Consider the following 142,388-nt stretch of genomic DNA (forward strand, 5'->3'; position numbering starts at 1 on the left):
AGTTGAAAAGAATATGGTTTAAAGAAAATTTATTAAAAACTTAGCAATTGCTCTCATTAGATAGAAAATGAAGCCACATAGTAACTATAGATCGAAACACAGTCAAATTACAGTCGAAGCCCCTTTGTTTCAAACTGTCCCTTTCTCACCCTCCAAAAAAATTATTTTAAATTTTGGAACTCCCTTCTCTCCCCAAAGTGGAGGTCTTAGGGCAGTTGCCCAGTTTGGTTTTTTTGTAAAATCATCAATTACAGTCCTGCAGTTAGGCATTTCAGGCCATTATGTTTCCTCTAGACATGAGAGAGTTCACTCTGAAAACCTGAATGCTAGCCCTGAGAAATTTAGATCAACTTCATCCCTCATGTAGGTTTAAACTCAGCCTTAGACCCCATGCAGCTAAAGAGACTGAGGAGGCACACAGATGCCTTTCTGTGCTATGGTTGGGGAATGAACAGAGGTTTCCAAATTGGAAAGGACGTTTAGCAGAACAACTTCGTCTACACTCGTCATGGCTTCTCAGCTCCCCAAACATCCCCTATCCCACAATTGAATGTGCTGCCACTCTCATCACTGAATTCCAGTGCCAGCCACTGGAACGCATCAGTAGGAGACTGTTCCATTGCATTACTAAGTCTCGTGCAACACTGGTCAGATTTTTAAAGAGGTTATATAGCAGGATTGTATACTACACTGTCTTATGTTATATAAAAATGCCATCATAGTATTGTTGTGTATTCTCTAAACTTTCTTTTGGGGGGGGGGGGTTGGGGCTAAGGGTAAGATGCTACACAAAAATAAAAATTAATTTTGACCAGAGATGTCCAGCATAACTTTTGTGGTGACAGAAATGACCTATATCTGAGCTGTCCAGTACAGTAGCCACATGTGCTTAGTGAGCACTTGAAACATGACTAGTGTGACTGAGGAACTGAATTTTGATTTAATTAATTTAAATCTAAACCACTACCAATGGTTAGTGGCTACGCTATAGGATAGTGCAGAGAGACTATCCTTCAGGAAGGTGGCTGTGCCTCATCTGACATCTAGGATTTGGAATATAGGACATTTAAAGCTGTTTTCAAGCAGATCTTGAATAAGATCCTGAGACTTCCATGTGGCTAGTGTCTCTCCTTGTCTTGGGATGAGGCAATTCTTTTGGAGAAGGAAAAGCAAGCAGCTCAGGACTCCAGAATCCTGTAGAGATGGTTCCTAAGGAAGTGGCTAACTCTAAAACAAGGCAGGTGGAGGCTGGAATTTCAGAGGGGAAATCAGAGATGGCTGAGTCTATCACCTTCTGTCCTCTTCACTGGCCCTCTTCACTGTTTGCACCATCACCTACTTTTCCTCTTTCATGGTTTTGGAAAGTTTGTAGAGGCAAACACTTGCCTGGGAGACCCTATGCTCTTGAGGACTGGCTTGGGTTTGGATGTGAGAATAGATTCACTCCTTAGAACCACATATAAATTAACTTCAACAGACCCAGCTGGCAAAGGTAGCTACTCAAGCATCTCTGGTGATGGCACAGCCCAAGAGCTACTTGGCAGAATCGAGTGGGAGAACTCCAATCTGACATGCAGGGAGATTTACGAACTGAGGACCGTATCAAAAGAGGGAGTGGGAAAGATGAAATGATGGTATCTCTCAGGTTTGGACAAAGTGAAATATTTAAAAAGCCAGGACTCAGAGGCCCACAGAGTTCAGGCATACATTGACCTTCCTAATCCTTCCAACCTGAGGACAGCACCAACGTCAGGAGCAAGTGGCATAGATACTCAGCATGCACTGAAGAGTCATCTGTCTTGGAGCAAGAAGGCAAACAGTGCTGCTGCCCAGTGCAGGGTGCACTACCACCAGGCTGGCCGTGGAAGAGTCACCAGGGTGGTTTGATAAGCACACGGAATCCCAGCCCCCACCCTGGGAGAGTCCACTTCTAGGGATCTGAGGTAGGTCATGGCAAAACGCATTTTTAACAGGTGATTCTGATGCACAAGTAGACCTGGGGAATGCTGCAAAGACTGGGAAAAACAAGTTTTCTTGTTGGGGGAGGTGACCAGAAAGAGCTTAATAGCACTACTTATACTGGAACTGAGGTCCTCTGCCTGAGGGATCCGATTAGAACTCCTCGCCCAGACCCTGGAGTGACACATACGGTATCATGGCAACCAAGGCCTCGCACAAGAAAGAGCGAGCTTAGTTACTGCTTGTCTACTTTCTACAAATTCCTAAGAAGGCAATGTATCGATCAGTTTAGACTTAATTCATCATCTGACACCAAACATTGTCTTAGCAACTTGTCTATGTGTGGGCGATAGATAATCCTGAAAGCATAAAAGAAATCTATACGGACAATTATGCTGTTAGGTTAGGACCCCATAAGCATGAACGTTTACTACTCAGTAATTAGAAAGCAAAAAAGAGAACACTCCAAACAGAATCTTATTTTGAAATTTTAGTGTTAACGGATGGCAGCTTCACAGGTCAAAATCTTCTATGTGATAGGAAAACGCTGAGGGGAAATGATGTCCAAATCGGGCCCAGCCCCCACAAGAACTTAAGAGCTTGTTCTGTTGGGCAGAGATTTTGTTTCATATTTGTGATAACTGATAGCTGTGATGGCCAAACTCATGGGTAAGCACCCACCCCTGCTCCCCGTTCCCCTTTTGAATCCACCGGGAGCTCCGAGGGCTCAGAGTTCATATCCCTGTGGAACGTGTTGGTGAGCTCTCTGGTGGAAGACCCATCTCCTGGGTTTTTCCTGTGTCTCTCCCCTTTCCCACTGGGCAAGATGTGGACAGAGAAGTTTATGGATTTACTCCATTGATACCATGTGGTGCCAAACAGGACCCCAGGCCACAGAGTCTCCAAGGTGTACACAGATAGGAAGGCCAAGAAGTGGCTCTCAGTGGTGGAACGTGCCACTCACGTCAGGTTTCTGAATCTCTGTTCTAGGTGTAAGTAGAGACACAAAAATTTCTCGGCTTGAGCACGTGTGGACACTACTCATGCTCACATGTACACCGACAGAGACATAATCAAAGCTCAGAAGCAGCCTTCAGTTAACGTGGCCGAGGCTGGTGCCAGGTGGGAACGGAGCCTCCTCAACCTTCTTGGTAGACTCGCTTGGAGGGGGTCCAGGTAGACAGAAGGTCCAGTGACAGGTTTCTCTGCTCTTGCTCAGATCTGACAAGGCGGTAGCCCAGCAAATTCATGGTATCCCTGCAGACTTTCTGAAGTCGGTAAACTTTGCCATAAGGCAAGGACCAGCGCCAGGCCTGAGAGACGTTGACGGCATTCCTGGCATTTGTACGGAAGGCATTGTTACCCAGGCCCCGGCCTCGAGTGATGTTGTACACCCAGGTCTGGAGCTGGGGCAAGAATTTCAACCCTGCGTATTCATACATTCGGGCAGTCTGGGCCAGGGGGTCCCGGGCCAGGTCCTCGTAGCGCACGAGCAGGTAGCGCTGCTTCAGGGCTTCAGGCAAGGACTGCACAGCCTTGTAGATCTCCAGCTGGCTTTTGCAGATGACCTGCATTACACGGTAGGGTCGGTCCTCCGTCTTGAGTTTCTCCCAATCCTGCCCCAGCACTATGCGGCTATCGATCATGAGGTCCCCTGCGGTGTGTTCTCGGGACCGGAACACTGCCCGGGGGTCCCGGACCAGGTGCACGATGCGCAGATTGAGGGAAGGGTCTCTCAGCAGTGGGTAGAGCGCCTGCAGGTTAAAGAAGCGCACCTCCTTGAGCACCACGTGGCTGTAGGAGCGGCAGGCCTTCTCCACCACCTCAAAGGGCTGTTGATTGCACAGAAGCTTGCAGTGATCATGGGATATGCTTATGCTCTTATCCCACGAGATGTTGCAGGCAGGTGGGGTACACAGGGCCCGGCTGCTTTCCCACAGAAAGAGGCTGGACTGTAGTCGGGGACCAGGTCTCATGTAAGCATCAAAGACACTCATGTCACACAGAAAGACGGCACGTATCAGATCCCGCACCGCCATATGCAACCTCCAGGCCGTGCTTTGTGTGAAGCTCATCCAGACGTGCCAGGCGGGCTCCATCAGGTAGAAGACATCCGGGTGCTGCCCAAAAAGCTGGCCCACAAAGGAAGAGCCAGAGCGCCAGGAAGACAGCAGGAGCACGTGCGTGGGCTTGGCCTCCGGCTCCTCCTTCTTGGACATGGAGTTGAAGTCGTGGCTGTACAAATGGACGAATAGAGCTAAGATGGCCATCTGGGAAACCAGGAACAGCAGTGGCCTCACTTTTTTTGGCAGTATCATTGTGCTGAAGTGGAAAACCTTTAAGGAACAAGCAGAGGGGCTGTTAAGCTGCTGTTTTGGTGTCTGCCTTCCATCCCTTTTCTAGCCAAAGCCACCTTGTCCCTGACCCCCACCAAGGAGCAATGTAGAGTGCTGGAGACTTCTTGCAACCAAATGCACGAATCCTTCTCTGAATCAATTCCTGTCCCTTGCAGGTAGTGTGTCAATAAGTTCTATTTATTTTAGGCTCTTTGTTTCCTCCCTCCTGATCTTCCTTGTCTATTGAGCTACCAAAAGTGCCTGAACTTGGCCATATTTCATCAACACAGGAGAATAGCTCCACCCTGGCACCCTGGTAACATGCGTGTTTTCACCCAGGCCACGTAGACAAACTTAACTTAACTGTAGTCTGACGCTAGTTTTGGTTGAATGCCCTGTGATTCCTTCTGAAACTGAGGGACATAAACTGGTGGGGAGCTGCCTTGAGGCCATTGCTCACCCCCTCCCGTATCTGGAGGGAGATTGCCACAAGGCCATTTCTCATTTCTCTCCATCTCAAATCAGCACAGGACTTTCAATCCCTTGAAGGATAAGGCTGTAGAAGTGCTTGCTTTATAGTCATGCGCCGCATAACAACTTTTCAGTCAACAGTGGGCCACATATACAACAGTGGTCCCATAAGATTAGTACCATAGAGCCCAGCTGTGTGGTAGGTTATACCATTCAGGTTGATGTAAGTACACTCTATGATGTTCGCACAACGACCAAATCGCCTAACAATGCATTTCTCAGAACATATCCCCCTCATTAAGTGATGCATTAACTGTAGTGTGGAGTTGTCTCTTCAGTGGCAGAGCCAAATGCCCGTGGCACCTGTCATCTAGTCCCCTCTGATTTGGTCTCATCCCGTGGCACTAGGGACAGGGGAGCTGACCTCGCATCTGTGTAGGTAATAGACTATCTGAATCTATTTGGGTTGAATCGGTGTCTCCTTAACAGCTGACTCTTAGGAAAGTGTGGCAAGCCAACCTAAGAACTACAGTAGTGATACTTGTGGCCTGTTAGCCACTATGCTGCTGCTTGGGGGAATGCTTGACCACTTGACACAACCTACTCAGGGTTGCTCAGTACAGTCGGGCAGGTCATGCACTGCACAACTGTAGGGAATGTCATCTCATCAAGAATTTAAGATTTTTATTGTTAAAATGTTCTGGTAGGTGACAGTAAAGTATCTTGGTCCAACAGAATAAGTATATTAGGATGATTTTCCAGTTGTTAAATATCTAGAGAAATGAGTTCCACTTTGTAATTCACACTAAGGCTCATACAGACTGGTGGCAACCCTGAACTTATCCCCTTCACAATCAGGGCTCGCTTTGTGTGAATAGACATGGTTCCCGGTGTCATGCTAGAATATTATTCTGAGGGAGATCTTAACCCTTTTAAGGGTTAAGATGACTCTGGTTCATGTAAGGTGACTTTCTGGCATAAATAACTGTTGAGAGACATAATAGCTATTTCACATAGTATAAAATATTAATAGTAGCTTATCACTGTATGCAAAGAAAATTTTCCTTCCAGTTTTAGTAAAGAAGAGAAAATATATTTCTAGACAGTAATTGGAGTAATTTGGATTTACGGTTTGCTACTTTCCTGGTGACAGGTCTTATCACTAATTTTTTAAAAGTTTTTAATAGCTAATAGTTACACAGTTCAAATTGTTTTAAAAAGTCTCATTATCTTGGACGTTAAATGCACCGACTCAGAATTTAAAAGAAGATTCTTCTTGGAGAAAGGATATAAGGAGCATGCTTGCCAGCCGGCAGCCTAGCCTGTCACACTCCAGGTCTTTAGCATATCGAATGACAGGCGAGGGGTAGTCTCATGACAAGCAGTTGAATCTGCGGAGGCGGCCTACAGTTATACATTAGAAAACTTCTAGAGCCATTTGTAAATGGGGGTAATGACATACTTTTTAAAGGGCTCATAGTATTTTTCTGGGGGAAAGAAAACCTAAGAATTTTACCAGCTGCTGAATCAGTAACCTCTTCTCTACTTACTACCAGCTAGTACTTACCTACTAGCTGCTGTTTCGTCATTAGTATACAGTGAAGTCTACTTCCGACACCTGCCCTCCATCCGCCCATTTCCCAGCTTGCCCCCAGGGAGCAACTGGGTTCATTTTCCATGTGTCCTTTCAGTGGCTTTATGCATCCATAAGACAATTCAAATGTATATGGATTCTTAATTTTTATTCCCTCTTTGTAACACAAAGAGTAGCGAGTTATACACACTGTGCTCAACTTTGCTTCTTTAACTTAAAATACATCTTGGAGAGCTTTCCATGGCAGTATGTAAAGCATTTCCTCTTTCATTTTTACCAAAACATAGAATTCTATTGTATAGATGTACCACAATTTATTTAACCAGTTTCCTCACTGTTGGGCTTTTGGGTTGTTTCTAGTCTTTTGCCATTTCAAAAACTTCAATAATGACCTTTATGTTCATACGTCATTACACGTGTATATAAACCAGATTCTCGAAAGTGCACTCACTGAGTCAAAGAGTATGAGTGTGTGTACCTCTGACATCTATTGCCCAGCTAGCCTTCATACTGCTCATAAACAGTTCTCCATGTCCAGAGGTCCAGAGACTGTAGGGAGTGGACGTCAGAGGAGGAACTGGGCAGCCACAGATGTGACCCTTGGAATTTATAGCTTTCTTCTTGAAGAGATAGAGCATGCTTTGCCGGCTCATGGGCTTCCCGTGGAAGTCCCCTGAACCTTCTGGGAAGTGATGACCCAAGCCAAACCTTGCATGGCAGTGGCACAGAAATCCCTCTCTTCCATTTTTGACAACAATGCATTTCCTCCACATGTGCCAGAAGGGTCCAGCACGGGTCACCTCTCCTTGGTGGCCAAAAAGCACTTTGCTCTATGCCAGCAAAATGTCAATGAATGGTAATTTCTGTCTTGGCCCTGAAGGTCTGAACAGAACCAGCTAAGAATGCTCCTAGTTCTTTTAAACTTGAGCCCAAGAGGAAATGATTAGAAACTGGCCATTATTGATAACGGCCCTAGAATGCCTCCCTACCCACCAAGCACCGAGGAGAGACTTTAGCAAGAGATCTTCTCCCAAAGACAACGTGAATACGAGGAAAAGTTTGGAACAAAGATAGGAAACAATGGAGCAAAAGAGAGGAAGTAAAGAAGAGAAGACCTTGACTTATACACAATTACAAGGAAACTGTGATAGAATTTTTTATACAGGGCCTATAATCAGCTCAGGAAAAGGTAACATTTCTGAGGGATTAGCAACGTAGACCTTTCAAAGTTACACCCTCCCTTCCCCTATCCTGGCTTTAGGTCAACTCAGTATCCTCAGTGGCTCCATAGCTCTGAGCCCTCCTTGCCTGCCAGTAGCTCCTGGCCTCATGCCCATTCTCTTCTGGAGCTGGAGCCAGGCCTTCTAACTCCATCCCCAGCTGTCTTTAGGCTGTCATTATCCACAGTTCTCAGAAATTCCCATGGAAACTCTCCGACTTCTTTCTCTGCTTTTTCTTTCCATAAGCAACTTCCCAGCCAGAAGGAAAGTATACTTTTGTAAAGTGAGTCCCATCTCTTGTCACTGGGATCTAGACACATCCTAGATCTAGGCAACCCGTGATGGGGTTGACCGGAACAGCCAGGAAATACTTTAGCGTGTGTCTTGGGCAAAGCTCATCTCTGCAGAGACTGTAGTCAGCGGTAGAGGTGGATATTTTTGAGACCCTGGGAGAAGCAAGATGATGCAGCTCTGTGAAGAAAAGGAAACTGAGGGTTTTTAAGGCAATCCTCTGGTCTAGCCACCATCTCACCCACTGTCCTGCACTAACTGCCTCTGTAGTCCTGGGAGTTGGTCAGCGTTGGTGAGAGGTCTGTGACAGGACTCCACCTCTGAGTCCCTAGTCTGCCTTCCTGAGTGGTCTTTTCTGGCTTTTTAATCATATGCTTGAATCCCACCCTCCCTGTTGCCAGAATCCCTGTGGAATCCTGTCTAGCCTGGCCTTTGATCGTAACTAGCCTCTCTCTCTCCTGTCTCTCAGCTCTCTCCATCATCCACTGCTGCCAAAAACTAAAGCACAAGTCTGTACTCCCCTCCTTAAAATCCTTCAATCACTTTCCAACGCCTACAAGATTAAATCGAAATCCCCAAGTCTTGTACCCAGGGTCCTTCATGATCTGATCTTTGATCTCCTGTCACTCCCCTCCTTTTTGGCACCTTAGCCTCCACACTTTATTTCAGTTCTTCCCAACTTGCCCTGTTATTTGGAAGCCCCGAGACATTTGCAAGAGGGCCACTCTTCCCTTAAGATTCTACATACATGTCGGCTTGCTCCCTGAAAGGTATTTCCCTTCCTCCCGAGATTTAGTGGTTCCCCAAACTTTTCATTAGCATCCATCTCTCATTCCACAGTAAACAGCTGTAGATGAAGGTCTCTCCCACTAGGCTGCTGTAACTGAAGGGTAAAGGACGTGTCTTATCTTGTTTCCAGCTACATAACACTTCAAAGCAATTAAGGTAAAGATACATGCACCCCTATGTTCATCGCAGCATTATTCACAATAGCCAAGACTTGGAAGCAACCTAGGTGCCCAAGAAGGGAGGAATGGATAAAGAAGATGTGGTGTTTATACACAATGGAATACTACTCAGCCATAAGAAATGATGAAATCCAGCCATTTGTGACAACATGGATGGAACTTGAGGGTATTATTCTAAGTGAAATGAGTCAGAGGGAAAAAGCCAAATACCATATGCTCTCACTCATAAGTAGAAGATAAAACAACAACAATCACATAGCAACAGAAATTGGATTAGTGGTTACCAGAGAGGAAGGGGGGAGGGAGGAGGGTGAAATGGGTGATTAGGCTCACATGTGTGGTGATGGATTGTAATTAGTCTTTGGGTGGTGAACACGATGTAATCTACACAGAATTAGAAATCTAGTACGATGTGCACCTGAAAGCTATATAATGTTATAAACCAATATTACCGCAATAAAAAAAGTAATTAAGCCTCTTTAAACACTTGTTAAATAAATAGTTGAATGTGGGAGAGGCATAGTCATTGCCTGAAAGCAGATAACTAATGAGATCCATCAAGAAACTGAAACTTGTCCTTTTCGAAAATGCACATAGATGTCTCTTTAGTATCAGTTACTAAAATTTAGGAATTTCTGTTGAGTATTGAGTACAGAACCAATACTGTCTCAATTGCGTGGAGCAAAATATTAATCAAGCCAGAGGCATAGATTTGATGCCATATGGCACAGTTAACCTCACTCCGAAAAAAAACAGTTTCTACACTGAGCATGTATTAGTTAAAACCAGAAAAAAAAATCCTGAACATTATTTTTAAAAAATATTTATTAATAAGAAATAAAAGCCCCATTGCAGGGCAACAGATTACCTGGACGACTTTCCTTGCTCTAACCAGCTCAGTTGGAAAAAGAAGGAGAAAACCCCCAGCACATCCTGTCATCACCTTCCCGCAAAATAATTTAAAAACATGTGGCCCCAATGATGGGCGAGTGGTATCATCTTAGCGCACAAAGGACAGTCCATCACTGAAGAGTCATGAGAACTTTAGGATCTTGAAAAACACCACCAAAGGGGTGGTAGTGAGGGAGCGCCTGCATCAGGCAGCTGCACCTGCACCATGAGGCACCAGGATGGGCGACCTCATCCAACAGCCTGCTTGCAGAGGTCTGAATAACAGATGACCCCCAAATCAGTAACGTGGAGCCTTTTAGAAACAAAATGAGGAATTCTGAGAAAAAAGCAAACAGACATCAATTTAAGAGCCCTGGATTCCAGCCACTGGCACATTCGTAACTTAGATTGCCCAGTGAGATTAGGCCCCCCCCTAAACCAGAAATTAGAGATGGCAGAAGATATTTGCACAGAGAGAACAGGGCTAGGTTTTGGAAACCAGCATCCACACGTATGGCCAAGGACTCAGGAAATGTGGGGAGATAAGCACACCTGGGCAAAAGGTGTCCATATCATAACAAACTAACTAGACTGAAAGAGCCAGGATGACCAGACCTGGGTCCTCACCATTGCTCTGTCTTGAATGCCAAGGACAGTGCCCGGCACATAGTAGGTGGTCAAGAAACATCTACTGAGTGAATGACCGAATGAACGAACATTTGTAGAGCATGGTTTAGTGTTGGAGGTGCCCTCATTGATCCGGGATGGAAGGCAGGGCAAGACATTTTTATTTTGCACATATAAATGTATTTCAATTCCAATTAGAATCTCCAGACTTGTCTAAGACCATACAAGATAGAGGTCTCTTCTACCTGTCTGGTGTACTGGCCTCGTAACTTAACCTTATTTTACATCTGAGTGGCACTCCACAACTTTGAGAGCCCTTTTAGGCACAGTCACGACAAAAATCCAGTTAGATATATAGGACAGTAATCATCCACACCCCTACTTTTCAGAATCAGTAAACTGAATTTTAATTGTTTGACTCCACGGTGGAAAGAGCCCTGTCTGAATCAGAACCCAGGTGTTTCAGGTCCCAGGGCTGAGAGTATTCAATTATCACATCCCACTTCCCCTGAGCTAGAGAAAATCCGCAGCTGCCGGCACCTCCATTCTGCCGCTCCCCAGCACCTGAGCAGAGGAGCTGCAGGAAGTACAGAGACTTGAGCTCAGAAGCCAGGATCTGAACAAGTTAGATGCATCAGAGGACCGTCTACAAAATGTGCATCAGAACAGCACTACGAGCTTTCTAGGTTCTTTCGCACCCTTTTAGGGATGGCCCTGGGGGAGGGGGGGATGGGGGAGCAGCTGGCAGGCAGCTTGTGCTTTTTCGGGAAGATTCTCCAGGTAATTCTGATTCAGTCCCCTCCTCTATCCCCCTCTGCCACTGCCAACGAAATCCCCAGATTAGCTGCCCCAGTTATCTGATACTTGGCTCCAGTAGCGCTGGGATAATGGCCCTGCTTAACAGGTGTACAGAGAGAGAACTCTCTCCTTACCTTGCGAGTGGCACAGGCTCACCCACTGCTTTAGAGAGGCTCGCTGCTAGCCAGGCTGTGTCGCTCTTCTCCTCCGACTCACCAACTCCCGTCTCAGCTTCCTCCCCCTCCTTGTATTTTGCATAACCGTTGCTACTCGGAGCAAATTCCACTGCCCTCTCCCTCTGCCAGAGAAATGACCCACCTTCCAAGATGGGATTGAGAAAGCAGTCCTCCCTGGAGCCTGGGTATTAGTAGCTTTCACACTGAGATCCTCAGGGGTGGGGAGACTCCGCTGGAGGTGAGCCAGGAGAAGCAGAGGAGGAAGCTTTCTCTCCCACAACTGGGAGACGATCCTGGAATGTGGGCTCCTTGAAAGCAGCTGAAAAGGTTAACTCCCTTAGGGCAAAGTGGGAAAAGAAGAGATGCCTGGAGAACTGAGAGATGAGGTCGATAGGGAAATCTGACAGTTACAACCCAAATGCCCACAAGATCTTAAACCTTACTTTTCTGTCTTAATCTTATCTCTGTTGCAGAAAAGACGAGAAAACGGGAAAGCTATTTCTGGATTGCACCTGCCTGCTCACTCCGCTGGATTTGGGGAGATTACATTTTTTTTGCCCTCTATCATATTCAACATCTTCACCTTTCTTGCAGGAGATAATTACTAGATGTATTACCTAGATGTAATAATAGATACATGAGAGGACGGAGATGTATTGGCTCTTAGTTGGGGTACAGAAAAAAAAAAACTCCTCCTCAAGAAAAAAAAGTTACCATTAGAGATTATTTTTCTTACTAGCTTTGTGTCCTTGGACAAATCACACAACTACTCTGAGCTATATTACATGACTGTTGTGAGTTTAAAACAATAGATGAAAAACCTCTTTACAACATGTGCACGAATAAATGTAAATTATGGTGGAGTGTGAAAACCACTGACTTTGGAGTCAGACATCTGGGCTAGTCATTCCACCTCTCTAAGCCCTCGAATATCAGTGTAAAATGTATATCCACCTTATAGAATTCTTGTGAATGTTAGGATTGGATTAATGCATATAATACCCCTAAGGTGATATTATAAGAATAATGAGTTAAAAAGCGGTAGTTAGTATTGAATCATAATAATTCCTCTTTCTTCTTACTCAGCTGCTGGCTCATTTTCCAGGCCTTGAAAGAAAGAGAGCCGGCAGAGGGTTGCATGAATTCTGGGATCATCTAGGAAGTATCCTTGCTGGTTTCCATCAGCTGAGCCCCTAAGGCTTTATGATTGGCACAAATGGCCAGATGTGGTGCTGCCTTGTACTGATTTCAGCGTGTGGCCCTCCCTTTCTCCCTAGGTTTCCCTGGCAGGGAGAAGAGAAATTTCTCGTCCTCAGAGAGATGTAAATTGAAGAGCCAGAACTGGGCAGTTGGTGGTTTTGCTTTTATTCTTGTTAGAAGAGTAATACTTGTTAATTATTTAAAAATTTGAAAAATACAAAATGTATAAGGAAGACAATATAAATCCCTTTACATTTTGCTGCCCAGAGAAAAGCACAGTTGACGTTTTTCATGTTCATGCAGAAATTTGTATAATTGAGATCACACTGGAAAATATCCTTGTTTGTACTTGTTTTCCCTTTGTCTTTATTTTAAAACATTTTAAATTAAGAAATCAAAATTAGGGCATAAAGGTACAATTTAACAAATAATATAAGGGAACTACCACTTGAAAAAAATTTCTAAAATATATAAAGAACTCGTACAACTCAACAACAAAAAAATGAAAAACCTGATCGAAAAATGGGCAGAGGATATGAACAGACATTTTTCCAAAGAAGATATACAGGTGGCCAGCAGGCACATGAAAAGACGGTCAACATCACTAATTATTAGGGAAATGCAAATCAAAACTACAATGAGATATCACCTCAAGCCCATCAGAATCACTATAACTAACAAGAGAAAAAATACCAAGTGTTGGAGAGGGTGTGGAGAAAAGGGAACCCTCATACACTGCTGGTGGGAATGCAAACTAGTGCAGCCACTATGGAAAACAGTGTGGAGATTTCTCAAAAACTTAAAAATAGAAATACCATATGATCCAGCTTTTCCACTACTGGGTATTTATCCAAAGAACTTGAAATCAACAATTCAAAGAGACTTATGCACCCCTATCTATGTTCATTGCAGCGTTATTCACAATAGGCAAGATGTGGAAGCAACCCAAGTAGCCATCAATGGATGAATGGATAAATAAAGAAGATGTGGTATATATATATAATGGAATACTACTGAGCCACAAAAAAGACAAAATCATGCCATTTGTGACAACATGGATGGAGCTTGAGGGCATTATGCTAAGCAAAATAAGTTGGACAGAGAAAGACAAATACTGTATGATTTCACTCACATGTTGAAGACGAACAAACACACACCTAGATAAGGAGAACAGATTAGTGGTTCCCAGAGGGGAAGGAGGAGGGTGGGAGGTGAAAGGAGTAAAGGGGCACATGTGTATGGTGATGGATAAAAACTAGACTATTGGTTGTGAACACGATGCAGTCTATACAGAAACTGATGCATAATAACATACGCCTGAAATTTACACAATGTTATAAGCCAATATGACCTCAATAAAATAGTTTACAAAAATAAACCAGAACCTCGCCAAAGGTACTTCAGTATCCTTTCCTCCCACAACCTTCCCCACCCTCAGAGGTGAACACTTTCATGGTGAGTAGTTCCTTGCTTTCCTTACAGTTTATCACCTTAAGCAATACAATTAAATTTCCCCCAATTTGACCTTTATATAAGTAGAATCATACCACATGTATTCTTTTGAGCTTTGCTTTTTTCATTTCATGTTGTCCTTGTAAGATTTATCCCGTTCTTGCATATAGTTACTGGTTTTTTGTTTCTATTACTGTGTGATATTCCGTGTGTGAATATATCACAATTTGCCAATGATCTTTTTAATGGACATTTGAGTTGTTTATAGTTTGGAGCTATGACAGAACATTCTTGACACATCTCCTGGCACACATTTACACAGGTGTCCCTAGTGGATGCTGGGACATGGCGGGTGTCCGGCTTTGATTTTTTCACTTCACACTCTATCATAAGCATTTACTCATGTCAACAAATCTTTATGGAAGACATTATTTTGAAAGGATTTATCATACGCCAATATCTCAGTGCTCTTATTGTCAGACACATTGTTCCTAATTTTTCCCTTTTCCATATAACAGTGTGCTGAATATGGTGATCTTAATGGTTAATGAAGCTCCTAGCACAATCCCATGTCCAAGTAGGCGCCCCACCTCCTTCCTTATGTGTATTACCACAGATCTTAGCCTCTCTAGTTTGTGGTTCATAGATCAGTTAGGAAGAACTTTGAAAAGGCTGGGCTAGAAGCAGCCGTTAAGAAATAATAAGAAATTTTTGATTTATTCACAATAATCAAAGACTCAAGGTATGCAAAACAGAGGGTGTCCCCAGTAAGGAATTATGGAGCATGAAGACTATGAAAGAAGATACTTATAGCTACTGCTTGTTCAGAGCTTGCTACAAGCCAGGTACTGCACTTCACGCTTATTTGGGTTATCATATTCAGTCTTTGCCATGGCCTTAGGAGGTAAATTCCATATTTTCCAGATGATAGAATAGAGGCTTGGAGAAACTAAATAATGTATCCACAGTTATATGGCTTATAGTGGCAGAGCCTGGACTCAACCCCAGGTCTGAGATCAGAGCCCAGGCTTACTCATCAGGTAATGCTGCCTCCCTACATTATCAAGGACCAGGAACGTTGGGTCTCTTCTCTTTTGCTGTGCTCCTGAGAATAGTCAACATGCAGGGCAGAACTCTTTCTACAGTTATAGGAATAGAAATTTAACATTCATAAAGAGCAAAGAACTGCCCAAATGCCCTATACCACCATGTAATCTCCAGCCCTTGCAGACCTCAAGGGGGATTCTGCTAACCTCACATGAAAAGAAAAAAGAGACAAATTACATCTTTGTCAATCACTGATGAACACTGTTTTGATCCAGCCCTTTCTAATGTTCTTTTCATGCTTTTTCTAAGCCTTCCCCAATACAATAAGTTTGCTCAAATATGCCATAACTCCTAAATAATTCATATTACCTACCATCTTTTCCTTGATAGGAATTTGTGCTGGGAGAATGTCAAGCAGCCAAAGAAAAGCATCCTTTGGTGACTAGCATCTGGTGGTAGTCAGCATGTTCAGATATTAGGCTTCTAGGGGTCTACAGTATTCCAAAGCACCAGGAAGAAATTTGAATGCTGGCCTCTGAAATCCAAGCCTTCCCATGGAAATTTCACAGAGAAAACACCGTACCTCTAAGGAAACACTGTCCAATAGAATATTTCTGTGATGAAGAAATATTATGGATCTGCACCGTCAAATACAGTAGCCACTACCACATGTGGCCATTGAACACTTGAAGTGTGGCTAATGCTACTATATTGGAAAGTGCAGTTAAGGTTGTACAGAGCCAATCTCTTTCTTTTTGAGTCTCAGGAAATCTGATGAAAGATAAAGATCTTCTCTCTAGAAAAATGCAGACTTGCTCACCATACAAACACAAAACCATATCCAGTTTCAAGGGGTCCCAAGTTAAGAATCCCTACAAAAGGCTGTGTGTACTTCAGGTGCTTCTCAAAACATCATTTGAAGACAGCTGTCTCCGAGGGACCACTATTCAGCGGGACTCCGTGCTCCATCACTTGCCCTTGCATCTTTACTATCTTTACAGTCTGGGGACCCACCTGAATGGTGAAGAGACCCTGAGTCAGCCACTGAGCCGGAGTCTGATTTTCTCAGGGATCAAGAAGGCTCTTTCTGCTGGTTACACTACCCCCTCCTGCTACCTTTACCCAGACCATTGCTCCTTGTGTACTAGGATTGGAGTTTCTTTACCGCTATCCTTCGCTATGTGTCTTTCCTGCTCCCTGCAAGATTAAGAGAACAATGAGGCTTTCCTTGAGTTCCTTTTCACGTGGGGCTCCAGCATTCCTCAGTATACATCACTCACTGTGCATCAGCCGGCAATGTGGATGTCAAGGTCTGAAACTTGAATAACATTACACTCCCTACATTGGTTACCAGCCCTGTCTTGCTTACCAAAACCTGGTGTTAGACTTGACTAGCGTGCTGGCTAAGTGGCTGGGTTTAGAGAATAGATTCTGGAGGACTAGAGCTTTCTGCTTTGGCTAAGCATCTGCAGGCTGTAGACGTCTGACCTCAGTATCCTAGGGCTCCAGCAGCTTCTGAAGAAATGTGCCAGGAAGGGAATCTTGGTTGCTATAAAGCCTGTTATCAAATGGACACTTGCCTTCAGTAGAAGCTGATTCATTGAGCTGAGCCCTGGGGGTGGACACCTGGATAGGGATCCCCTGGCAATAGAATGGCCCTTATCTCTGTGTTAGAAGTATCGTTTTTCAACAGTGGGAGAACAAGTTGGATTAGGGTAGGTCAGGATGAAGGAAAAGAACATGGTTTTAAGTTTCTCATTGGTTCTTGCTTTCTTGAGGCTCCCAAACAGGGCAGAGAGGGTGAGAAAATGGGAAATAAAAAGCCAGGAGTTTCTCATAAAGCCTAATCTTGTGTGTCTTTGATAGTTCAGGAGCTTGACATTATTGGACAAAGGATGCCTTATCTGGGATCGGGCCAGGATGGGATCTGAGAATTTTCCTCCAGGCTTTCAAAAATCTCCAGAGACTGCTGCAGGCGATCCATGATGGCCCAGTCACAGAGTGTCTGGGGGTGAAATCTGGGGAGATAAAAGGGTGTCTTCTGGTGGGCTGGAACCCGAGGTATCACATTGATCACCAAGGTCTGTCTATTCTAAGCCTAAATAAATTTGCTCCCCTTCACTTTATATCCACAGCCACTGTCTTCACTAGGCTCTCAATTTTTTTCTTGAATTTCTGCCAACAACCCCTCAACTCTTCCCTGTACCTCCAGTCCTAGCCCCTGCAGTCTTTGCTCCACCCTGCAGTTAGAGTGAGCTTTCAATGTCTAGATCCGATCCCTATCGCTTCTCTGATGGCAGTACTGCAATGGAGCTCATTATAGTCAGGATGAAAACTGCTTGGTGTGTCTTTAAGCACCTTTTAGGAGCTGGTGTTTCACTACTCTCCGTCATAATCTCCTTCATGCAATAAATTCCAAAAATATTTGTTGGGGGTCTGTTACATACTCGGCTCTGCTCTAGGCCCTGACAACATCAGTGAACAAAACAGACGAAATTCTCTGCCTTTGTGGAGCTTGCATTCGATTGGATGGGAGACAAACATATAAATAAAATGTGTAGTATATCAGATTGTGGTAAGTGCTATGAAGGAAACTAAGGAGAGAAGAAGAGGGAGATTGTGGCTGGGGGTGGACTTTGTTCCAATTTTAAAAAGAGGGGTCAGGGAAAGCAACATTCTAGTCTGGACCTGAAAGACGTGAGGGGGGAAAACCCCCAAGAAAATAGCTGAGGAAAGACCATTCATGCAAAGGGAACAGGCAGCTATAGAGGCACTAAGCCAGGAATTGCAAAGAAAGTAGCGTGAGAGTGAGTCAGAGTGAGTCAGAGGGAGAGTAGTAAAAGAGGAAGTGCAGAGACAACAAAGGGCAGAGTGGGACAAATTGTGTAGGAATGCATTAGTCCTTACTAGTTGGGAAGTCCTTACTAGTTCCGCTAATTGGGAAGCTACTGGTGAGTAAGAGTTTAGGAATGATTCATATTCTAGAAAGATCATTTGAGATACAGTGAGGGGAAGAAACCATAAGAGGGTCAAGGGCAGAAGCTGGAAGATCAGCTAGTTGGCTAGGCAAGAGACCAGGGGCTTGGATCACGGTAGTAGCCATGAAGGCAGTGGATTCTAAAATATCTACGAAAACATGTGTTTTAAAGGTAGGATCAAATAACTCACTGATGGATCAGATGTGGGGATGAGATTAAGAGAGCAGTCAAGGCTGGCTCAAAGATATGGTTGCCATTTTAAAAAACAGGAAGAATTAGGTTTTGGGGTGGAAATCAGGAGTTTGATTTTGGATATGTTAAGTTAAAGTGCCTATTGGATATCCAAGTGGGAATGTTGAGCAGGTAGTTGGATATATAAGTCTAGAGTTCAAAGGAGGGGTCCAGGGTGGAGATATCGATTTAAGAGTCATCAACATAGAGATGGTATATAGACCTAAAAGGCTGAATGAGAACACTCAGAAAGAGTGAGAAGATGGAGAAGAGAACAAAGGAAACCATGAAGGAGTAACCAGCAAGGTAGGAGGAAAACAGGGTGAATATGGTGTCCTGGAAGCCAAAAGAATAAAGTGTTTCAAGGAGAAAGGAGTCATCAATTGTGTTAAAAGCTTCAGAAAGATTAGGAAGGATAGAGACTGTATATTGATCATTGGATAGAGCAACATAGATGTCATTAACAACCTTGAGAAGAGGACATCCTGTGGAGTCATAAACATGAAAATCTGATGGGAGGAAAGGAATTGGAGGTATGGAGGATAACCAACTCTTATTATCTAAAGAGGAGGAGAAATGGGACAGTGGTTGGGAGGGGAAGTGAAGTCAAGAGACAGGTTTTTTTTCCTTTAAAGATGGGAGAAACAACAGCTGTTTTATTTGCTAATGGAAATGATCCAGGAGAGAGAGGAGAAAGGTTGGAGTGATGGAATCAGGTGTACGCAAGTGGAGGAGTTGGCCTGAGTTAGGAGCACGTACACATCATCTTTTTTTCTTTTTCTTTCTGCTTTTTCTCCCCAAAGCCCCCCCATACATAGTTGTATATCTTAGTTGCACGTCCTTCTAGTTGTGGCACGTGGGACGCCACCTCAATGTGGCCTGATGAGCAGCGCCATGTCCGTGCCTAAGATCCGAACCGGTGAAACCCTGGGCCACCATAGCAGAGCGCTCGAACTTAACCACTCGGCCACAGGGCCGGCCCTCACATCATCTTTACTAATGGGAGGGAAGGCAAAGTATATGAGTACAGATACAGTTAGGTGGAGCGATGATATTCTAGGAGTTTGTGGACATTCTGTTCTTATTGTTTTTATTTTCTCAGCAAACTAGTTGACAAGGTTGTCATCTGAGTCTGAGGATGGGGAGGAAGTTATGGAAAGTTTGAAGAGAGAGGAGAAGGGAGAGAACGGCCATCTGTGAGGGTAGGTTAGTGACTATGCTAGGGTAATGTAAATGGGACTGACAGTGACATGGAAGACCTTTCTGAGGTAAGTGGTCATAAACTTAAAATGAGAGCAGCTGGCACAGGTGTGTGAGTTTTCCAGCCATGTTCAGTGGCTGCACTTGTGCAGGCATAGGTGGAGAGTTCAATTTAATTAAGGCTTGTCTTCTGTTAGGAAAGGACATTGAAGTGAGAGAGGGGGAAAGGGAAGCAAGGGTGTAATCGAAGGAGTTATTATAACAATGGGCCATGGAATCTAAGCCAGACAAGAGGTGAAACAAGGACATGAGGGGAACAACTGAGCTAAGAGGACAAGCTTTTTGGAGAAGAGAAGGTCAAGGATTTTAGAAATTGGCATCTTGGAAGGATCATCTATAAAAATATTGAGATCATGTAGTCCAGCCATCCCACTACTGGGTATTTATCCAAAGAGCCTGAAGTCAGCAATCCCAAAAGTCCTGTGCACCCCAATGTTCATTGCAGCACTGTTTACAATAGCCAAGACGTGGAAGCAACCTAAGTGTCCATCAACAGACGAATGGATAAAGAAGATGTGGTACATATATACAATGGAATACTACTCAGCTGCAAAACAGAACAAAATCATTCCATTTGCAATAACATGGATGGACCTTGAGAGAATTATGTTAAGTGAAATAAGCCAGCGAGAGAAATATAATCTGTGTATGACTCCACTCATATGAGGAATTTAAAACTATGGACCAAGAACAGTTTAGGGGATACCAGGGGAAAGGTGGGGTGGAGGGTGGGCACAAAGGGTGAAGTGGTGCACCTACAACATGACTGACAAACATTAATGTACAATTGAAATTTCACAAGATTGTAACCTATCAATAACTCAATAAAAAATAATAATAATAAAAAAAATATTGAGATCATGTAGGAGCGGGGTTGGAGAGTGACAGTGGACATACGCCTGCAATGAGGGTAGCATAGTCTGGCTAACATCAGAATCAAAGCTGGATAGTCTTAGGAAGGAGGGAGGCAGAATGGTCTGGAAGCAGCAATGAGGAACAAGGTGGACACCTATTCCACTGCGGCATGTGGGAGAAAAACAGCCACTGCTTGAGAGGGCTGCAGAGGAAGCAGTGTCCTCAAAGGAGCCCTAGGTTTCCTTTAGCACAAGAAGACGAAGGAAAAATTCAGAGACTTTGAGGAAGGAGGGATTTTGCTGATCCTGACAATGAATTCCTGAGAGTTTCAGGAGATGAGGAGGGTAGGATATGGTGTCAGAAAATGGGATGGACAGGGCCATTTGGGATGAAATGCAAGGGGTAAGGAGCTACCCAGGATCCTGGGCTTCTTGTGTGATTGGCACAAACCAGGATAAAGGGGATCGTGATAACAGATAACAAGGTCTCAAGGCAGATAGTGGTGGCCAAACTGTGAATACTGAGGAAAGGGAGGTGGGAAGGAGAGTCTGAGGTGCCCGCTCTTTACTCTTGGCAATGATGATGTGGAGGCCATGGGAGAGGTGTTGTCTTATCCAGAGCACCTAAAATTCTAGAAATTTAGAAACCTCATCTTGGAGATAAATAGTATCACTGCTTCTGTAAATGATGCAAAGCGTCTGCAGTCAGCTTGACTGAAGGAAGGGGAGTTTTGATTGAAGGAAGAAAGGGAATTAATGGTGGAGCATGAAACATTGAAGGCAGGGTAGTTCTCCAGGAGATTTTACAGGAGTTCCTAGGTGCTCACCCATGTGACAAGAAGTCTGGGCCTAGTCAGTTGGGGCTGTCACAATGGCCCTGTGACGTTGGTAGGTGCCTTCTTTCTGTAGACTTTCAACATAATGCTTTTTGCCTCACTGTCATAAGAAGGCTGATGCACATCTAGGAGTCACACCTAAATTCCAGACAGGAAATGGGGAAAAGGTTAACAGGTGAAGGGTATATGCATCCCATGAGACAAAGATGCAGAAGTACTTACACTCTCTGAAGTTCTTAGCTACTGTGGGTTGTTCTGTTTAAAGCACATTCTTCCTTTATTACCCAGCTATCTTCCATCTTCCCTTTCAAAATTCAACTCCAGTCAGCAGCATCACCTCTGAGAAACCATTCCTTATCTCCCTAGGCCGAGTTAGATGCCTCTGGTGTGTGTGTTCAGAGCCTTGGATAGATCATAGTGATGACCCCAATTCTCCTGTCTCTGTACCCACGCCCTGTGCCATATAACTCTGATTCAGGTCTCAGCTATGCAACTTGCTTTGACCAATGGGATATTTTTAAGCAGAAGCTTAAAAATCGCTTGTGCAGTTGGGCATGCTCTTCCTATGTGTCTAAGCCACCGCCATGAGGACATACCTACTGGAGGATGAGACACACGAAGGAGAGCTGAATCATCATGGTAAGGCCATCCTAGATCAGCCAACAGCAGCTAACCCTAAACACATCAGTGAGCCCAACCAAAACCAGCAGAACTGCCGTGGCAACCACCCCCAGATGCGTGAGAAATTAACAGATATTGTTCTATCCACTGAATTTATGTGGTTGGTTGTTACTCAGCATCATTGTGGCATTGGATCATTGATACACAGTCCCTTGAGCATAGCTCTGTCACAAGCCTTATCCCTGTCTCCTGTATTAATGTTAGGGGGCTCTGTTAGGACAGGGCCACCTTTTATCTGTGTAAGTCTAGCACTTGCCACAATGCCTGGAGCATAGAAGGTGCTCAGTGAAAGCTTGTGGAAGGAATGAATGAATGAACCTTTGTTCAACCTTTATAAAGGAACTTAATGCTCTGCGCACAACAGGTACAAAATTCCCCATAACTAAACAATGTAATCAAATCAACAAACCCACAGAAAACCTGGTTCAACAAGATACGTGAAGCTACAATAAAAAATAAACTCTCATCACAGATTAAAGTGCTTTTCTACCTCAAGTATAATGGTCATTTCTTAAACATTGGGCACTTGATTTTATATTTTATTATACTGTATAGAACAATTTAAAGATAATCTAAATTCTATAAATACACTTTAAAGGGCAGAGTGTAAATAAGTGGCTATGACTCAGTCTAGATATCCTTACCATTATCTTCAGTACACAATATCAAACCATTGTGCTACTGATATTTCCTAAATCATGTCAAGAAACTTGCATTGCTTAAAATTGTATAACATTATTTGTATCAATATAAAAAAAACGAGGAAGAGAGAATTTCCACTAGGGATCTGCAGAGGAAATTATATCTAGTAGCCTAGTCAGGTATGGGCTGGGAAGGTGAGAATGTCATCCTTATGAAAGGTCAATGATCGCATGGTGTGGCATGTTTTGGAGACACTGAGCAATCTCGTTTTGCCAAAGAAGAGGGTTTCCGTAGAGAAACAGTAAAAAAGGCTGAGAGTAGGAGGGCGGGAAGAAGCCCAGTTGTGGTTTGAATATAAGGTTAGGGTCATTTTAACATTATCTTTTCCTCAGCAGGAGACAGTTACAACTTTTGAGCAAGGGAGTAAAGTAATGAAGCATTAGGTCAATCTGAGCTGCTAGACTACAGTCGTATGCTGTGGGATGGTTTTTGCAGAAACACATTGAAAAGTCATATCAAATAATTTAATAACAAAATACTACTATGCAGATGATGTTAGCATTTATTTGAAAATCACGTCTCATTAAAGTCTAAATTTTTACTGGATGCAAATGACCAAGAAATTATTTTGGGATCATAAGGTTTGCTATTCTCTTCGTTACAGTCATTTAGCCTGTTGTCCATTGGGAGTCTATAAATTATTTGGGGTTTTTTTTTTTTTGGCTGTTGGGTTGTCTCATTTTCTTCTAGTTTTCTCCTGCTGGTCTAGTTCTGTGAAAAACTAATTACAGCTGGGGGTAGAGGTCAGAAGAATGAATGAGACTCCATGTATCGCAAACCAGAATCAACATTTGGTTAAACTGTTCTAAGCGCTCTTTCCAAGAGCATATCTCACCTGAGTTGTAGTAGCATTTACCTTTCGGGTGTGAGGGTGTCGTGTCGTTTTGTCCTTGAAAAGTGTTTTATTATTCACTAATTGTATTTGCTTTGTGGTGCCACTATTTCTTTTTATGCAAGTGGAACTTAGAGTCAGGAAGGATAAATATCCAAAATCTCACGTCATGTTGGCGATAGAAGCATGTCTTCACACTGCCTTCCTCTATACCTGTATTTTCTAGAATGTTCTCCTCTCCACTGTACTCCCATTCCACCTTACAAACTCCTATTTAGCTTTCTGAACCCTGCTCAGACATGCCTTGTCTGTGCAACCTTCCCTTATCCCCAAGCTCAGTTCTGTCTCCTCTCCCTCCCTGTCCACCCACAGAATCATCCTCCAGGTTGTACAAACTTCTGTAATTATGTACATTCCTTTACATGTCTGTCTCCCCTATTGGACTGTAGGGGCCTTGAGGGTCTTCCCTTTTGTGTCCCAGCACCAAGCATAGTGTCTGGTACACAGCAGGTGTTCATTTAATGTTGTTGAATCCAAGGGGAAAGAATCTAAACACAAAGAAGGAAATTCTAAACTCGGCTAATCGTCCAAGCAAAAGATAAAGGGGCAAGATGTAAAACTATCCTAACTTAGATTCATTCTTTCTTTGCTTTAAAATGTGTGGGAAAGGAGGTTTCACAGCCCTCCTGCGGCCATCCATCCAGGAAATGTCAGCGCGGCCGCCCCTGGGTATTCCTGGGGCTCTCCGGGCAGGGCGCGCCAAGCACGTAGACCTTGACCCCTCGGGGCGCCCGGCAGAGCGCGGCTGCCTTGGCCTTCTTGCTGCGTGCGTGGATGCTCACTCTACTTCATTGTCCTCCTTTTGTCACATTTCCTCCATCCAGGAACTTTTCTTTTGAGATCCGCCTTGGCCGCCACATCCTCCTCCACCCCCTGCCTCCCAGCGCGGGCCTCCGGGAGAGGGAGAGCGGGCCAGAGGCGCGGGCCGGTGGCGGCGGGAGGGGGCTTCCTCCTCTGGGCCCAGGGATGTTTTCTTTTACACAGTGAATGTTCCTTCCAGTGTTTAAAATCTGTCATCAGACAGGCGTGAAGTGTAATCAACAGGCTGTGAGGACTGAATGAACGTGACCACTATTTATTTAGGAGGTGAGGAGGAAGTCTACCCTGGCAGGCCGGCACTTGCAGCTTTTTTAGCTCCGTGTGGACAGAAAAGCTGGTCCCGCTGGCTTAGGGCTGAATCTGGCAGGTGCGTCTTATGGAAACGGAGTCCTGAAGCTCACCACGCAGCCCAGTCCTCAGGATGCCCAAAGAACCAGGAAGGAGCAGGCGTGGGTCAGGGGTCGGGTAGGGGCCAGTTAGGGGAGGTTGAGGGTAGACCACCGGCAGAGCTGTGCCGTTGCCCCCCTGAATTCTTCAAGTGTGTAGTAAGAGGGGACCCAGGTGGCCCTACTGCTCCAGCTCTAGGGTGTCCTTCCAAGCCCTTTCCCAGGTGACACAGTAATTGCCCGGCCCTGCCCCTCACCCTCCCTGCATTCCATCCAGGGAACGATTAGGTTAAAGTCACCGCAGGCAGCAGGCCCCGGGCTAGAAATGCGTGGAAAGAGCGTTTGGCCTGGGAGAAAAGAGCGAAGCAGAGGTAACCGGTGCCTTGGAACAGAGGAAGGAGCAAAGGGAAAAGAAGCACAGATGATGATTTTTGCTTGTATTTTTCTCTAGCAAATCTCCACAGTAGGATATTTTAAGTTAGTATAGGGACAGTTTTCCTAAACACATAATATAATCACATAAAACACGTATTAATATCATCTATATGGAGCCTTGAAATTAACAAACTTTTCTTTCTTTAAAAAACGCCAATATCTTAGACCTAATGTTGCCGGTGACAGTAACAGTCAAGGTTCCCATAAGAAACGGAGACTCCCTAAGTTGGAATTCAGAAGGAAATTCCTTCCAAACGATCAATTTACAGAAATGTGAGCAGCATCAGGGGATCAACAAGAGACCTGAGGTACCCAGGGTCCCGCAAAAGCAGGAAGCCGTTAGCACCTCGAGGCCTGAAGTGGGAAGGGGACCTCTGTGACAGCCAAAGGTGTGGGAGAGGGGCCTCTTTGTGGAGGAAGCAACCACTGCCGAAACTTGGGTGATGAGAAGGGAAGGAGTAGGGAAAGAAGTGCCTGACTCTCTGGTTTCCTGCAGATTGGCTTGTACCTCGGCTGAACCCAGGTGGAAGCCAGAAGGCAAAGGAGCCCATTGGTGCGGTCCTCAGGGATCAGCCTCCCAGGGCCCAGAATAGGCAGAGAATGGATCTGGAAGGGAGAGGGGACACACAGGGTCGTAACTAAGCAGAGTCAGGGCCAAGATTGGGATGGCGAGTGAGGCTGAATGGGGCGAGTGCAGGGTTGGATCCTGCCTTTATTTAAAATTTAGGTATTGTGTCATCCTGGGTTTTTGGAAATAATTTTGATTTTTAAAAAATATTACATTCAAATATTATTTATCTTGATGACTGAAATTTTAGCGCCCCCACCCCCGTAAATTTTGCACCCGAGGCAAATGCCTTGTTTCACCTCACCCTGATCCTGGTCTTGACCTTGTTCTCTCTGGATAGGAGGACTGTGGTACTTATTTTCTCATTTTTGCTCACCTGTATGTTGTAACTTTTTAAAATGAGCATGTATTCCTTATATAATAAAAACAATTAAATGCAAAAATACCTTCTTTGCGAATAGGAATCCTTTGTTCATGTAACATGGAGCAGACTCAGCAGAAAAATAAAATGTTTGTTGAATGAGTGAATAAAAGAATATGTACATCAGCCCTATTCCAAAATCCTTTCTCTTCTCAAGTTCTAACTCAAATGCCACTTTCTCATGAAACATTTCCTTGTATCCCCAATCACATTAGCCTACAAAGGCCTGCACAGTGTGTGCATGGGCCGCCTCCATCTCTTCATATCCCCCACTTACCTCCTGCCGCCCTCCCTCCCTCCTATTCACTCGCTTGGCTCCACTACACTGGCCCCCTCCGGGCTATTGCTCCTGGCGCGTGGGGGGCAATTGATAAATATTTGTTGCATGAATGAATGAATGCAACTTCTCCCTCTTTTCTATCCTTCTTGAGATGATCTGTTTTGTTCTAGATATGTGTTTATCTTCCCTACTCTTAAGCAACTCAGGCCATCTTACTCACTTTGATATGACCCTCGGTGCCCAGCACAATGCTTGCTATGTAGTTAATAATAAATCTTAACAACAACAGTAGGAAGTGCCATCATTTGGGTAATTGCTATTAGCCAAGCACTGTATTAAGCATTTATAAGTATCACCTCACATATATTTAAACGACGGTGAGAATACAACATTTGCAGGAATCCACATAGTCATAAAAGGGACTTTCCATTATTAGTCCCACTTTTCAACTAGAGAAGCTGAGGCCTAGAGAGGTTAAGTAACTTACCAAAAGTCACATTGCTAATAAGTGGCATTACAACAAAGTGCAATTCTACATTACATCAAATCGGCAGTTCTCAAAGAGTGGTCCAGGAACCACTGGGGTCCCCAAGACCCTTCAGGGGGGCTGTACTGCAAAACCACTCTTGTGTGCATACTATGGTTTTCGCGAGGCCACATGCCATGTGATCTCAAACACCTCAGATGCGGAAGCAGAGATGAGAATCCAGCTGTCTTGTATTCAGCCAGACTAATTTCAAAAATGTAAAATAATGCCAATCTGTTCACTTAGTTTTTTTCTGTTTTCGAAAATATAGTTATTTTTTAGAAAACATGTTATTTACATTAACAAGTAATATGTTTATTATGCTTACTTTAAAATAATCAATATTTAAAAAAACTTATCAGGGTCAAGTTCCAATATGGTAAATATTGATAGATATGGCCCACATAAACAAAAACTCTTTAGGGTTCTCAATATCTTTAAGAGTATTAAGGGCCCTGAGATCAAATTGCTTGAGTATAGATGTATTAGATAAAATTTTAAGTTTCTTCCGAAGTCTGAAATGTAAGAGTTCTCTGTTCCTGAAGCAGTTTAGATCATATAGAACTTTTACAGAGCGGGGGCAGGGGCTCAGGATCATTAATCAGTCTCTGGGTCAGCTGAGAAAGAGGGGCAGGCCTGGGACCTGACCCCATGCCTAGGTTTTGCATGGTTTGACTGGTCCTGGTTACCTGGGTTTATTCTGATCTTAACTGCTCTATGGACCTCCGGAAACTTCTTTTCCTGTCTTGGGCTCCCAGTTATGATTGAGTACTCCGAGACTCATTATTTCATTCGTTTCTCCTTCATCCTCTTTTTTTAATGCTTATGTGATCTGTCAGTTTTTACCTTGACCCTTGAGTAGACCCTGCTGCCAACTTTCTATACTTAGTCTTCCGTAACAAAGGTCTGACAATATCCAAACCCTTCCTGCACTACGGATTAACCCCAATGGTTTATTTCATGTTGCCCATGGTATGTACAGGATTACAGCACATTTCATGTTTTGAATTCTTTCTCATTGATTACCTCTGGGGAAAGGAACGGAGTGGTAGGAGAGAAGGGGTGGAAGGAAAACTTACTCTTTTGCAACAGCTTTTATATTACTAGTCAAAAACCACGAAACTTTCTTCAAATGAAGCAAACAGCCCATCTTTCCTGAATTGTGATTATTTCTAAGGACTTCCTTGTTTGGCTGGCAGTGTTCCACGCAGGGGGATCATCTTGCAGCACGGTCACAGAAGTAGGAAGTGTGTTACAGATCACTGGACAGTCAAGAATGAGTGTGTATTTTAGGATGGAGACTGCCTTTGGGTGCTTCAGGTTTTTGTTTCTTCCTCCTTCAGTTAACTGTGTCACAGTTTTATGGAATAGACAAAGAGCATTAATTGGATTCTTTTACTTTATGAAAATGATGATTTAAAAAAAAATCTGGATGTACTATAGAGTTAGATCGTACTATGTATTGTATATAGTATACATACTGGCTATCCCTCATTCGTTCTGTTTATTTGCTGGCGTTTAATTTAATTAGTCATTTCTTTGTGCTCTGCTTTTGTTGGTTTCTTGGTATTTTCCCAGGCTGATGCATTTGGAGAAAGGAGGTAAGTGTAGGTGCTATTCCCAACCAGCTCACTTGGTTGTTGTGAGCTCTTTGGCAAATCTTGCCCTAAGTGTCCATGATGCCCATCTGTCACACAAGGGCAAGTCTTGCTTTTAGGGACAGTTAGGAGGGAAACACAGGACCCAGACAACAAGTCTTTGGGAAAGTTAAAAGTACTATTTAAACCTAAGTAGTATTATTAACTCATGATTAATTCTCAAAATACCATGGGAAGGAAACAGGAAACCAGATATTGGTTCCACTTTCCAGATTACAACAATTAAGCTAAAGAATGTTCTCCAAGTTCTGAAGCAAATTAGTGGTCAAGTGTGCTATATCTGCCTTTTCCCAGTCCAAGGAAATATCCTTGAAGCCAGAGGTGAGCTGTCAGTGGTCTTCAAACTGGGAACAGCAGCATAGACAGTTCTAAGGGAATCCGTTTCTAGATCTTCAGCTTCATATTCCTTCTCGGAAAGCAGACCAGCTTGCCCCTGCTGGTTCTCCTTTCCTAAACCCCTTTTATAATCTGCCCTTCTCTCGCTTTCACAAAAGGAATGCAGGCTCTTAATCTGCCGGAACTACCTGGGGGAGTCAAAACCTCTAGGTCACCAAACAAAGGGATACTTTGAAATATGGATTTCTAAAAAGCTTCCTTTAATAATTAATCAAAGGGGAAAAAAACCTGCCTACCATTTGTCTTCCATTGTCTTGTACGTTTTCTTATTAGGAAGTATTGGCCTGCATTGGGATATTCTGAATTTGAATGCTGTGGAGAGCGATAAGTGGGGTGGAAATGACTTTGCCTCCTCTGCCTCTGGTTTATTGTTGAAGAAAGCTTTGCTCCTAGCAACAACCCCGTGAAAGCGAAGCAAACATCACATCCTAAAAGTGCCTTTCTCCCTCCATTTTTAAGGTAAACCATTCCATTCGGTACATTCCATTCACTACTCACCCCTCACCCCGGGACATATCTCTTGTGGAAAGAAAAGTTCCTCCAAAGGGGTACAAGTTTGTACAGCTGATTCTTTTCAAGGAAACTTGGATGTGGTCTGGGACTAACAATTTATTCAAGATATCTTACTGGATAAGTTACTGGATAAACTTGCCAACAAAAGTTTTATGTGATTTCTTTCAGATTTTCTGTACATTAATCAGTCTGGTAGTTAAAGGTCATTTAATCAAAGTGTATCCTGAAATGTTTATTCTAGTAGCAGTCAATCCTCATTTTATTTTACAAAATGTTTAATGATGCAAATGCTGGACCAACTAGTGCAATAGACACCTTTCTCTTTCATAGGGAAAGTTCAATCAGGATGTCTAGCAAAATTAATAAAGTTAATTCTGATTTTTATACCTCATTTTATTTAATTATTTTCAAAAGCTGAACACCTGATATTGATATGTGCACATGCACATATCAAAGGAATAACATATCTTCCCTCATATTCTTGCTTTGTAAATAACTTACAATGTTAGCTGCACATTATATTGGAGTGTTATGATTAAGTGATGGCAAATTGAATAATTATCTTGTTTTTATAAATTATTCTAAATGAGAATAAATTTAATTATATGACAGTTACATTATTTGATTCTTTCCTGCTTTTAGTAGTGTATCTTACAAGATGTGTTCGATAATTTATTTCTGAGTAATTTTTATAATATTCTTCAAAAATTCTTAATAACACATTTATTTGAATTTTAAAAGCCAGAAAGAAGTTAGCTCTGAGTTAGTTTATTGGTTTGAAAGTGAGGATCAGAGTTGCCAATTAGGTCGTATGGTGAGTATTTTCCATGAATGGAATGAGATAAATCTCTAAGATTTTTAACAAAAATGTATTTAAAATATGGGATGAGATAAAGTTATTTTTATTGAAAAAAGACTGTATTGGCATTAATTAATTAATTTATTTATTTTGCTAAGAAAGATTTGTCCTGAGCTAGCATCTGTTCCAATCTTCCTCTTTTTGCTTAAGGAAGATTAGCTCTGAGCTAACATCTGTGCCAGTCTTCCTCCATTTTTTATGTGGGATACCGCCACAGCAGGGCTAACAAGTGGTGTAGATCCCCAGCCAGGATCGGAACCCACAAACTTGGGCTGCCAAAGAGGAGCTCTGAACTTAACCACTATGCCACGGGGCCAGCCCCCTGGAATTAATATTTTGATTTTCCCAATATATTCTGAGTATATCAGATTAAACAAGGTGTCTCTTAAGTGAAAGAGAATCAAGTATAATTAATTATAATTATATAATTCTCAACATTACTAAGTATGTAATAAGATAATTCTTGGAAGTTTTTTGAGTATACTAGTGTTCAGAAATTGAGAAAGTAAATGGCTCCAATAACTAGGCAACAAAATTCTTTTGTGGATTTCCAATGATTTATTTTCATCAAATTGAAGGAGAAACTTGTAATGAAGTGATGGATCTAGGCAGTGATCATTAATGGCTGCTAAAACCATTAGATGAAAAGCTGATAGGAAACTTGATAATGAGTAGATGATACTCAGCCCACTGATTAATCCTATCACAAAAAGGAGACATTCAAACTTTATGTACCTGTAGGGAAATAGGAAGGCCCCACACCCATCACCTATGAAAGATTCTTGCCTCAGTATCAAATCTGAATCTGACCAAGTCTTGAGATCTAAATATCAATTTTCAGGAAATACAGAGGCCAAGGAGATGTAATTAGCAAAATCCGAGAATGTGAAAAACTCTATAGAACAAATGACCCAGTTTTTCAACAAATCAATTGCAAGAGAAAAGAAAAACAAGGAGGAAAAAATCTATGGATTAAAAGAGACTTAAGGGAAATATCAGCCAAGCGCAATTTGTGGACCTTGATAGGCTCTTGGGTTGAAAACCAACGCTAAAATCCAAACCAAAAAAACAGCACGTATGAGACGACCCAGGAGAATTTGAACATTGACTGGATGTTGGATGGTTTACACATTTGAGGTGTACTGGTTTGTTTTAAAAAAAATCCTTATTTTTTAGAGATATATAGAGAGGTATTTACAGATGAAGTGTTATGATACCTGGGATTTGCTTCAAAATAATCCAGCAGTAGTGAAGGGGTCGGTGCAGAGGGCAGATGGTGGGGAAGGGTAGAGATGAAACAAGCTTGGCCATGGGTTGACAAAATTGTTGAAGCTGCATGGTGGTCACACGGAGATTCATTTTATTCTTCTTCTACATTTGCGTAGACTTGAACTTTTCAATAATAAAAATTAAAAGATAAATCAAAAACAAATCTAAAAAAATAAACTCATTGAAGAAGCACCTAATCTAGCTGTCAATGGAAAGATCCCTAAAACTAATTTTTTTTCCTTTTTTTTGAGGAAGATTAGCTCTGAGCTAACTGCTGCCAGTGCTCTTCTTTTTGCTGAGGAAGACTGGCCCTGAGCTAACATCCGTGCCCATCTTCCTCTACTTTATGTGTGGGACGCCTACCACAGCATGGCTTGCCAAGCGGTGCCATGTCTGCACCTGGGATCCAAACCAGCAGACCCCGGGCCGCTGAGAAGCGGAGCGTGTGAACTTAACTGCTGTGCCACTGGGCCGACCCCTAAAACTAATTTTTGATGATTAACCACTGTGTGATTTTTGGCATATACCTTGAAAGGATTGAGTGACTGACATTGATACAACAAAACTCTCCGTTCCCAGCTACTTATGTTTGTGAGAACAGTGCCTAAATGTATAGAGACAAAATCAAGAAATGAGAGTTTATGTTGAACGCTTTCATTTTAGCAAGAGGTAATATTTATCCATGAATGTGTGAACAAACAGGAAAAAAAAAAAAAAGCCCTACCTACTCTATTAAGAGATCTGTATTTTCAACAATTTTTTTCTTTTTGTGTTTAATAATTATATTATTTATCAAAATTTGTGATATTTATGATGTTTTGATCAATTATATACTAATACCAGTTATAACAACCCAATCCTGAAGAAATTCTTAATATTTGGATCCTTCGGTAACAGGGCACTAAAAAAAAAACCTTTAAAAATTACACAAGGATAAAGATCTGTAGGGAAATGTAATAGAAATATAATTTCAAGGAGAAAAAGGAGTGATATAAAATACATGACGGTTAAAGAAGAGTTTCTTCACAACAAACGCACAGATAGAGACTGGATTGGTGGTTACCAGAGGGGAAGGGGGGAGGGAGGAGCGCAAAAGGGGTGATGTGGGCACATGTGTGTGCTGATGGGTGGTAATTAGTCTTTGGGTGGTGAACATGATGTAATCTACACAGAAATTGAAATATAATGTTGTATATCTGCAATTTATATAATGTTATAAACCAATGTTACCTCAAAAAACAAAAAGAAGAAAAGGTTGTTCATGTATTTTCAAAAATAGGTGAAGGGGTATCAAATTTTAGAGCATTAAAATTGTATGGATATATTATATATATATTTTACATGTAAAAGAATGGTGTAACAGTTTTATTTAAAAATATTATTTATGATATACGGAAGGAGAGCTGCCCTCTTGGCGGAGCCGGCAGTGCATCAGTGTCATACAGCATACCAGAAACTACATCCTTTGCAACTCTTTGAACTTAATGTTAAAAAATACTGGGGCTGGCGGTGGCCGGGTGGTTAAGTTCCCGAGCTCCGCTTTGGCAGCCTGGGGTTTCCCTAGTTTGAATCCTGGACGCAGACAGGGCACTGCTCAGCAAACCATGCTGAGCGTCCCACATGCCACAGCTAGAAGGACTACAGCTAGAATAAACAATGATGTACTGGGGGTCTTTGGGGAGAAGAAAAAAAAAAGAAGATTGGCAACAGATGTTAGCTCAGGTGCCAATCTTTAAAAAAAAAAAATTAAATATTAGCCAAGAACATGTAAGGGGACTATTCAGTGTTTTTTTCTTTTATGGATTTTTTGTTGAGTAAAATTCACACAACATAAAATGAGCCATTAACCATATTAAAGTGTACAATTCGTGGCATTTACTACATTTACAATGTTGTGCAACCATTGCCTCTATTTCAGAGACATTTTTATTGCCTCACCAGGAAACAGTACCTATTAAGAAATAACTCCCCTGTCCCCCTCCCCCCAGGGCCCTGGCAACCACTAATCTGTTTTCTGTCTCTGTGGATTTTCCTGTTCTGGATGTTTCATATAAATGGGATCATGCAATATGAGACCTTTTGTGTCTGGCTTCTTTCCCTTAGCATAATGTTTTTGAGGTTATCAAGTTGTAGCATGCATCGGTACTTCATTGCCTTTTATGGTTGAATAATATTCTATTGTATGGATACACCACATTCTGCTTTTTCACTCGTCAGCTGACGGACTTCTGGGCTGTTTCTACCTTTTGGCTATTATGAATAGTACTGCTATGAACATAGGTGCACATAGGTAAATATCCTATGTACACCTATGTGCCTAACCCTAACTCTAATTCTTTTGGGTCTAAAGCTAGGAGTGAAATTACTGATAATTCTGTTTAACTTTTTGAGGAACTGACAAACTTTTCCGCAGCCACTGCACCATTTTACATTTCCACCAGCAATATACGAGGGTTCCAGTTCCTCCACATCCTCAACAACTCTTGTTATTTTCCATGTTTTAAAAATGATGGCTAACTTCGTGGGTATGAAGTGGGATCTCCTTGTGGTTTTGATTTGCATTTTCCTAATGACTAATGACATTGAGCATCTTTTCATGTGCTTGTTGGCCGTGACTACCTAGTTTTTACAAAATTATTTAACGGGGTGTGCAAGCAAAAAATTTGTGGTCAGTGGCTCTAGGTGTAAGCCCGTGTGTTTCTGCAGATCTTGCCCAGACTGCCCCACTGTTCTCTGGCAGCATCCTGCTACAGCCCCGAGGCTTTGGGAGAATTTATCTGAGGGACACTTCTCCCTCCTAGAAGTACAGAACTAAATAGGAAAAACTTCCCTCTCAGTGGGGTGGCTTGAGAGTCTGTGCAGACTGAAACTACAACTTATAGAACAAAATCTTCTTTCTTTGTTACCTGCTAAATTAGCCCTCCTGTGTTTTGAAGACATTATTATAAATGTTAAGCTTTCAAGTCTCTATGATGAAATTTGAATACCAAAGATGGCTAGCCCCTTGCCCATAGTGAACTTTTTCCGTGCTTATTTGTTGGTTCGACATGACAGCCAGAAAGGACCTTCTACTGTGCTGAACTGTGATTCTCAACAGACTGAGTGGGGGTGCTCTGGGAAGGACATTTCTGTGTCAGGCTGGAGGAAACTGAGGCAATTAGGAGGCATCTGCACAGGCAAAGTTGGGGCTAGGCAGGGAGTTGTGGAAGTAACAGGAGAGTCTCAGGACCCACGTGTCTGCCCTAGGATGGTGGGGAACTTTACCATTGGCAGTCTCCCTTGGATAGATTGTTAGTTCATTGAGGGCAAGAACAGCATCTTAGTCCTATATCTGTCTATGTTCCCTAACCCAGAACCTGGCACATAGTAGGTACACACAGGATGTTTACTGGATCAGACTGTGCACTGGTGATCTCTGTCCCGTGATGACTGTTGAGCGCCCTTGTCTCCTTAATGGAGGAGGAAGGTGACATCCTGGTTGCTGTTTCTGATCCTTGCTCACTTCTGTCCATCTCAGTCTGACATCCCCAACAGCTCCCCATGACCCTTACTACTGCGTTCCTAGGATTCCCAGTTTTCACATAAAATGCCCCTCTATCCTTGATTGTTATTTCTAGAGTATTCCCTCTGTTTTCTCTTTTCTTCTATTACGTTTGAGCTACCCATAGTCATGGCCATGCTTAGGACCTTAGAATCACATCCAATCCTTTGTAGTAAAGAAGAATTTGAGAGGCTGCTGAATTTTTTGTTGATAGACCCCCTACCCTAGATGTCTGTAAGTTTATCTGGGGTTATTCACTGGCTCTTCCAGGCTCCTGTGCAGAGGGTTTAAGCCTGGCAGATAGTGGGAGAGCCAAGTGGGAGAATAGAGCCGGGAGTGGTGGTGAGGTATTGTGATGTTTCTCTGTTCAGTATGCAGACTTTCATTTACCTCCTTGTTTTAAATCCACTGCTTCAGTCTGACCCTCTGCAATTTTTTTTCCAGAGAATAAACCTCCTATGTTGCCGGGTTTTAGAGTAGAACTTTCTGGGCTGTGTACATGGGGAGGGGATCTGCAGGTCCAATTACTCCTTATACATCTGTCCTACAGCTCATGTCTGCCTGTCAAAGTATCTAACACCTGATTTCTGAGCCTTTCCACTGGGTCAGTCAGCTTGCTTCGTGGTATTATCCTGTGTCCCAGCCACCCTCCCCACCCGACTCCCATGCAAGGCTTCCAGTATTCTCTGGTTACCACTTCTCTATTCCTTTCCATCTTCCCAGACTGTGTTGACATCTCTCATCTGTTTTCACCTCCTTTCTCATTCTCTTGTCCTTGTAGATTCTCATCCTTTTTGTACTCTTGGTGTCATGCTATGGGGTTCAGGAAATGCCTGTGTTCAATCCACTTATATTTAATAAGCAACTGTTCTTTAAGGTCATCAGTTCCACACAATGTGATACCCTGCAGTTGTTAAATGGAATATGCATATGTCTGGACCTTCTAAAGTGGGCAATATATAGAGAGAAATGAAAAAAGCAAGTTGCAGGTTGGTATGTATAATATGACACAATTTTCATTAAAATTTTTAAAATATTCTATATATTCATATTCTATATATATAATACAAAATATATTCTCCTTAGCATTATTTGAGACAATATAAATGAATATCAGAATAAATATATAGAACTAGTTGGATATTTTCATTTGGCAAAAATATTTAAAAGGGTCTGATTTAAGAGTCTAGGCAATCTGGTGAATGTAAAATTTTACTGTGGGGGCCATGGAGCCAGGGAGCACCATTCATGTTGTGTTGTATGTGAACAGTGCCCCCTAGAGTTGTGCAACTGCAGTGGCCCTTCCTGGAGGTCCCCCCAGAGAAGAAGCTATCACCCTCCAGAGCAGCAGCAGGGGTTCGCTTGCCAAGGAATTGCTTCTACCATCTGTGACTCCTATCGGCTTGTTCCCAGGGATGTGATTGTAGTTAACGATCCTCCTGCACTATACCAGGGAGGCCAACTCTTAAGTAAGGTGAATAATGAGCGGCAAAACCTCTATTTGTGGAGATGTCCATTCCAGCATGTTGTGACCTAGAGTTCCTCCCAAAAGCAGTTAACTCTTCCTCGTTCCAATCACCTTCAACCCCCATGTCAACTCACAGTCAAATGAGAAGATATGGAAATTTTCCTGTTCAAACTCAATAGTACAGGGTTGAAAGGAATTTAGCCATATAGTTGGATATTCTCTAGCTTTTATCTACTTAAACTTTGCATCAAATTAGAACCACCTGGGAAGGTTTTAAAACTCTCATGCCCAGGCTGAACCTGTACCTAGAGAGTTGACTCTCTAACAGAGTTTCTCAACCTTGGCCCTATTGACATTTGGGACCAGCTGTCCTTCACTATGGAGGGCTTTCCTGTGTACTATGGGATGTTTAGCAGCATCCCTGGACTATACCCACTAGATGCCAGTGGGTCCCTCCCCCAGTTGTAACAACCAGAAGACATTGCTAAGTGTTTCCTGGTAGAAGGAGCAAATCACCCAATTAAGAATCACTGCACTAGGGGGCAGGACCCAGGCATCATAGTTTTTAAATCTTCCCAGGTGATTCCAGTGTGCAGCCAAGTTTGGGAGCCAGTGCTCTGATGGAGTTTCCTTTGGGAAGTGTACCCTCGTGGAAAGTCCCGGGACTTTTGGAGTGGGTTTGTATAAACTGTGATTTAATATTGCTTCAGTAAAAATGGATATATTCCAAGCCAGAGGAGTAGTTCCACTCATCCTCTCTAGTAAGTGTCTGTTTCTTTCTATCAAGGGGACTTTGGAAAATAAAGAGGCTGTGAACATCTCAAGAGGCCAGTAAAGCCAGCTGAGCCTGTAACTTACAGAGAATCTTTACAGTGAGCTAATGAAAGGGACCGGAGCTAATGAAAGGTCTATGCAATACTTGAGAACCCACAGTGTGGACCTTATTGGTGCCAAGATAATATCTATCATTGAATGGAGGTCCCCTGTGGTCCAAGGTTTTGAACTATGGGATCTATTTACATGTCATCAACTAAGAAGACATCCAAGTTAATAGTAATAATAATAATAATAATAATAATAATAATAATTAATAAGGCCAGCTTAAGGAATAGTCATGCCAATGCTTCTGTATTGTTGAAGTGTTGAAACATGTTTTAAACCTAACTGTACATAGCATTTACACATTTTGAGTATGCTTCTCAGTCCATTCTCAGTCCCATTGTGGCAGGAACTGTAGGTTGGTTCACACAACACCCTTTCCATCCTCTTTCTACTATGAAAGGAGAAAGCTAAAAACTTGCTTTCCAGATTCCTCTGCTGTTGGGAGGAGCCATGTGACATAATTTTGGCCACTAAGAATGCAAGCTGTGAGGACAGAAACTTTTGTATATTTTGTACTCTGCTGATCAAAACTCACCAAACTGTACACACTAAAAATGTTCGGTTTGGGTGGGGGGATAAGAGAGTTATTGTGTAAGGGTACAAACTTGCAACCAGTACTAAATAAGTCCTAGAGATTTAACGCACAGTGTAGTGAATATAGACCATAATATTGTATTATAATCATCAAACTTGCTAAGAGACTAGAGCTTAAGTATTCTAACCACTAAAAAGAAATTACAATTATGTAATGTGATAGAGGAGCTAATTATTGCTACAATGGCAATTATTACAATATAGAAATGTATCAAATTAACATGTTGTACACCTTAAATTTACACAATATTATATGTCAAATATATTTCAATAAAAATTAAAATGTCCAGTTTATTGTACATCAGTTTTATTTCAATAATGTGAAAAATAAAACAGTAATTGCTAAGAAAATTAAAAGGCAAATTACAAATTGGACAAAAACAAAAACAAATTTCTTGGTTCTGCAGGAAGCCGAGGTGAGAATCCTGAGAGGAAGGGAGGCACCAAGACCTGTCTCCCTAAATTTCAGGTAAACTGCAGAACTCCCTTGGGTTTATCTAGCTAACACTAGATGTAACCATTGTGCTGTGCAAATGTAGCTGATGCTAAGGAGTGCTATTTAATATTCGGGACAGGGTCAGCCTCTTCAAGGGTTTGAAGATTATTTTTCCCCCCTCTTGAAGCTAGAATATGATTTCTGTGGCCCTATTGAAACTTCTTGAACCTTGGTTTTCTCTTGTTTATGATTCATTCTACATCTCCTTTGCCCGGTACTGCTTGGGGCCAAGCTCGAGAGAAGACATGAGGGAGGGCGCCTTCAGGGTGAAGGGCGTCCCTGTGTAGGGTTTCTGCCTCAGGGTCTCTGCCTCGGACCTGTGCTTGCTTCTCTCCTGAGGCCTTACAGCTGCAAGCTCCGCTACGCCAACCGCCAACCGGAGCTGGAAAGAGAGCAGCCCAGGGATGGGGAGCATGAGGGAAGTGTCTATACCTGGCGCTGCTCGGGCAGGAGGTGGGGAGCTCAGCTGATCCCCTCCTCCTAAGAAGCCTCCGTCACTTTTAGAATGGGGAAACTTCCTGGCCCTGGGAGACTGAACAGCCTCCTGGGTTCCATCACCTGAAGGCTGAGGCTTCAACGAAGGCTGTTGTAGTGTCCAGTTGTTTTGGAGCCCCCAAATCCACCAGTTTGGTACAAGAAGCCACATGTAACACAAAGAAGTTATTGTTTCCACCGTCTTTACTGATTCCTGTGCTTTGGCAAGAAATATCAGGAAAACAAGTATTGTATATGAACTATAGGAGAATGATTAGTGAGAAGAGATCTCACTTATATTTAATTTGTTGCATTAGTAATTTAGGAATTTCTGTTTAGGATAGTGTACTTCATGGGTACATGGGGCCTTGTTCTCAGTCAAAAGAGCAAGGGCTCCAGGTATTAGAAACAAGATCTTCCATCTGTGAGGACTATTTCAGTAAAGGCACTTGCCCTATTCACAGGCTTATTCACCCTTGGACTTATGGAAAGTAATCTAATCATCTCAGCAGAGCATGTCTCATCCATTTGCTGTATTGATGCTTTAAAGAATGTTTTAACCTATTTACATTTATTGTGATAAATTTTGGTCTGACATCTGTCTTCTTAAGTGCTTTTAGTTTTTAATGATTACTTGTGTCCTATTTTGTCCCTTTTGCAATATGGACTCTGCTTTCTTTGCTCTTTTATCATTCTTTGTTATTTTGGAGTATATTTCTTCAGTTTTTATTCTACTAGTGGTACTATTTAGATTAAAAAATAATTCTTAGAAATATTTAGGGTGTAGAAAAATATAGAGAATGATAAACACCTATATACCTCTCATTAGCTATTTCATATGTGAACATTTTGCATGGTTGTTTCATAGGTTTTTGAGAACTAAAGGATTACAGATAGAATTGAAGTCCCCTGTATAGCTCTCTTGAATTGCATTTCCTTCTCTATGGCTCCAGAGGTAGTTACCATCTGCATTTGGTGTTAGTCATGCCCATAGATGCTTTTAAATTTGTAATACATGGTTATTTCCATAAACATCATAACATTATTTTGCATGTTTTAAGTCTGTATAAATGGTGTACTTGATGTGTTCTTCTGCAGCTTACTTTTTAAATTCAGCATTATGGAACTGAGATTTAACTACATAGCTCAAGTTCATTCATTTTCATTGATGTTTAGTATAGTAGTTCATTGTGTGGGATATACTGTAGTTGATTTAGCTGTTGTCTTAATAATGGACATTTAGGTTGCCTTGAGTTTTCATTTGGACAAACTGATGCAGTGAACATTGTTGGACATGTTTACTTGTGCACATGTGAAATAACTTTTCTATGACATGCTTTCTTTGACATACTTAGAAATAGAATTGCGGGTCAAATGTAGAGTGAGGGAAAGTACATTGCTGATGAAGGAAAGAACATGTAACTGGGGACAAGAACTGGTTTATTATTCTACCTTGGCTGTTTTCCTTTTTTGAGATACTACACATTTTCTTTATAATAGCCTCAGCTTGTCATTGGTTAGTTGAGGTGATTGGACCAATGATATTTAATAGTCTTATGATTTTATGATCCTGTTGCCTTTTCAGGAACACTTCTTAAGTGCAATTTTGTTTTCTATTTCATAATATAGATGATGTAACCAAGACTGCTAATGAATTCATAACAACAAAAGATATATCAAAGGAAGAGATTATGATATCTAGTAAGCTCCAGAGAGACATTTTTCAAAGAACTACCTTTCCAGAAGACTATGAACTGAAGAGGCTATAGGAAATATCCATAGTGGGTAGTATGAAGGGAATAAAATTCTTTTCCAATAGGTGTGGGGAGGATGAGAGAGTCTCCACTGGAGAGGTCATTTTAATCAATGTACAAACATCATCTCAGAGCATTTCCTCCACTAAAGAGAGGTCCCATGAATGTAAGATAAGTGGGAAGGGCTTCAGTTTTAATTCAAAACTGATTCAGCACCGGGGGCTGGCCCCGTGGCCGAGTGGTTAAGTTCGCGCGCTCCACTGCAGGCAGCCCAGTGTTTCGTTGGTTCGAATCCTGGGCGCGGACATGGCACTGCTCATCAAACCACGCTGAGGCAGCGTCCCACATACCACAACTAGAAGGACCCACAACGAAGAATATACAACTATGTACCGGGGGGCTTTGGGGAGAAAAAGGAAAAAATAAAATCTTTAAAAAAAAAAAAAAAACTGATTCAGCACCAAAGAATGCACACTGGGGTGAGACCCTTCAAATGTATAGAGTATGAGAAAACCTTTGGATATAACTCCCAACTTAGCACCAGAAAGTCCACACTAGAGAGTTGAAGTTATATCAATGTAAGGAATGTGGGAAAGCCTTCAATGTGAGTGCAAAACTAATCTGGCATCAAAGAAACCACATTAGGGAGAAATCCTTCAACTATATAGAGTGTGGAAAAGATTTCACATATAGTTCTCACTATCTTAGACGTCATAATCCATACTGGAGAGAAGCCCTATGAACGTAATGTATGTGGGAAAGCTTTCAATGTCAATGCAATCTAGTCATGCATCAAAGAAACCATAATGGGGATGAATCTTATTTTGTGTATGGAATGTGGGGATGGTTCCAGCCATAATTCTGACTATCTTCAACATCAGAGAATCCACACTGAGAAGAAACTTTAAGAGTATAACGAGTATGGGAGAGCCTTCAGGTGTAGCTCCCAATGTAGAAAGCATCAGCTTATTCATACTGGAGATATACCACTTCAATGTAAGGAGTGTGGAAAAGGCTTTAGCATCAATGTAAGACTAATTCAGCATCAAAAACTCCTCAGTGGGGAGAAGCCATGAATATATTAAGCGTGAGAAAGCTCTTAGGTATAACTTCAGACTTTGTCAACATCAGAAAATCCACACTGGAGAGACACCTTATGAATGAAGTGATTGTGGGAAGGCCTTCAGGTGTAGATCCCAAGTGAGTTAACATCAGAATAGCTTCATTAGAGAAGAGCCCTCCACATTGTTAATGAAACATTAATTGGGCATTAAGGAACCTTCCATGGGAAGAAACTTATCAAATGTATGTAGAATGAGAAGGGTTTTAACCGCAGTTCTGAAAGTACTTTCCACTTTGGTATGCATCGGGGTATCTACACTGGAGAAAAACCCTACCAGTGTAAGTACTACAGGAGTCTTCTATATTGTTAATGCAAAATTAAATGGGCATCATGATAGGAAGAAACTCTTCATATGTATGAAGTTTAGAAAGGTTTTAACTATAGTTCTGATGGTATTATGTGTTACAGAGGTGAGATACCCAATGACTGTAAAGCATGTGGGAAAATCTTCAACAGCTACTCCCAATTTAGACAGCCTAGGGTATACCCAGTGGAAACAAGTTCTAATAATATATCTGGAAGGCTTCAGCATTAAAGCAGAATTAATATATCATCAGACAGTCCACTTCAGGATGAAAGTCTAGAGTATAATGAATGTGATAAAGACTTTATTTCTACTTTTAAACCTTTTATTTTTAATGTGAAATAATTGATAAATATAGAAAACTAGTAAAAGTGACCAATTCTCATGTACCTACCATCTAGGTTAAACCAATTTAGCATTTTGCCAACATTTTAAAACTGTTTCTTTTACAGCTAAAACGTCACTTCCCCATCCCTCCTTGTTTCCCCTTCCCTTCCCCTTCCTACCAGTGAAAACGCCTATGCTGGGGTTAGTGTGTTTCGCTGAATCATGCATGCTTTTCTTTTGGAGCTTTTACTATAAATGTGTGTTCCATAAATTATCCATGAATATTATATGTATTTATAATTTATGGGTTTTGTGTGTGTGTGTGAGGAAGATTGGCGCTGAGCTAACATCTGTTGCCAATCTTCCTCTTTTTGGTTGAGGAAGATTGGCCCTGAGCTAACATTTGTGTCAATCTTCCTCTATTTTATGTGGGATGCCACCATAGCATGGCATAATGAGCACTGCATAGGTCCACGCCTAGGATCTGAACCTGCGAACCCAGGGCCACCTAAGCAGAGTGCGTGAACTTAACCACTCTGCCACCAGGCCGGCCCCAATTTATGTATTTTTTAAGTGAACAAAATGTTTACTCTCTATCCTTTTTTCACGTGCTTTTTTTTTACTCAACAATGGTATTTATGAAATTTGTCCATGTTGAAGCTTGTAGCTCTAGTTCATTTTAACTGATGAAAAGAATTTTCTACAGCCTACTTACCTACTCTTACTATTTCAAGGAGTGCCATGGTGAATATCCTTGTATGTGTTGAAGAAACTAACTCAAACAGGTCTATAGAGAGAAAGCCAAAGCAAAGGGGTCTTAATGCTCAATAGTGGGTAACCTCATGCTACTTATATAATAGGAGAGTTAGAGAATGAAGGCAATCACTCATAGATAGTAAGAAATCATGGGGCCAGCCCCATGGCTGAGTGGTTAAGTTCTCGTGCTCTGCTTCGGCAGCCCAGGGTTTCACCGGTTCGAATCCTGGGCGTGGACATGGCACTGCTCATCAGGCCATGTTGAGGTGGCATCCCACATGCCACAACTAGAAGGACATACAACTATGTACTGGGGGACTTTGGAGAGAAGAAGGAAACATTTAAAAAAAAATCTAAAAAGAAAAAGAAATCAATAGAGGTAGAGCTCATAACATATTAAGTGAACAAACTCAACTTCCTACAACATGCATATTCTAACAAAGGTTTCTATTAGCAAATAAAGCATGCTGAAATGATTTCCCACAACAAATACGTAAAACCAGTTTGCAGTAATCATAATCTTGCCATTTAGACTAAGTTCCCTAGGAGGTGAATATGAAACCCTTGTAGTCAACAGTAGTGCTTTCTCTTTATTAATGAACACATTAGACAGAAACTCAAACTCATTATATGACCTAGTGTCCATTTTTCCGGGTCTAGTTTAAGTAAGCCAGATTACAAGGTTTTAGAAACTTACAAAATAATGGGGAAGGTTGAAGAAATAGGTTCTGACTAAACATCAGGGAATGACTCCCAAAGCAACACTGCAGGCCTGCACCATCAAAGGACCTATGATTTCTGCAATAGTCATGAAACTGCCTTCCAGATTACAGCCGGGGGCTTCCGAACCATGCTGCCTCTGTGGTGAGCTGCACCACTTCAATCACATAAGTTAGTCTTTTATGAATACATCTGATCAGTGGAGCCTAAGTTATATCCAGAAGCCCCCAGCCATAGGGAATATGGGAAAGTTGGTGTTTAGTTTTCCATCCTTGCAGTACATAAAGACACATTAGAAGTTTGGAAAAGATGTTGAGTGAGCCACTCCACAATATCTACCACACAGAGTGCGTGATGACTGAACTCAGGCTAGATTGGTTTTCCGTCTGGCTAATGCTCCCCTTTTTAATGCCTTTAGGGACTTGGTATGTAAATATTTTAAAATTTTTCCTTAGAGAAACTTACACATTGATTTCTCAAAAGCATCGATAAGAAACCTTTCAAGGTTTCTCATTAAATATCATTGTGACTTGTGACTTATGGTATTAACAAAGTTTTAACCATAACTGAATCAAAGTTTTGGGGCTATAATTTTTTATTTACACAGAATGACTCCTTGTGCATGTGTGCAAGAGTTTATTAGGTTATAGGAATATATCCTACAGGGTCCTAAGGTATGTGCGTTTTGAGTTTTATGTGATGCTGCCCAGTTGCTCTCCAAAGTGTTTGTATATTCCCACTCTCATGAACAATGAACGAGTCCCCATTTCCCTATGTCTTTGTCACTTGTTCCCATTCTTACTGTTCTCTTCCTTTGGATCTCTTTTAGCTGTATATTGGGTATTTTCATTTTATCCTTCCTGTTTCTTAGCCTCTCTTATATTTTCCTTCTCTTTGTCAAACTGTGCTATAGTCTGTGTCTGTATTGTTTCACTTTCTCATCAACTGCATCTCCTGAGATTCCAAGAACATGAGTAGGTTACCTGCCCTTCCCTGGAAGCCAGAGTGCCACAATGCCTCCATGGAAGCTCTGTCCAGCCAGAAGCCCCCCAGGAGAGACCTTCTGGCTGTATCCAGAGCAATAAGCTAGGCAGAAGAATTCTGCCTAGAGTCTAAGTCTCCTTTGTATTTCTCCTACCTCGCTGAATTTGTACTGAATTACAGAGCTTACAGTCCAACTTCGTCAGGGCTCGTTCCTTATCTGTGCCTGCAGAAGTGGAACTGCAAGCCTCCACAGATCCCCAAGAGAGGTTAAGGTCCTCAGTGACTGAGTCAAGGCAATGAGAACAGAGATAAAAGCCGGGGTCATGGTGCAAGGGTGGCCAAGAACCCTCCTACATCACAGTGAGATCTGGGCTATGTCTCATCTTTCTAGGATTCAGTTTCCTCATTGGAAGAATGGAGTGATCTTGAAGTGAAGAAGGCATATCTCTGAACATTTTGTTCTTTGTCAAGCCAAGGGCACTAAGACAGAATAAAGACAGGCGATTTTGAAGCAGTTTGGATGCTAGTTACATGTAATGGGAAATTAAGAATATTTAAAGATTAATTTCTAGAGCGGTACCATCCACAAGGCAGAATAGTGCATACGTGGTTCATATAAATGAGCTCGTACCTACAGTTTCAGCTGTTATACAAAAGCTTGTAAGAGAGATTAATGGCAGACTTATAAACGGTACCGCCTTGATCCACATCTTCACTATCGTGACTGGGCCTTCTGAATAGCCTCCTAACCGCTCTCTTGCCCAACTTAAATCCATTCCTCACACTGCAGTTACAACGTCACTAATCCACAAGGAACTCTGCCCCGATGGAATGAGCAGAGCCAGCTCGAGTGCAGTCGCCTAAGAGAATCCCGCAGTGCTAGCGCTCGTCCAGGGTGGCCTGTGGCCTTCTCCGCCCCGTGCCAGGGCTGAAAGTCGGTGCCGCCGTAGGCCCCTCGGAGAGCAGGCAGCCTCCTCCCCGCAGGGGTCGGCCAGGGACCAGGAGAAGAAGACGGGGGAAGGGCGCGAGGCTTAGGGGAGAGGACGCGCAGTTCCCCGCGGGGAGCGCCGGGCGGTGACGCACTTCCGGAGCGCCCCGCGCCCCCGCTGGAGGTGAGTGTGGGCCGGGAGGCCCGGCTTCCGCGTCCCAGGTGGGCGGCGCCTTTGATTCCTGGGGCCTCCCTGGGACGCGGCCCGGGGCCCGGGAGAGTGAGGCCGTCTGCCGGGGGCAGAGTCCCGCCCTTCCCAGATTCCTTCACGCCCCCGGGGCGGCCGCTTTGGGACGTGGGGGCCGAGGATGTGGGCCGCCGGTGGAAGGTGTGGCCCCGGGTGACCCAGTTTAGTCTGTTACCCTATCAAGCGCCTGCTAAGTGCAGTGTTGTTGCAAGTTACGGAGATGCAACTGTGAATGACGCAGGGAACTTTCAGCCTAATGGGAAAGTCGATATCAATAAAGTCTGATCATACCTCGGCCCCTGCACATAGTAACCCATTGTTTTAGGGCAGAAGACCAACGTCCTAAACGTTCACGGGCCTCTGAGGCCTGACGTCTTACAGTGTCTTGACCCTTCGTCTTGCCGCGCACTCCCCTTGGCTCTGCTTCAGCCACCTTGGCATTGTGTTTCTAGAACGTGTGCTTCCTTCGGTAAAGATACTCCTTTGGCCTAGTTAATTCCATTTCTTAGGTTTTCCTCGACTAGGTCAAACCCCCCCCCCCCCCCCCCCCCCCCCCCCCCCCCCCTTTTTTGGGTGTTCAGGCTACCTCAAAGTCGTTCCAGTACTGAGCACAGTTGTAACCTCACACTTACTTTAGTGCAAATTACACGAGAACAAGAATTTTTTCCCCTCGGTGTTTGAATCCCTAGTGCCAACCATATTGCCCTGCAGAGTATACCTCAATAAATATTGACTGAAGAGGCAAATATGTTTATAATTACAGTGTGAGCTGCCTGGTATAAGGACAGAGACTCTGACTTTACTTGAATCTTCCAGGATGTGTTTTCTAGTTTGAGATCTGAAGGGTGAAAAAGAGTTAATCAGTTAAAGAAGGGGCAAATTGGGAAAGGCTGTTAGAGGCAGAGGGAATAGCAGGTGCTGGGATCCTGAGTTGGGACCCAGCCAGCCATTTAATACTTGCCCTGTGACATTTATTCTAATTCAAAAATTAGTAAATATATTTCTAGTAAGAAAATTGGAGAAATATCAAAATGTCCACAAAGAAAAAATAAAAGTCATCAATAGACTACCACTCAGAGATAAATACTGAGTTTTAAAAAATTTACGTCCAGTAAGTGGTTTTGTAGGTATTTTTAAGTACACGTGATTTTCATGTAATTGAAGGTTGAAATACAAGTAGTTTTATAATCATTTTTTCACTTACTGCATTTGAGTATTTTCCTGTGTTTTGAAACATTCTACAACATGATTTTTAATGGCTGCCTTATTTTTTTCTCATTTGTACCAAACTGTTGGATGTTTAAGTTTGCATCATTTTCATATTAGAAATAATGGCAATTAATGCTTATGAGCAGAAATCTTTGAGCACGTCTCCAATAAATTCCTTAAGTTGGAATCTTTGAAAATTGGTTTTAAATTTTAAGTTCTTAAACAAATTTAAACAGAACTATATGTAAGTGGTAAGAAAAAGAATTACCTAAGACTGTGTGGTAAAAAAAGAAATCTCTCTCTATTTGGACCCTCGTGTCCATTATCCGGAGGTAACCGCCAGTAACAGTTTTCTACTGTATGAGAGCAAATCATGTACAACGGAAGTTGGCATTTTATACTTAACGGTATAGATAGGAATATACTTAGGCAGGTATTTGTGCTCAGGAGAAGATGTAACAATTTACACTCCTACCAGCAGATATTGGGAGTGTATGATTTTAAAAGTATATTTTCTCCAGTATAAAGAATATTTTTTTAAGTTCCCAATTTGACAGATAGAAAAATGACATTTTATTGTTTTAATTTGCCATCTTATATATACTAGAGAGTAAACAGTTTTTCATGTGTTTATTGGCCATTTATAGGTGAATTCCCTATTAATAATATTTTCTCCTAGGGTGTCCAGCTTTTTCTTACTGATTTTGTAAGGATTTGGGATATTAACTATTTTTGGCATATGTTATAGATTTGGTTTCCTAGTTTGCCTTTGAGTTTTCCATAATCTTTTAAACCAGGAGTTTAAAAGTAATTTGTCATTCTGAGTGTTTTCTCTTTGCTTCTTTGTCCTTTGGCTTGTGGCCTCCCCACTGGGCTGGAACTGCTCTTGCTAGATGTCTCTGCACCCTGGGATGGAGACTTGTTACCTTTGTTTTCTTTTAATTTCTCTCTGGTTTTGTTTTTCACATTTAAAATTTTAGAGCATATGTAATTTATTTCAGTGTATGGTAGGAGATAAAGAATCTAATTATGTATTTTGTCCTTAAATAGTTAACCAGTTGTTCCAGTGTCATTCATTGAATAATCAGTCCCTTTTCCCCCCTGTTTGGAATGCCATCTTTATGATGTACTTGATAGTTTAGTCTCTCCTGGGTTTTAGATTCTGTTTTATTGTTGTAGTGATCTGTTCTTGTACCAGTCTGCTTTATTTGTTATACATTTAGCATCTGGCATTGCCAGTTTTTTCTTTCCTATTTTCCCTTTTTATTTAAATGTTCATGGCTGTTTTGACTAGTTATTCTTCCATATAAGCTTTTGAATCATGTTACCAGATTTCTAAGTAAATTCTTTTCAGAATTTGCTTGAAAGTAATACTGGTTACTTGTTAAGAGTATGGCTTTTGGAATCTGGCCAACTTGGCTTGAAATCCAAGTTTGGCTTAAAATCCAAGTTTGACCATCGACTCATTGTGTGAACTTGGTGAAGTCTCTTAAACTCTTAGCTTCCGTTTTACTCATCTGTTTAGAGAGTAGGGTGAGGGAGTAAAAACCTAAATCTCGTTTAAAGGAATGTTGTGAGGACTAAAGGAGAAGATGTGTATAAAGCATTTAGCGTAGTGCTGAGCGTGCACAAACTCTTAATAAAAGGAAATTACTATTAAATTTGTAGATTAGTTTGGAGGAAAGTCAACATTAACAAAAAATTTAATATTGGTTCCTTACATCCAGGAACATGTTTTGCCTTTTCATTTATGTTTCTCAGTAATACTTTATAATTTTCTTTATATAGACTTGGTATGTTTCTCATTAAATTTATTACCTGTTTTTTTTTTTGTTTTATTTTGCTTTTGTTTATATATATTTTTGCCCTACTGTATTGTTTACCCAGGAGAGAGAGCACTACCTAGTGGTTATTAATACAGATCTTGTGGCCTAAGATAATTACTTAAACTTTCTAAGTCTCATTTCCTTGCTGTGATAAAATGAGGACAATAGTAGTATGTATCTCCTAGTATTATAATGAACGTAAAGCACTGAGCTCTGAAGCTGGCACTGTGCAAGCCTTCAATGAATGTCAGCTGTTTTTATTAGCAGTTAATACAGATTTGCAGGTTTAAAGGAAAGTCATTGACTGAGCCAAGCTCACTCTTGGTTCTCTTTGTTTTTGTTTCTTCCCTCAGCCCCTGCCCTTCACTGAGAGGGAGCCCAGTGATGGCAGCCATGCCCCTGGAAGCTTGGCACCAGGTGAGCTGTGGATCCCTCAGGTCAGCCTTCGAGAGATCTGATTTGAAGGAAATGGGGGATGAGAGGAGTGATTCTGGCAAAAGTCTTAGAGCCAAAGCAGCTGTTCATCCCCCTCAGTGGGACTGGATGCTGGGGAGAGAGAGCTGATGGTGACTGAGCAGCCAGAGACTGGAGGGCCCAGGAGGTGACACCTGGAGAGAGTGTCCTGGGAAGCAGAGGTGCACCCTCTTGCACTCTGAGGATCTCTGCTCAGCTGGAGGGTCCCCAGGTCCAGTAGCTCCCCCCACAGAGGGATCTGTGAGGATGAGGGACTCAGGCTGGTGGTGTAGGTATCTAGTGTCAGTGGGAGTGATCGAGATCAACAAGGTCACAAGATTCTTGGTAAGTGGGGGCAGAGATACAGTAGGAAGAAGACAAGAAAAAAGGGGCCTATACCACTTGTCTTCCAAAAAAGAGAGCAGAAGTTGGGGGCTCAGGGTCAATGAGGGAAAGAATTGGTCCAGGAAGGGTACATACATATCTTTTTTGAGAGTTATTACTTCTGGTTGAGGGGAACAGCATCCTGCAATATGAAACTTGGTACTAGGTGGCAGGAAATTTAATTTCAGATTAGATTTCCCATCAGCCCTCAGTAATATTGTGGCCTTGAGCCAGTCACTTACCCTCTTTGTGCCTCAGCTGACTTCATCTGTCAAATGGCAGCAGTACTGTTCATTCCCAGGTTAGAGAGAAAGATTTTGCCAAGTGCCTTTCAGCTCTGCAGCCTGCTGGGTCATTGAGTGCTGCTTGTTTGGCTCTGTCTTGAGGCTTCTCTATCTTGCATCTCAGCATCCACAATCTTCTCCCAAGTACGAATCTCAGAATGTCCAATGTCTCTCTACTCCCCTCCCTTAATATCACCCTGCTTGGAAGCCTAATCTCAACACATCAGAGACGCAATTTATTGTCGTCCTTGTACACCACTCCCCGACCCCGGCTCCTGCACTTCCTACCAATTGCTGGTATCCCCATGTCACCATCCTGGTCACTGGTTTTAGATTTCTCAATTATTATTGACTCTTTAATCTCCTTGACACCTCAATCCAAGTCCTTTTGTTCCTGTCTCAGTGCCCATTTACCCCTTCCTTTTATGGCTTTCCTAATTTTATCATCCCTCTTCTGGGACATTGTCAACAGAGCCTCCCAGCTATTTCCTTTGTCTCCAGTCTTGGGCCTTCCTGTCATCTGACATTTGTTGCTGATAGAGCTCAGGCTCAGGTTCTTGGATGTAAGTTTGTTGTTGTATGGGGACCATCCATGTGCTTTACCCCACAGAGTTGAGGTCAGGTTGGCATTTTATAAAGATCTTTCTGTGTGTTGGACAGAAAGCAGACTGGAAGATGAGCCTGGAGTTAGGGACTGTTGTAGTGGTCCAAAGGACAGTTGCTGAGGACTTGAGCTATGTGGTGACCTAAAATGATAGTGAGTAGGAGGCAGATCCGAGAAAGGCCCAAGAGAGAAAATTGGCAGGATTTGATTACTGATTCCTTGTCATAACTGAGCAGTGATTAGGGGGATGGGTAAGAATGATTATCAGGTTTCTAGCACAGGAGACCAGGCTGAAAGTGGTGCTACTGACTGAGACAGGGATCAGAATAACAGCCAACATCAGGTTTGAGCACTTACCATTTGTTTCTCCTTGCACTAAGGTTCATATGAATTAGGAGGAGCCAAGGAGTCAGTTTAAGTAGAGAGATGAGTTCAGAATTGGATTGTGGCTCAGTCATGTCAGGAACATAACTGGCATGAAGGTTGCCAGGGCTTCTGGATCATCCATGTGATGGTGCTAGAAACATGTGAGACCTTGGAGTAAAGAGACGGGAGGATCATCACTGCCCAGGGAAGACACCAAGTTGGTGAGAGGGACTGGATCATAGTGCTTTCTGGGAAGGGAGAATTGGGGCTGGCAGGCAGGTTTGGTTTGCAGAAGACAGATTATCTGGGAGGTGGAAAGAGACACAGCCAGAGAGCTGCTAGCAGCCATTAGAATCAGGAAGCACCTTCTCCTAAGAAGACCATCTGGAGTTGAGTAGGTGGTTCAGGCAGTAGAGTTTCCTCTGCTGGAGGGGCTCGAGCAGAGGCAGCACAGCCCCTTTTGTTGGGGCGGAGTGGCGGGTGGCACAACAGAGTTCAAGCATCAGATGAGGGTTTCATGGGATAGAGGCCCATGTGGACAAACTGTGACTCTGTTCTCAGTAAGTGGGATAGGGCGGGTAGATGTGGACACATAGCAGGGCTTACTTTTAGTGCAGGGAGCAGAATGGATGGGCCAGGCCCTTGTCAGTGAAGTGGGGACAGGCAGCAGCTAGTTCCTGAGATGTCACCAGTGAGAAGGGCCGTCAGAAGCCAGTCATCTGTTCATGGAGAGTCTCAAAGACTGGAAGGGCACATGCAAAAATGACGAGGGTTTGCTTCAAGAAGGTGAATTCATGAAAGACCTTCCCTGTTCCAACTTTTCTATAATGTGGCCTTTTCTTTTGTAGTAGAAAATCTTGTGTACAAGTAGAAGCTGCTCTGATAGTGAAAGGAGTGTCAGATTTGATGGTCATACGTGTAGTCATTCACTGGCTTTCAAGTCCATGTCCGTTCACCCTTTCTTCATTTCCCTCTTGTCACAGGACCCTTCCTCAGCCCTCACACTGTCATCTGTGCCCCACACTCTGGCACTGAGCCAGAAGATTGGCTCTGGGGCAGCAGGAACCTCTTATTTTAGGAGGTGGTGACCTTCAAGGATGTGGCTGTGTACTTCACCCGGACAGAATGGGCTGGCCTTTCTCCTGCACAGAGGGTCCTGTACAGGGAAGTGATGCTGACAAATTATGGAAACTTGACTTCCCTAGGTAAGGCCACTTTGCCTTTGGGACTCAGACTCATAGGACAAGGGTAGGGGTGGCATGTAGCATGAATTTCATAACCTTCTGCGTATTTCCAGGGGCAAAAACTCCTAATTCCTCAGTCCCAGAGGATATCAGGCAGGGAGGGAGGGAGAAGCCTGAGATTGGTTCAGGTCTAATGTGGGTTCAGCTGTTCTGGTGAGAACACTTCCCACCATAAGGGGCTCTGTGCAGGGCACAGTGGGAGAGAAGTATCTTGCTGTTTAAGTTACACATTTTTTCAGCTCTCTCAGTGGTCTAAGGCAGACTTTCATCATTCCTTCCCTGTGCTTGTGTGTGTCATAGGATCTCAATAATAAACTCCAAGTGACCTTTTAGGAAGAGGTCACAAATGCTCAGTTTTCTCTTGATTAAAATCTCCTTGGGCTTCCCCATCCTCCAGCCCACTACTGCAGGCCATATTTTACTGAGCTACTTTGGGGTTTCCTCCTCTGACACTGACAGTGCAGACACAGGGCTACAAGGTGCCCTAGGAATGCTAACATGAGACTCCCCTCCAGCGCCATGTTCTTCCTCCTTTTCAGGATCCCCAGTCTGCAGACTTGCCCTGATCTCACTTCTGGAGGGAGGGGATTTGCCTTGGCTCCTGGAGGCACAGAGTGACCCACCTGTGAAGAGGACCACAGATGTCTCAAAAGGTAAGTGAGGCAGGTTTAGAACCAGCAACCACAATCCTTTGTTAGATACATGGTTTACGAGTTTTTGAGCACTTGCCATGTGCCAAAACGGCACTTCTTTGTTTAAGAAGCTCTGGAGGATACTAGCTCTAGAGACAGATGTAGAGCTAAAGAGGAGAGAATGTGTTAAGTGCTGTTGTTGGTTTATAGGCAATGGGCTGTGGGAGCACGACAGAAGGAGGGCTGAGAACAGTTCCCATTTAGAGGATCCAGTAATGCTCCTTCAGTGGCAGGCCATTTGTTCTGAGTTCAACAGATAAGAATGGATTGCAGACAGGAAAAAAAGGAAGATAGTCTGACTGGAGGGAGGGAATAAAAGATCGAGTATAATTTCTGCATAATATAATATCTAACAAAAGACAACTATCTGGAATATGTAAACAGCTCTCAAAACTCAATAAAAACAAACAATCCAATTAGAAAATGTGCAAAACGCATGAACAGACATTTCACCAAAGAGAATACACAGATTCCAAGTAAGCACATGAAAAGATATTCAACATCATTAGCCATCAGGGGAAAGCAGTTTAAAACCACAATGAGATATCACTACACATTAATCATATATATTGCTATGTAATTGTGAAGAGCTTCTTGGTTTGTGTGTAGGAAAATTGCCTGGGAGTATATTTTAAAATGGATATATCTGGGGCCCACCTGCCAGCATTCATTTTTCTGTCTTTTTTAGTCAGCATTCAAGAACATGAAGCTTAGGATTGGAAGCCTAGCAGGACTCTCTTTTCTCTACTCTGTGATGTTAACATAGTAGCTACCAGCTACATGTGCTTATTAAACTCTCAAGCACTTGAAGTGGGGCTGATTCAAATTGGGATGTGCTGTAGGGATAACATACCAGATTTTTGAAGACTTAGTACAAAAAAAAAATGATCTCGTTAATAATTTTTATGTTGATTTCATGTTGAAATGATAATATTTGGTATATTTGGTTAAATAAATTACTAAAATTAATTTCACCATTTTCTTTTTCACTTGCTCTACTACAGAGCTTACCCTTAAGCCACCTTACTTAGCCAACCATGCACAACCATCATTAGTGTGTGTGCGAAGCCTAGAACACAGAGGTTATGGGAAATCTGAAGGGTTCTGTCCTAGGGAACTTACAACCTGGGGACAGGAAATGAGAGAGCAGTGACCCCAACCTCAGTGACCTTGCCCCTAGTGACATCAGCCCATAATTGCTATGTTTTAGAAATAGTGACTCAACATAGTATGTAACTTGTTTGCACTGAGGGGAAACAAGGCATAAAACTCTGCTACGTTCTTCTAAATTGTATCGCAGTTATTAACTTTGAAGGCTTACACAGGATGGGGACAGAGTGTTGTGAGGATTGTGAAGAGTGTCATGGTAGCATTGACAAAGCTTAGCAGTAAACATATAAATGAGTCAGATAACATAGGAGAGTCATGATAGAAAAACAGTTCTTAGGGTGAAGGTGACTCTAGACTTATCCCATGAGGTTTGAGTTTCTTTGGGACACAACTCCCTGGGTATAGCAGGCTGTTGAGAATGCAGCTCTTTAAAGTTGGGACGCGGTTGGGTCTGGAATTACACAGGGTGTCAAAGTCTGGAAACATAGGCAGTCATACATAATGGTGTCAAGGACATCTTCAGTCTATTAAAAAACACATTATATCTGTTTCCAGACTTTATGGTCACCCTGATATGTGGGAGTCCTCTACATCAGTGGTTCTCACCTGGGGTCACTTTTGTCCCCTAGGGGACATTGGCAATGTCTGGTGACATTTTCGGTTGTGCAGACTGGGGAAGTGGGTGCTACTTTATCAGGAATGGTGCTAAATATCCTACATTGCACAGGACAGCCCCCCACAATGAAGGATTATCTGGCCCCAAACGTCAGTAGTGCTGAGATTGAGAAACCTTGCTCTACATAAAGGACGCTATGCAGCCAAAATGTCCCCTGAGTAGAGAAGAGAAGAGGATGGGGAACAGAATCTTAGGGACTACTTAGGGTTAAAGAGAGAGGGAGAAGGAAGTAGAGATAATTAAGACCAGGTGCAGCAGAAGAGAGATGGGTGAAATTGAAGCTAAGGGTGGGAAGATTTTCAAGGAAGATGGTGTGCAGTGGAGAATTTGAGGGGTAAATGGGAAGTGAACATGTTAAGGAAACACTTACAGACCCTTTTTTTGCGAGGTTTAAGAATGAAAGGAAAAAGGGCCAGCCCCGTGGCTGGGTGGTTAAGTTCACGTGCTCCGCTTCAGCCGGCCCAGGGTTTCACCAGTTCGGATCCTGGGCGCGGACATGGCACCACTCATCAAGCCATGCTGAGGTGGCATCCCACATGCCACAACCAGAAGGACCCACAACTAAAAGTATACAGCTTTGTACCTGGGAGCTTTGGGGAGAAAAGGGAAAAATAAAAATCTTAAAAAAAAACAAACCAGCCAAGGGGAGGAAATACTTGGAGAGAGGGAAAACACATTAAAAAAAAAAAAAAATGAAAGGAAAGACTGTAAATTAGTAGCTTTAAGGCAATGTTTTGCAAACATTTTTTTATTATAACTCGCAGTAAGAAATACAGTTTATGTCACAACCCAATATATATGCTTCTATAAATAATTGAAAACAAAGTTTCAATGCTTACCTTTCCTGTTTGCTCCCCTCTGGAATTTTCTATTGATTATCTATTCAAATCTAGTCTGATTTATTTCACTTGTTAAAAAATTTCTGCTCACAATCCACTACATTTATTTCATGACTCACTAGTGGTTCTCAAACAATTAAAAAGAAAAAAAATAGAAAAGATAAATATCCTCAAGTGGACCTGAATATCTAATGTAAGAGAAAGTTAAAGGTGAGAAGGGAGAAGATGTGCCTGATGGAGCTGCGCCCTGGAGGAATGGGCGAGCTGGCATCATGGTGAGGAGAGGGTGAGCCCTAAAGGGAAGGGGGGAGATGGCATACTACCATGTGGGAGTGGAGAGCGAGGAGTTAAGGAGCACCTGTTGGGCAGCCTTGCTTTTCACAGCAAGGAAGAGGTGATCCTGAGTGGACCATTGATGAGGGGGGCATTTGAGGGTTTAGGAAAAGTGACAATTGCTTGGAAGAACTGCCGTGGGGAACCTGATTAATGTGAATAATAGGAATATAGGGCAGCAGGGAAAGAAGGGGTTTCTTGTCATCTATTATTCTAATCCGGATTTTGTGATATTTCTTGCCAAACAGCAAGGAAAAAGATCTATGAGAATTGAATTCCAAGCTCCCCCTTGTTCTGGTCACTATTTCAGATTGTTATTTACTCTGTTTACTCACAATTTCACCTGTCTCCTTGCTCCTGTTTCCCAATACTTTCCTTCTGAACAAGCCCACTCTCCTAATTCACACATGGAGATCCCAATAGATAACACCCCACCACTATCAATATAGAACTTGGGCCAGCCCTGATGGCCTAATGGTTAAAGTTCAATGCACTCTGCTTTGGCAGCATGGGTTCAGTTCCTAGGTGCAGAACCACACCACTTGTCTATCAGTAGCCATGCTGTGCTGGTGGCTCACATAGCAGAACTAGAAGGACTTACAACTAGGCTATACAACCATGTACTGGGGCTTTGGGGAGAAAACAAAAAGAGGAAGACTGGCAACAGATGTTAGCTCAGGGTGAATCTTGCCCAGCATAAAAAAGAATAAATAAAATAAAATAAAATAGAACCTATCAGCCATGATGTTATAACACGGATCCAGTTATTTTTGAGCCAAATAATTTAATTATTGAAGTATATAAGTTGTATGCCATTTATACAGAGTAACAAATAATTATTCAATCATTTATTTGTCATATTTATTTAGTGTCTACCATGTGCCAGGAATTGTTCAAGACACCCAGGATACAGCAGGAAAGAAAACCAAGCCCTTGTTCTCATGGAGCTTATGTTCTAGTGGTTAAAGAGCAAGGGCAGCTAGTTTGTAAAGAAAAGGAAAAATAAACAGATATTGAGCACACAGTTTTACTTTGCAAAAAGCATAAAAATGTTAATATCTGGTTTTAGCATAGAAATGTTTAATTAACAAAAGAGTACAAATTGATAAAGATCAACGCTTGAATATGAAATTGAACTCAAAGTTTTAAAAAACTGAATTGAATTTAAACAAACTTAGTTAAAATGTCATCTAGTCTTTGCAAATATAAATGCCACCGGACAGTCTGTTTCTATTGGCTGTTTCTCACCTTAGGCTACTTTTTCCTCACCATGCAGAGGGGTACTGTGCAGTCTCCTGGGGTTGCAGCAAACTACGCTCTCCCCTTTCTAGGCAGTCGAGCAGACATGTTTGAATCTGACAACAGCACGTCGACTCAACAGTTTCTAACAGTTATAGGGCATACACTCTACTCTTGTTATCCATCAGGGGTTGCCTCTTGCTCTTAGACCCTGTGCCTCTTCCTCCAGTGAGCATTTTCAAGCATTTAAGTACTGTGAAGTCACAAGTTATTAGGGATACATAGGTCTGGGAAAGCTTAGGAAGCAATCATCTGTGTTGGAAAGTATCATGACCTGGGTTCAAAAATCTCATTTTCTGTTCCACTGCTACTATTTTCTGCCTCTGTCATATTTGGCACTTCCAGTTGAATAGCTTTATATTTCTGGCAGGCTACATGGAGGCTGGAATAGTAATCTCTAAAGGCTGTATAATTTCAGTGCTCCATTTTTTCTAGTATAATTCTCAGGTGGCATCTGTCTTCCATTTCTTATATCAGGTGCTGAGATCAACATTGACCATGAATCCACATAACACAGTGAATTTCTGAAGAAAAAGATGTGATATTGTCACGTGGGCTGCCAAAGAGTGATTTTCAGGAAACTGACTTCCCAGAAATGTGAACTGGAGAAGTACCAGGAAATCCCCACAGTGAAAATTGTTAAAAGAAAGGATGAGAGAATCCACTATACAAGGAAACCCTTCAGATGTGAGGAGTGTGGGAGATGCTTCAGCTTTCTTTCTTACTATGTTAGACACCAGCGAATCCACACTGGGGAGAAATCCTTTGAGTGCAATGAGTGTGGAAAAGCCTTTAGTGGCAATTCTTCATTAATTCAGCATCAGAGAATCCACACTGGAGAGAAACCCCATCAGTGTGAGGAATGTTGGAGAGCCTTTAATAATAGTGCAAATCTGATCAGGCATCAGAGCATCCACATGGGGTTAGACCCTATCTCTGCAAGGAGTGTGGAAATGGCTTCCCCAGTAGTTCTGAGTTGGCTGTACATCAGAGAATCCACACTGAGGAGAAACCTTATGAGTGTAATGAGTGTGGAAAAGCTTTCACTGTTAAGTCAACATTAAGTCGGCATCAGAGACTCCATGGTGGAGAGAAGCTGTATGAGTGCATCAAGTGTGGGAAAACCTTTAGGACTTCCTCCCAGCTACATCATCATGAGTATGCCCACCCTAGAGAGAAGCCTGTCCTGCACCTTGGTTCTTTTGGCCTCCCAGCATTTTTTACCCCAATTTCATGGTAATTACTGCCCTACCCTCTTTTGGAAAGCCATCTGCCCCCACTCAACAGTTCATGTGGTTTAGGTGGGACTCTATTCCCCAGTGCTAGGGTGGATCTTGTGGTCTGGTCTGGCCCATCTATGCTATTCCTTCCACTAGCCACAATGATGGGTTCAGGTGACCCAATTCATCCAATCAGAATGGACCCTCACACTGCAAAACCTACCAGGAAGTGCCATTCTTTTCTGCTGGACATAGATGTTAGCCTTGATCCATCATGAAGGCTGAGAAGAAAGCCAACCCTGCAGGTGACAGACTGAGAAATGGAGAGAACTAAATCTACCTCTGGGTTTTTCAGTGACATGAATCAATAAATTCCATTTTGTTGCTTAAGTAGTTTTGAGTTGGATTTTCTTTCTTTACTGATATGGAGCCATTGCAATGTCTTATATGTTTTAAAGCCTTCAGAGTTAACATAAACTTGATTTGGCATCTTTGAGTCCATACTATGAAGAAACCTTTCATATGAGTGATATGTTAGAAAGGTTGTAGCCATGATTCTGATGGTTCACACAGAGGCAAACACTCAAATATTGTGAAGGTGGAAAAGCCATTAACCCTCAGTTAAGCCAGGTCAACATTCAGGTATTCCAAATGGATGGAAGTTACAGAGTTACAGCAATTTAAGCACTGTGGTGAAAATTTCAAGTTATTATAAAACTAAATCTCTATTAATGAATATTCTGTAGGGAAGATGAATGTATTAAATAGAAAGACTTTAAAAGAAGTGTTTATTTCTTACTCAGTTTCTAATAGAAATGGATGCTGAATTTTATATCTTATTTTAGATCTTGCAAGATGATGTTTCTTTTTTGACCAATGTATATAATTAATTAAAATAATATTTTTCCTAGCATTGAATCATATTATGTGCTCACAATCTTAGTTGGATACAGTGTTGTGAATTTCTTTAAATCCTGCTGGATAGTATTAATATGATTAGGATATTTTCATCTATGTTTGTAAGTGATTGTCCTGTAATTTTTTCCATCTCTGTCAAGATTTGGGAACTGAATTATACCAGATGGATAAAAATAGTTAGGAGGCTGTTCTTTGTGCTCTGGAACAGTTTCAGAAGCTTAGCAGTTACATGTTCCTTGGAAATTTGAAAAAAGTCTACCTATAAAGCTGCCTGGGCTAGTTTCTTTTGCTGGGGGTAGTGTAGAGGAGAGTAGAACTTTGACGACTTGATTGATTCCTTCTATGCCATTGATCAATTACATTGTCTATTTCTTCTTGAACCAAGGGTGGTAATTTATAATTTCCTACCAACATTGGGAAGTGTCATGTGGCCAGCCCTGGTGGTCTAGTGGTTAAGATTCAGGGCTCTCACCGCCACAGCCTGAGTTCATTTCCTGGTCAGGGAACCACACCACCTGTCTGTTGATTGTCATCTTGTGACAGCTGTATGTTGCTGTGATGCTGAAAGCTATGCCACCAATATTTCAAATACCAGCAGGGTGACCCATGGTGGACAGGTTTCAGCAGAGCTTCCAGACTAAGACAGACTAGGAAGAAGGACCTGGCCACCCATTTCTGGAAAAATTGACCCTGAAGACCCTATGAATAGCAGTAGAGCATTGTCTGATGTAGCGCCAGAAGGTGAGAGGATGGTGCAAAAAGACTGGGCAGGGTTCTGCTCAGGGTCACCAGGAGGCTGAATCCACTTGACTGACACTAACAACGACTGACATTTACAAATCAGTAGCCAAGCATTATACCCAGATTATTTTTCCTATTTTAAAAAAATATTTTCAATATATGCCCCTTGTCATTCTTAAATTTGTTGGTCTACAACACCTATATGAAGAGTTTTTATTACTCATATATTTGCATGCAAAAACTTGACATTCATCATTATAAGGCCTAGAATAGCATGTCTGCCATGACCTTTGATCTGGCTAGGGGGCTTTCAGAACCAGGGAAATGGCCTTGGTTCTCAGTCTGATGCAGGGTTTTTCAAACTCAGTGCTATCGACATTTGGAACCTGATAATTTTTTGTTGGGGCTCTCCTGTGCAGTGGAGGATGTTTAGTCCACCCACTGACCTCTACCCACTAGATACTATTTGTAACACTCTCCCCTCCCCCAAGTCATGAAAATCAAAATTGTCTCCACTGATCTAAGAGATACTGAGGATATGTTTTTGTAAAAATAAGGAGCAAGTCCTTTTCTTCTTTGGATGCCTGGAAATCTGTGTTTTGTTACTTCCCATGCTGCCTTGTACTGTCATCTACTGTCATGATAATTCTCAGTTCTAGACTTAATCTGCTGTCTGAAATTGGGCCCTGAGAAGACGGCTTCAATCCCTCCTTACTTGACAGCAATCCACCCCGGGGGAGGACACTGGGGGATCGCTTTTAGTAATTGACTTATAATTCTGCAGACACCAAAGTGATTCAGGCAAAGAAATGGTTGAAGTTACTTGAGCTGAGGTTTGTTAGTTCCAGTTGTTGCTTCTCCCACAGAACATAGGCCTTAATTTGCCATAGCTGTTCTGTAATAAATACTAGTAACCAGTAACATTGTGTAGTGCTTACTTATGCTAGGTACTCCACTTGCATTAACTCAATCCTGCCAATAGCCTTTGAAGTAGATAGTGTTATCTCGTTTCGTTTAGGAAGTTGAGGAACAGAGAGGTTAAGTAGGTTGCCCAGCAATACGGCTAGTAAGTGGAAGAGCAAAGATTCAAACCCAGGCAGTCTGGCTTCAGAGCCCATGCTCTAACCATCACGCAGTATTGCCCTTCTTTCTCCACTGCTTTTTTCCAGCTTTATTGTATGGTTGACATACAGTTGAATCAGCTTATTGATTTCTACAAAAGGTCTTGCTGGGTCTTTATTGGATTGCTTTGAATATATAGATCAATTTGGGAAGAAGTGACATCTTCGTATTGTTTTTTAGTCAATGAACACAGTATCTCCATTTTTTTAGGTATTCTTTCATTTCTTTGGTCATTATTTTGTAGTTTTCAGCATGCATATCTTGGACATATTTTGTTAGATTTATACCTAAGTATTTCATGTTTTCTTGTGCTGTTGTAAGTGGCACTATTTTTTAAAACTTATTAAAATTGTATTTTATCATAGGAAATTTTGGTTTCCAACAACTGATTTTTTTTTGTACTCTGACTTTAGTTCTGTGACCTTGCTAAACTCACTTGTTAGTTCTAGGAGATTGTAGATTCTTTGGGATTTTCTATGTGGGCAATTATCCCCTCTGCAAATAGTAGCAGTTTCCCAATCTGTGTGCCTTTTATTTGTTTTTCTGGCCTTCTTGCGCTTGCTAGGACTCCCGCTATGACGTTGAATGGTAGTGGTAAGAGTGGACATACCTGCCTCGTTCCCAGTTTTGGGAGGGAAGACATTGTTGATGACTATTAAGTATGTTTTCAGCTGCAAGGAGATAATCACATCAAATCCTATGTCAGTGTAGCTACTGCAACAAAACATTTAGTTTAACTCCACATTTTTTGGCAGCAAAGGAAAAACTGACCTTGTGCATGAAACTTAAGTTCCACCAGAACTTCAATCCATTTGTGGCTAGGCTTTTCAGAGAGCTGGGAGAGAAGGTGATATTTTCCCAACCATTTTCAAGTCAGGAATAACAGCAAATGTGTCATGATCACATACTACATCATGGGTCCCATGATCTTTCATTACTCACCATCTAACTCAATAGATAACGTAGGAATTAGAGGGAGAAGTAGTCATTCAGGTCATGGAGTAACTGGGAGGAGAGAAGGCCGCTCCCAATGGAATCTAAGGAGTGGCCGAGGCTTTAAAATAATTATGTTTGATGATAAAGATCACCATAGAAAAGAGTATGAGTATACCTTTTCTTAGAGGTAGTACATAGAATAGCGCCAATTAGCTGTTATTTATAATCCTGAAGACTCACAGGTAGGCTGTTTAGACAGCCTGTTTCTCCACTGCTTTTTTCCAGCTTTATTGTATGGTTGACATACAGTTGAATCTGAAGCCAGACTGCCTGTTTGAGTGGAAATTACTTACTAACCATTTCAGCAAAAAGGATTTCAGGATGCCTGGGCTTTTCCCCACTCAAAGTGTCCAAAGGACATTGGATTAGAGTCTTAGTCAGGGAAATCCAGATTGCAAAGTCCTAGGGTGAATTTATTTCTAAATCTAAAGAAAAAGAGGAATATGCACGGATTCATAAAAAACATGACTGCAGGAAACAAGCAATGCTGTTTAACTTCTAATTCTCCCCATGAGTCACCCGCTACAATAATCTAGATAGAATTACTAAATGATTTGAAGAAAAAGAGACTTGCATAAAAATCAATAAAATAATTATGGAGAAACAGGGTGCCTAAATCCAGACCTTGCTAGAGGGCATCTGCGAATGCTCACAGTGGCCAGGGTTGAAGGGCAGTTCACGGTGTGCTTTGCCTAAAGTACAACTCAAATCGCACTGCTTCTCTGCTTGGAGTGGCCATTCACCAGGGATAATTGAAACATTTCTTCTTATTGGAGTAGCCTGTGTTTTTTGTTGAGAGTTTGGCAGATTGAAAGTATGGCATCTCCCCTACCCCCTGGGAAAACATCAAGCTCAGCCCAAGTCTTGCCACTAAATAAACACATAGGTTTCCATCATTCTAAAGACGAATACAATTACCAATGATAAAAACTCCTTTTTTTTTGTTTTATGTCCAGATTTAATGGACATTTATATCACGTAAATGTCTAGAATAGGCAAGTCTGTAGAGTCAGAAAATAGACTGGTGGTTTTCTAGGCTTGGAGGAAGGCCTGAGTCAGGGGTTGTAATAATTTTCTATTGCCGCCGTAACAAACGACCACGAACAGTGGTTTAAAGCAACACAAACTTAATATCTTACAGTTCTCGAAGTCAGAAGTGCAAAATGTGCTAAATTCAAAGTTGTAGCTAAGAACAGAATCTGTTCCCTTGCCTTTTCCAGCTTTTAGAGGCCACCCACTTTTCTTGACTCATGGCTGCCTTCCTCCAGCTTCAAATCCAGCAACACTGGGACAGGTTTCTCTCATGCTGTCATCTCTCTAGTTCTCTCTTTCAATGTCGTTTTCCACTTTTAAGGTTATGATTACATTGGGTCCATCTGGATAATCCAGGATAGTCTTATTTTAAAACCAGCAGATTAGCAACCTTAACTCTATCTGCAACATTAATTCCTCTTTGGTATGTAACCTAACATACTCACAGGTTCCAGAGATTGGGACATAGACATCGTTGACGGGAACATTGTTCTGCCCATGGCAGGGAAAATGGGGAGCGACTGCTGATGGCTATGGGGTTTCTTTTGGGGATGATGAAAATGTTCTAAAATTGATTGTGGTGAGGGTTGCACAATTCTGTGAATATACCAAAAAGTACTGAACTGTGCACATTAAGTGGATGAATTATATGGAATGTGAATTATATTTTAATAAAGCAAGTGTGTGTGTGTAGTCAGTATTTCTTTTTTTTTTAAAGATGGCATTTTCTTTCTTTTTTTTTTCAAGATTGGCACCTGGCCTAACAACTGTCGCCAATCTTTTTTTTTTTTTTTTCTGCTTTATCTCCCCAACCCCACCCTGTACACAGTTGTATATCTTAGTTGCATGTCCTTCTAGTTGTGGGATTGTATTCAGTATTTCTTGAACCAAATTCTGTAATCTTCCTGCCTGAAACCAGCTCCTCTTCCTGAGTTCCTGACCTCAGTTAATGACACCTTCATCTATCAGATCATCCATACTTTATGGCTACCAAGAGTGCTCCCCCTTCACATCTTTTATTCAATCTTTTTTTTTTTTAACGTCCACTGTTTTCACGTCCTAAATAGTTCTTTAGGATATCCCTTCTCAGCCTTGCTCTTTCTTAATGTGACTGGATCTTTACCTCTAGGGGGGACAGCTTTTTGTGCCCAACGACCTCTTTGGCAGTGTAACAACACCTGTGGACCCCTCCGAAACCAATTATATTAAAATACGGTTAAGTAGTTTAAAAAATAAATTTGTGATACATTAAAATACGCGCATCTTTACCAATGTGATGAAATAAAATGACAATATCTAAAGGTGAGCCTAATAACAACAATATTTTCAGTTAGCGACGAGAATAGCCCGTATTTTGAGATATCTGTGACAACTGTAATGTGATATGAAAATATCTGTGATTTCTATTGGTGACAAAGGCACAGGTACTGCTGACGGTAGTGTGGTTTGCTACCAACACGTAATTGAAGAAAATGCTAAATGTCAGCTAGAAATTAGCGAAAATAACGATAAACTTTCCTATACAAGATCTCTGAGGCTCCCACGTTAAAAAGCCCCACCCTGGGGAGTAAAGCCAGAGAACCACTGAGAGGTTCGTTCTGGCCTCCTAGAGAAGAAGCACGTGAGGCTTAGGCGACGCGCCGACGTAGTGACGCATTTCCGGTCTCGCCACACGTTGCACTTTTACAGAGGTGAGTGCTGGGTTTTGTTGCCCAGGAGTCTCTGCCAGGAGCGGTCCGTTCAACCGTAGAGTAGGCTGTTGCTTTTGTCCCTGGTGCCGCGGTGGAGGGAGTCGGAGGCGGCCCATGGTTAGTCCTGGCCCCCCTCCCTCGTGCGCCTTTGCGCGCCCCAGCCCGCGGCGGCCGCTTGGGGAAATGTAGGCCGTGGATGGAAAGGAGACGCCCTGTGTCCTGACACAGCCACCAAGCCCCATTGCTCGTTGGGCCAGCAACTACTTATTGAGCTGCTAAATGCCCGTTGCCGTTCTAGGTTCCCGGAATGCACTTTTGAGGGAGACGGGGCGCAGACCCGGCCCTCAGGGAGCTTTCAGTCTTAATGGGAAAGCCACGTATTAATCAAATCTGATCGTTTCACTCCACCTGCTCGTTACTGGGTAGCTGCGGCCTGTTGCTTTTAGGTCGAGGACCAAATTCTCAATGTGCACAAGGACCTGCGTGGCTGGATCTCTTGCAACTTCTTCCCCCTCGTTTGCAGCACACTCCCGTTGGTTCTGCTACAGTCTTCTTGGCCGTTCACTTCTAGAACATGCTTTTACCTTTGCTGTTACTTTTGTAAAGATTTTTCCTTTTAATTTAGTTAATTCCGTTTTTCCTTTTTTTTTTTTTTTTTTTGCTGAGGAAGATTCCCCTGAGTTAACATCTGCGCCAGTTTTCCTCTGTTTCCTACGAGGGTCGCCACTACAGCATGGCTGGCTAGTGGTGTAAGTCAGCTGGGATCTGAACCCAGAACCCAGGTGCCAAAGCAGAGGCTTGGAACTTAACTACTGTGCCACAGGGCCAGCCCCTTAATTCCTATTCTTAAGTCTTCCCATCTAGGATAGATTCTCCTTGGCGCTAATCACAATTGTGATCTTAAAGTTATTTATGAGAGTATGATTAACGTATGTCTTTCCTTGAGTCTAGACTAAGTTCCGTGATGGAAGAAATCACACCTTTTATTCTCACTCTACTGTATCTCACACTTGGCCTGGAATGAAATAAGTATGTGATGAATGTCTGTTGAATGAAAAAAGCATACATCAGTGTATAATCTTGGACTGGGAGGTGTGGCATACAGGAAAGGGAATACTGTGCTAGTGGAGTGTGTAACATGGGGACCTGACCTGGTCTGTAGAGGATGATCTGAAAGATGAGCTGCCATTACCTAGGTGGAGAGAGGTCAGGCCGCTGGAGAGTATTGCAGGCAGAGAGGATCAGTTATAAGGGTCCTTGGGGTGGAGAATGGTTCAGACAGACAGAACAGCAGGTACTAAGGTCCTGAACTGGTGTGGTAGAGCAAACTGAAAGAAGGCCACAGTGGCTAAACTAAGAGAAGGGAGGAAAGTGGCACAGGAAATTACAGCATGCCATGAGTTTCTTTAGGGAGCACGCTGGCTTTTTCGTAAAATATGACTGCTTAACAAGAATACAAAGTGTCTGTAGAGGATGATAGAATCTTGGCATGTTGAGGTGCCTTTCAGGGTCCATTGCTAATAGTTTTCGTTATCCCTGGGTCCTAGAATGGGGTGATAAACAAAGAAGATGTCTGCCCCAAGGTCTAAAAAAGGGAAGACTTACTTTGAGATTTGTTTTCTGAATTTTCCTGGCTACTCTTATCTATTTTTCCTTATTTACTTTAGAATCACTTTATCAAGTTCTACAAGAAAACCTGTTGCGATTATGATTGGAAGCATTTTCGTGTAGTTATTTAAAGCATGACCTTTGGAGTCTGGCAGATCTTGTTTGGGGTCCAAGTTCATCCATCCACCAGCTGAGTGAACTTGGTAGAGAAAATTATTGTCTTAGCCTTGTTTTCTCATTTGGGGAAAATAAAAGGTTCAGAGGATTTTTGTAGGGACTGAGTGAAAGGATATGTATTTTTCATCCAAAAACATATTTTTTTTACCCTTTTATGTTTTGAAGTAAAATTTTATTTTTAAAAATAAAGGTCTGAGGGGCCGGCCCAGTGGCACAGCAGTTAAGTTCACATGTTCTGCTTTGGCAGCCCCGGGTTCACCAGTTCGGATCCCGGGTGTGGACGTGGCACCGCTCAGCAAGCCATGCTGTGGCAGGCGTCCCACATATAAAGTAGAGGAAGATGGGCACAGATGTTAGCTCAGCGGCAGTCTTCTCAGCAAAAAGAGGAGGATTGGCAGCAGATGTTAGCTCAGGGCTAATCTTCCTCAAAAAAAAAAAAGGTCCGAGTTTCCTCTTGTTAGGTTTTACTTCAAGTTTTTTGGTGTCTTTTGCTTGTTTTGGTTTTTGTGTAGTCATGTTCCCCCTGCACTCGTGCCTTACCCAAGACAGGTGGCATTCCTTGATGTTGGTGAGAACAGGCTCTGGTGCCCTTGGGCAAGTTATTCACCCTTCCAAAATCTGTTTCCTCAGCATCCAAACTTCATGGAATGGTGTGGATTAAAGGAGGAAATATTTATTCATCTCTTACCCAGTGGGCATTTAGTAAATGATTGCTGCTATTGTAATTGGCAGGTCTGTTGGTTTCAAGGAGAGCCTTTGATTGGGCCAGGCTCACTCATGGTTCCCTTTGCTTCTTCCCTCAGCCCCTGCCCTTCACTGAGGGAGCCCAGGTGATGGCAGCCATGCCCCTGGAAGCCCGGCACCGGGTGAGCTCTGGATCCCTCAGGTCAGCCTTCGAGAGATCTGATTTGAAGGATATGGGGGATGAGAGGGCTGGTTCTGGCAAAAGTCTTAGAGCCAAACCAGTAGGAAGATCCCTGCTGATTCTCTCCAGTAGGACTGGATGCTGGGTGAAAAGCTGGTGGTGAGGGGCTGAGCAGCCTGAAGTCCAGCAAGCAATGGCTGGAGAGGGTGTCCTGGGGAGCAGAGGTGCACCCTCTTGCACTCTGAGGATCTCTACTGAGCTGGAGGGTCCCCAGGTTCAGTACCTCCCCCCACAGAGGGATCTGTGAGGGTGAGGAACCCAGGCTGGTGGTGTAGGCATCCAGTGTCAGTGGGAGTGACTGAGATCAGCAAGGTCGAAAGGTTCTTGGGAAGTGAGGGTAGAGGGATGGCAGGAAGAAGACAAGAAAAAGGGGGCTTATACCATTTGTTCTCCTAAAGAAAGAAGTTTGGGCTTCAGAATCAGGGAAATATATCCTCCTTGAGGTGAGTGCTGCTGGCTAAGGTGAGGCAGCAGCCTACGGTACGAAAAATACGCTCTAGGACAGGACGTCTGAAGTTAGAGATCCCATCAGGACTCAGTGGCCTTGAGCCAGTCACTTAACCTTTTTGCATCTTAGCTGACTTCATTTGTAAAGTAAACATTGAGTACTTTACGTTTGTGGAACAGAGAAATTGATTTTTTTTTTTTAAAGATTGGCACCTGGGCTAACAACTGTTGCCAATCTTTTTTTTTTTTTTGCTTTATTTCCCAAACCCCCCTGGTGCATAGTTGTATATCTTAGTTGCAGGTCCTTCTAGTTGTGGGATATGGGATGCCGCCTCAACGTGGCCTGATGAGCGGTGCCATGTCCGCGCCCAGGATCCGAACCCTGGGCCACCGCGGCGGAGCGCGCAAACTTAACCACTCGGCCACGGAGCCGGCCCCAGAAATTGATTTCTTGAGTGGTGTTGCACTTTTGAGACTCATCCATTGCTAGGTGTTGCTTTACCATTTCCTTCTTTCTGGGAGTTATTTATCTAGTAACTTAGCATCCATGAACCAAATCCCACATCCCATCCCAGATTTCTGACATCTGGCAAGTCCCTCTACCTATTTCACCGATACGTTGTCTTCCTTATAGTTCCTACCTCTTATGATCTTCTGTACGTATTGGTAAGTCACTGGTATCACCATATGCAGTCCTGACCACTCAGTCTCTAGATTGCTGAGTAATTGTTGTCTCTGGTCTCCGTTGATACCACTTCCAGAGGGTTACCAAGTCTGATTGCTTCTGCCTACTATCTCTTCCACTTGTCCCGTATTTTATATTGCCCTCATTCAGGGCTTGTCATTCCTTCTCTGGAATTTTGTTTCAGAGCTTCCCAGCTAGTTTCTCTGTACAGTCATGGGTCGCTTAATGACAGGGATGCGTTCTGAGAAAGGCATCGTTAGGCGATTTTGTTGTTGGGCGAACATAGAGTGTACTTACACGAACCTAGATGGTAAAGACTATTACACACCGAGGCTATATGGTACTAACCTTATGGGACCACTGTCATATATGTGGTCTGTCGACCGAAACACTGTTATGTGGTACATGACTTTAGTAAAAAGATGTTTGCAAAACATTGCCTTAAAGCTACTGTGTCCAGTCTTCCCTTTCATTCCTAAACCCGTACAGTCTTGTGCCTCCCCCTGAGCTTGGATTTTACCCTCTAGTCCAGGGTTCTCAAACTGGTGTGCATCAGAATCACCGGGAGGGCTCATTAAAGCACAGATTGCTCTGAGGTGGGGCCTACCAGTTTGTCTTTCCAACAAGTTCTCAGGTGATGCTGCTGCTGCTGTGGGGACCACGCTTTCAGAAGTGCTGTTGTAGTTAGTGGTGACTCAGTAAGTCATTCAGTTGACTGGGTCAGGTTGTCATTTTAAATGGACCATTGTATATGCTAGCAGAGGATGGATCGGTGCAGGGTGCCTGGAACTGGAGCTGTTTAAGTGTCCCCAGCTGTTGAACTAGTGTACTGATTATACCGTAGTAAAGAGTCTGATTCCAGAAATAATTAGGCAATAAAATTGGTAGGCTTTGATCACTGGCTGCATGTGAGAAATGAGCAGCGGCTGGAGAGTTAGTCTAGGATGACTCTCAAGTTTCTAGTAGAGAAGACTGGGCTGAGATTGGCACTATTCACTGAGACAGGGAAATAGGATTGTCACTCACCGTGGGAATTAGTTTGTACAAATTAGGAAGGGAGCCAGCGTGGGGGGAAGGTGAGTTTGGTGTGAGGTGGTGGGTCAGACGTGTTGGGTCACCCAGCAGTGCTGGGACTGTTGGAAGGTGGAGATCTGCAGAATTGGTTGAGCGTTAGAAGGTGGGAGGATAGTCAGTGCCTGTTCAGGTAGCCAAGTTCCACACCAAAGTCTAAGGAGTGAGTAGAGGGTCTACACCAGATGCTGGAAGGCAGAGCTGAGGCCGTCAGGGAGGGGAAAGGGTGGCTATTGCAAAAATATGAGGCTTGGATGGCAGAAGCCATTACAGATGGTCTTCGAGGTATAAAGAAAAGCAGCTAAAACAACTACCCAGCAGCGATTTGATTTCCAGAAGCGTATTCTCCCAGGAACACCCATCAGGAAGCAGAATAGACTGCCCCAGGCAGCACTGAGCTCCCTCTGCTGGACGTTCTTGAGCGCAGGCAGCACAGCCCTTCAAGCAACAAGTGGGCGATGGATGAGATGGGCTCCTCAGGGCAACCTGTGACTCTGCTCTTGTTATGTGGGCTTGAGGTTTAGGGCAGACTGAGCACATGTGGGAAGCCAATGGATTGGCTGGGCAGTGAAGGGGGACAGGTAGGTCCTGAGATGCTACCTATGAGTGTGGGTATCTGCACAGATTGAAGCTAATTGTCCACTTGTAGGTGTAACAGTAAAAGACGAAGTATTTACAAAATAAAAGAGATTTTTCTCTAGGAAGGTTAATTAATGGGAGACTTTCCAAGATTTTTGAGATGTTTTTATCATGTTTCATAACACTAAATTTTATGTCCTAGTGGAAGGTCTTCTGGTAGTGAAAGATGTTCCAGATTTTTGGTTGTAGAAATAGTCATTTAATGATCTAACACCGAGTTGTTTCACCTTTTCTCATTAGCCATCCCTAATAGGACCCCTTCCTCATACTGTCTCCTGTACCCCACACTCAGGTCCTGAGTCAGAGAATTGGCTTTGGGGCAACAGGAAACTCTTGTTTTAGGAGGTGATGACCTTCGAGGACGTGGCTGTGTACTTCACCCAGGCAGAATGGGCTGGCCTTTCTCCCGCACAGAGGGCCTTATACAGAAGTGTGATGTTGGAGAATTATGGGAACTTGACATCCCTGGGTAAGGCCACTTTCCTCCCGGGACGCAGATCTGTGCTTTCCCTTTTCCTTCTTTCTTTTCTCCTTATAGGCTTGGGGTGCAGTGTGGAGAGGGAGGGGTTGTCTCTAGTATCCTCTGCTGCGTGGCTCCAGGGCTGAGGCCAAACGAACCACTTCAGAGTTTGCTGGGTAGGGAGAGGTCTTGGGTCGGTTTGGTCCCAGTGTAGGGTATGGCTGTCCCCTGGTAAGAGTGTGCCTCATCCTCCTAAGGCCCCTGCACAGTAAGGAATAAGTAGTTTGTGTTGCAGAGCCAAGTTGCTCTCCCCATATGGTCTAGGGATGGGTGTGACCCTTTCCCTGTGTTTACACATGTCTTGCAGGATCTTTCTTACCTAATTTTAATGAGCAAAAGGTCACAAATGCTCAGTTTCTTCTTGATCAAAATATCCTTGTCTGTCCCCAGTTCTGAGCCCTCTTCTGTGGGTGTTATTTTTACTGAGGCTCTTGGGGTTTTCCTTCTTCTGACCCAGCAGACCAGGGCTGAAAGGTGCCATTTTCTCCCCCCTTCAGGATACCCAATTCCCACACCTGCCCTGTTCTCACTTCTGGAGGGAGGGGATTTGTCCTGGGGCCTGGAGGCACAGGATGACCCACCTGCAGAGAGGACCACAGACATCTGTAAAGGTAAACGAGGCAGGTTTAGAACTGGCAACTCTAGAACTTTACATAGCAGTGTATTTTAAAATGAACAATGCTGAGAAGGATTTAAATAAAATAGATGATTTCTCCTAATAGGTAAAATATGAAACCTTTCCCACCAGTTTTAACTCTTATCAAGATAACATATTTCCACTTAATAGATCTCATATGCAATTCTTGAATCCATTGCTCCTTTCTGAGTTTCAGCATTGCCTGCTTCAGTGGCCCTCCTTCCTTGGGCGGGATGGATTTATTCAGGAGCAGTTTTTCAGCACTTGCCATGTTCCAAGCTTTGTTGAAGAAGCTCTGGAGGATACAAGTTATGGAGACAGATGTAAGGAGCTAAAAATAAAAATGTGTTAATTGCTATTGTTGGTATATAGGCAGTGGGCTGTGGGAGCACGACAGAAAGAGGGGTGAGAGGAGTTCCTATTTAGAAGCTCAGTGGCAGGCCGTGAGCTCCAAATTTGACAAATTACAGTGGATTTCATGTGGAGAAAGAGAAGGTAGATTTTCTGACCTGAGGAAGGGAATAGAGGGTCCATAAATCATTGTGAAGAACTTTGCAGTTTAATGTGCAGGAGAATCACCTGGGGAGCATATTTAAAAATGGTTATTTCTGGAGCCCACCTGCAAGTATTCTTCTGTCTTTTGTAGTAAGCAGTGCAAGAGCATGAGACTTAGGACTCAAAGCCCAAGCAAGACTTCCTATTCTTTTTTTTGGTGAGGAAAATTGGCCCTGAGCTAACATCTGTTGCCAATCTTCCTCTTTTTGCTTGAGGAAGATTGTCCCTTAGCTAACATCTGGGCCAGTCTTCCTCCACTTTGTATGTGGGACGCTGCCACAGCATGGCTTGATGAGTGGTGTAGGTCTGCGCCTGGGATCTGAACCCATGCAACTTGGCCGCCAAAGTGGAGCACATGCACTTAACCACTATGCCACCGGGCTGGCAAGACTTCCTATTCTTGACTTCTCAAATCTGCGGCTGGCAGAGTCTGCAGTGTACCCTGATCTCCTTAACCTAGCTAGCAGTGTAGATGAATATAGTTGGTACAGCTTACTCACCCAGCCTCATGTGTAAAATCTAGAATGCAGAGTTTGTGGTAGACCTAAGGGCTCTATCCTAAAGAACTTACAGCATGGGAACAGGAAATGAGAGAGCAGACGAAACAGAAGTTGGAGCAAGAGCAGCAACCCCTGCCACAGTGTCCTTGCTACTAGTGACATAGGCCCATAATTGTCTGTTTGCAAAATATTAACTCAACTTAGTATGTGGTTTCATCAGTCTGAAGGAAACTGAAGGCATAAAATTCTGTTAAACTGTTATTATATATCAGGCAATGACTTTTGAGTGAGTGAATTGGGTAGGGGATAGTGGTAATGCGAACATGGAATTGGAATGAGTGTGTGGAGCTTGAATTGACCAGATCTTATCAAAACTCAGCCATAAAAATGGAGAGGTAAGTCAGATAACACTGGGAAGTCATGACATAGGAGGAGCTTTTCGAATTCATATGAATTCCGATCTAACTGCAGAGTCTGAGTTTCCTTTAGAATGTGTAAGTGGATGGCTAGAGCAGGCCACTGAGAAGGCCTGCTCTAGAGTCTGAGCAAATGCCATTTTCCGGGTGACTGTTTGTCTCCTTTTTGCTAATATGAGAAGGAACACTCTGCAGTCTTGGTGTATCTAAGTAAATTGTGTTCTTCTCTTTCCAAACAGGAAGAGAGCTAGGACAGTAGTTTCTGCATGTCTGAGGTTCAGACTTTTTCAAGAGTGATGACAAGACAGCAATTGCCAACGATTTTAGGGTGTTCACTCATCATCTGTGGAGCTGCAGTTAAGAACCTTTGGGGGTGATGTCCTCTAAGTGCCTCTGTGATTTTCTTTTCTGTCTTGCCACAGCCTAGTGTCCTTAATGCCCAGTGTCTCCAGTCTTTGGGACATCTGCTGGGTATGAATTTTTTAAAAGAACAACAATTCATTCATTGCCTTTACATTCTGACGTTCTGTTTTACTTTCAGACTCTGAGTCTTGCCAGCCCCAGTGTCACTACTTGCTCTTAAAGCCTTGCCTTCTTTGGTATTTTGTAGAACTGTAAATACCGTAAGGTCAAAAGATACTAGAACATACCAGGGAGAAGTCATTCAAATATAGAGTCTGGAAAAGCTTAGGAAGCAATGTGATGTGCGATGTGTACACTAATACGTTGTTCCACCTCAACTATTCTCTGTCTGTGATGTTTGGCACTTTCATTTTAATAGCCTTGTCTTGCTAGCAGGCCGACGTGGAGGTTGTAATAGTAATCTCTAAAAGCCCTATAATTTTGGTGCTCTTTTGTTTCTAGTATAATTCTCAGGTGACATTTGTATTTTCTCTCTATTATGTCAGATACTGAGGCCAACATTGACAATGAGTCCACATCAACCCAGGGAATTTCTGAAGAAAGAGACATGATGTTGTCACATGGTCTGCAGAAGAGTGTTGTTCAGAGAACCAACTTCCTAGAAACATGTAAGCTGGAGAAGCACCAGGAAATCCCCACAGTGAAAAATATTAGAGGAAAGGTTCCAAGAATCCACTGTGATAGGAAACCCTTCAGATGTCAGGAGTGTGGGAGATGCTTCAGCTTTCTTTCTTACTATGTTAGACACCAGAGAATCCACACTGGGGAGAAACCCTTTGAGTGCATTGAGTGTGGAAAAGCCTTTAATGGCAATTCTTCATTAATTCGGCATCAGAGAATCCACACTGGAGAGAAACCCTATCAGTGTGAGGAGCGTGGGAGAGCCTTCAATGATAATGCAAATCTCATCAGGCATCAGAGAATCCATAGTGGGGACAGACCCTATCTCTGCACAGAGTGTGGAAATAGTTTCACCAGTAGTTCTGAATTTGTGATACATCAGAGAATCCACACTGGAGAGAAACCTTACGAGTGTAACGAGTGTGGAAAAGCTTTTGTTCGTAATTCACCACTACTTCGACATCAGAAAATCCACACTGGAGAGAAACCCTATGAATGTAATGAGTGTGGCAAAAGCTTCAGAAGGAATTCCCATCTTAGCCAACATCAGCGTATTCACACAGGGGAAAAGCCTTATACTTGTGAAATATGTGGGCAAGCCTTCAATTTTCATACAAAATTAACTCGGCATCAGAGAGTCCACAGCGAGGAGAAACCCTTTGACTGTGTAGGTTGTGGAAAAGCCTTTAGTGCTAAGGAACAATTGAAAAGGCATCTACGAATCCATATTCAGGAGTCTTCCTATGTATGTGGTAAGTGTGGAAAAGTCTTCACTAGGAAAAGAAATCTTCTTCAGCATCAAAGAATCTATACTAGAGAGAAACCCTATGAGTGTGTGAAGTATGAAAAAGCCTTCAGGACTTCTTCCCAGCCAGGTCATGTCCATCCTGGAGAGAAGCCTGTGCTGGACATTTGTCGTTTTGGCCTCCCAGAATTTTTTACCCCCTTTTACTGGTGATAGTACACTAAATTTCCTGTTGGATTCCATCTTCTGCTCAGGAGTGGAATGTGTGACACAGGCCTGGCTCAGCTGCAGATTCCTTCCCGCAAGCCATGGCTGTTGGTTCACATGTCAGTAGGTGAATCAAGATGGTCCATTTAGAGTCCCAGGACCTGGCAAGAGTTAACAGGAAGACATACTCTCTTTTTTTCCCCTTTGTCTTAAAGCTGATAGGAACTCCTGGATTCTTGTGGAGGCTGAGAATAGTCAGCACAGCAAAAGAGATAGCAGAGTTGGAGAATAATCAAACCTTGAAGATTCTGCTGGAACAACCACATTAAACCATATCTGAACCTAGAAATACATCTGGGTTTTAGAATTCCAGTAACCAATAAATTCGAGTTTTGTTTTTGTTTTGGTTTTTTGCTCAAGCAAGTTGAGTTAGGTTTTCTTTCCTTGGAACAGAGTCTTGACTTATGCAGAACCTTATCAGTGTAACAGTTATTTTAAGTCTTCAGGGATAACAGACCTGATGAAGGAGAAATGTTTTGTTTGTATGATGTGTGGGAAGGTTTTTAGCTATAGTCCTGGCAGTCCCCAAACCCCATGACTGAAGAGAATGGGAAACCCATTGTAATACTTCTGCCCAGGCTACATCAGAATGCCAGTGAACAGAACAAAAGTTGGTGTTAGTATGTCTGCATCATTGAATCCATTCTCAAGAGAAGTCTCACGTATGAAACCAAAAGCCATCACTCTTAAAGCTTTCATTTTCTGTTGACTCAGTTTTCGTTTGGAATGGATGCTATTCTAGGCATTAAACTGGTAAATGCCAGGCTGTGGTAGCTTTTATAGCTTGGCATTTGCCTATTTAATGTCTAGAATAGCATGTGTCGTGTCCCCCCCACCCCCCCAGCCCTTTGATCTGGTTAGTGGGTTAAGGAAATGCTCTGGTTCTCATAAGAGAGACTGCTGAGATGTCTCAATAGGAAAACAAAGAGCTGGCCCTTTTCTTTGGATGATGGATGCACCCTCTTTTCTCCCATGTGCCTTTCTGCTGCCAATCAGTGTGGCAGGCTCCCTTCCTAATTCCAGACTAGCTGTTCCATGAAATCCTGCTCCTTGAAACCTAGCACCTTGGTGGCTTCACCACCTCTTCCTTACTTGTCATTAGTTGGATGAGCAGTTCTATCATGTGCTTGGACCAATCAATGAATAATAAGCTGGGGGATAGCTTTTTATTTTTTCATTTTTTGGCGAGTAGGAGTCACCCTGAGCTAAGATTCATTGCCAACCTTCCTTTTTTTTTTTGCTTGAAGAAGACTAGTCCTGAGCTAATATCTGTGTCAGTCCTTCTCTACTTTGCATGTGGGATGCCTCCACAGCATGGCTGATGAGTGGAGTAGGTCCATGCCCAGGATCCAAACCTGCAAACCCAGGCACCAAAGAGGAATGCATGGAATTTTAACCACTCAGCCACTGGGCTGGCGTCAGGGATAGCTTTTTAAGTAAACTTTTTTAATTGAAGTATAATATACACACAGAAAAATGCAAAGTCATAGTTGTACAACTTGAATTTTTACAAAGAACATAGCCTTATAATCAGTACCAAGATCAGGAGATAGAATGTACCAGCATCCTGTAAGTCTCCCTGTGCTCCACTCCACTCATTACTTCTCTCTCATGGTACCCTCTATTCTAAATTCCATCACCACAGGTTTACGTAAATGGAATCATCAGCATAGATTAATTATTGCTGCGTGGTATTCCATTACATGAATATACCACAGTTTACTGCCTACTGTTGATGGGCATTTGAGTTATTTCCAGAGGGATCATTTTGACTGCAGAAAATCTACAAGTCACTCAGGAAAAAAAAAAAACTGGTTAGAGTAACCAAGGTCAGGGACTTAGTTTCACATGTTGCTGCATCAGCTGCCTTTTAATAAATGATCGTCACAGCAGTATTTTTTGACACTCGCCGTATGCTGAGCTCTCCTAATCACTGCACATACGCAATACAACTACTGTATGAAGCAGGTGCTGTACTTAGCTCCATGTTACAGTTGAGGAAGGATTAATTAGGTTGCCCAAGGACATGGGAAGTAGCAGAGTAGGGATTCAATACAGGCAGCCTGGTTTCAGAGCCCATGTTCCAGCCATCACAGTATTGCTCTATAGAAATCAGAGGTAAGGTCTGTGACAAGTATGTCTCAGTAACAGAAGAGTGGGTTGTTTGAAGAGACTGATAATGTTCCTTAGGGGTGGAGGAGAATATCAGGATCAAGTCAAGATAAGGGGACACTGTGCCTGACTTCACAGAAAGGAAGGTAGATGGGGAATAGGTATCACGAGGGAAAACAGGTTGAGATACAACAGTACGACGTGTTTAGTACAGACTGTCTTTATGGCTGTTGCAAGGGAGGTAGTCTGTCCTAGGAGGCAGAGGACCTCGTTCTTAGGTCCCCCCACCCTTAGTGGCTGTGCGGCGTTGGGAGATTGTTAAACATCTATACCTCTCAATACCATCTGAAAATAGGTATTTTCTATCACGTAGATGAACCAGAGAGCTGGCTGGTTTGAGACATGGGGATAGGTGAGTGATGTTTAATCGTTTTCATTTTCCTGGACTTCTCTATCAAGTAGTTGGCATCCATGGTCCCTGACCCAGTGCCGCTGTCAGAAAGCCCCTTCCAACTGAGTAACTGTCTTTGAATCAGTTAATGGTTATAAGTTTCCTATGGTTCTGTGACAAATTACCACAAACTTAGTGGCTGAAAACAACAGAAATTTACTCTCATTTCTGGAGGCTGGAAGTCTGAAATCAGTTTCCCTGGGCTGAGTTCAAGGTGTGGGCAGGGCCACACTCCCTCAGGAGGCTCTAGGGCAGAATCTGCCTTGTCTCTCCCAGCTTCTGGTAGCTGCCAGCATTCCTTAGCTTGTAGCCATGTCACTCCAATTTCTACTGCTGTCTTCACATCACCTCCTCTGTGTCTAATCTCCCTCTGCTTCTTGCATAAGGACATTTGTGATGACATTTAGATCCACTCAGATAATCCAGGATAATCTCATCTCAAAACCCTTAACCACATCTGCAGAAACTTTCCCATCTTAAGGTAGCACTCACAGGTTCCAGGGATTACGACCTGATATCTTTGGGTGGCTATTAGCTTACTAACAATTAATTGGGTTAATCTGTATATAACAGAAAAGGCTAAAAGAGTAGACTCTAATACAAGACAGAAATTCATTTCTCTCATAAAAGAAGTCTTAGGACAGACAGCCCAGGGCTGGCAAGGCAGTTGTACAATGTCAGCAGTGACCCAGTCTCCTTCCAGATTGCCACTTGGCTATCAGTATGGTTATAATCCTCATGGTCCAAGGTGGCTGCTAGCGCTCCATCAGTGTTTGTTCCACTCCACAATATGGAAGCAGGAAAAAAGGCACACTTTCTTTTAAGAGGACTTTCTGTAAGTGCCACAGGACGTTTCCAGTTAAATGCTTTTGTCAAGAACTTAGTCATGTGGCTGTATTACCAGGCTGCTAAGGTCACTGGGAAGTTTCTTAGCTGAGTGGCAGTGTGCTACATCAAATAAACTGGGAATTCTGCTACTGAGGAGGAGGGGGAGAATGGATGTTTTCGTGGGCAGCTAGCAGCCTCAGCTTCAGTCCACGACTACAATCTAATTCTATGTGTCTAAAAGCTTTTTGGAAAGGGAAACGATTTTTGTGGACAGCTATCTGTATGAATTTAGATTTTCCTAACTCTGAGATTAGCACTGTTTATGCTTCTTTTACAGTTTGGGAACAATGAAACCCATCAGATTGATGGGAAAATAGAGCAGACGCCTCTGGTACCCATGTCACATCCCTAGGGACACTTCTTTTCAGCTGTAGCTGTGGTGGATGGTTCTGTGTGAACTCAGAACTCACCTTGCCCTGCTCAAGTGCTCTTTATCTTCACAAGAATAAAAGCTTACAATGGTTTATTTATTCAGGTGCTGATTACTGAAAGCTTGTCTCCCCCACTATACCCTACATTCTACAAAGGCTGTAACCTGGAAGGTCCGTTTTTCCTCATCTATAAAATGGCTATGATACCTTCTGCGACTTCTTCAGGACCATGTGAAGAAACAATTGAATGATAAACATGAGCGATTTACTAGCTAATTAAAGTGAAGTTCAGATGAAACATGTTTTTGTGGTTCAGGTCACCTGCATGCAAGGTAACTCAGGAAAAGGGTTTTAAGGTGGCTGAACAAAGCCATTGGAACATAGGGAGTTTCTGATTCTATTACACTTTATTATGCTTAAATGGTGTTTAGATTGTGGACTTTTATTATGTTTAAATTGTGTTGAGGTAATTTATTATTACCAACAAGAAAATGTAATCTTTATCTTTTTAATTTCTCAAATTATGATTATTAGAAATCTTTAAGGTCTAAGAAAAGTTCGCAGAAGAGCCTCCCCTGGCCATTCGGGTCCACAAGAAATTCTCATCCTGGATTTCTCTGGATTTTGAAGCAGGGCGATAGGCAGAGAGAAGCAGAAGCTGTGGCACTAGGTAATGTGTGGCAGGTTCTGGCCAGCTGAATTCAAAAGAATGAGACAAGTGCCTGGAGATCAAGGTTAAAATTTAGTCAGAGCGGACCATCACCAAGTTGGAGAACACAGGTTTTGTGTTCAGACCCGGAACCCTGGAGAGCTCCGTAAACACGCGGCTGAGAACAGAGCTAGCACCAGGGACAGCGCCACGGTTTCCCTATTTTCTTCTGTGGTCGAGTCCTTGGACAGCACTGCACTATAAACACACATTGCATTGCATTCCACTAATTTCCTGAGACTTTTGACTCCTGTGTGCCTAGTGATTGTAATCTTCTAAAGGCAGCACTCTTTTAGAAGCCTCTTTATGGCAATATGGGAGATGGGATTCTTTCTCTTCTAGGGAAGTTCAGCATCAGTGCTGATAATTGAACTCTCTTGGGAGCTCTGTGGGTTTGGAACCTGGTACCACTGGGTTATTCTGGGGGCCAATATCCTTCAAGTTTGGGGGAAATATCTTATACCTGATTGCACTACATGGAGAATACCACTCAAGGTTCTTCCTAGGGACAAATAAGAAGAAAGCTATTAGTTAAAAAAAAAAAAAAAAAAGTGATGTTTTCCATCATCTCTCATTACTAGGGGTATTAGTTAGGATGTAAGCTTGGGTATTAATTTGAATAACCCAGATCAATGTGGTTTAATCAGGATGAAAGCTTATATCGCATTCATATATCATCTGAAGGTAAGCAGTCTAGAGCTGATATAGCAGCTCCATGACTCCTCCTTCTGGATGCTCTGTCATTCCCAGGGGCCACATCCTTATTCATACGGTCCAAGATGCTCACCCCCGACCCCGACCCTGTCAGCATTCCACCCAGCTAATGGGTGTAGGGCCAAGGAAGGCATGTCTCTTCTCTTTAAGGGGACAGCATTGATTTTTCTTAGAGCCTATTTGCCAGAAGTTGGCTACATTCCCACACTTTGCCCTAAAGGGCGCTGGCAAGTGTGTTATTTTTTCTGGACTGTCTTTGCCTCGCTAGAGATTCTGTTACTAAATAAGAAAGGAAGAACAGAGATTGACAGACAGTGAGTGGTCTGCCTTTCCAGGCCTTCCATAGAGATTTTGTAACTTGGCATGCACCTGTCATAGCACTCTTAGTGGTAGGAGCTTCATGGTTATTTAGGTGGTCCTTTTTTCTTATCTGTAAAATTAGGCAACTGGTTTATAATCCAACATTTGGGGCAAGCATTTCTGTAAAACTCCAAATTCCTTCATATTTCTTTAGGCAAACTCTCATTCCTAGCTAAAGGTCTGCTTTCTGAGCCTAGGAAGAAGTAGAAACAGCACTTATGCCAAGAACAATGTAATCCCCAGCTATCACCCTGCCCAATCATGGGACTATTTTCTTATTTGAATGAGATAAGCCATGTAAAGTGCTCATTTTGGGAAAGAGTGACGATCAAGGTCAGGGCAACGCTGAGAAGGGCTCCTGGCAATGGTCAGTGTCATAATCCCAGGCCTAAGACATATCCTATCTCTAGTGGCACAGAAATAAAGAGAAGTTCAACTCAGGAATTGGGGTTGAAGCCTTTGGACCCAAACATTGAAAAAAAAAGTTTATCGCATGCCTCCTTGTGTCAGACCTGTGCTCTAGCTGAGGATAATGGTGTTGAACAAGACAGATATATAGTCCCTGCTCCCTGGAGCCAGCAGAGAAGATAGATTTTTTTTTTTTTAACTGTCACCATTAAAGAAATACAAATGTGCCAACTACTGAGAAGCACAGGGTGCTGTGATGGCTGGGGGGCCTGCCTTATTGTGGGTGGTCAGGGAAGCCTTGCTTTCTAGGGGAAATGGGATTTGAGCTGAGACTTCAAGTAACAGTCAAGACAGAGGGTGGGAAGGGGAGGGCATTCTAGGTTTACAGAAAAGTACGTTCAGCAAGTGAGAGAGTCTGGGAGAGTGGGGAGAACGGGAGTGTTAAGAGGCTGGAAAGGCGAGTGGGAGCCAATCCTCTTCCAGTGAAGCAGCAGCACTGGAGAGGTCAGAGCTGGAAGAAGAAAGGCCTGCACTATCAGTGTTGGGAGGGAACTTAAGGGTGGTCAGTTCATTGGTTTTTAGTGCTGTCCCTCCTCCCCCAGGGCTCATTTTGGAATTTTATGGAGGTATTTTTGTCACAATGTTTGGTAGTATTGGCTGGGAGCCAGGAGTGCCACAAATCCTGCAATGCACAGGATGGTCCCGCCTATTGAAAAAGTTTTCACAGCTTTTCTCATGTCTTCCTGGACATTCACGTAGGTAAAAACTGTTTCTAAATTACCAGAATCTAGAAACTGTTTTTCAGATAACCACAATGTATTTCTGCACAGTTTTAACATATGCAGATTCTCCAGAAATATAACTACTGTATAATCAAGAGAAGATTGTACTGTGCTTCATTCAGAACTTTACCAAAAAGAGTTCACCATTTTAGATCATACCTTGTGATTTTCGAAACACCAGTATAAGACACAGCATTGTGGCTGTGGCATTTAGGCACATTAGATATGAAAAGGCAAGTATCTGACCACTTCATTAGGTCTCATACAGCAGTCATGACCAAACATTTACATACTGAAATATGTATTTTTAATTATAAATTATTTTCCTTTTATTTCTCCTTTGTTACAGTTAAGGCATAACATTAGTTTTCAAAATGTAGGTTGTCTACATTATCTATGATCTTCTAAGCCATTATCTATGAGTTCCATGACAGGAGAATAAAGTAGTCATTAGGAAATAACTGTCACAAAAAGGGGGACTTGAGTCTGATAGTGTGCGATCCACCACTGGGCCGGCTGGAGACTCCCAAATCTGGTTGCACCTGCAGGTTTACTAAGACACAGATCCCCGGTGCCAACCCCGGGCTGAATCCAGTGCTCGCCTTTGATTCTTACCTTCCCCAGCCCACTCCGAGGAACAACTGGCCTCCGCAACAGACTGCGACAGGCGAGCGAAGAGCGCAAGGCTCGGACACCAATCTGGTCCGCAGGGGGCGGGGCCGGAGGACCACCGAGAGAGAGCGACGCTGCTCCTAGAGAGGCTCGGCCGCGGCCTAGTGACGCACTTCCTGCCGCGCCGGGGAGCCGCCTGCTGCGGAGGTGAGTTTGGGGCTGCAGCCGGCGGGGGCGTTGCCCTGGCCCCGAGGCTCTGCGTGCAGTTTTGATGCGCCTCTAACGTAGGTGGTGATAGGTCTCCCGCGCCTAGGGGAGGGAGTGGGGCGGCGGCCCAGAGTCGTCTTCCGCCCGCCCTCTACTGCTTTAGGCTTGGGGGCTGAATATGTTCAGTCCCGTGGAAGGCGAAACCTAGGTTGCTGGCACAGCCCCGAAGCCCCGAGCAGTTAGCACTTTGTTCGGGGAAGATGCTACTGGCCTTTTGGGAAGTTGTGTCGGAGCAGCCAGAGGCTGGAATATTTGAAGGTGTGAATCGGGCTTAGGTGATATCACGAGTCTTTTGACATGTTGAGATCGTGTAGGGGCTTCTACTTGTATGCATTTCACGTATGGACTGTATACTCCCTGGCTCTTAACAGAGGATCGTGAAGCAGGGCCCCCCTAGCCACCCGAGAGCACAAGCAGCCCGGCTTTCGGAGGGCACTATCTCCTGGAGCGGTATCAGTTCCCAAAGGTAACTCGGCCCTACTTCTCTCCGGCTGTGGGATGACCGAAACTTGGTATTGACTTCTACAGTATAGTTACTGATTTCCTCAATCCTAGAATACACGTAAAATAGTTCCAGAATTGCTCATTCGTACCCTCATGAAAAAGCGAGTTTGTTAAAAATATGCTATAAAATAATAACTAAAACATGAAATATAAAAAAAACCTCTGGAATGTTGGCTCATAGTGTATTCAAGGGAAAATTTATGGCCTTATAGGTTTTAATTGCCAAATAGGAAAGAATGAAAAATTAATAAATCTTGCAACCGCAAGAAGCATTTGGGCACAGGTGTTTTTAGCCTCGTAGTAGTTAGTTAAAATACTGTTTTCCAAAGTTACTTAGTTCTTTTCTTGCCCGCCACTTCACTGTGGTTATGTTATTCAGTTGTAGTGTAGTTTGGCTCATTTGCTGTTGTTTGTATTCCTTTTTGGGTTGTCACCCCCATCGCATCCTGGTTGGTTGATTTTATATGTGTGTGTATCTGTTTATTTATTTGGATATGTGAAGCATTGTTCTGGTTACAAAGTCAGAACAAAAAGGCACAGTCAAGAGAAGTGTCACTCGCCACTCATCCCTTCTACCTCCTGTTTTTCCATCCTGTTTCCATTCCCAGGTTCCTTTCACCCGCTTTTCACTCACACCGGAGGCAACCATTTCTCCTTATTGTCTGGTTTATCCTTCTATTTCTTTTTACACAAATGATGTATTTTCTTATACTTCCTTTTTTTTTCTTACACGAAAGGTAGTACAGTACCTTTTGCACTTTGCTTTTTTCATTTGACGATCTGTTCTGGAAATCACTCAATATCATAGAGATAATTATGTTTTTTTAAATGTCATTCATGTATACAGAGGACGGCATCTAGAATGACAGTTAAGAAGTATAGTAGTAAAATCAGCACCCATGGACACACCATCCCGTTAAGGAGAACATTGCCAGTACTGCTGCATCTATCTTTGTGCTCCTCTCCAACCCAGCTCCCAGCTTCCCACCCCTAGAGGTAACAACTGTCTTGAATTTTGTGTTAATCATGGTCTTGCCTATTTTTGAAAATAATGTTACCATTTATGCATGTGTCTGTAAACAGTGTGTTTAATTTTGTTTGTTTTCAAGCTTTATGAAAATAGCATCATGGTGTCTTTAGTCATGTGGGACTTGCGTAACTCAACATTATGTTCCTAAATTCATCCATGTTGTTGTGTGGGGCTGTGATTCTTCATTTTTTACTGCTGAGTGATGTTCCATTGTAAACAATATGACAACTTATTTATGTATTCTCAGTGGACATGTGGGTTGTTTCCAGTTTTTTGCTAAGATACTGCTGGTAATGAATAATTTTGTACATAATCCTACCTATGAGGGTTTGTTTCTCTAGGGTATAAGGTTTAAAATTTAGGCATGAGTGTTGAATGTTATCAAATGCCTTTGGCATCTGTTGAGATGGAGAGTATGTTTATCTTTCTTTGATTTATTAATGTGGAAAAGTATACTAATCTGTATCCTAATACTGAGCTTTACTTGCATTCATGGGATGATCCCTCTTAGTCATGGTATGTTGCTTTAATGAACTACTGGATTCTATTCCTTAATATTTAGGATTTTTGTATTCATATTCATAATGAGACTGGTCTCTGGTTCTTGTGTCAGTATTGTGCTGGCATCGTAAAAAGGACTGGGAAACGTATTTTGCTGTTCTCTGCTACAGTTTAAATAGTGTTGGAATTGTTCATTTCTTGACGATTTGAAAAGATTTTCCCATGATACGTATGGGCTTAGTGTTTTATGAGAGTTCACTCTTTACTGGCTATCTCAGTTTAATTAGGTAAGTAATCACGGATTACAGAGGAAAATCTATATAATGAAATTGGTAGAGTTGACTTATTAGATTCAAGTAGAATTATATGTTCTTTCATCATAGAATATGTTTTCTTTTTAAGCATCTATAGAGTATTTTTTAAACGGACACTTCAGCCACCAAAAAACCTCAAAAATCTGTAAAGCAGAAGTAAATAGATCAGAATATTTAAATACCATGCAATAAAGCTATAAATTATGAACAGAGAAGAAATTAACAACAACAGACTAGCCTAAACAATCCTTTGGTTAGGGACAAAACGCAGTTGCTGACTAGCAATAAATAGTAATGAAAACAAATATAAAAAACCTCTGGAATGTGGCTAATAGTGTATTCAGAGGAAAATTTGTGGTCTTATGGGTTTTAATTGTCAAATAGGAAAAAGTAAAAACGAGTAAATCATGCAACCTCAAGAAGGTAGGAAAAAAGCCTTTTATAGTCTAACTTTCCCCGAAAGCAGAGCATAGGACGAAGATTTGTGTGTAGGTGACTTATTTGGGAATGCAGTCCCAGGCAGAGTGAAAGACAAGGAAAGTGGAGCAGAGAAGGGGGGAGAGCCAAAACAAAGGATGCATTGTCAGGCTGGCCCTTCTGCAGCTGACTGGTACTCTATCTTGCAGCATCTTTGAGGAGCCTTGGAATCTCATGGACTAAAGGGGAAAACATTTATCCATTGACCTCTGTCCACTGTTTGTCAAAGGTGGCATCACAAGGCATTAATTCTCCTGTACTTCAGGGTCCCACAAGTGTCCCACACAGGACACCAGAGAAGCCCCAGGGCAGGAGCCAGACATATGTGATATAGATCCTTGCAGAGGCGTTGGTAGGATGCACCTGCACAAAGCTGATCAAAGCTTCTGGAACTGGATAAGAGTGAGACGAGAACATTGGCTGGTACATAAGCTGTCTCTTACAGAGCTAAAGAAACAAACTAAGAAAGCAGAACTTAATGAATTTAAAAAAATAGAAAAAAAGAGTGGTGTTCTAAATAAATAAAAAAGCTAGAGCTTTGGAAATAAAAGAAAACATTCAAATAGATAAACCAGTGCTCAGCCTGACTTTATTAGTCTGTTTGGGCTGCCATAACAAATACCTTAGACTCTGTAGCCTAAAGAACAGAAACTTATTTTTCACAGTTGTGGAGGCTGGAAGTCCAAGATCAAGGTGCCGGCCAATTTGGTTCTTGGTGAGGGCCCTCTCCTTGGGTTGCAGTTGGCTGCCTTCTTGCTGTGTCCTCACATGACAGAGACAGAACGCTCTGGAGTCTCTTCCTGTTCTTATAAGCGCACAAGTCCTATTGGATTAGGGCTGCACCCTTAGGACCTATTTAACCTTGTTACCTCCTCACGGGTCCTGTCTCCAAATATAGTCACATTGGCAGTTAGGGCTTCAACATCGGAATTTTGGGGGGACACATTCAATTCACAACACTAACCAAGGGGAAAAGGTCTAGAAAGCACGTATATTCAAAAGAATTGGGAAAAGCAAAGTAGCTCCAAATAGGGAGGAACCAAAAATCATGAACCAGTGTTTTCGACAACTCTGCACCAAAGTTGAAATCCTGGAAGATGTAGATGAAATTTTAGGAAAGCATGCATAATTTCAAACTGACTTTAGGAGAATAAAAATCAGAAAATAACCAGTCCATGTGTTTTTGAATATAGTGAACAAGGGGTGCTGGGTCACGGAACCCTAGGTGCTACAGTGATCCCCTCTCTCAGGGAGCTGATGCCTTGGCTTCTTCGCTGTCAGAAGCCTGGAAAGTATCAGGAGGCAGTCTGGTACCTCACTTCTGTCCCAGCTTCCTCAAGGTAAGTCTGCACTGTGCAGGAGGCTGACCTCCCAAGGGCTCTACAGAGGGATTAGGACTCTTGAGGGCGCTCAGCTGAGTGAGGGAACAGGGCAGGATGCTGCCTCCCTTGGCCTGACTCAGAGGCCTCTGTGCTAGAGTGGCAGCCCCGCCAGCCTGGCTTCTCCTGCAGTGAAATAGAGGATGATACTCATTTAGAGCAAGAGGAGTAAGTCAAAGATCTTACTAATGTTTTATCTCCTGAGCTGAATCATTGATACAGGAGTCTTTGTTTTATTATTCTTTAGGCTCTGCATACCTTTTATGTACACTGTTTTGTGTGTATGATATGTATCAGAATTGTAAAATGCTAGGGTCCCTAGCAGTGGGTGTCAGTGTCATGTCTGGGAGGAGTCCTTGGCACCGAGCCACTGAACAGATCACTCCCTTCTTCCTGTGGCAGCTCCTGCTGGCACTCCCATCTGGACCCAGGCTGCCTGGGTCTCAGATCTTCTGTGAGGGGCTGTGTTGTTCCTGGTGGGGGTGGCTTGCCTCACACTTGGCTCTCTGTTTTCCCTCAGCTCCAGTCCTTCTCTGAGAGGGAGACCAGGTCATGGCAGCCATACTCCTGACAGCCTGGCCCCAGGTGAGCTGTGGGTCCTTCAGCTCTTCCTCTGTGCAGTTTCAAATTGAAAAAAACTGAGAAGGGAAGCTGGTGAGCCTTGCCGTGAAAGCTGGAGAGGGCTTCCACGCTTCTGCCTGCCAGACTGGAACTTGTGGGAAGAGCGGTGATGTGAAGGGCTGGAAGCAGCAGGAGAACGTCCCTGAAGGCCGGAGTGTAGTCTTCTGCACTTGAGTTTTTTTTGCTTCTCTGGTACGGGAGCTCCCCCAGCAAAGGGCTCTGGTGAATAGGAGACGTGGAAGATGCCCATGTAGGATGCTCTGTGTGTGAATGTGAATGAAGGAGGATAGCAGAGGATTAGGATTCCCAGGGGCCAGGGTGTAGGTGAAGAGGACTAGCAGGGCCGAATCAACATAAAGGGTGGCTATGTCTGTAATTCAAGGAAGGGGAAGACAAGGGGAGTGTGGTCAAGGGAGGGAAAAAGACAGGAAGTCCTCTGGGACAGGATGTCTCCTTGTGACCTGCAGAGACTTTCGGGGCTTGGAGTACACTGGCTAAACATTTAGGTCTCTGATAAGCTCTGGACCATCTTCCCAAGAGAAATAAACGTGCAAACCATATTTTCCCTGCAATTTCAGGGACTTCATGGACCCCCTGAAGCTCATCCATGGACCTCCATGGACTCCAGGTTGGGAATAATCAGTCACAGTAACTCCAGTAACATTTTTTGGGGCTTACTATGCTGCAGACACCATGCTAAGCACTTTGCATGGATCACTCAATCCTGACAACCATGCTCCTGACAACAGGTGCTGTGTTGTGCTCATTCCGCCACAAAAGACATGAAGGCAAGGGGGCCGAGGGTGACTTGTCCAAGGTTACACAGCCATTGTGTGATTGTTAACTGCTCAGCCTTGTGGCACCTGTGGAACCAGTGAAGTTAACATGGTCAGATTTGTGACAGCTGTGTAGGGAGTAATTTTCAGGAGTAATTCAAAAGCAAGGTGACCACTTCAGAAAGAATTCCACTGGTCCAAGTGATGTGGGCTTCATCAAGGAAAGTAGTTGTTAAAGAGGGGGGATCCACTTACGGAATGCCTAACAAAGAAATCTTTGGGACGTGCAGTCAAAGTGAGGAGGTGGGGTAAGGGAGAGGCCGGAGTCAAGAACAAATCCCCAGGGCTCTGGCTGAGGTTTCCTGTGCAGGTGGCAGTGCATGTCACCAGCTGAGGTTTGAATTCAGGAGGAGGTGCCAACTTAGCAGGGTAAAGGGTGGTGGCAGTGGGCAGTGAAGGCTTTTAGTTTTGTGCAGAGAAGTTACTGGACCTGTCCAAGGTCACTCAGGGAGTGACTCACAGAAATGCCCAGATGTTGGACTAGAATTGTTCATAGGTGGAGGTCAGTTGAATCAAGCGAGACAGATCCTGGCAGAGAGGAGTTGAGGGCAAATCCGTGCCAGTGCATCCCTGAGGTTGCTACAGAAGGCTGAGGAGAGCAGCGGGAGAGCTACCAGAGGCTGCAGCTGCCCAGGAGGGAGGAGTTGGGCCTGGGAGCAGTGCTTGGTATCAGCCCTGATGGCAGGGCCTGTGCTGACCACACAGTGTGGTGATGCAAAGAGGAGCAGCCAACAGGAAGGCTGACTGCCCTTCTTGTCCAAACCTTCTTGGAGAAACACTGAACTCTTGGGTCAAGTTGAAAAGGATGAGGCTTGAATGAGAGAGGGTGACAGACAATGTTGAGTTTTCAGCGAGACCCATCTGGAAGCAGGATGGGCTGCTCCCGCCCGTCCCTAGCCAGTCTGGGCAACACTGAGCTCGTAGGGGGGTCAGTGATGGGAATCAGGCAGCAGATGGGGGCTATGTGGAAACTATGGCAGTTCTTTGTGGATGGCTTGAGGTTTGCTGGTGGGGACGAGGCGTGAGGAGCAGGGTGGAGAAGCCAAGACATCAAGGCGATGAAGTGGGAATCTGGTGGATCTGTTCTGACCTCCATCCGCCAGTGAAGGAGTGGCCTACTGAAACAATGGAGTTCCTTTAGCAGAACTTGGTTATGGGATTTTTTTTTCTTTATCCCAAGTTATGGTATCTTTTATAAGTGTAGAAAATGACGCAAGGTTGGTCAGATATTTCATGGTTTACTTTCCAGGTGCTTTTTTCTCAAGTCTTTCCCCTTGTTATTAATTTTATGCTCTTCACAAGCTCCCTCCCCAAGCCCTTATACTGCCCTCTGCCCCTCACTTAGGGCCTGAGCCATGGAATTGGCCCTAGGGCAGCAGGAACCTGTTGTTTCAGAAGTTGGTGACCTTCGAGGATGTGGCTGTGTACTTCACCCAGATGGAATGGGACAGCCTGTCCCCTGCACAGAGGGCCCTGTACAGGGATGTGATGCTGGAGAATTATGGAAATATGGCCTCCCTGGGTAAGGCCTCTCTCCCCCCGGGACCGAGACTCTGCCAGTTGGGATTTCCTGCCCCTGCCGGGTTGCAGGTGGGGTCTCTGGGATCTTTTACTGAGTGGGAACCCCAGTGACTGAGATTTCTAATCCTGTAGACTGAGGGGTTGGTGAGAAGGGTGAACCTCAAACACTTTTTGGACCATTATAGGACTTTGCTGGGACTGGTGTGCACTCTTTATTTTTTGGAGGAAGATTAGCCCTGAGCTAACTACTGCCAATCCTCTTTTTGCTGAGGAAGACTGGCCATGAGCTAACATCCATGCCCATCTTCCTCTACTTTATATGTGGGACACCTACCACAGCATGGCTTTTGCCAAGCGGTGCCTTGTCTGCATCCGGGATTGGAACCAGCAAACGAACCCCGGGCTGCCGAGAAGTGGAACGTGTGAACTTAACCGCTGCACCACTGGGCCGGACCCTGGTGTGCACTCTTGATCCGCCCTATAGAAGCTGTGTTTTGGAGACAGTGTGGGAAGAAGTAACTTCCTGTTCCACAGTATTATCTTCAGGTTCTCCCACATCTTACCTGTGTCTCTTGAGGTCTCCTAGGCCCACAGTCTGAGCCCTTCCCAACTCCTCCCATACCTTTTCAATCCCCCCCCACATCATACACACATATACACCTTCTGACCCCCCCCTTCCCGAAGCCCCCCCCCCCCCCCCCCTTTGCCCGTAGTCCTCAGGCATGGAAGCCCCTGGGGCTCCCCATTGCTGAGACAATCTGAGAAGAGGTTTAGGAACTCATCTGTGGAGATTATTCACCTGTCTCTCCTTTTTCCTTTCCCCGAAACAGGATTTCCACTTCTCAAACCTGCTGTGATCTCACAACTGGAAGGAGGAGGTGAGCTGGGGGGCCCATCTCCACTGGCTGCTGGGACAGAAGCAGGCCCCCAGGCCCTCTGGACTGGTAAGGGAGGCCTGTGTTGCCTGTTATGCTGGGAAGCTTAACTCTTTAGGGAGAAAGTCAACTTTAGCAACATGTAAGCATGCCTCGTTTGTTGGTCAGCTGTACAGAGTAAAATTTAAATAAATTTTAATGATTTATAGAGATATGTACAACTGAGACCTTTCTATTTTCGCAGTTTGCTCTTTCTTTGTAATTCCAAGAACAGATATTTTTTCCATGCCTCATTCTAATTCTTTTCAGTCCTAATTTTGGAACCCCACCTTTGTCAGACAAAATGAATGGATTTAGTAATTTTTTGGGTCCTTGCTATTTTCTAAGCATTGTCCACCTAATCTGGAGAATGGGAAATTAACAGTCTTTTTATGCACAGAGGCAGAATAGCCTGGTGGTTAAGGGTACAGTCTTTGGAGTAGACTTTCTTCAGGTCCAGTCCCAGCTGTTTTCCTAGTTGTGACTTTGAGCATGTCAGTTATTTGAATTCTCTAAGATTCACTGTTCTTATCTCTGAAAATGGAATAATAATAAAATGAGGTAATTGTGCTAGTCTTATAGGTTGAGGATTAAACGAGATAATGTATAAAGTGCCTAACTTATAATATGTGCTCAATGAAATATTAGTTTTTATTATTTTTCGTTGGTGGAGACAGCTGTACATAGTAAACTGCAGGAAATACGGCAGAAGGGAGAAAATGCTCTCAATTCGGTGCTTCTCAAGTGACGTGCAAATGAATCACCTGGGTGTCTTGCAAACATATGTCTTGTCATTCAGTAAGTCTGCAGTGGGGCCAGGATTCTGCATTTCTATTAATTCCTAGGTTATGCCAGTGTTTCTGGTTCCCAGACCATACTTGAAGTAGCAAGGTTCTCACTTGCTGCAGCAGAGTAGTTGCCAGATGATTTCCTGTTTCCCATGAGGCCCTGCTTTACTCTCTGCATTTGGGGTCCATAAGATTCTCTTGTATCCTTTGAATGACTCCTTTTTCTTTAAAAGATAGTTTCAGTGGATTTTTGTTCCTTGTGATCCATTCAACCAGATGATCCCTGACCCGGAAGATATGTTTTAGAAATGGGGAGTTTAAAGTGCTTGGCATATAGAGGGGAAGAAAGTGATATTGTAGAGTTCCTTAATCAAAGCGGTCTGGATTTCATTCTGTAGGCAGCAGACAGTCCTGAAGTCTTTGAAGTTCTTGTACAACCTGTCATGATTTTAGCTGAGGATATAGAAACGTTCATCTAGTCAGTGTAATCTGGTGGGTTAACTGGGTGAGGAATCAGATGGGTTTTAGGCAGGCGGAGGGGAAGGTGTCAGCAGGGTTGACTTTAAACAACTTTCTCAGAAGCCCTACCCTGTGACTTCTGTTTATATCTCATCTGCTGGAACTGTGTCAAATGGCCACCTCTACTTCAAGAGAGGGTGCAAAATATAGTTTTTAGCTGTAGTTTTTATTGCTAACTCATAAAAAATGGAGGATGTGCTAGTAAGGAAGAAAGGGAGAATGGATATTGGTTAAGCAACCAGTAGTATCTGCCACACCATAGGGTTTGGTAAATAGAAGGTCACTAGTGTGGAAAAATTGGTAAAGAATATACATGGTTGATCCACTTAAGAAGTACAAATTTTAGTCATTGTGAAAAATATTCACCCTCAGCAGAAGCCCATGAAATATAAATGAAAACAATGAGAGATATTTCACCTCTTATATTGAGAACAATTAAATTATAGTAAGTGATAGTGAGAATACAGGAAAACAGGAAAGACTTCTGGAGGTGAATGTGAATTAGTAGTCTTTCTAGAAAGTATTTTAGCAATACCTATAAAGAGCCTTTTAAAAGTTTGTACTTGAGGGGCTGGCCTGGTGGTGTAGTGGTTAAGTTTGTGCACTCTGCGTCAATGGCCCAGGGTTCACAGGTTCATATCCTGGGTGCAGACCTACATGCTGCTCATCAAGCCATGCTGTGGTGGTGTCCCACATACAAGATAGAGAAAGATTGGCACAGATGTTAGCTCAGTGACAATCTTCCTCAAGCAAAAAGAGGAAGATTGGCAACAAGTGTTACCTCAGGGCCAGTATTCCTCACTGAAAAAAAAACAGTCTGTACTTGATAACCTGGATATTTCCTTCTAAGGCTGTATCCTAATAAAGTAATGGGAGATATAGACAAAGATGCATATGCACAAAACTGCATCATAATATTATATAATAAAATATTGGAAATAACCTGGATTTTCAGTATAGAGAGAATGGTTAAATTAAGTTACCTCTGCAGAATGGAATACTGTTTAGCAATTTAAAAATATATTTTTACAGAATAACTAAAGGCATTGGAAAATTGTTATTAATGTTAAGGAAGAAAAAATTTTCAATTTGGAAAGAATATATGCTTTTAGAAAACTGATTGGAAAGAAAATGATTGGGGAAGGAGATCCTGCAGAAGATTAGCAGTAGTTATTGTTAGGTGGTTGTATTTCAGGTAATTTGAATTTTTTTCTTTGTAACTTTCCGATACTACAAATGAATATTATTTTCATAATTTGGAAAAGACCAATAGTATTTTGAAAATTCTTGCTAGAGAAATCCAAATCATTGGGTCTTTTGAGGGTGATTATAATGAAATACTGGAATAGGGGGCATATTACATGTGTTTGAGGAGAGATGAGAGATGAAAAAATAGAGACAGCATTTTAGGGCCAATTTTGAGAAATTTGGGAACAAATGCAGAGATGAGTAGCTCTGTTGGGACTGTAAGGATTATAGAAAGACTAATGGGATTATAGAAAGAATTTTAGGGAATGACCAGTTTTAGGGTTGGGGGTACAGTAGACGGAAAGGAAGGAGGAAGCATCTGTGTTCTGGAGAGGGAGGGAAGGGGTGGGATCAAAGGGATCATGTGGGCCTGAGCAGAGCCTTTCTGAAGCAGAGAAAACAAGCTGAAGGAGGCATTTTGGAAAACCTAGAGTTTAAGTTCTAAAGAAAGAAACAAAATTCTTCCCCTTTTGATTCCTGGTGCTGCTAACACTTGCCATTCCCATTGTTGCCACGTGTTGTTGGATCCTGTGCCTTTTCCTCCTTAAGCAATTTCCATTTTTATTAACAAGGGACTCAGCAACATAGGGATAATTGAGAAGAAACTGCAGAGTATGGTAAAGTAAAGTAGTCCCCCTTATCTGCAGTTTCACTTCCATGGTTTCCGTTACCTGCAGTTAACTGCAGTCTGAAAGTGTTAAATAGAAAATCTCAGAAATAAACAGTTGATAAGTTTTAAATTGCATGCCATTCTGAGTAGCATGATGAAATCTCTTGCTGTTCCACTCTGTCCTACCCAGGCCATGAAGCACCCCTTTGTCCAGTGTATCCATCCTGTTACACTGCCCACCCCTTAGTCACTCAGTAGCCCTCTCAGTTATCAGATCCACTGTTTGGTGTCAGGTTCGGTATAGGGTTTGGTACTATCCGAGGTTTCAGGCATCCACTGGGGGTCTTGGAACATATCCCCTGTGCATAAGGGGGGACTACTGCATGGTGTGATGGAAGGAATGCTCATCTAGTGGATAAGGCCTAGAATTTTGTTCCACTGTTGTCACCTTTACCCTTCGTGTTATTGGTTATTGGTTTAGAGACTGGCAATTTTAAAAAAATCACTATAGTACTTTAAAATTTATAATATTGACACATAGATGATATTGACAAATAGTACAGGAAGTATATAAAGTAGGGGGAAAAAAGTCTACCAAACTTCTTGTGCCAGTTTGCTCAGTTTCTTATGTATTCTTCCACAAGTTTTCTAGGCATATACAAGTTTATGTGTTTATGTTGGCCCTTTTTATTTTCCTTTATACAAATGGAATGTACTCTACATGCTGTTCATCAACTTGTTTTTTCACTTAACAGTGTACCTTGGACATCTTTTCATGTCGGCATATATGGATTTATTTCATTTTTTTTACCAGCTACATATTATCCCACCTTATGGATAAATCTTAGATTTTTTTAATCTAATCTGGTGATTTTTAAAGAACCCCTTGTTTACTATGGTTCCTTTATTCTTTCTAACACAATTCTTTTCTTTTTTCTAACACGGTTCTTACATGATATTTTGTGTTTTCTGGTTTTTTATAGTAGATATTGATATTCAGACTGACAATAATTTGACAAAGGAAATGGATGAAGAAAAAGTTAATACATCATTTGAACTTCAGAGGGACTTTTCCCAGGAAACAGCCTTTTCAGAAGCCTTTGTTCTAGAGAAACAAGAGGAAGCTCACTCAGTAGGAAGTATGAAGAAAGAAAACAGTATCATTGATGGAACAGTGAAAGACGACACAAGCCCCATGGAGGAGTGTTTCTTTAATCAAAGTCCAAACTTGAATCAGTGTTACACTGTCTCCACTGGAGAGCAATCCCCTGAGTGTACTGGACTGGAGAAAGCCTTCAGCTTTGACACAAAACTTATTCAGCATGAAATAATTAACACTGGGAAAAGACCTTTCAAATGTGAAGAATTAGTGGAAACCTTTAGGTGTAACTCTCAACTTACTCAGCATCAAGATAGTTACACTGGTGAGAAGCCCCATCAGTGTAAGGAGTGTGGCAAAGCCTTTAGCGTTCATGCAAAATTAATTTGGCATCAAAGACTTCATAGCAGGGAGAAACCCTTCAAGTGTGTGGAGTGTGGGAAAAGTTTTAGTTACAGTTCCCATTATATCACACATCAGACAATCCACAGTGGAGAGAAGCCCTATCAGTGTAAGGTGTGTGGGAAGGCCTTCAGCGTTAATGGGAGTCTAAGTCGGCATCAGAGAATCCACACAGGAGAGAAGCCCTATCAGTGCAAGGAGTGTGGAAGTGGCTTCAGCTGCAGTTCTGCATATATCACACACCAGAGAGTCCACACGGGAGAGAAACCTTACCAGTGTAATGACTGTGGGAAAGCTTTCAATGTTAATGCAAAATTAATTCAACATCAGAGAATCCACACTGGAGAGAAACCTTATGAATGTAATGAGTGTGGGAAAGGCTTCAGGTGCAGCTCCCAGCTTAGGCAGCATCAGAGCGTCCACACTGGAGAGAAACCCTATCAGTGTAAGGAGTGTGGAAAAGCCTTTAGTAATAATGCAAAACTCATTCAGCATCAAAGAATTCACACAGGTGAGAAACCCTATGAGTGTACTGAATGTGGAAAAGCCTTTAGCATCAAAGGGAAGTTAATCCAGCACCAGAGAATCCACACAGGTGAGAAACCCTATGAGTGTAAAGAATGTGGGAAAGCCTTCAGGTGTAACTCTCAGCTCCGGCAGCATCTGAGAATCCACACTGGGGAGAAGCCCTACGAGTGTAAGGAGTGTGGGAAGGCCTTCAATGTTAATGCAAAACTAATGCAGCATCAGAGGATGCATACTGGGGAGAAACCCTTTGAATGTAATGAGTGTGGGAAATGCTTTACTTCTAAAAGAAACCTACTTGATCATCACCGAATCCATACTGGAGAAAAGCCTTATCAATGTAAGGAATGTGGGAAAGCCTTCAGTATCAATGCCAAACTAACTAGGCATCAGAGAATACACACTGGGGAGAAACCTTTCAAATGTGTGGAATGTGAGAAAGCATTTAGCTGTAGTTCTGACTATATTGTACATCAGAGAATCCATACTGGAGAGAAACCCTTTCAGTGTAAGGAATGTGGAAAAGCCTTCCACGTTAATGCCCATTTAATTCGGCATCAGAGAAGCCACACTGGGGAGAAACCCTTCAGATGCATGGAGTGTGGCAAAGGCTTCAGCTATAGCTCTGACTGTATTATACATCAGACTGTCCATACTTGGAAGAAACCCTATGTGTGTAATATGTGTGGGAAAGCCTTCAGGTTTAGCTTCCAACTTAGTCAGCATCAGAGTGTCCATAGTGAAGGAAAATCCTAATGAGAAGGATATAGAAAATTCTGATGGTTAATGCTGAAATGGATGAAGTATCATCAAATTTGCCCTGGTGGAAAACCCTGAGAGGGGAAATAAATATGACAGAGTCTTCAAATGGAAACAGATCTTTTCCATTTTATTCAGTTTTAAATCAGGATTGATGACCAATTAAAAAGTGACATCCAAAAATAAATAGTTTGTTTTATACCAACAACCATAGAAAATATAATGAAAGAAAACATCCCATTCCAAACAGCATCAAGAAAAGTAGATTTTCTAGGAATAGACTCAATTATTATGAAGGGCCTATATGGAGAAACTATAAATCTCCACTGACGGCCTCAAAAGAAAATTTAAATAAATGGGGAGACAGAGGGAAACCTTGTTCTTGAATAGGGAAACTCATAAAGATACTCACTCTACCTAAATTAATTTATTTCCCCTTCATTTTTGACAACAAGTATGCATCCCTTTTGTAAAGAGGAAAAACAATAAAGATTTCCTTTAAAAAGGAAAAAGATGAGTACATCTTTTTATTTTCATGGAATGGAGAAAACCTTTTTAAGCACCAGATGAAAGCTAGAAACCAGCCATAAGGGAAAATATTGATGAATTGACTTTTCAAAATTAAATATTTATGTTTTTATTTTAAATAATCCCAAATAAGGTTAAAAGATAAAGCACAAAAAATGGAAATACCTTTGTAAAATTTGTGTTACAAAAGTGTAATATCTAATATGCCAGAGATCTTAAAATTAAGAGAAAGGTAAGTAATCTGATAAAACCCAGCAAGTGATACTAGAAGGCAGCTTTTCAAAAGATATTAAAATGACTGATAAAGCAAGAGATATCCAGTCTTGGTAGTACTCTAAGGAGTGGAAATTAAAACATGCACACAATCACCCACAGGAAGCCCCTACACCTCTCCCACAGATACAAACAAGACACATACACCCTCCAAAAACACAGACACGCAGTGTACCCCAAAGACCCCCACATACACAGAGAGATACACCCTCACAGGCCACCTCTCACCCCCTAGACATACCTGCTCCTGTGCTCTCTGTGGCTCAAGTGACCAGTGTTGGCCAAGAGTGCTGTCTTGAATACCTGCAAGGAACCATTCCTGCCAGAAAGCTTATGCCTTGGTATAGGACCTCAGTGGAGTGTCCCAGGGACGTCATTGTGTAAGTCTCCCCTCCCCCAGGAGCCTGGGGGCTGAGCATGGGTGGGGGCAGACCCTAGGGCCCTCAGAACACAGAGGAAAGAGCAGGGCCCTTCTTCCTGCTCCCATCTGGCCCTGCTCCTTTGGGCAGTTCCAGACCACACACAGACCCAGAAGTGCCCCAGGTTATGGGGTCCAAGTCTTTCATTATAGAAAAATTGAGGGCCAGAGATGGATGGCACTGCTCCCTGGTCACAAGCAAACCAGTGGCTGATGTCCCTTAGGCCAGAGGAGGGGCCAGAAGGCCATGGCTCACCCCAATTCTCCTGTTTCATGAACAGCCTCTAGATGGTCTCTGGATGTGGCAGTCAGGAGGTGGGGACAGGAAGTCCTGCAGTTCCTGGCTCCCAGTAGGGTTAGGCAGTTTCTCTCCAGGGTCCAGCAGATTCTCTGCTGTGCCAGGACTGAGGCAGGGACCCTAAGAGGGTTGAGAATTTCTGATGACAGAACCTGATGTCCTAGATGTGTGTCCAATCTCCCACGTGACCTTGGCCTCTCTGGGTCTCAGGCTCCTGGTCTGTTCAGGGTGGGGGCTGGGCTCAGGGCTCAGGGCCCTTCCCACCCAGGCAGTCCCTGAGGGTTTTTTCCCCTCTCTGTAGGTCTGTTACTGTCCTGTTCAGATCCCAAAGACACGAGGGTGAAGAAGGCAGTTAGACACATGCGAAGCTTCATGAAGTCACATGGCCCGTTGCCCAGGAGTCCTGATAGCCTGTAGCCCTGGTGTTCACTACTCCAGCCCAGAGCTGTCTGGGTCCAGTGGAGGCCTTATGAGGACAGAGAGGAGCCACAGCACTGGTGACCCCTGTCTGCTCACAACAGCACTTCTTTTATGAACTGCAACCTTAAGCCTGGGAGGGGCAGGATTAAATGAAGTCTCTCCCTCAGTCCGGGTCAGCATGTCGTGTCCCTGCAGTGCAGGGTGGCCTCCCATCCTGGCCTGTCATACCGGAAGGGCCCTCAGAGAACATCTGGTCCTGCCCTGTCCAGGTCAGGAGGAGAAATCGAGGCTCAGAGGAAAACATGACTGCTGCGGGGCACCCAGCAGGTCAGGGGAGAGCCTGGTGAGAGAGGCCCAAGCAGGACAGGGCTGGGAGGGCCCATGGGCTGGTGGAGGTGGCAAGAGGCTCAGCCCAGCTCCCCCTGGGCTGGTGGCCCTCTCCTGCTTGCCGTGGGCTGGGGGTTCTGAGAAGAGGCTTGTGGACTCCCCTCTGTCCTCTCTGCCTCTGAAGTCCCCACTCTTCCTCAGACCACAATCCCACTCTGTCTGCCCTCTCTGCTGACAGGAACTGAGGACGCTCATCCCCTTACACAGTCCACTCATTTCAGCCGAATGTCTGCCGCTCCCTTCCACGGGCCAGGCTTCGCCAAGCCCTGGGGAACCGGAGATGAGCAACCTCGGCCTGCCCCTCCGGGAGCTCCTGCTCCCCTTCCCCCAGCTCACAGGCCCCATAGCACCGCAGACCACGTGGTTCTCAGCAAATCCAGCACCTCCCAGGGCTCCAGCCCCAGGTCTCAGCCCGCTCTGGCGGCCCTGGGTCCTCCGCCTGCTGGCCGGCTGCCAGGCCCAGCCTCCCCCTGCTCTAGCTCTCCCTCCCACTGCTCCCCAGCCCGGGCCCCCGCCGGCCGGCCCCCCCCCCGCCCGGGGGGGGCCCGGTGACCCGGAGGGGGGCCCCCCCCCCCCGCCACTGAAATCCCACCCACGCTCAGCCCAAGCCCGGCCTCCAGGAAGCCCTCCCCGGCTGCGCGGCGCCTGTCTCGGCTGGCCTCCTCCAACGCGCCACTGTACGGTAAGGGTAAGGAGTAGTTCTGCCGCCGCGGCCGCGTGTCTGCCACTCGTCTTTGGCCTGGGAGCCCAGAGCCCACGTGCTCCCGGGGTGGGGCCCCGAGGCTCTGGATCCCCCCGCGCGCCGTGGGGACCTGGTGGCGGCCTTCTGTGGCCGCCTCCCTCCCCGGGCGGCCTGGGGCGCGCGCTCGCGCGCTGGGACTCCCTTTTGGCCTCTGTGTGACGAGGGGCAGGGACGTCGGGCCTGCGCGTCCAGGGCCCTGAGACCTGCAACTTGGGCGGGGAGAAGCCATTAGGAGTCACTGGCCGCCAGCCTCGGCCTCCTGCTGCCCCTGGTGGCCAGTTCGCTCATTGCAGGGCAGGGGACGCCCGGCCCGCTCTCCCGCAGGGCGGGAAGGAAAGCACCACTGCAGGGAGCCTGCTGGGGTCCCCTCGGCCGCGGGAGGGCTCCTCTGCTCTGCTCCTGAGGAGTGTCCCTTGAGCAGCGCCCTGGGGCAGTCGGGTCTGAGCTCTTGGTGGGAAAATCTCCCGTGGCTCCGCCGGGGTGGACGTGATCTTAGAGGGGGGCCTGCAGGGACCCCTGCCCGCCAGAGCTGGGCTGGGGCCGAACACCGCGCCCTGCAGGCCAGAGTCGGAGAGACGCTCCTGCTCCCTCAGCTGGAGGTCAGTCCAGCGCATTGCAAACATTTCCTAAAAGAAGCGTAAGCTTTTTTCTTTCCCTAATGAAATCTGTCAGAGACCCATGTTGTAAACTCACCTAGGCAGAGCTGCTGTGGAGGACGGCGAAGAGGGGGCAGTTGCCAGCGGGCCCCTGAAAGTGAAGGGCAGGGGGCTCTGCTTAAAGGTCCCTTGGGAGGTAAGAAGTGGACCCAGGACAGAAATCGGCATGCAGGATTCAGAATCGAAGCGTTCCCTCGCAGGCCCGCGGGAGTGAGGTGGGTAGGAAGAACAAAACAAGATGGGGGACATGGACCCGCCACCGTGCTCTCCTGGGCAGGGTGTGTGGTAAGGAATGGTGAGGTGGGGGCTCCCCATGACTGGGCGGGAGGAAGAGAGAGGAAGCGCAGGGACCAGGTGAACAGGGAGGAGGGCCCTGGCCATGCCATGCGGTGTCCCTTCTACGCAGAGGGGCCCCCTCCCCCTTCACACAAACGCCACCTCCCTCTCGCTGGCTTCCCTCGTCTCCTTGTTCAGCACTGGGGCCCCTGCTCTGTGTCCTCCACCAGCTCTCTGCTCTCACCTCCATCTAATCTTTACCACTCTCTGCCCCCTCTACTTGGAGCTGCTGGTTTACCGGCTTGCCCTGTGGACCGCAAGCTCATTGGGGGTCAGCTGGTTGGGCCAGGCAGGACCTTGCTCATGAATTACTTCCACGGACGATGTCAGTCAATCAGTAAGGGAAGAAGTGTTTTGTGCTTGTGTTTGTATGGTTTATATATTTTCATCAACAACGGGCGTCCAGGTGGGTTCCCTGGGGGCTCAGGTTGAGAAAGAGAAGTTCCCGGGGTGGGGGAGCAGTACAATGGGCAGAACCATCAAGTGCGTTGGGCTGTGGGCTCAAATGTCTTACAGGGGAAGTTAGAATTGGGTTGCTCTCCAATTGCCCACCAGAGGGCGCTCCAGCCCCCAAATAAAGATCTGGAGCCTCATGTTTGAGGTCCGGCTCTGATCATGGAAACTCTGGCCTCAGTGTTCACTCGCCAGGTGCTGGGGTTTCTCTCTCCCCTCAGTTGACTGTAGCTGGCTAGGGTCTCCGGGCAGGGGCATCTGCAGCTGGCTGGCTCTTCCCCGAGGGGAACAAGGTAAGGAAACCACCAGCTACACTGCCTGGGGTTTGCTGGATGAAGAGGAAGAAGGAGAAATGCTATTGGGACTTGCAAGGCCTCTAGCTCACGACACAGTCTTTTAATTTTTTTATTATAGTAAAATACACGTACCATAAAATTTACCATTTTAACTATTTTAAAGTGTATAATTCAGTGGCATTAGGTACCTTCACAATGTTGTGCACCCATCACCACTATCTAGTTTCAGAACTTTTTCATCATCCCAGAAGGAACCCATACCCATTATGCAGTCACTTCCCATGACCCGCCCGCAGCCCCAGCCCCTGGAAACCATTAGTCTGCTTTCTGTCTCTATGGATTTGCCTATTCTGGATATTTCATGTAAATGGAATCATATACAGAATGTGGCCTTTGTGTCTGGCTTCTGTCACTTAGTGTAATGTTTTCAAGGTTCATCCACATTATGGCACGTGTCAATACTTCATTCCTCTTTATTGGTGACTAATATTCCATTTTATGGATATACCACATTTTGTTTATCCATCCATTGATGGACACTTGGGTTGTTCTCACCTTTTGGCTGTTGTGACCACTGCTATGAACATTGGTGTACAAATATCTGTTTGAGCCCTTGTTTTCGATTCTTTTGGGTGTATACCTATGAGTGGAATTGCTGCGTTGTATGGTCATTCTGTGTTTAACTTTTTGAGGAACTGCCTAACCATTTTCCACAGTGGCTGCGCCATTTTACGTTCTTAGCGATGTATGAGCATCCCAACTTCTCCACATCGTCACCAACATTTATTACTTTCTGTAGTTTTTCTTGTTGGTGTTGTATCCATCCTGGTGGGTAAGAAGCGGTATATCGTTGTGGTTTTGGTTTATACGTCCCTAATGACTACTGACGTGGAGCATCTTTTCTTTTAACTGGTCTCCTAGACGCCGGCCTTGCCCCTCCCCCAGTCCATCCACTGAAGAGCAGACTGAGTCCTATCAAAACACAAGTCTGATCACGTCTCCCCCAGGTCAGAACCCCTCAGTGTTCCCCACCACTCTCCCTGGAATAGACGCGCATCCCTGCCCCCACCCTCCGTCCCCACCACACACACCCCCGCTCTGCTCCAGCTCTGGAAAATTCTCCCAGTTACTGAAATATACTTCTCCAAACCTTTGCACCCACTGTTCTCTCTGCCTAGAGCATTCTCCTATGTTCTCCACCCCACTTCCCCCACTAACGCCTCCCATCCTTCTTGTCTCAGACCTCATTTGCCCCCCACGACCTTTCACTTCTGCATTGTGTGCCCCTTCTCTGTGCTCCCCTGTCACACCTCCCCTCCCCCATCATGTTGCTTTCCACTCTGATTTGTAATTGCCAGTTCAACTGTGGTTTCACCCTTAAGATTGAAACCCACAAGGGTCAGGGCCAGGTCTGTAGGTTCAGCCTTGTATCCTCAGAGCCCAGCACAGGGGTGGCTTGATGAAACTGTGCTGACTGGCCACTTGGAGGGAAAGGTGATGGGTGAGTAGGTGGATGCACAAATGTGTTTCATTGCTGTCCCAAGACCCGTTTGCCTCTCTTGCCCAGAAGCTCCTCCACTCTGGTTCAAACATCGTTGGTCCCACCAGTTGGCCACATGCACCTGAATCTCAACCATGGCGTCACCTGGGTTCAAGCTGGGTGCCTCCAACCACAGACATGGCCAAGGGACAGTAAGGCCATATTGTCTCTTCCCATCTAGGTTATAAATTCCTTTCTACGCTGTGGTCGTTTCTCCTTTCCATCTTAAATGAAACTCCTTCTTCTGTGCCCTTGACCTCAGCCATTCTCAGGACCACAGGGGTCTTCCTCTGTCACTCTTGTTTCTCTCTCCCCAGTCTCTTTAATATCTCTCCCACCTGCTTCCCTCTACCCTCTGCTGATAACGGTGGCCCTGTGTCCCTTCTCTACAAAACCCTCTACTCCAGTGGTTTCCAACCTTAGCTCAGTTGGAATCACAGCGGGAGCTCTAAAAAAGTCCTGATGCCCAGGTGGCATCCTGCTAATTACATAGGAATCTCAGGGCCGGTGAGACAGGTACCTGAGCATCAGTACTTCTAGAGCGCTCAGGTTACTCTAAGTTGCCTCTGAGTTTGAGAACCACTGCTCTGCTTGGCTCTGCACCCCTATATTTTCTTTGACTCAAATGTCTCAGTTGAGTACTCTACACCCCCACTTCCGTTCTTCTCAGCGTCTGACAGTTCAATTCTTGGCAATCTAATGGCTAGTCCAAGAGTGCACAGAAACCACCCGCTCTAGGCTGCTGAAGCCAAATGGCCCTGTTCCTGTCCTCCCACTCCCATCTCCCTGCAGCCTGGTGGAGGGCCATGTCGGGCTGTACAGACCTGGCCTCAAACCCTAACTCCAGCACTTCCTTGCTGTGTTACTTTAAGCAAGTTACTTAAACTCTCTGAGCCTCAGTTTCCTTAATTGTAAACTTCCCTCCTGGGGCAATTATGAGAATAGGCTGTGATAATGCAGCAAATGCTTGTCTAGTGTCCAACAATGCACCGTATTATGATCCAGACCCCATGTCCCTTCTGGAAACCCTCTCCATGGGCTGCCTCACTGACCACAGGGGTCCTCCCACTGGCCTCTCACCTCCCTTTTTCTTTCCTCTTCCTCAGGCCCCTAAGAATTGCTAACCCTTAATGAGCACTTGCTTGAAACCTGGTATCCTCAGAGCCCTATTAACCTCCAGGTCTGACCACAGCTTTAGGCAGGATGTAATCTTGTTGTCTCCATTTAACAGATGAGAAAACTGGGGACAGGCTGGCATCCTGTGAAAGCTCATACTGCTTGGAAGTAGCAGGCCTGGGTTTCAAATCAGGGCAGTTTGACAGGGCTGGGCTCCTCCCCACTGTGCACACTGCCTCGTGCCGAGAGAGGCCCAGGCTCTGTCCTGGACCCTCTGCGTTCCCTGAAACCCTTTTTGGGTGTTGCCAAGCTCCAAAATTTCATAGACTTAGATAGGAAAGGTAAAACAGTGAAGCTTCTAGAAGAAAACAAAGGAGCACATCTTCATGATGTTGGGGGTAACAAACATTTCCTAAATAAGACTCAAAAAGAATTAACCTTAAAAGAAAAGATAAACTGGATTGAGTTAAAATTAAGAACTTCTATTCATCTGAAGACACCATTTAGAGAGTTAAAAGGCAAGCCACAGATCGGTAGAAGACATATGCAATACACATGTGTGACAAAGGATTCCTATCTAGAATCTGGAAAGAACTCCTCTGATTCAGTATGGCTCTCACAGACGTATTTTTAAAAATCATATAGGCCTGGAGTTGGATCCTAGTTCTTCCGCCTGTTTAGTGAGATCTTGGACAAGTCTCTGCAAGGTTCTGACCCCCTGAATTAATTCACATATTTCCAAACTGGGGATAAAATCCATGCCTGTATGCTTCACTGTTATGTTTCCTGTGAGAATCAAAAAAGAGACAATTTACCAAAACTGGATCGTGTTTCAGATAGGGAGTTGTGTGTATATCATCACCTCCTCCCCCCTCTCAAACTGGAACTCCCCAAGGACTTGGGCCAGGCCTCAGCCTGATCTCTGGTCCCTGAAACCATGTTCAGAGTACATGGGAGCATATATTTGATACATGAATGGGCAGGGAAGAGCATTCCTGGATGGGGGGACAGCATGAGTGAAGCATGAGGGTGGAAATGTACAGTCCGCTACATTGGGAGTCGGGTTAGGGTACAATCAGGTACAATTATCTAGAAGGCCATAGGCAGCCATAAACATTTGGAGGAGAGAGGTGTATAAATGAGGGGGAAGAGTGATAGAGAGACAAAGAACTTTAGAGATTGGAGATCAGGGTGGTAAAAGATTTCTCTCTAAGCGGGCAGTCATTTCAGGACTTTCACTTCAAAATAAGTTGGCCAATGAATGAGAAAGAAACCAGAGACGAAGAGAGAGTGCATTCAATGGGAGGGGTGGGCCAGGGGCAGGAGGTGAATGGGTGGAGCAGAGAGGGAGCTGGTCCATCTTTACCACCCCTCCCCTCCTGCCAGAAAGGGGCCACCAGACAGAGAGGGCAGGCAGTGCTTCTCAGACGGGGACCCCAGACCAGTAGCAGCAGCATCTCCATCACTCTGGAACTTGTTAGGATGATACAAGGTCTCGGGCCCCACCCCAGACCCACAGAATCAGAACCTCTGGGGGTGGGCCCAGCACTCTGTTTTCATAAGCCCTCCAGGGGATTCTGACCAGTGCGCAAGTTTGAGAACCACTGGATGAGAGCCGCAGGAAAGCCAGGCTTCCCTGGTCTTCACTTTCAGAGACACTGGCTAAAGATGAAAGATCACAGAGCTGGGCTTGTTCAAGCCAGAACAGGGGGAAGAAAAGGCAAAGAGACCCCTCCTCCCTGCCATAATCACCCATATTGGTGTCAGCCCAAAGCCAGGCTTCAGGAGCAAAGAGAATTCACCCAGAGATGAGAATCTGAAACGGCCCTGGGTGCAGCTCAACCCAACTCTCCATCTTTGTGCAAACACTGGCTCTTGTGGGGCGGCGGGAACCCAATCCAAAGACTTATCCCCCTAAAAATTTCTCACTCCGTCTTGCCTCCTGCCATGAATTTACTTGGGAGATCCCCGTCTGTCTCACCCTTCATCCAAGGACGCAAGGGAGAATCGGAAACGGCAGCCCAGCAGTGGCTCTGCGGTAGGTTGTGGTTGTGGCCACGCCCGGTAGTTGATGGGCCATTCAGGGCTTGAACACCTGACACAGGTTCCGACCCAGGGCTTGATTATCAGTTAGGCTCAAGTTTAAAAATAGCAGCACTTCCGGGCAGGGGGCAGTGCCTGGTGTGGAAGGGAGGGTCCGGGGCTGGGGGAGCGGGGTTCCCAGCACCAGCTGGGGCTCAGCTCTGCTGACTTCCCTTCTCCTTCTGCCTTCAGAGGTGAGTTTCATGCCAGGGGGGATTGGTGAGTGCTTATCTAGCCGGCAGGGTGAACCCCCAGTACCAGCACTTTGTGTTGAAGGTCAGGAAAGAGCTGCCTTCTGAGGGGAGGGGTCTCTGTGTTCCCAGCTCTAGGGATAGACCTGAGGGGCAGTCGGTGATATTGACCCTTCCTTCTGTTCTTTCTGGGAAGCGTTGCCTTATTATTAGGGTAAAATCCTGGTTAAATGGCCTCACTTTATGCTTTACCCAACCCCCAGCGGGAGCCGGGGCGGCTTGCCAGTCCCCTTCATACTGGGTTGGGAATGTGTTTGCCCTGGGCCTTCACGGTCACCAGGGCCCAGCCAGCCCTGGGGTCCCAGTTAAAGGAGCCCGATGCGGGTCAGGACGAATTTGTTAAATTATTTAAACAAGTAACTAAGAATCACGAGGACCCCAAATGGTAAGTGGGATGAGAAGATGAGAAAGAAAGGACTTGGCTGAGAAAAAGCCTCAAGGTCCAACAACTTTTAATTTAGGTTCAAATAGCCACAAATATGCAAAAACTATCCCAAGTTCTGCAGTGACAAATCTCCCTTTCCTTCTTCCTTCCTGTTTGCCAATTTCCATTCCTAATTTCTTATGTGCATATAAACATATGCAAAGATGGGTTCTGATTTCCATCCTTTTACACAAAAGCTGCATATTATGCATAGTTTTCTGAACCTTGAATCCTCGCCTCCCGCTATTAACACACTTTGGAATTTTCCATATCCATGCATAAGTGTCCTGTTATTTTTAACAGTCGTGTAGTATTCCACTTGATGCATCCACTGTAACTGATTTCACCAGTCCCCTCCTATGGCCATTGGGTTTCGTGCGGTCATCGGCTATCACAACAATGCTGTAATACTTCAGCTTATGCATGTATTATTTTGCACATATTCAAGGGCACCTTTAAGATGAATTCCTAAAGGTGGAAGTGCTAGGTCAGAAGGTAGCTGCATTTGTAATTATGGTGACTATGGCCTTCCTTCCTACGATGGGGAGGTGGGAAAGGAGGCTGTTTAGAGCTAGACAGGGCAGGATTTGAACCTCTTCTCTGTGCCTTCTAGCGATTTGCTTAACCGTTCTGAACTTCAGCTTTAAAAAATCTGTAGCATGTGGCCCACACAGTTGTGAGGATGAAATAGGATCAGCTGTGTCAAGTGTTTGGTTCAGGGCCGCACACACAGCAAGAGCTCAGAAAATTGGAGAGGAGTGGAGTCTGGTGATGCAGCTGCCCCCTGCGTCTTCCCAAGGGCAGCAGCCTGGGTTCCCGGGGTATCTGCTGGAGCATTCGGGGAGACGGGGTGTCTGGGAGTTGAGGATTGAGCCTGGTCCTCAAGGCATTGGTTGCAATTGGAAGATCCCCTCTCTAGCCCCACCCACCACTTTGTCCCCAAGGCTTCTGATGTGCTCTGTAATGGAACGCTGGTCCCCCCAGGGCCTTTCTAGGGCTCGCTCTTGGGCTTCCTGAAGGAAGGCACGTGGTCTGCCTTAAATCCTCAAAGCTCTGGTCCCTGGCACAGTCCCACAAATAAACACACTCCCTGCCATTTATTGAGTGTTGGCCGCTAGCCTTATATAGTTCTGAGTCCTCGACATGGGTGGTTCCATTTGGTTCTCAGAATTATCCCACAGGGTAGGAAAGATTAATATCACCACCGGCCAACCTCTTCATCATTGTGCAACCTCACCCCATCCTCATGGAACCTCACCTTCACATGACCTCTTCGAGTTCTTCCTCGCTGTCCCCTCAAGGGGGCAGGAGACCCCGTGATGTGTGTGGAGTTTCCTGCTGTCTTCCTGTTTCATTGACACACGGGATGAGCTCTCATTTGAAAAGTACACAGCCAGATGGAAGGGTGGGTTTGATTTTGTAGGACCGGAAACACAGTCTGTGTGTCTAGAAGGAAAAATATAATGCCTGGTACTAACATCTCAAAGTGTCTGTGTGAGACTTCCGCCCTTAACACTATCGCTGCCAACGTTTAGTATAAAAAGTTAGTCGGCAACCAATCTTTTGAACCCTCTCACCAAGAGAGGTGCTCTCAGACCCTTCTGGATAGACCCCACAGTGCATCTGCATATCTGCATCCTTTCTCTTTTTTGCTACAGGGGATCAGGACAAATTGGGACCCCAGGATCTGTTTGACGGGCTTCTATCTCAAACCCTAGAACCGGGTGGCTCAGGCATATCCTCCATCTCCGAACATGAGTGGAGAGAAGGAAGAGGACTCCTTCGGTATACTCAGAATTTATGATGAACCAGAGGAGAGGAGGAATGTGCCAGAAAGCTCTGGAATTGCCTCTCTGCATGAGCATCCAGCACAGTCCCAGCTGTATGGGGTGTATGGTACGCCCCCGCCGTCCCTGGGCCCCCCGATGCAGCACAGCCCGGTGTATCAGGAGATGAGCTCCATGACTCCGCAGCAGTGGGCCCTCCAGACCCTGGACAGGTCTGAGCTCCAGGCCGGTTGGCTCTCTGAGGCGGAGCCAGGGGAAGAAGCCGAGTTCAGCCCCAGGTGGGTCTCACTTGAACCAGACTGGTGGAGGGCGGCGCACCGTCCTGGGGAGAGGGGATTCTGGCACGGAGCTCCATTCACGCTGTGTCCTTCCTCTCCCCTCTCCATTTGTCATAGCGTCCTACCAGGATCCGAGTTTGGTAAGTCCCAGCTGGGATCGTGTGGCAGGGAGGGTGGTAGCCCAAAGCTGGGCCTGAGATGGGGGACCAGGAATGAGGCCTTGGTGTCTGGAGCACAGCCTTCTCCCCGAATGCTGGGTCTCTTGCTGCCAGAGGCCGTCTCTGTGAGCGCTGGGTGTTGATGTTTCCCTGCAGGCCAGCCTTGCTCTTCGCCGCCTCCCAGTGAAGAAGTCTTATCATTCCTCAGAGCAATTGTAAGGGTCTTATTTTTTTTTTTTAACTTAGAATCTTTCCCTTCCCCTTTACCCCCCAAACAAGAAGCTAGTGGGAAGAAGGAGAGGGCGTGTGTTGTGTCCACACTCTCATTCTTTCTCTTCTAAGTGGTGGGTGTCCTGTGGCTCCCAGCTTCTTTTGAACGAGGCTGCCATCCATCCTTCTCCCACCACCAATCTGTAGGGTCTTCAGCTCACAGTGTCACTTCTCCTAGAGCTGTGTCCTAGGGGACTCTGAACCAGCCTCTGTTCCCATTGCTGGCTGGTGCTCAGAATTGTCTCAAACCGTGGCCCTGTTTGTCAAGGAGGGAAACGTGGGCACATCTGGGCTAGTGCAGAAGGATGTCAGTGGTCTGGGGACCCCAAATGAGCACTGTTCTGCCTAGGAGTCAAGAGCTGTTGGATGAATGGTTAGGAATTTAGTCAGAGGACGGGGCAGGCTGTCCCCTGTGAATGATGATAGGCCAGGGCTACGACCCTTTCAGGGCCACCCACCTTCTCCTCTCCCCAGCCTCCCATTCCAGATGAAGTGGTGGTCAGACAGAGGACCCCACGTGAATCCTGGAAGGTTGGCAGACTCCGCCACGGAAAGAAAGTCTATGCCATTGCCATCGGCGGCTCAACTCACCACGTGTACACGTGTGGCCAGGGCTACATCAAGGTGTGGGATGCGAGTGCTCTGCATGCGTGGGACAAGGCCCCTCAGGCCCAGCTGAACTTTCAGGTGAGGGGTGTTCCAGAAGGGCTTGGGGACCCAGACATGACATCTGTCATGAGACTCGGAGCCCGTGCTTTGAGGAGGTGACACAAGAATGTAAACCTTTCCTACAGGACCATCAGAACTGTGTCCTCACTTGCAAGCTGTTCCCCGATGAGCAGAGCCTGATCACCGGGGGTCTGTCCCGGACCCTGACTCTTTGGGATCTGGCACCCACACCCCGCATCCGGGCACAGCTGGCCTCCACAGGCCCCGTGTGCTATTCCCTGGCCATCTCCTCCAATGCCCAGATCTGCTTGGCTTGTTTCAAAGGATTTGTTGAGATCTGGGATTTGCAGAACCAAATCTTGATCAGGTAAGACCTGGGGGAGGGCTTCATGGTGAGGCCTTTGGCAAAGCATGTGTCCCCTTCTGGACCCCGCTTTCCCCTCTGTGCAGTGGGACTAGGTGAGTCAGTGTGGAGAATATATCTGGGGTCCTCCTGGGGGCATCCTGGGCCTGAAACTTCCAGGGGTCCCACCAGTGCCTGACCTTTTGAGTTGTTTTCCCACCAGGAAGCACGAAGTCCCTGAATATGGGTCCCGATGTGTGGACATCGTCGGCAATAAGTTCTGGACAGGAGGTGAAGACACCAGCCTGTATTCCTGGGACCTGAGGAGCTACCAGAAGCTGCAGCAACACGATTTACAGCATGAGGTGCCTGGTCAGCCACCACTGGACTGAGTGCAGTCCCCAGGGACAGGGAGTTGTGGGTGCCCGCAGGAGCAGGGTCTGAGTTTGAAGAGGTGGGCATGAATGATGGCACTGGCAGCCTGGAGCGCTGACTCCAAACCTCCTTCCACACAGATCCTCAGCATCACTCACGACCCCAGTGAGGAATGGATGTTAGTGGGCTTGAGAACCAGTGACATCATAATCCTACACTCGCACCGGAAGGAGAAGTTTAAGGCTGTCGTACATAAATACATCCACCACCACAACCTCAAGTTCGCCTCCTGTGGTGAGTGAGGAGCCAGGTGACACCTGGGGGTGTCCCGTCACGCTACAGGGTGTCCACTCACCTGTAGAGTCTGGGCCCAGCCAGATTTCAGACTCTTAATTCCTCCCTCTCCAGCCCCAACACTAGGAGACCCAGGCATCCACTTTCCTGCTGTTCTCGCCTCCGTGTCTGCTTCCTTCCCCCCACAGTGTTTCTCCCTCTTGGAGCCTGGCCACCTTTCCGATCTCCTTTCCCCAATCACTCCCTCTCCTTTTCTGGCTCTGGCTGTGATGGTAGCTTCCCACACAGAATGGCAGCCTGAAGATGCGGCAGGTGGAGGAGGCATGGAGCCCCACCTGGTTGTACTAGTGTTCACGGATACTTACCAGGATCCTGTTTGTGGCAGGAGGGTGGGGGTGCACGAGGGAATGTTTTGGGTCATGCCTCTGATTTTTATAGATGGGAAACTGAGGCAGAGAGTTGCCCTTTCCCCAGTGGAGTCTGGAACAGAGCTGGGACTGGAGCGCAGGCCCGATCTCTGGCCTTTTCCATCTGTCTTTCCTTCGCCAGGGAGCTATTTTGTGAGCACTCTGGACGAGTCGATCCACTGCTTGGCCGCACCTTCTCTGCAAAGGTTGTTTCAGGTACTGGAAGGCGGGATGCATAAACCTAGGCACTTGCAGCTTATGGCCCCAGATCTCAGTTCTCAGGTCCCGGAGATAGTGCAGGAAAATACCTCTGAGGTGGCATCCAGGCCCATTTAATAGTTCAGGGGGAATGATGACCCAAGGTCTTATGAACTCGTGGTCTCTACCTTGAGCCCCCTAAGACCCTCCCTGTCTCCAGACCGAGCCTCAGGTCTACGCTGAGCTTGAAACAGCCTTAAATGAAGCCTTCACCTCTGACCCAAGCCTGGCCCCTGCATTTGTCCCTCTTTTGGCCCCTCTTTCTCTCTAGGTAGAGGAGTCTACAGAAATCCTGTGTTGCGATGTGTCCTCTGACAACCAGTATCTGGTCACGGGCTCCAAGAACAGTGCCACAGTTTACAAGCTCTTGTATTGAAGGCTGCGTGCCATGGTCCTGCTGGTGAAGACCCAAAGAAGGCCCCCATGGTGAGAGGATGCCCACGGGGTGCTGGACAGTTCCAACACCTCCCACATGTCCACCTTATCCTCGATGGCTGGTCATCTGTCGGTTCCGCCCCCCAACACACACACCCAGCCTGCCCTCCCAGGTTTTTATTATATGGCTTAGGGATTTTTCCTTTGTTATTTCTCTCCACTGATTTCTGGGTTTGGATGGGGAAACTAGCCTTTATATTAATAAAATAGAAAAACGGAAACCAAAATAGCCTACATACGCGACCAGTTCCTTCAAATAAACTCATTGTGATGGATTGTGGCTGCCCCCATTCAGCAAGTTCCAGGGCAGGGAAGGAATTTCAGACCAGACTTAGTTTTGTTTGTAACTTTTTTTGGGGTCAGAGAATTCTTGGAATCTTAAGAAAGCTCACAAAGAAATGCATGTACGTGTAAAAACTTTCAGATCGTATCAGGGAGTCGGCAGACCAACAACACTCAACTCTTGGCCCGGGTTAAGACTGCATGAGTTGGTCTAACCGTATCCTGAGGAAAGAGTCTCTCCTTCTCCTTTTAGCTTCCTACTCCACGATACTTCGCTTTATCTGTCTTTCAAAGCCCTGGTCCTAATTCTGGCATTTGGTACCAGTCAAAAGCTGTTCTCTCTGCTTCAGGGCAGCTTCCTCATACTTGAGGATGTGATGATGTAATATTTTGTCTGGTCTTCTCCAGGCTGAACAAGCCCCAGCTCCCAAAATCAAGCCATATAGGCTTGCTCTCTAGTCCTCTTCCATCCTGCCTCCTCTTTGCATGGCTGAGACAGCTAGCTGTCCACTACCATTTGTAGCTTAGAGTTGTCACCAGAAGGAGACCGCAAGGCCAGGGACCCAGAGTCCCATCCTTTGCATGGAGATATTGTTTGGAACATAGTTCTTGCCAAAGGGTCACAGGTCAAGAATGTGTCTCGTTTCTGGGCCAAGGCTAAAGGAGTAGGCGTGTCCCCTCCAGGTTCTCTGTCCCCTTCTACCAGCTCAAGGCAAATGGTGTGGATGCCCTAGGGGGTTGCAGAACCACCAAGTGGAAGCATCCTGTGTCCGAGAATCAAACGTGGAGAAAAGGTGCCCGCTTCGGTCTATTGTGTGAAAGAGGAATAAACTTGTCTTTGAGCTGTTAGACATTTTGGAGTCTATTTGTCACTACAGCCCTGGAAACAGCAAACTTAAAGAGCCAGATAGGAAACATTTCAGGCTTTGCCATATGGTCTTTGTCCCAATTACTCAGCTCTGCTGCTGTAGCATGAAAGCAGCCATAGACAATACATAAACGAATGTGTGTGACTGTGTTCCAATAAAATTCTATTTCTAAAGGCACAGTGGGCCAGATTTGGTCTGCTGCTGCAGTCTGCTGACCCCTGCTGTAGCCAGGCTGCCTCTAAAGAATATAAGTAATTAGCATCCACTTAAACATGATACAGGGGGTGGAGGCCAACAGTAGATCTAGCCTACTGGGTTAGTAACAAACAGACTCCAAAAGTTATAACAAGTGTCCATTGATGGATGAATGCATAGACAAAATGTGATTTTATATTTATAATGGGATATTATTCAGCCATTAAAAGGAAGGAAATTTGGACACATGCTACAACATGGATGAATCTTGAAGACATTATGCTAAGTGAAATAAGCCAATCATAAAAGGGCAAATACTGTGTGATTCCATTCACACGAAGTACTTAGGTCATTCATAGAGTCAGACAGTAGAATGGTGGTTACGAGGGGCCGTGAGATGGAAATGGTAGGTTACTGTTTAATGGGTACAGAGTTTCCGTTTTGCAAGATGAAAAAAGTTCTGGAGATGGATGGTGGTGATGGTTGCACAAGAATGTGGATGGACTTAATGCCACTGACCTGTACACTTCAAAATGGTTAAGATGGTAAATTTTATATTATGTGTATTTTACCCAATTGCAAAAAGAAAGCTAGGGGATTATAAAGATCAAATTCAGAATAGTGGTGATCTCTGTGGGGGGAAGGTAGAGAAACTGGATCAAAAAGGGATAAAAAGGGAATGTGAACTCTATCTGCAATGTTTATTTCTTCAAAAATAAAGTTCATCAAATTAAAAATGAGTGCTTCAAAGGAGACCATCAAGAAAGTGAACAGACAACCCACAGAATGGGAGAAAACATTTGTAAATCATCTATCTGGTAAGGGACTTATATCCAAAGTATATAAAGAATTCTTACAACTCAACAATAAAAAGACAAGTAAACAATTCTTACAAGGGCAAAGGATTCAAACAGACATTTCTCCAAAGAAGGTATACAAATGGCCAACGAGTACAAGAAAAGATGCTTAAGGCCATTAGGGACACGCACATCCTCACAGGGCAGTAACACTGCACAGCTGCTAGGACGGCCAGACTGAAAAAGACAGACAATAACAAGTGTTGATGAGGATGTGGCGAAATTGGAACCCCTATGCTTTGCTGTTGGGATTGTAGATGGTGCAGCTACTTTGAAAAACAGCTTGGTAACTCTTCAAAACTCTAAACATACAGTTATCACATGACCCAGCAATTCTCCTCAGATGTATGTGTCCAAGAGAACTGAAAGCAAAGGAGATGAGTTGAGAGAGTAATAATTGGCAGTGGTAATGTAAAAGAATTCTAAAATATTTTCTGGAAAGAAGGTAAAAGTAATAGTAGTGTTGATAAGTCAAGTAGTTGTAGTGTTGTAATTTCTAGGTTAATTACTAAAAGAATATTAAACCAGGGTACAGCTTCCAAACTAAGAGAGGGAAAATACTGGAATAACAGAATATAAGAAGGTATAATAATATTAATTTTTAATTTATATTTATGATTAATATAATTTTATTAACTCTTAATTAAACAATTACATTGTTTAATTTGATATTAATCTATTATTAATATAAATAAAATTATATGCTAATAACAATAATAAAGCCACCCAAAAGAAGAGAAGAAACGCAACAACAGGCAGAACAAAAGGAACAACCTGTTAGAATGGGAGATGCAGATCCAAATATGTCAGTAACTGTATTAAATATAAATTTAATTATGTTACATGCAACTCATATTCTGGAAAAAAATTAAATTCTTACATTTTAAATTTGTATTACATTAAAAGGAAAAGTTAAATAGAAGAAATTAAATTTAAAATTATGTTAAATTAAAAATTAAATGTAAATTAAAATTAAATTACATTTAAATTATATTAAAGGTAAAAACTATTAAATGTAAATATATTAAATGTAAATATACTAAATGTAAATCAGTAATTATATTAAATGTAAATAAAATTAAATGTAATTATATTAAATATAATTAAGATAAATTAAAAGTATATTAAATCAGTAATTATATTAAATATTCCTATTAATCTGTAGAGATTATCTGACTAGATTAAAGAAATCTCAAGTGGATCTCTTTCAAAGAGATATTAAAACAGAAGGATACAGAAAGTATGAAAATACAGAACAGAAAAAGATGCTTCACGTACAAACTAAATCAAAGCAAGCTGATGATATTGTGTTATTGAAGCTCCTATACCCTAAGACAAACGGCAGTATTTGTGATAAAGCGAACGCTTCATAAGTGTTCAAGTTCAGTTCTCCAGGAAGATAGAATTCTGTCTTATGCATTTATTACTGTAGCCTCAAAATATATAAAGAAAAATTGACAGAATAGACAAATCTCTCTTTCTCAGTAACTAATAGTTCAGACAAAAAATTAATGACTATAGACGATTAAATAATATAGATTTGAATAACATGATTACAAAACTTAGTACAATGCATACAACCCCTATAGAATACATACTTTTTTCCACGTAAAGTATTTACGAAACTTGACCATATACTGAGCTATAGATTTCAGAGGATTTAATTCTGACAGTATATTCTATGACCACAATGCAATTAAAATACAAATGAAAAACTCAAAGAAAACTAGAAATTTCCCTATTTCGGAAATTAAGAAATATACTTCTAAATAACTAATAGAGACTAAAGCACCAAGTAATTGGAAGCTATTAAGTTGAAGGATTCAGGGGCCGCCCACGGGGCCTACCGGTGCGCTCTGCTTCGGCGGCCAGAGTTGGGTTCCCAGGGGCGGACCTACACCACGCCACGGCCATGCTGTGGCCCCAACCCACACACAAAGGTAGAGGAAGACTGGCACAGGGGACTCTCTCTCAGCAAAGGAAAAAAAATGGAAGGATTCAAAGCCATGGTTAGAGCTTGGCCATCCCTAGGTCATCAATGCCACGCCCCACCTCGCTCTCCCGGGCCACGTGGGGACCAGCACTGACTGCCCAGATCTTCCTGGCTCTTGAAAGCCGGGTCTGGAATGGAGCGAGGACAGGGTCCCCGCAGACAGCGGAAAAAGACCGTGGAGACACGGCCTTGCTCCGTGTAGAGGAAGCTGGGTGAGGAGGATCGGAGGTGGCTGGGAGACAGATTTTCACGGATGTTGCAAAAGGAACTGAACCGCTCGGCAACGCTGGGGCCATTTCCCCGCAGTCGCGCAGCCACCGCGCGTTTTCTCACTTGCGGGCTTTCATTCTTGGGAGAGGGGACAATGGTCATTCCTCGGGGATGCGGCTTGCGTTTCTTTTATTACGAGGGAGGTCGAACGTTCTTCCGGGTGCGGACCTAAGCATTTACTTCCAGATCCTCCAGCAGCAACTTCCGTCCCGCTGTGGGGGGCATCTCTCTACCTGCCCCGCCCACCCAGCCCCTAGGCATCATCGTTGAGCCTTCTGCTTTAATACACAGCGAAGCACAGCAAAACACCCGTGCCCTCTCTGAGGCTCGAACTCAGGACCTTCAGATTATGAGACTGACGCGCTGCCCACTGCGCTAAGAGGGCCGCTGGGAACACCACCCTTGTTATCACTAAAGGAAATATGCCTGCAGCCCCTTCCGTTGGCCGAGCCATCTCCGGAGCGTCGGTTTTTCCGGGTACAGATCCAGCGGGTCCCCAGCATCTCGCAAACACGCGGGGACATTTGGGGACACGTAGGGAAGGAGGGTTGCTCTTCCGGAAGAGGAGCGGTCTCGGCGGAGGGAAGTGCTCCGGCTTTCCGGAACGCAGCCCGTGCGGACCCGGATCGAGCGCGGTGGGTCCGGAGAAGAGGGGGCGCGGGGGCAGGGGGAGCGCGGCCGCGGGCTGCTGCAGGGTGGGCTGCAGGGTGGGCTGCAGGAGGCGGCGCCGACCGCGCGAGGGCCCGGAGGGGACGGCCCCGCGGGGTGCCCGCCGGCGAGCCCGGCTGCGGCGAGGACGGGGGCGCTCGGAGGCCGCGGCTAGTGGCCGTCCGGGTGGAGGGCGCCCGTCCTGACGGCGACCGTCGCTTGAGCGCGCGGGCGATGAGCTCAGGCTCCGTTGCTGACAAACGGCCCGTGTCGGGGTGGACGGAGGCTGCAGGGGGCGACATCGGCTGCGGTGGGCGTCCGGGGGCGCCCCTGAGCGAGGGTGGGGAGGGCCCTGGGGCGCGGGGGCCGGGGGGGGGGCGAGATAAAGAGGAGAGAGGGGCTGCGAGGAGTTTAGGGCGTGAAATCTCCTGGTTGGGGGTGGGGGTGAGGTAGGAGAAGGGAGAGAAGATTCCAGAAGACTCTTGGATGTGAATTCAGTAGGAAGAGGGAAGCAAGAAACTATAGTTACCTTGGACTTTCCAGCTTATTCGTTTATTAAACTCTGCATTTTTGTTTTCTCTTTCAAATAATTTTGCTTCTTCATTATAGAGGGGCATCTCATCTTGCAGCGCAGAAGAGCAGCATTCCCTCTCAGGAGGGTTTCAAATCTTCTTGGTGCAAGAGGGCAGGCTGCATGGATGGATGGATGGGCAGAACATAACGGTTTCTAAGACGGCCTTCCTTCCCTACCCCTTCAGGGAAATTTCTGCTGCCCCGAAGGGATGGCCACCAAGGAATCAGTATCCCATCCCATTTACCCAACGTTTACTATGGAATAGGATGACTGCCTTGGATTTGCCAGCTTATTCATTCTCTCTGCCCCTGTGGAATTCTTGTTTTCGCCAGGGTGACACTGTATTTTCATATCTGGTCAGACGAGTCCCTCACGCCACTTGCTCCTTTCAGCGTTCTGGTGCTCAATTGGAAACAAGTTTCAAGTCAACTCTTGTACAGCTGTTTACACTGATTCCCTCTTTCTTCTCCGACTTTCTGGGGGCATTTAGTGACTGTAGTGCATCCTCTGGTTCTGGTTGTCTTAATTTTTCCCTGCATGTCAGTGCCGTCTCCTCCATTGACTGCATCCAGGCTTGAGTGGCTCCTCATTGCCTTTGGGGCAATATTCCTCCGGGCCCTGCGATGATAGGGCTGACCCTTAGCCTCCCAGCCTTGAATGGGAGCCCATCTGGCTCCCTTGGCTGGATGAGACTGGTCCTGCCCTGTCCTGCAGAGCCATCCAGAGCCTTCCGGCCTCCCAGCCTTTGCTCCTGCCTTCCTCTCATCTGCCCACTCACCCTAAGCTGATGTCAGTCGTGCGCAAAGTCCCTCCTTCCTGGGCTTCTCTTGCACACGGCCCAGAACTAGCAGAGAAGGTTTCTTTCTCTATCACTTCCTTGCATGTTTACTCTTCTTCTGAGATGATTTCTCTTTCCTCGGGCAGAGGTTGGTTTGGAATTTTCTGGACCCTCTACAGCAGGTACACAAGAACTAGTTTTAGCTTATTGATTTCTGACACGTGCAGGCTGTAGACAGGCCTATATAAGACTTGGATATCTGGGGGTCCAACGCTGGGGTTGGGTGTGTGAAGCTGGATGAGTGATGAGAGCTGCAGGAGATGTGGCCAAGGCCAGAGAGGGAGGACCTGAGAAAGAGGCAGCTGCAGTTGGGGAGGGGGGCATTGTAAAGAGTCGGACGTTGGAGACCCCCTAGGACTTGGATAGGCAGAGAGCATGGTGCTGACGGGAAGAGCAGGCACCAGGCGATGTGAAGGGAGGCGCTGGCCCTGCCTTCTCTCTTTCCCCCGGAGTTTCTTACCATCTTCGTCATTACAGAAATCTTTCCCTCCTCACATTGAGCTCAGAGGACATGTCCACCACTAATGACTCCCTCCATTCTTTAGTTGGCGTTCCGTCCTCCCCCTTGTCCCCGCTCTCCAGCCCTCTGCTCACCACAGATTGTGTCTGAGACACCCAACAAGCCGTCAACTTTATGCGGACAGACAGGGTCATCTTCTCAGACTTCTGTTCCCACTGCACCCATTCCAGTGCCTCTTACATGAAAAGCCATCTCTCTCTAGGTGTTTCTTGAGTCAATGACTTCAGGGACTCCGTGAGAGGAAAAACTGTTTTGTGTGTATTGGGCCCCTGATATGACTTCATCAATAGGGTCTTAGGGGTTCCACAGGAACTAGTAGGAAAGGAGACACCTCCAGGGAGGAATATATATAGAGTCATGAAATCCACCATCATGCAGAGTGAAGATGCCCAGGGACTCTGGGCAGGGATGCCTGCAGTTTTCCAGCCCTTCCTCCAGGGGGCGGTCTTTCATTGCCTCTAACACCCAAATGCATTTCCATGAATCAAACCGCTTTGCCTAGGAGTCCGGGACTCCGGTCTCAGCTTTGACACTGACTGGCTGAGTGATCTTGAGAAAGTGTCTTCCCTCTCTGGGTTTGTTTCTCCTCAATGAAACGACAGAGTCAATCCCTTCCAGCTCATTCCAGGACACCAGCATCCAGTAAATTCGCCTTGGACTATGGCCATGCAAAATGGAGAGTGGGGACAGTGCCACACTTTCTGCCTCTCACAGTGCCTTTGGAAGACCAAGATCTTGGCAACAACTGTGCATGGCTGCTGGAGTGAGATGCCTCTGTTTACCCAAAGTCTGCCATGATTGGCTGTCTTAACCTTTCTGTTCTGGTAAGATGGTGATCATGCCTGAATTTACTTCACTGGGCTGCTGGTAGATTGAAGGGAGAGATTATTCTAGAGTATGCAGAATATGCCTATCCTGGTACGGTAGCTGTGGTGACTGGATGGTTTGACCACTCTGAGCTGGGGGACCCAGGGCCTTGCTGAGCCCTCCCTACTCAATGCCTGGTGTGGAGGGTCCAGCTGTTCTGCTGGGGAGGAGGAGCAGCCCCCTGAGCTGCCAGATGCCAGTCCCATCTGTTACATTCCCCCGGTTCCCAACCCTTGTGCATGTCGGAATAACTGAGGAACACTGTCTAATCATCCACAGAAAAGGATTTCTTTACATTTGAAATTTATCATAAATGTCGAAGTCATTTATACTTATAGAGCTGGTGGGAGCTAAACCAAGAAGGTCATTCTATAGGAGGAAACAGTTTGAGCACTGGTCTTTGTAGTGGTCAGTTTTTTAAACCCCACGCCTCAGATCATTGTCTGCATTTTCCCTCTTGGGCAAAAGGAAGTTCTAACTTGGGGAAAGCACAGATTGTATTTTCTCAGTAGGCCTAAGAGGAACCATAGGTGGAAGAACAAAGGGGCACAGGAGGTCCTCCCAGGTGGGTGGGATCTCCCTGGTGGGGTGGGCATCTTTGTCTTGATGTGATCTTGGAAATTGTGGAAACGACAGGTGGCCCGTGACATCCTGCTATTTAGAAGAGAAGAGTTTCTGGCATCTCTTGGTGGGACCCCAGCTGTACCATGTAGGAGGCACACCACACACTCAAGGCCTCAGATGACCCCTCGGAACTGGTGTTGGGACCTCCAGTTGGGGCTGGGCTCCTTCAGCAAGAAGAGAAAGACCCCACAGGTTGGCATATTGTTGGTGCTGGGAGCGAGATTTCACCTGTTTTGGTGGTTGGGCCAGAAGAACTCTCTGATCACTGAGGGTGTCTTCCAGGAAGTTTCTGGTGACTGCTTGCTTCTTGGAGCTGTTTTGAGGGTCACAGTTTGATGATATCAAAGATCATATGGAAAATATGCCTGATAGAATAGCCAGGGAAGCATCAAAACAAAAGGGGGGGGGGGCTAGCCCTGTCAGACTTTAAAACAAACTGTAAAGCCTCTGTAATTAGAATCATGTGGCCTTGGCCCATGAATAGACAGACCAATGGAATGGAATAGAAAGGACAGAAATAGACCTAAGAACAAATGGCAATTTAGTGTATGACAAAGGTGGTATCTCAAATCTCAGAGGCAGTGATGGGCTTTTTAATAAATGGCGCTGGGACAGCGAGGTCGTCATTTCAAAAAAGATAAAATTAAATTCGTAGCTCACACCATAGAGAAGAATAAACTCAAATGGATCACGAGTTTAAATGTGAAAAATGAAACCATATAAGTACTAGTGAAAAAAACAGGTGAATTCCTCTTAACTTCAGTGTAAAGAAGAGATGTCAAACCATGACTCAGAATCCAGAGGCAACTAAATGAAATATCGGTGAATTGGACATGGCAAAAACCATCAGAAACAAAGTCAAAAGACAACTGGAAAACTGGGAGAAAATATTTGCAACACATAAGACAGACAAAGGGCTAAAATCCCTAATATGTAGAGATCTCTTAAAAATTGAGACAGAGGATGAAATATTCAAAAGAAAAATGAGAAAAGATTTCAACAGACAGTTCACACACACACACACACACACAGATCAAAATGGTCCTCAAGCATATGAAAAGATATGCAAGCACACTCGTAAAGACATGCAAATTAAATCATGCAAATTAAGCCTGAGGTACTCTTTCCCAGCTATCACAATGGCAAAAGTTAAGACAATTTTCTCTTGGCCAGGCTGTGAGGAAACAGGCCCTCTCAGTTGCTAGTGGGAATGCAAAGGGCTCCGAGCCTTTTAGAGGGGAATTTGGCGGGCTCTAACAGAACTACAAGGGCACTTACCCTTTGACCTGGCCATCCAACTTTTATGATTTACCTTGAAGATACGTCTTCAAAAATACAAAAATCCATATGCATAAGGTTATTTATTGCAGTATTATTTGTAATATTGGAAATAACCGACATGCCCATAGGGAGAGAGAAGTTGAATAAACTCTAGTACGTCTACACAAAGGTGTACTATGCAGTTGTGATAAAGAATAAGGAAGATTTCTATGAATCGATATGGGGGGAATTCCAGGATATACTGTTAAGTGAAAAGATCAAAGTGCAGAAGAAGATGTATAGTTGACATGTAAAAAAGAAGGGGTTGTAAAAATATCCATGTCTCCACTTGTTTGTGGAAAAAGAAATACAGGAGGGATAAACCAGAAAACATGAAATTAGTCACCTATAGGATGTGGGTGGAAAAAAATGGATGAATAGGAACAGGGGAAAGGGAGAAGGCGGGGTGACGTTTCTCTTTGTGCGCCTTTTCTATAGTTCTGACACTGGGAAACGTGCTCATGTAATTGAAATCAGCCAGGATGTAGGAGTAATCTAAAATGGAATAAAAAAGTAACCTATGGAGCCAGCCGTGATGGCCTAGCAGTTGAAGTTCAGTGTGCTCCACTTTGGTGGCCCAGGATCGTTTCCTGGTTTAGGAAACATACCGCTCGTCTGTCGGTAGCCATGCTGTGGCAGCAGCTCACACAGAAGAACTAGAAGGACCTACAACTAGAATATACAACCATGCACTGGGGCTTTGGGGAGGGAAAAAAATTTAAAAAGAGAGGAAGATTGGCAACAGATGTTAGCTCAGGGTGAAATTTAAAAAAAAAGTAACCTGTGAACCTGACAGTACACCCGATGAGTACTACAACCTCACTGAAGGAGGTGGGGAAGAAAAGAACTTTCCCGTGTAACTTGTGAAAACAATATTTCTATTGGGTAACGTAAGGCTGAAAACAAAAAGAACTGTACATAGATATTGTACTTTAGTTAGTAAACTTGTTTTTCACAGGGGAATGGTTTAGCATTTCTGAAAATCTTTTATATATATTCTGGGATCAAGCAAATAAGTAAGTACATTGTGGAAGAGAGGCAAGTTTCTGATGGAGAAAGGAGTTACAAATAAGGAAAGGAGGAAGGCTAGAATGAATCCTTGGTGTGGGGTTGGAATCAAAGGTATCAGGATGAACTCCTGGTTGGTGTAGTGCCAAGATGTTAGGAGTGTTCACAAAATGATGGGGCCATGTCAAAAGGACACAGGAGCCACCTTGAAAGTGCTCCCAATGGGCAAATCTGGGATACTTTTTGCAACAAAATAAATATTGATAGTAATGGATTATAACTCATATCTTTGATTCCATTCTGACATAAATTAATAATTGGCTATGCATACGTATATGTGTATGTAGATATTATGTATATATTATCTGTATCTGTATATATTGAGAGAGGGAGAGTCAGACAGAACAGCTCTTCGTTATAATAGATTTCTAGTTAATTAGAAGGAATGATAGAAATAGAAAATCGCCATTTGGCAAACAGCACAGTAATAATTATGACAGGCAAGAATCTTCAATGGGAAAAATCTAATTCTACAGTGGAGAAACCTGGCAAATATCACCTTTCCCAAGTCAACAAAGTTGAAGTCAGCAGTAATGATACATGTTGATATGACGTACTGAGGCCAGAACATCATTTCTGTGTTATTCTTGCCCCCAGTGCACAATCTGGAAATAGTAGATAAAAGAGGAAATAGTAGATAAACCCACATTGAGGGACATTCTACAGAATTACTGGTCAGTGCCCTTTCAAGGTGTCAAGGTCATGTGAAAGGCAAAGACCGTGGACTGTCCCAGATGGGAGAAGTCTAAGGAGACGTGACAACTGAGAGCTGTGTGAGATCCTGGACTGTTGGCTCCAGGAACAAGGAAAGGCCATCAATGGGCAACTGGCTAAATCTGAATGAAGTCCGTAGATGAGTTAATGTGTCAATGTGAATTTTCTGGTTTTGATCACTGTGTTATGGTTATGTAAGTTTTAACATTGGGGAAGCTGGGTGAAGGGTACAAGGGGACTTTATGATTCCCAAACTGTTTTGTAAGTCTGAAAATTACTTTAAAAGGAAAAGTTAAAAATTAAAAATAAATGAATAAAATGAGAAGCCCTCAGGCCTTACTCCAGAGAATTGAATTCAGTAAGTCTTGGGAGCGGGCTTCGGCGATTGTGCTTTTAACAAACGGACTGTGAATGAATAGTCAACCCATGTCAGTGGGTGGAAACAGAATAAACAAATGAATCAATAAAAACATGGCAGATGTGACTTGTGTGTGGCAAGGGGCAGAATGACCTGGGCTATGAGTATGGGCAATTTTAGAAGTTTCTACTTCAGAAAATATTTATACCTTCCATGTTGTTAATTTTTTTCTTAATCAAATGCTCCCTATGAATCACACACTTTCTGCTTTAACTAAATCCCCAAACTCATTTACTCAAAATATGTTTATTGATAGCTTTGTGTGCCAGTTACTGTGATCAGTGTCACGGGGATGAAAATAGGAAGACACAGTTCCTGTCCCCAAGAAGTTGAGAGTTCATGGGGTAAGACACATACTGGGAACAACTCTTAAAGGGAGCAGGGTGTGATGGTCGACTCAGGGCGCCTGGATTTGACCTGAGCTTGCTGGGAGCGGGATGAGCAGTTGGTCTGCTGGAATGTGGGGGAAGGGAACAATCTAAGAGGCAGTTGGGGAGGCAGCTCTGAGGGGGGAGGACAGTTGGAAGAATGAGAAAGCTTCCCGAGGGGGATGCTCAAGGGGGAAAGTTTCCGATCCTAGAGGACCAGATGAACCATAGTGCTGTGAGCCAAAACAGGGAAGCTGGGAGAGGATGGAGGCTTGAGAGATAGGTAAGTCCTATATTTGCTGTGCTTGGGTCTGTAAGAGGCACCTGAGGGTCACCTGAGGACGGATTCCTGCTCTCCAGGATCCCACACTTGGGGCGGGAGACTAGCACAGCCTCGCTGAGCTAGAGGTCCGGACAGAATGAACTTAGTGCTCTAAGGAAGGTACAAGAGATGAGCTGTCTGGGGCTCAGGGGCCAGGAGCTTGGGGCTGGCTGGGTTTCAGGGGACAGACTTCCACTGGCCTTCGGAAATGTGGGTCTGTTGGTCAAAGAAGAAGATGAAGACTCAAAACAAAGAATTGAAACGGGCTCCCCCAGCTGACAGAGGAGGAGTTACGGAGGGAGCAAGTGCGGCTCGAGGGTCATGGAGGAGCCAAGGGGGAGTCCTGGGCAGGCTCGCCTTGGAGGACACATGAAAGCATGGTTAGAGGGGGCGTTTGATCCGGTAACCCAACTCAAACCCCTGTTGTGTGCATGTGGGAGCTCTGTCCTTGAGTTTTCTCACCTTTAAATCGGGGAACAAATAGAACCTGTCTTAAAGGAGTATTGTAGGATTAAATGAGCTCATATATGTAAAGTGCTTTAATATATACGCAGTGCTCGACAAATGCTGCCATTAATTAGAGGGCAAGAAGAGAATGAAGGAGCAACTCCAGGGGCTGCAGAGGAAATCAAGGCGGTGCAGTTACTGGAGCCCTGGGACGAACAGGTTTTCAGAAGTAGCATGGAGTCATCATGATATCAAGCAGCAGTGAGAGGACAGGTATGGAACGTGTATTGTCACAGGCAAGTCTCAGTACAGCCTGATGAGGGAGTTTCTGTCATCATCCCCACTCCAGGATGTTACAAGCCCGAGGTCACAAGAGCATGACTTAGATTTCCTGTTGGGATCTGGACCTTGAGTGTGAAATGGGTTAAAGGCTGGTTTCCCTTAGAGATGGTCATTTTTAGGATGCCTTCCAAGGGCCAAGGCTCTACCAAATGCTGGTGACCTTGAGGTGAACAAGCCTTGAGCCACGCCCTCAGTGAGCTCCCAGGACGAGGGTTCCTGTAGCCCCTTCCTCCATTGTGCCATGTCCAATACACCCCGAAAGAGGTCCATTCTTCTCCCCTGGCTCAGACACCTTCCACGGCTCCTGCGGTCTCCGGCCGAGGGACTGATCCAGCTGTACGCAGCTCTTCTCTGCTTTCAGGGCCTCATCTGTGTTCTGAGCTGCCATCCCAACCCAGCTTTATCTCTCTGCTGCCCAGCCTTTACCTGGTGCCTGGTCACACCGATCCCTTTCCTGCCCTATTAATACCCTTAATTCGTCCCTTGAAATCCCTCCACCAGCCACTGAAATCTAACCTACCTCCCTCCAAGCCCTTCCCTGGCTACAAATCCTCGCAGATCTCTTTCTCCTGTCTCTGTTTTCCTAGATTTACAGTGGCCCCACAGTGTGATTCAAGATGAGCGGTTGTACTTGGCTGATACCATGTGTCTCTGTCCTGAGTTATATATGAGGACGGAAGCTCCTTGAGCCAGGGATGGTATCTTAGCCATCTCCAGCATCCCTGCAGTCCATGTGCTGAGAGCTGTGGGGAAGTTCCAAAGCCCCACCAGACTCCTGCCACCACTTATTGCCATTGGGTGCCCAGGCCCAGCCTGGGTGGGAGGAGCAGGGTGCTGTGAGCACTAGACTGGGAGTCAGGGTCTTTTGGTCTGTGCCATCCCACCCACTGCACGGCCAATGACCTTGAACAAATAGATCCTTTCCTCTGGGCTTCAGTCTCTGCATCTGTGAAGTGTGGATATGGCACTGGACTAGACTCTTCCCAAGGGCCCTTCTTTAATGTGCACACAAAACCCCTGGAGATCTTGTGCAGATTCTGATTCAGTAGGTTTGGAGTGGGTCCTGAGATTTTGCATTTCTAACAAGCTCCCGGCTAACTGGATACTGGAGGTTCTGTGAGCCACACTTGGAGTCACAGAGGTGCAGCCCGACGGTTCTCGGCCCTAGCTGAAAAGTAGAACGGTCTGACAGGTCGCTGCTTCTGTTCCTCCACCTCTTTCCCCGTTTAAAAAATTAAATTTCCTCTGGGGAGACCAAAAATTGTGATGCTGGAGTTACACCTCAGGCCAATTAAATCAGAATTTCTCAGGGTAGGAACCTGGCCTCAGTGTTGTTTAAAGCTCTCCAAGTGAATCCAATCTGCAGCCCAGGCTGGGAACCACTGCTCTCCCTCACCAGCAGAGAATTTCGCCAAATTAGCCATTTTCAGGTAAAGCTTTTGTTTTCTGCTGCCCCCTGGTGGCCATGTTGTTCCCACACAGTCAGATTTCTAGCTCAGGCTGATTTCCCAGAGTGGAGACAAGACTCTCAGAACAATGAAGAAAGTAATGCTGTTGCCCAGGGTGAACATCGCTGCTCCCCCAGGACCCACCCTACCGTTAGTGGGCTCCTCCACTGCCCCTGTGCTGAGCAGGAGTCCTTAAACAAGGGCCTCAGTCCCAGATTCCTGAAGGCAGCCTGGTGTGCCTGGGGACAGGGAGGATCCAGGAAAGCAGGAGGAGGAGCCACTGAGACAGCCGAGCCAGAGGCAGGAGGCTGGGTTCCAGTATCAGTGCCGGCCGGAGCTGAGCGGGTACGCAGAGAGGGCATAACCCAGGCCGTTGACGTGTCTGTGTTTCAAGACAATGATGCCTTGTACAAAAGCCCATGGTGTGAACCATAGGAAAGTAAAAGGTTTCTTTTTGACTGTGAGGAGCTGGGGTGGCCATCAAAAGGCCTTGGAGGCTGAGAAGAAAGAGGTTTTCTAAAAAGTCACTTAGTGGTTGAGTGGCAGATTCAGGGTGAAGACCCAGCTGCCTGGGCCCACCGTGTGTCCCATCCCAGCTCAGCTTGGAGCCCTGTGTTTATCATCAGGACCAACCCCCTGGCGGGCTTCCTTGGGGCCTGAGGTCAGCTGGGCACTGTTTGCTGACTCACCCGGGCAGGAGGAATTCTGCCCTCGAGAACCCTGAGTGCAGCGCAGGCAGCGCCCCAGCAGGGAGCAGTCCTGGGGCAGAACCCAGGGGCTCACGCAGGAGCAGTGGTTCCACCCTCCCCGGCTGGAGGGCAGGTTGATCACAGCCGCTGACAGAGACCAGGGTGACCTTTGTCCCGGGAATCTTTCTAAGCACACTTTTCATTGTGTCCCTTTCCTGCTTCCAACCTTGAGTGGCTCTCAGCTCCCTACTGGGAAATATTCCTCCATGCGCCGTCCCACAGACTCATCCTGAGCCTTCCTGCTCCAAGCCTTTGCTCTTAACTCTTCCTCGTCATCCCACAGGCACATCCCGGCGCCATTGCCCATGGAGTTCCCATCCCTGCTTCCCACCTCCTCTTGCCCTTACAGCCCAGAGCAAACTTGTCCTTCCTCTGAACCTGCAGAGAACCTTCTCTTGGCATGACTCCTTGGCACCTTCTCTCTTTCCCTGCCATGACTTCTCTTCCTTAGGGGCAAAGGATGGTTTAGACTTTGCGGCATCCTCTGCATGAGAAATAGTTCATGTGTATTGAATTCTCAAGTGTCCAGATTGCTGACAGGCTTGAGCAGGATTCAGGAAGCCAAGTGTTCAATGGCAGGTGGCAGGGTCAAGGTGTGAGGGCTGGGAGAATCACAGGAATCCCACCAGACATGGACCTGGCCAGAGAAGGGAGCGGCAGCCAGGAGAGGTCGGTGGACTCTCAAGGTGGACAGCCACTGTGACCCATGGTGGGTTAGGAGGGAGGAAGAGGAAGCAGCTGGGACAAGGGACAAGTGAGGAGGGGCATTGGCTGGGTCTGTTTCCTCTCACAGAAATGTGTTTCTCCTCTCTCCATGTCTGGTCTCTCTACCTCTATTTCCTCTTCAAACCCCACCAGTCTGCCCTTAGAACCTCTCTGATCCGTTTCCTTGATACTTGGTCCCCAGCCTGTTACACTCACCTCCATCAAATCTTTGCCTCTCTGTTTCCTTGGTTGTCTCTCTCACTCAAGAAACTCCATAGGGACTGGAATAGTGTCTTGTTTTTTCTGGTCTCCAAAGTACCAGACCCAGTGGCTGGTCCACAGAAAACCATCAATGGATGATGCTGAGTGGACTCATTCAGGGATGCAGCAAGAGAGAAACAGTGGGCATGATTTTCCCATTGACAGGGATCCTGGGGATTCCCAAGGGGTCTTCTAGAGCAAAAGGAGAGACTCTCCAGAAGGGGTATGCCCTGAACCCAGCCCTCAGCTTTCCTGGGCCCCAACCACAGGAACTCTTGAGAGGCAGACCTAAGGTTTGGGTTGCTTAACAATTAGACAGCAGGGGGCGCTCTGGCCCTGGATTCCTACCCCTGGTGCCCTGGTCCTTTTTCTCTTGACCAGAAATGCTGACCCCAGTGGTAGGATGCCCACAAGTGGAATTGCAGCAGCTCAGAGCCTAGGGCAGCTGGCTGACTTCTCTCTGGGATGGGTGGGGTGGGGGTGGGGGGAAGGAGTTCCCCATCTTCACTGCCTGCTCTCTGTAGGGTGAGGAGTAGGAAGGTGCTAATGATGCCCCTGGCTCACAAACGCATCGTGGCCGGGCCAAGAGTGCAGGTCAAGTCGCTACCTCGCCACTGATCTTGACGCATTCGCTTCCCCGCTCTGGGCCTGTTTCTCCTCCATCAAATGGTGGAGCTCACCCCTTCCATCCTGTTCTAGGGTGTAGAGCATCCCCCAAATCATTCTGAGCTGTGGGGCTGCTGTGCAGACCACCCACGCTTTGTGGCCCTTAGGGGACCAGAGTCATGGAAATCAACCTTCTCCTGCTGTGGGACTGGTCCTAAGCTGGGCATTTCACATCCCCTTCCCCAAAGTCCCGCATGCACAACTGCAGGGACGAGATAGCCAGTCGAGGAAAGGAGCTGGGGCCCCTTAAGTGATGAGGCCAAAGAGGGTCCAGAAGTGGGGAGTAGGATGCTTTTTCTGTAAGTTGTCAAGTCACTCCAGACAGGATGATGTGTTGATTCTGACCACATGAGTGGCTCACATCGGTAAGAACTATCCAGAGATGGGGTGCTCTGATGACTCCAATAGTGCTTGTCCTTGAGAGGGAGTGGGTGACAAAGGAATAGCAGGGTGGTGGGGTGGGGAGCTTAGCTTTAAAATGTTTACCCATTTAAAAAAATTGGTCAGGTGCACATGTGGCAGATGGGTAAAATCTGTTAAGTCTGTTTGGCTGCTGTTTTCTGAAACCAAAATTTTAGATTTGAATGCATGTATTTGCAAACTATAAGAAAAACATGCCGGGGATGGCCTGGTGGCACAGTGATTAAGTTCACGTGCTCCACTTCAGCGGCCCTGTGGTTTGCAGGTTTGGGTCCCAGGTGTGGACCTACCCACTGCTCATCAAGCTATGCTGTGGCGGCATACCACATACAACATAGGGGAAGATTGGCACAGATATTAGCTCAGTGACAATCTTCCTCAAGCAAAAAGAGGAAGATTAGCCACAGATGTTAGCTCAGGGCCAATCTTCCTCACCAAAAAAAAAAAAAAAAAAAAAGAAAAAGAAAGAAAGAAAGAAAAGAAAAAGAAAGAAAAAAAATGTGCCTCTGAACACAGTTTGTTTGAATGCAGTTTCTTGATTGTCAAAGCCTCCAGGGATGCGAACATCCCCTGCTGCGTGGTTTTCAGCAGAAACTCGGTGCTCAGACTAAAGGGTGACCATGAGGAAATGAGGACAGAGGACAGCCCTGGGGCACGAATGTCTGAGCCTGGGTGTCAGTCCCAGCCAGAGGAGGAAAGTAAGGTTGGTCCCTGCCTGACCACCAGCCCATGTGGTCCACAAGCAGCCTCTTGCTACCAAACGAAAGCAGACAGAGATTGAGGGAACCGAGGAGAGGTTTAATGGAGAAAAGATAAGGAAACCTCGGGACTCACCATTACTCTGACACATTTCCAGTTATTGGCTGACTGCTGGCCCCTGGGCAGGCCCCCTGAGTGGGCAGGTTGGGTGACTGTAAATGCGCAAGGGATGGGCCTTGGAGCTGACCTGCTTGCTCGGTGAATCAGCAACTTGTGCCGCTGGTCATGTTCACAGGGGAGCGTGCTTTGAGATGACAAGGAGCTGGCCGAGACCGGAGGCTTCCCGCCCCGAGCCGGAGCCGGAGCCAGGAGTCCCCCAGAGGCGCAGCCGAGGATGCCCGCACCTGCGGAGAGTCGGGGCAGGAGCCCTCTTCCCCAGACGGGCGGCCCACGCACGGAGCTGCCTCCGCTCCAAGCCCAGTGGCCGCGGCCACGTCCACGCATCCGCGCGGAGAGCCGTTGCCCCGGGGAGGGCAGCGTGAGAGGGCTGGCCACGCATCTCTGCTGACTTCATCTCCCAGCGAGGGGAGGACGGCGGCGGCGGAGTGCAAGCCCGATGGAAAGCCAGACTGGAATCCGAATGCCCCCACCGTCTGGGGGCCCTCTGCACGCTTCGCGGTGGTCTTCGGACCCGGAGCGTCCGGCCAGGCCTGCAGTTCTGCCACTGCTGGCTGTGCCACCTGGAAAAGTTATCTAAACCTCTCTGTACCCCAGTCTCCTTCTTCGTCACCTGGTGATCATAACTGTCCTGACCTCATTGGATGGCTATGAGGTTTAAACGAGGTAATATGTGCCCAAGGTTGTTCTGAACAGGGTTTCTTTTGTTTGGAAGGATTAAAAAAAAAAAAAATTGGAATACTCTCTAAAAAGAGTAACTGACCTCAGTACCCTTGAGTGCCCGGTATTGAATGAGGGGGTTCACGAATGGGCATCGGGGTGGATGGTCCTGCCTCCAACACTGCAAAGCCTTGTGTCGGTGTATTGTGTAGAAATACTTTTTTTCCCTAGGAGTCCACAGGCTAAGATGCTCAAAGGGGTCGTGACTCAAGATTGGGTGCCTAGGGGGTTTCAAGTGCCTTTGTTCTAGACTGGAGTTTCTCAGCCTTGGCACTATTGACATTTGGGGCCAGATAATTCTTTGTTGTGGGGGTCTGTCCTGTGCATTGTAGGGTGGTTAGCAGCATCGCCAGCTCTTCCCATGAGATGCCAGGAGCATCCCCTCCAATTTGTGACGATCAAAAATGTCTCCAGACATTGCTAAATGTCCTCGGGGGTGGGAGGGGGGCTCAAAATTGCCTCTGGCTGAGAACTACGGCTTTGCAACATTCCCTGTGGAGGACATCCTCGGTAAGTTGAAGCTGAGCAAGATTACTTTTCTGACCCTCGGTGGTCTCTGCCTACTTCTGCGCACTGTCTGGAGGGTCCAGTTACATCCTGGCAAAGGCTTTTCAAAGTTGATGGACCACAGACTTTCCAAGCCCCAGCCCTGTTTGCTGTCAACTATTGGTTCCCAGACCTGGCTGGGCAGCTAGATCAACTGGAACTCGGTTTTTATTATATTAATTTTTTCTCAAACCTAAAGGATTTTTAGAGCATTAAATGCAACATAAATCACTCAGTTCATTACTATTCATTAAAACCTGAGCTACAATTAAAGTTAAATAGTTAATTCTTTGGGGAACAAGGTCTTGAGGTAATCTCCTTTTGTGGCGAATACATCTTTTTTAACCACAGATCTCAGAATTGATAGTTCCTCGTTCAGGCGAAAGATCAGAGAAGGATTTTAAGGAGAAGGCCCAGTGAGGAAACAGATGTGGGAGAAACGTCAGAAGTATTTGCTGGGGCATCCTGGATGTGTTGAGGATCTTTGACTTCCCCCCTCTTTTTTAATGATTAATTGTCCTCCATAGGCGAATCAGGCTTGGCTCTTCTTCTCTTGCTTAACTCCTTGTACACCTGCTCCAACATGTCCCCAGAAATTCCAAATGACTCCAGGACGTGTCGCTCTCGGGAGCTTTGTTCCGGAATGCTCATGGAGCTTGCTTTGGGCAGTCCTTCAGTTGCGAGTCCTTCAGTCTCATTGTTGGGGCTGTGATGCCGGGTGCCAGGCAGCAGACACAAGCTTTGGAGATGCTATGGGTGCAACATGGAGCACCTCTGGGTGAAGATCCCTTAGACTAAGGGAACCAGGTGCTGGCTTTTGCCTTGAGTCAGTCCCACGCTCTGTGGGACTTGGGGATCTCGTCAATGACTCCAGGTAGAAGAATCAGCCTGGAGTCGACCTCTGGGAGGTATGTGTCAATAGTGCTGAGTGTGGGCATCTGAGTCCCTCTTTGCAATTGTGTGTACCTGGGTGTCATGTGCAAATCTGGTCCTGTGAGCTCAGATTAGGATTCCCAGTAGTACCTTGTGACACCACAGCTGTGCCGTGACAAATGTAAAATGTGCTGAGACATCTAGAGTTTGGTAAGGCATGTGCACCATGGCCCTGTTGCTGGCTGCTTTAAAGGCATCAAGGTGGCTCTCTGCAGAGCGAATATGGCTGTTTTCATGGGTGTCTCTAAACGATACCACTAGGCTGTTGAGGGCTGCATGATATAGACCAAGTCAATGTTGCAGTTCATCATCAACCTGTGGTATCAGAGATTCTGGTTCCCCATGTGAGTGTGGTAGTCATGGAGCTGGGGTATCAGGTTCGGAATTAACTGCAAATGACACCTCTGAGAACATGTCTCTTCAAGCTGGGCAAACTGCACCAAGGCTTGTGGTGCAAATTGTCGTAGCAGTGTGGGAGTCCTCACATTTGCTGTGTAGACAGCAGAGCCGATACTGGAGTATGTCCAGTCTCCACAGGTGGGTCCACAGTCTCATAGTTCTCACTTGAAAGAGCCAGGGAGCACTGCTGAGGAAGGTGAGGATTGGGGTGGCCCTGGATGGGCCATCTTTGTGACAACCGAGTTGTTTCCTTTTTGACATTATGGCAGAGTGGGTCTTCTGCTCTTACCTGAAGAAGTTAATGGTTTCGGCAAAGCACAGATATGAGGTCAGTAGAGAGCTCAGATGAGCCTAGGACAAGGTATAGGGACTTCCTTAGCAGGCATGGCCCCCTGTCTAGGCTGAGCTCCTCCAGTGAGGGACAAGGAGGACCTTGTAGGTTGGTGCATTGTTGTTGGTGGGAAGAAACAGTTTGAGCAGTGGTCTTTGTAGTGGTCAGATAGTTTTTTAAACCCCACACCTCAGATCGTTGTCTGCATTTTCCCTCTTGGGCAAAAGGAAGTTCTAACTTGGGGAAAGCACAGATTGTATTTTCTCAGTAGGCCTAAGGGGAACCATAGGTGGAGGAACGAAGGGGCACTGGAGGTCCTCCCAGGTGGGTGGGATCTCCCTGGTGGGGTGGGCATCTTTGTCTTGATGTGATCATGGAAATCATGGAAATGACAGGTGGCCCGTGACATCCTGCTATTTAGAAGAGAAGAGTTTCTTGCATCTCTTGGTGGGACCCCAGCTGTACCATGTAGGAGGCACACCACACACTCAAGGCCTCAGATGACCCCTTGGAACTGGTGTTGGGACCTCCAGTCGGGGCTGGGCTCCTTCAGCAAGAAGAGAAAGACCCTACAGGTTGGCATATTGTTGGTGCTGGGAGCGAGATTTCACCTGTTTTGGTGGTTGGGCCAGAAGAGCTCTCTGATCATTGAGGGTGTCTTCCAGGAAGTTTCTGGTGACTGCTTGCTTCTTGGAGTTGGGACACGGTTTGTTGAAGAGTCTCTCTCTTTCTTGGTGTGTTTGTCCTAAAACATGTCTCAAGTTGGCAGTTCCCACTTTCTCTGTGTCAAGAGCTCTTCTAACATCCTCTGCCATGAATGAGGGTTCATGGCTTTCCTGGTTCAGAATGCAAATGTAAATTTTATAGGACCTCTCTTGTTTTTCTAATTTTTTCTCCAGGTCTTGGATTTTCTGCTTATTCATTTTCACTTCCTCAAGCAGCTTCTGCTCTTTCTCCTTCCTGATTGGCTGTCTGTGCACCATCGTGACTCGTTGCCCATGGCCTTCATTAAGGCCTGTGTGGTTTTGCCTTCATTTTCCAGGTGAGCATTGACCCGGTGCAGGGGACCCTTGCCTCCTTCCTTGCCTTACCTACTCTTCCAACACTTGCACGCTGGACACATCATCTCGCTCAGAATTGGAAGGCCGCATCTTTTTCAAACCACTCTCTTTCTTCCTGACTTTGTTAGTGTTGCAGAGCCCTGACTTGCTGCTCATGGCCTTCTGAAGGCTTGTGTGATGTTCCTCTTGAGTTTTCGGCCGAGCATGGGCTGTGCGCCCTCTTTGTTCTCCCTGCTATGGCATGGTGATACTGCCACTCTCTGTTTGGAAGAGAAGGAGGCTGCCTCTTTCAAACTGTTGTGGACAGTGTTTTGTCCGGGCATTGTCATGATCTGACCCGTCAGACTTCGTATTTTTTTTTATCCTGGAATTCGGCTGCTTTCTGCCTCGTGGCACATTGGATGCCGGGGCCGGGGGCATGAGCCATGGTAAATGGCACCAGGAAATTGGGGTATTTTCCCACCGACTCCTTTCTCTTCTTGGCTGAGGGATGCTCTGCAGGCGTTAACTCTCCAGAACTTGCGGCCTCCCCGCCTTTGAGGGTCCATTTCTTTTCCCCTTTGTGCTTTCTCCTGGAGTGCTTCAGCTCCTTTCCAGTTCACCCAGCTGTGTCAGCTGCTTAGTCTTTGATGAAATGTCCTCTCTTCTGAGGAGTGTGTCCTGACTTTGATGATCTTTATGACACCAGAGGCCAAGAAAAGCGACACTGCAAAGGGAGTCAGAGCAGCAGCCCCCTTCCTTCAGGACTTGTAAGGGCCACCTTTGGGGTGAGACCAGAGATCTGTCCTCTAGGCTGTGACTGTGGGGACAGCTGGTGCCCCTTCAGCTTCTCCTTTGTGTGTGCTGACAATAATCCTTGGGGGACGCGTTGCCCTGTCCACCCCTGCCGCAGAGCCACGATTTGCTGTGCGGGCTTTGTCATTTAGAGCATGGTTTTGTGCTTCAAAACTTTTCTTTGGGTTTTAAAATTAACATTCAGGAGGCTCGCTTTTCCTTAACCTTTAAGTTCCATTTGCAATTTCTGCTCTTAACAAATTTTAACGATCCCTTTTAAGGGGAGTTGGTGAGATTCCGGGTCCCATTGGAAGTGGTTAGTGGTGACGGCCCATCTCCTGCTCATGACAAGCTAACAGTCACAGACTGGGCGGTGCAGCCCGGTGCCGGTCCTGTTCTGCCCTGGGCTGGTGGTCCATAAGCTCATTTCTCTCTCCACGTTCCATTGAGGTGAGGCTGGCTTCGGGGACAGGCGACCTGTGCTGTCACGCAGGCCCCACACTTGGTTTAATGCTCTGCTGTCGTCATCTTGAAATTCTTAAGAATCTTTTGAAGAAGGAAGCCCCGTGTTTTCTTTTAGCACTGGGCCCTACAGATCATTTACCTGGTAAGTCCTGAAGAGGGGCAGTTACAGACCAGAGTGTGTCCCTCAGCATTACTGAGGGCAGCGGGGGAGGAGGGAAGAGCTCACTGGAGAAAGAGTTGTGGAAAGAGGCTGGGGTTAAGGAGAGAGAGAGTGGAGGGTGGGTAGAGAGGGAGAGGGCCCACCTTAAAATCAACGGGATGAATAGGATGAGAGATTAGGCATTTTGTGTGGGACTCAGAAAGGCAAGAACATCCCCGCGATGGTTTGCCTCCGCAATTATTTGCCATCTCATCAGACGGGGAGCCCCGTGTGGGCAGGGATGGGTTTGCTTTGGTTCTTTACCAGGTAACTCCCGGTGTGAGTGTAGCATAATGGACAGCCTGTAGCTGAGGCTCCGAACAATAGCCGTCAAACAATGACAAACTTCATCACTGAGCTGAATGGCAGTGGAATACGTTTCTTTGACGAGCAGCGAATCCCCGGTGGGTCAGGGCACTGGTTAAGCAGAAACCAGTGGGTCGTTGGGTGTTAATCACTGATATTTCTGTTGTTGGTTGAATGCAGTGGAGCACATGCCCTTTGGTACACATCTGGGGTTGCAGCCCCTGGCCCTAACCCCATGAATCGCTCAGTGCCTGTTGAAGAACTTTCTTCTCTCAGCATCTGGCCCTCCAATCTGGATTCTTTGTGTCTCTGCTGGGTTCCTTTTTCTTCCCCTGCCTCCCACCATAGGCACCATGGCGCTCCAACTCAAGCACCTTAAAAATGTCCACTTAACAGAATGACAGATGGCATGGTTGGTCCCTCCAACCACTTCTGTCACTTTCTGCCTATTTCCACATTAAGTACATGCTTCCCACCTGACTAGCACTCCCACCCTTACCCCTGCAACTGAACAAACCCTTTGGTCAATGTAGGTGGTCTGTATATAATAAATAGGCTTGCTTTGCTTCTGTGGTATCTACCCAACCCCACACGCCTTCCCTGTCCTGGGAGCTGCTCCCTCGGAGGCCGACCCTCCCCTGCTTCTCATGGTGCATGAATTCCCTGGAATAAATCCTCCAGGATGAGGCATCTTGGGGAAGACAAAGATGCTGGGAGTCCAGGAGAGGGTCTCTGGTATCAGCTCTGTTCTGGACACCGGTAGCTGGAGTGGGGTCGGGGAGCCCGTAAGTATTCTTCTTTGATGGGGCTGTGGGACCTCCAGTGCAGAGGGTGAATTTAAGCACGCGCCTCAGTTCATGACAGTTCATTATCAAGGGTCTACGCAAGATCCCTCTCTTGTGGGTTTTAATCTTTTTGAATGAGATTTCCCACTCTCACACCTCCCTCTCCCACTGTGGGCAACGGTTCTGGAATGCCCAGTGCGTGTCTTTTGGTTTTTTATTGCTCCAACAAAGCACTGTTCCTATCTTATGTGTAAGCACTTTTAATTCACATAGATGGTATTGTCATGCCATTTCTTATTCTGTTTCCTTTCTCACTCAACACTGTATTTTAAGACGTGATCTTCCGTTCCACGTTCTTAAAATTTATTGAGATTACCCAAAGAGCTTTTGTTTATGTGGGTTAAAACTATCGATATTTACTACCTTAAAAATTGAAACGGAGATGTTTAAAAATACTTATTTATTGATTCATTTGAAAATAGCAATGATGAGCCCATTGCACATTAATGTAAATAACATTTTAGCATTATTATGAAAATAGTTTTGACCCCGAAGACTCCCTGTCCTACGATAAAGTGTCAATTTGTTCCAGAATGTGAAAAGGCCCTGTGAAGGGCAAAGTTTGGAAAGTGAATTTTATTCGTATTATTTTATAAGACCTGCATCTGAAAAGAAACCATGGAATATATTATATTTTAGCAGAGTTTGTTCAGGTTTGATGGGCTTGTTTCCTTGGTTTACTGATTAATATGAGTGCCTACAATATGGAAAGTCATTCTAGAAGGGGGAGATTCTGTGTTTGACCAGAGAATTTTTTGGTGCTTTATGTTGAATTTACCGTGTCTAAGATTATTTTAAAACACTGGGAACAAAACGCTCCTCAATTATGAACAAGCTATATGTATACTTCTTTGTTTATTTTACTCATTTATTTCACAATCTGTGCCTGTGTAGGTTTTTAAAAGGAAAATTAACATATTATTCACCTTTTTAGAGAGTAGAGGTCAATGGCTTTTAGGCTATTATTAGGTTGTGCAGCCATCACCGCTATCTAATTCTACCTCATTCCAGAACATTTTCGAAATGAAACCCTGTACCCATTAGCTGTCATTCCCCATTTTCCTCTCCCAAACCCCAGCCCCTGGGAATCATTAGTCTACTTTGAGTCTCAATGGATTTGCCTATTTTGGACATTTCATATAAATGGAATCACACAATATGTGGCCTTTTTTGTCTGGCTTCTTTTGCTTAGCACAATGTTCTTGAGGGTTATCCATGCTTAGTATGCATGAGGACTTCGTTCCATTTTATGGGTGAGTAAGATTCCATTGCATGGATAGACCACATTTTATTTATCCTGTCATCAGTTGATGGTCATTTGGGTTGTTTCCACTTTTTGGCTATTATGCATACTGCTGCTATGAACATTTGTGTGCAACCTTTTTGTTTCCACATGTCTTCAATACCCCTGAGTCTGTTTACTTTTCAATGTTATCACTTAATTAAATGGTTAACCGAAGATTGTTTCTCAGGCACCGATGGCATTTATTAACAAGTGTCCAGATCTCTTCTGACAGCTCTTTAGATTTTGCCTTCCCAAATAATTTAATATGCAAAGAAAAAAAATGAAAGGGAACTTTGAGGATATCTTTCACAACTACAGTGATCTTTGAGATTCCCTGAGGAGACTTGGAAAATCACAAATATTTGTTTTTGCACCTTATTAAAAGAGAGATGCTAGAAATAATTAGGTTCGTCTGATGTGTTATTATTGTAAGATTTGCACGAGAAGAGTTGTCAGATGGGAAGCCATGCTCAGCCTTCCTGAGGTTAAGCTTATAAGGATGAGATGCTAATGTAAGTATTTTAGAAATTGTATGTTTTATGGGAAGTCCCTGGTGATCTGTCAATGCTCTCACTGCCCATATGTTTTTTCCCTCAGGGGAAATGCTCATCTAACGTCTTTTGAAATGGTTCTGTACTGTACCCTGAGAGAGATGTCTGCTCTCCTGCATTCTGATATTATTGGTTAGAGCCATCAATTAACCACAGCTCTGGCATCTCTGTCATCATACAAATGTTTCTGTTTCCTCTGATGCTTGCCTGAAGGCTCTGCTCTAAGCCGTAGGCTGCAGCCTGTGTCTTCAATGAAAAGGGCCAGTCTTAGAGCCTCGTGATAAATGACCGTACCAAGTACTTCAAACCTGCCATACTTTAAAGAGTAGACTCTTGGGTGCAGGCTTCTGACTGGCGTCACTTAAGCAACTCCAAGACTAGGCCCGCGGACCCAGTCAGGATTTCCAGGACTCTCTTTGGTCCAGAAGCGGACGGCTTCATGACAGCGGACTGCTAAGCCAATCTAGCGGAACAAGAATGAATGGCAGGGGGCTGCATGAAGTGATGTGGGAATTTATTGTGGTTATTGGTTTATGGTGATGTTGTTTGAACACTCTGCTTTCTGGCTATGTGGGGGAGCCTTTTCTCTTCTTCAGCTCCCTGTAACCCACAACAATTTAGTAGACTCTGCTTTTGTAAATGGAAATAAAATGTTTACAGATGATGCTCGGTTTTCACTGGTGTGCCCTGGCATCTCATTGTGGTTTTAATTTGCATTTCCCGAATGGCTAATGATGTCGATCATCTTTCATGTGTCTGTTTGCCATCCGTATCCGCTCTTTAGTGAAGCGGCCCAAGTTCTCCCAGCAGACTGTGGTCTCTGAACGGAAACAAAGGACAGGCATAAGGAGCACCCTGAGCCAGGCTTCTGGGCAGTTTCCGGGCCCCCATCTCTTCAGCGTCTCCCTTGCCCCTGCCATGGGACCAGTGTGTACAGGTCAGCTCCTGGGCTGTGGCAGACAGACTTGTCCCCGTGGGATGTCTGCCGGGTTGGAAGACTGACACCCCCGAAGGAGGAGGCTCATCCCAGAGGGTGGCACTTTCTCTGAAAGGTGAGTAGGACTCCCCAAATTTGGAACCAGCTGAGGCCCTGTGAGGCCTGGGGCAGCCACAGAACGCCGGCTGGAAGTGGAGGAAGCATCTGGCACATCGACTCTAGCACCCACAGTAAATATTATTCCCACGGCTGCCATTCCATGATAACTATGTGCCAGGCACTGTGCTAAGTGTGTGTGCAACTAAGATTACCTGAGTCCTCTCAGAACACTCTGAGGAAGACACATGCTGACCCACATCTCATACTGTGACAGGAACACAAATATTAACGAGTAGGGGGGCCGTGTTTTTGGCTGTGTATTAGCTTCCTGTTGCTGCTGTAACCAATTTCCACAAACATTGTGGCTCAAAACAACACAAATCTATTGTCTTGCAGCTCTGAGGATCAGAAGTCCAAAATGGGCTAAAATCAAGGTATCGGTAGGGCCGTGGCACTTCTGCAGGCGCTGAGGGAGAGTCTGTTTTCCTGCTTTTCTGAGTTTCTAGATGCTTCCTGCTTCCATCTGCAAAGCCAGCAGTGGCTGGCTGACTCTTACATCTTGTCGCTCTGACTCTGATTTCTGCCTCCCTCTTTCACGTCTAAGGACCCTTGTGATTACTTTGGGTGCACGTGGATAGTCTCCGTAAGGTCAGCTGATTAGCAACCTTAATTCTTCTACAACCCTACGGCCCCTTTGCCAGGTGGGGTAATGTGTTCACTACATCTGGTGCCTAGGGCTCAGATATCTTAGGGGGGCCATTATTCTGGGGGGTTGAGGGGTACTAGGTGAGGAGGAGGCTGGGAGGAAGGGCACCCTGCGGTGTGTGGGTTGAGCAGGTGTGGCAGGAACCGTAGGGTGTGAGGATGCAGCCCTCTGGACTTCCGGTCTAGCTGGGGGCGGTGGGGGGGGGGGGGGGGGGGGGGGGTAGGTGGTTGGGAGGGGGCTAAACACACAGGTCACATGGTCATAGTGCTAGGGAGAAAAATACTGCTGGGAGGTGCTTTGGAGTGCAGGGGGTAGCAGTGGGCTGCAGTTGAATCAGGGAGGGCCTCATTGAGAAGGTGACACTTGAGCCAAGACCAGAAGAAGAGGAAGGGCGGGGTCATGAAGCAGCCTGGGGAAAGAGCGTGAAGCCCCCACCACCCCTCAGCAGTCGCAGGGCCCTGCACGAGCTGGTCCTGTGGGGTCCTTCTCCCTCTGAGCCTCAGCTCTCTTGAGTAACTGGCAGTTCCCCCAAATGAGCCTGGCTGCCTCTGGCTTTGGTGTCACTATTTACGCTAATTTTTTTTTCCTGCCAGGAATTCACGCCCATCCCAGTCTAGGTTAGGGGCCTCTTCCTATGCTTTTTTTTGGACTCACCTCTTACCCCCCTGGGTTACTGTTTTCCTCATCCATCAGGCCCAGGAGCCCTTAGGCTCTCAGCAACCAGGAACTGTCGCATTCGCTACTGTGTCCCCAGCATCCAGCATTGGCTCATCTCGCAGACAGTGGTTGAACGCCAACAATGTGAACATGCCATCTGTTTTCTGTTGGTGTCCTGACAGAGACACCAAATGCCAGGCAGCATGCCCCCAATCCTAGTTCCCCCTCCAC

The 142,388-nt window shown here is 44.9% G+C and overlaps 4 protein-coding genes and 1 non-coding gene across 31 annotated transcripts; 3 read left to right on the forward strand and 2 right to left on the reverse strand.

The window, feature by feature from the left end:
* Positions 1–2,598: 2,598 nt before the first annotated feature.
* Positions 2,599–50,395, reverse strand: CHST4 (carbohydrate sulfotransferase 4). Of its 3 annotated transcripts, none has more exons than XM_046682732.1 (2): positions 50,307–50,395; positions 2,599–4,295 (listed from the first exon to the last, which is right to left on the reverse strand). In XM_046682732.1, exon 2 carries the CDS (start codon positions 4,275–4,277, stop codon positions 3,099–3,101), a length of 1,179 nt encoding a protein of 392 aa, XP_046538688.1. In that variant the 5' UTR covers positions 4,278–4,295; positions 50,307–50,395; the 3' UTR covers positions 2,599–3,098. The 3 variants fall into 3 exon arrangements, with proteins under 3 accessions (XP_046538688.1, XP_046538687.1, XP_046538689.1); XM_046682731.1 differs by lacking the exon at positions 50,307–50,395 and adding an exon at positions 11,290–11,370; XM_046682733.1 differs by lacking the exon at positions 50,307–50,395 and adding an exon at positions 11,312–11,353.
* On the forward strand, positions 46,124–76,220 carry ZNF19 (zinc finger protein 19). Of its 4 annotated transcripts, none has more exons than XM_046682728.1 (8): positions 46,124–46,167; positions 49,581–49,644; positions 52,302–52,523; positions 53,102–53,215; positions 67,820–67,882; positions 71,126–71,252; positions 71,801–71,914; positions 74,320–76,220. In XM_046682728.1, the coding sequence occupies exons 4-8, from the start codon at positions 53,204–53,206 to the stop codon at positions 75,411–75,413; spliced, it is 1,410 nt and encodes a 469-aa protein (XP_046538684.1). In that variant the 5' UTR covers positions 46,124–46,167; positions 49,581–49,644; positions 52,302–52,523; positions 53,102–53,203; the 3' UTR covers positions 75,414–76,220. The 4 variants fall into 4 exon arrangements, with proteins under 4 accessions (XP_046538684.1, XP_046538683.1, XP_046538685.1 ...); XM_046682727.1 differs by lacking the exon at positions 46,124–46,167 and adding an exon at positions 46,534–46,661; XM_046682729.1 differs by lacking the exons at positions 46,124–46,167; positions 49,581–49,644; positions 52,302–52,523; positions 53,102–53,215 and adding an exon at positions 65,208–65,231.
* Positions 76,221–83,045: 6,825 nt separating this feature from the next.
* Positions 83,046–97,705, forward strand: ZNF23 (zinc finger protein 23). 22 transcript variants are annotated; one of them, XM_046682704.1, is made up of 9 exons: positions 83,057–83,081; positions 83,513–83,607; positions 84,493–84,641; positions 87,161–87,307; positions 87,867–87,931; positions 90,199–90,325; positions 90,664–90,870; positions 91,155–91,268; positions 95,387–97,704. In XM_046682704.1, the coding sequence occupies exons 5-9, from the start codon at positions 87,899–87,901 to the stop codon at positions 97,183–97,185; spliced, it is 2,280 nt and encodes a 759-aa protein (XP_046538660.1). In that variant the 5' UTR covers positions 83,057–83,081; positions 83,513–83,607; positions 84,493–84,641; positions 87,161–87,307; positions 87,867–87,898; the 3' UTR covers positions 97,186–97,704. The 22 variants fall into 22 exon arrangements, with proteins under 22 accessions (XP_046538662.1, XP_046538660.1, XP_046538669.1 ...); XM_046682713.1 differs by lacking the exon at positions 83,057–83,081 and adding an exon at positions 88,546–88,595 and having other exon boundaries at positions 83,088–83,607; positions 87,867–88,159; XM_046682712.1 differs by lacking the exon at positions 83,057–83,081 and adding an exon at positions 88,546–88,595 and having other exon boundaries at positions 83,088–83,607.
* Positions 97,706–109,162: 11,457 nt separating this feature from the next.
* On the forward strand, positions 109,163–112,623 carry TLE7 (TLE family member 7). The gene is made up of 9 exons (XM_046681551.1): positions 109,163–109,473; positions 109,591–109,613; positions 109,788–109,846; positions 110,376–110,588; positions 110,696–110,937; positions 111,137–111,278; positions 111,429–111,582; positions 112,132–112,205; positions 112,519–112,623. The coding sequence occupies exons 1-9, from the start codon at positions 109,163–109,165 to the stop codon at positions 112,621–112,623; spliced, it is 1,323 nt and encodes a 440-aa protein (XP_046537507.1).
* A 4,837-nt stretch (positions 112,624–117,460) lies between these two features.
* TRNAM-CAU (transfer RNA methionine (anticodon CAU)) lies at positions 117,461–117,533 on the reverse strand. The gene has a single exon. It is a non-coding gene; the product is annotated as a tRNA-Met (tRNA).
* Positions 117,534–142,388: the final 24,855 nt, after the last annotated feature.

This window comes from Equus quagga, chromosome 13, assembly GCF_021613505.1.
Source record: "Equus quagga isolate Etosha38 chromosome 13, UCLA_HA_Equagga_1.0, whole genome shotgun sequence".
Taxonomy (NCBI): Eukaryota; Metazoa; Chordata; class Mammalia; order Perissodactyla; family Equidae; genus Equus; species Equus quagga.

Excerpts from the sequence above, each read along its gene's own strand:
- TLE7 (XM_046681551.1), top strand. The coding sequence starts at position 109,163 with ATGAGTGGAGAGAAGGAAGAGGACTCCTTCGGTATACTCAGAATTTAT. Across the intron at positions 109,474-109,590 it reads GAAGCCGAGTTCAGCCCCAG|CGTCCTACCAGGATCCGAGT; the intron begins GTGGGTCTCACT and ends CATTTGTCATAG. Across the intron at positions 109,614-109,787 it reads CCTACCAGGATCCGAGTTTG|GCCAGCCTTGCTCTTCGCCG; the intron begins GTAAGTCCCAGC and ends GTTTCCCTGCAG.
- ZNF19 (XM_046682728.1), top strand. Across the intron at positions 67,883-71,125 it reads CCCTGGAAGCCCGGCACCGG|GAGGTGATGACCTTCGAGGA; the intron begins GTGAGCTCTGGA and ends CTCTTGTTTTAG. Across the intron at positions 71,915-74,319 it reads GACCACAGACATCTGTAAAG|ATACTGAGGCCAACATTGAC; the intron begins GTAAACGAGGCA and ends CTATTATGTCAG.
- ZNF23 (XM_046682706.1), top strand. The coding sequence starts at position 87,899 with ATGGCAGCCATACTCCTGACAGCCTGGCCCCAG. Across the intron at positions 90,871-91,154 it reads TTCCACAGTATTATCTTCAG|GATTTCCACTTCTCAAACCT; the intron begins GTTCTCCCACAT and ends TCCCCGAAACAG. Across the intron at positions 91,269-95,386 it reads CCCCCAGGCCCTCTGGACTG|TAGATATTGATATTCAGACT; the intron begins GTAAGGGAGGCC and ends GGTTTTTTATAG.
- CHST4 (XM_046682732.1), bottom strand. The coding sequence starts at position 4,277 with ATGATACTGCCAAAAAAAGTGAGGCCACTGCTGTTCCTGGTTTCCCAG.